Genomic DNA, 143413 nt, shown 5'->3' on the forward strand with positions numbered 1-143413 from the left:
TGCGTGGTAGTCGAAGTCCAGTGGTGCAGAAGGGTCTAATGCTGATCTTATCGGAACAACTATTTATGGAAACGCTTTTGACAAAGGTCGCTCAAAGAAAAGAATACGAGTACCACCGAAGTTTTCAACCAGAATGGACAGCCATTGTGGAAATGGAGTGTTCTGCTGTGTGTTTAAATCCACAGAAGGGGAGTATGCCAAAGTGTTTGTACTCGACGTTGCCAATCAACATTTTGCCAAGTTCGCATCAAGACAAGATAATCAAACGAATAAAAGACACGCCTTTGTTGGCAAGAACTGTTCACCATCCTACCAGCATGATAGAAAATCAAATTGAATTACGTTCTCGATTAGCGGATGGAAATCTCAACGCCTGCGTGACGATTAATCTGACAGTGTATGAAACATACTGTCAAGCCATTAGCAAAACCAGGAAGCACCTGAAGTCCCATTAATGGTAAGACATGCTTTTGTCATCATTATGTCTTGGTTATCAACATCATAATGTTATTTAAAATAACTCAGAGACTGTATTGTACACTTAAAAGTGTTGGTTCGACATAAATGCGCAAATACACCTGTATTTACTTTTTTTAATTATTGCATTGCTCTTTTGAAATTACGTTTCAAATATTTGGCATTTATGACTCTCTCAGTCAAAAAGGTTCCCGACCCCTGTGCTAGCAATACAACGTTGCGCAACAGCGTGCTCCTGTGCAATATCGTTTATTTTATTTTGCTTTCAACATTTCTTCAATATTTGAAAGAAGAGACTGCAGGAAGAAAATTGCCAATTGCTCGAGTGTCCAATGTGTTCTCAAGGTCAAGTCTAGAGGGGGTTTCCCTCGCAGGGCTTTTCATCTTTAAGCTTCCCCAGCAGGCACAAGACGTGGATTTTACATGGAAACAACGTCCAGGTCCAACGTCGAAAATTCGTTGTTTTAACATTGTATTTGTAAATTGCCATGACGTCACAATCTCACCTCGAATCAACGTTGTCTTACAATGTCCAGCAGGTCCAACGTCGAAAATTCGTTGTTTTAACATTGTATTTGTAAATTGCGACGACGTCAAAATCTAACCTAGAATCAACGTTGTCTTAAAACGCTGAAACAACATTGCTTTTACATTGTATTCGTAAATTGCATCGACGTAGCCATGCTACATTATTGATTGAAACCTTTATTATGCAGTGTCAAACTAATAACAATCATCCCACAGTAAGACATGTATGTTTAACATTTAGAACAAATAACTTACAGACGCCTCAGGGTGTGTGTGTGTGTGGGAAACGTTGTTATTGACTTCACAGCAGGGAAAACTCTAGTGTGTGTGTGTGTGGGGGGGGGGGGGGGGGGGGGGGGGGACAACGTACAGCCTGCTTTTCGGTGGGTTCTGACTTCTTCTTCTCTTTCAGTCAACCACATCAGCAAACAACCCACCGCCACCTGCTGGCAGGCAGAAACATGCAAACCTATCTCACATACACACGTACAGAGCGTCAACTTCACCCGTCGACCCGTCGTCCTTGTTACATCCTCACCCGGGTGGAACTTCCCACTCCAGCTCGGGCGGAGAATGTACGGCTGACGTGAACTGAAACGAGCGGTCACTGTTGGACCTCACAGCCTGGACGGACGGACTGATAGTTTAGACAGATTAATTAATAAAAATTGTAAATCACAATGAACGATTGCTGACGATTTGAAAACTAGGAATGGCAGCATTATGTGCAGTGCATCACGGGATTATTTTCAGACAGTGACACATCACGTTAGTTGCGACATCCACGAGGAATCAACCTTGAATCAACGCTATTTGACAACGTCCAAATTAAATTTAAGCACAAGCATAAGACCTCACAACTCGTCGATACTTCTAGTTTGGGTCGATTTTCAACAGACAACAACAGTCTGTTGGAACTGGCTGCAAGTGTCAATTTAACACGTACACAAACCACTGTACACGTGTATATTAAATTTGCGCCATGTATGCTCCATCACTTTCTGTTTTGAGTTTACGGTGCATTCTTGAGACTGGCTATTTGAATGCATTGACCATTTGGAATTCAGACCCGACCCTGGATAAACTGATTTGTGGATTGGAGAGATACCAAGCAGCACTCCGAGCGCGCCTTTGAGCACATTTCCAAACTTCCATTCATCCGTTTTCCATCGTGCTCTTGGTTGACATTGAGCTGGAGCCTCTCCTAGTTGACTTTGAGTGAGAGGCATGGTACTCCCTGAACTGGTTGCCAGACAGTAGCAGGCCACTTAGAGACAAACAACGATTCAAACTCACACCCAACGGTAAAGTAGAAACTTCATTCAAGATAGGAAGCATGTTTTTAAAATGTGGGATTAAACCAGAGTACACGGAGGAAAAGTGTACTCAAACCCAAAACTGTGAGGCGCACGTGCCAACCATTCTCTCTCTTTCCAGACTTGATCAATACAAATATAAGGGTTAAAATAATCGAAATAAAAAATGAAATTGATGCTTGATGCTGTTTTGTAACATCTGCTTAATAAAGGTACATCGATTGTATTTAATATATATATGGAGAAGAACATAGACAAGCCGAGATCAGATCAACTCTGACAAAATCCCCAAGTGGATCAACGTACTCTTAACAATAGGATAGCAGCAGCATCTAGTGGACTTTTTAAATCACAGACTGTAGTCGACGTTTAGGATCCAGTCGTGTACAGTAATTTCTTTGGACTTTTCATCCAGTTCAGAGGGATATATATTTTTGTATTTCTTACAGTAGGTCTATTAGGTCCTTATTTAGGGGTCATTGTTGTGTGTTCTTGGCTTCGCACTGGCAGTTTCCCCCCCTCAACACTCAGCATTTTCTTTCAACTGGATTTACCAAGAGAAGGGATTTTCAAAATTTGAAGTGTCATCAGAAATAGAAGGGTCTCATTTAAGATAAGACAGACGAGATGTGATGACAGTGTAGAAATAAATGGGCTATTATGAGGCCGTCGTGTCTGTTTTTCGTTTCAAGATGTGGCATGATTACCTGTGGAGAGTAATTAGGTTTAATTAGGTTATTTTTATGGATGGAAAGACACATTTTTGACAAATTCCCAGATGAGGTGCAGATCAATAATGTCAGAGGGTTTGTGAAGAAAAAAAGAGGTGACCCTGCTAGCAGCATGTAAAACCTTTTTGTTTTTCATAAAGGATCTTGATTTAAGATAAAAAAAAATAATAATTAAAAAGTACACAAACATTTTTTGTTCAATTTATTCATAATACAAAACAATATGTCAACATATACTGTATTCTTCCCTCCTCTGCAATGTGGTACAGAATGTTAACATTGTGAAATGCTTTTAAAGATAGCGGGAGCGCTTTGAATAAAATCTGTTATGTTTACACACCACTTTGTAAAAAAAAAAAAAAAAAACTCGTTAATTCCAACATCCATCACCACACTTTAAGTTTTTCATCCATTTAACAAGAGAATTCAATACAAATCTGCAGTGGTCCTGCATTATTTGGACTGTGCATCGTTGATCTCCACAGTGGACTCGGGTGTAGGACTTTGCACAGGAGGATCTATTGGTAATACAAAATAAAAGAATAAACATACAAACAAACTGTCTTCAGTAGAAAAAGCAGCAAATTATATCTGGTGTGAATGAGCAGCCCTGTTGGGACATTGCCCTCACACATTGGAATTGATTAGAATGTCGTCAATGCAAGGCCAATCTGCCTTACAATGATCCATTTGTCTGGTTAAGACCATTTCTGACTTGGTCATAGAACTAGACTGCCAATTGTTTGGTCAAAGAGGAAATGTTATTTGCCAGTAAATGTGTGTGCCATTATGTCAACTGAATAAAAAGCGACTGTTCAACCACAATGGCCCAAAGAAGCAACACTGAAAATACACTTGAGCCTCCAAAAATTTGATTTTAACAAGCACAAATAACTCCAAATAAAGCGCAGTACTGCAGTAAGATGTAGATCCAGAGGTATTTGCACAGTGATTCTTGATTTTACCCTAGATCATTGCAGTACATTTGAAATAAAGCATTGGAGTGTAATAAATGATGTTTCACAAAAATATGTAATCTTGAAGGGCCACTGTCATTAAGTTATGAATGAAAAAACGCCAGCCGACATGGACCCATGCGTTTTCTCCCCACAAAACATGATTTTGGCGCATACAGCTTTTTGTAACTCCCGCCATGAAAATCCTCCCGAGGGATTTGTTTTCAAGAAGAAGCAGGAGATGATATACATGGCGGGACCGCCCTCAAGTGGAGTCGTTTGTTTCGATTAGTTTTACCTCTGGGAAAGTAGCTCATTGTTCCTTCGTGTTAGCCAAAATGCCGGCTCGTTGCATTGCTGAATATTGCTTGAACACTGAGGAGGTTGGATTTACCCTTCATAAGTTTGCAAGAAGCCCGGTTCGTCGTGAAAAATGGATTGCACAGATGCAATGGACGAGAGCTTCGTGGGTTCCAAATGACAGGTAGGTGTGTGTACAGCTACTAAAAAAAATAATAGTTTGGAACGGACCCCGTAATCGGTCTCTCATAACATAAAAAAAGATCCACGTACATATGACAGGCGTGCTAAATGTGTCGATGTGCACGTCGGACGGCGTCGGGCTGGCCGGGGAAGGCTGCGTGTCGGGCTCGCCGCCGACGGCAGATCTGAACAACGATGCCGACAATGCTGCACTCAGCTGCATGCGATGACAACGCCGTAAAGCAGCCCGGCTCGGCTCCGTGATAAGCCACCTCTGCGCCGCAGAAGTGGATCGGACATGAAAGCGGTTTGGCCATGATCGCATATCATCTGAATATGGCTCGAAACAATTGGGTAATATTGCCCCGGTAACTTCACTCGGTTGTGTAATGTTCTCTTCTTCGAAAAGAGCTTCCGCGTCAGAAGGGGCGTGTTCATCTCCCATACTGGGGTCCACCACGTGTTTTCAATGGCGAATGTCCCGGGGTGACGTCACAGACAGGGGATGCAGCCAATACGGCGACCACTTGGATGTCGTCGAATGACACTTCCGCAACTTTGCGCATGGATGATGCGCTTTCTGCTCATATTTATTTTTTCGTATCGACATTGAAGTGAATAATGTTATATGTATTTTTCATTACAATATCTATTTTAGAATGTTTATAGGGATGACGCTTGACCTTTGAGAATGATAGAACAATTGGTGTGCACTACCTAACCATACCAATAGCAGTAGTAGTAGGAGGAGTTGTATCAGTAAATGATGAAAACCTGATCAAATGCTTCTGGACCTGACAATACAATAAATACCTTCCACCAGCTGTTCAGCTGCCATTCTGTCATCATGGATGTAAAGAGCAGTCATGAGGAAGAAAATCCCTCCGAGAATGCCAACAAACGGGCAAATCAGGAAGCTGTACTGAAGACTAGGGAAGCTCCAGTATGTGGATGGAGGCTTGGATTTCTGTATCGCGTCAGATATCTAGTATTGAGATCGAAGACAACCATTTGGGGGGTTGAAGCTGGCACAAGGAGCAACAATGGAATTCAATTGGAAAAGAAACAACGTTGACGCCTTCTTTGTACTTCTCACCGTTCCTAGTAGATACGGACTCCCGGCATCCCCGAGGAGGTGGCAGACTGTAATCTGGAGAGCCTCAGCCGTGGCCCTTCTGGTGGGCACAACAACGTACTGTAGAAGAGAGAGAAACCCAATATGATTTAACCCCAAGTGTTAGTTCAATATTTTGTTTCTTACTGTCACACTTACCAGTAGCATATCAGCCAGAAGTGACCAGTTCAGTGATAACAGGACCTCCGCTATGAAAACGAAGACCTTAAATGAGATATTGACGAGAGGAAAGTGATCACATATACATTGTTGATCAATAAACATTTTTAAACCAAATCTGTACGAGTAATTTAACCCCCTATTCGTTTTTATGAAAAGAGAAAACAACCCAGATCACATGTGGCCTTACAATATCTGTTCGAGTTCATCCAAGAGGTGTGATGGGCTAAGGTGAGGAATTTGTTCTAGTGGGTCGAATTTTTTCTACATCAACCTCATCTAACGATCCTCGTAAAGCTTGTGGTTTGTAAGGTTTTTCAGGTACGGGACAGTCCAAGACTCCTTTACGTACTAGGGGAAATGCGTCTAAAAAGAATTTAAGCTTACATAAGTGGCTGGAATGGATGCCGTTGCGATGAAGATGCTGATAAAGAGGCATGGGACTGATCCCAGCATGCCTCCAGCGCAGATGAGTGGATCTGCATTGGGCACTTTGTCCCGCAACCATCTGGCCAAACCAGTGCCGAAGCACACCCCGAGTATGCCAGAGAGCACAGTGATGGCGCCAAAAATAAGACTGTACTGGGAGCAGAGAAATAAAACAATGTTAAAAAGCTGCAGGTATTAGGAATGGAGAGCTAATAAGTAGAAGGTGATGCACACACACTGCACCTGTGTATGTTGTCGCAGGACCCGTCCGTGCAGGGTGCTTGAAGGCCCTGAGACACCTGAGCTCTGAATAGAAAAGTAGGCATCCAAAAAGCCAAGGCTCCAGTAAGGAAGGCCATTGCCGTCACTCCCAGTGATGACCATATGAAACTTTTACTTGAGAGAGAGTGAGAAAATACTATATTAAAGGCCTTCAGGATTTTTGCTCAGCATCAGCGTCAACTGCGAGTTCAAATATTCCACCTCGGAATGTTTTTCTGTGTCCTACTTTTTGAGAAGGTACTTGATATCCTCCAAGTAAGAGCTCTGCTTGTTAACACCATGTTGGTTGTTCTCTGCAGCACCTCTGGATGGGTTTGGGCAGAAGAGCACCAGTAAAATCAACCCAATAAGACCGAAAATGGGAGTTATCTGTCAACACAGTAACAATTCAGAGCAGGTTGATTTATCATTGTCAGTGCTCTATTAATGCCTTTTGCTTTTAATGAGTTTTTGAAGGGCATTCTCACCCTGAGAGACCAGTGCCAGTCACCAGTCAGGCGGGCTATTGATGACCCTGTTATATAGCCAAGACCACTAAGGACACACAGAAGGTCATTTGAAGAGGATTACACTGTGAAAGAAGAATGAAATTATAGATTTAGAAACATGAAATATCTGACCTCCCAACAGGGATGAAGATGTAGAAAGCAGCAATCATAACGGTCCGTTGTCCCCCAGTGAAAAGGTCCCCGATAATGGTGGGAGCGATAGTGGAGTAGCTCGCCTCCCCAATCCCAACCAGGCCTCGTAACACCACCAGAAGCCAAAAGTGCTTAAGAGATGAAAGCAACATAGAAGCACATGATTAATATTTAGTTTGGCATGCTGTTACATAAATATGAGTATCCGTTTGTTTTCAAAACTTCCCTTTAAAAAAAAAAAAAGTCACATGATGAAGTCAACATTCGAGTGTTTGTCAAGAAAGTGAAGTTTCATGAAATGTGTGTGAGCGCATCTATTTTGCACATACCGACTTAGCAACAAAAGAGCTGCCAGTTGCGGTCACCAACCACACACTCAAACCCAAGGCCATGATGTGTACTCGGTTGTACCGGTCACCAAGGTAACCAAAGAGAGGGGCCGTCACTAGGAAGCTGAGGATAAAAACTGTGAGTAGTTTAGTACAGAATCTTTATAAGTGAGTCTTCTTTATGTGAAGACAGCTCTTCAACTAATTGTTAAAAAAAAAAAAAAACATTATAGATATACTATGACAGTTTTCCATTTCTGCAGTCATTATTATTCTGGGCGGCACAGTGGTTCAGATGGAAAGCGTTGGCCTCACAGTTCTGAGGTCCTGGGTTTAATCCCGGACCCGCCTGTGTGGAGTTTGCGTCTTCTCCCCGTGCCTTCGTGGGTTTTCTCTGGGGACTCCGGTTTCCTCCCACATTCCAGAAACATGCAACATTAATTGGACACTCTAAACTGCCCCACGATGTGATTGTGAGTGAGCCTGTTTGTCTCGATGTGCCCTGCGATTAGCTGGCAACCAGTTCAGGGTGTACCCCGCCTCCTGCCTGTTTACAGCTGGGATAGGCTCCAGGACACCCGCGACCCTTGTGAGGATAAAGGGCTAAGAAAATCGATGTATTATTATTCTCCATCCATCTATTCTGAAGTTTGCTGTGGGAGATAATCCAGAGTCACAATCACACCTATGGGCAATTTAGAGTGTCCAATTAATGTTATATGTTTTGGGATGTAGGAGGAAACCAGAGAAAACCCACGCAGGCACAGGGAGAACATGCAAACTCCACAGAGGCAGGTCTGGGATTGAACCCGGGACCTCAAAACTGTGAGGCCAATGCTTTCCAGCTGATCCACCGTGCTGCCCCATCCGTTGCTGTAAAATAACAAGACAAGAGCGTTGTGTTAAAAAAGACAAGATCATTATTTCAGTATAATATATTCATTTTTTAAGACCATTTTGTTTGGTATGTAGTTTGACATTTTTCAAATTTTAAATGTGGATCATTAAAGAGGACACAATGCATGTTTTTGTAATGTGGGAGGAATTTGGAATACCCAGAAGGCAGAAGTGCTCAGGGCCACATGCTGCCTAAATATCATTATGTTTATTTTTAAAATACCTTCATCAGTGTAATGTTTCTGTCTTTGCATCCATTTTAAGAGTGGGACTCAATTAAAAAAAAATTAATCAGAGCTTTTGTCATGAAATAATACAGTAGTGTATACCCATTGTTATGTTTTATTGCGGCGTCGGTTTCCCAGTTTGTGCTTATCTTCCTGGCTGGAGATTTTTAGCAGTTATTCTTCTGAAGCTTGTCCCACTTGATAAGATGTGAAAATTCACATATTTGCTGACATCTAACAACAACAACAAAATGTTTATACATGGGGACGCCTCTCATAATCACATAATCTCTAAATGCCTTTCAGCAATTCTAATGATGTCATTTGTATTTTGTAATCTGCAGTACCATTGTTGCAGCTTGCATTTGTGGCAGTTTGTGGTTAAAGTGCTCACCGTGTTTGTGGGGGTTGGATACTCCCTTCTTCCCTTATTCCCAAAACATGCATGTAAACATTGTTAAAGCATGGGCTTTCTGACATTCTTATTCAAAACTAAGCATTATTTTCTTTTCTAATGGATTTTCCCCTAAAGTCTCTCTCATTGGAGCTCATGTTGCTGTCAAAGTAGCTCTAAATGCAGTGAGGCCGCAATTGTTTACACAAATTGGTACAATCGCAAACTGTATGTTCTGCAACTGAATTACAGCACTTCCTTTTGAAGCAATGGAGGGTGGGGTGAGGGACTTTCAAAATGTCTAACTGATCTGGGACATTCAAAAAGATCATCTTACCTGTCTGAAGAAGTCCAGCAGTACTGTCATGTATATCAAAGAATGCCTGTACGTTTAGAAGTACACCTATGCATAGGAAAAGGTCATTAGTTGCAATTTTGCTCATAGACAACAAAAGAGGTTGGGGGCCAGCATTGTCCTGTGTGCAGAAACCTGCAATTGTGTATCGTTCCATGTAATTGAGCAAGTTGACGTAGCAGAGCACAACCACCGCGATGTGGGCTTGCCGACGTGACACCGCGGGTCTCTCGTCCACTTTGGGCGTGAGTGACGAAAGGCTGTTCACAAATGAGCCATAGTGCAGACCAGAGATGGAACCCAGACTCCGTCGAGGTAGATCCCCATCTTGCAGGAACGTGACGGATCCTTGCAGCTCCATCGTGAGTAAGGTCTTGCTTCACCTGGACTTGGGGGACAGTAACCTAATGTCAGGAATCCAACACCTCTCTTATAAAACATGCTGAACTTGTTTTCGTGTTAAACATCATTAAACAGGATTGACTGGTTTTAACAAAATCAAATTATTCTATTGCAAATATTTAACTTGCGGCTACTTTTGCGTCCCATAGAACACAGAACACTATTTATCTAATTTGCTCTTGCTTCCTGTATAAGTTACTGACAAGGGAAGGGAACATTATTTGTCTAATATTGCTTTAAATTAAATTATAATTTAAATTATTCAGCATTTAGTGGCAAGCTTCTTGGAAAGCCACATATCCTTGTGACAAAAGACAGTTACACAAGTGTGGTGAAACTACACGATAGAGAAAGGAGAAGAGGGTTTTGAAAAAAGTCTGCCATATTACAACATAAATAAAAACACATTTGTGTTCTTCCATTCATGAAAATGTCAACTCTGTAATAATTTTTCATTTAATAGCACACTTTGATCACCATACTGACACCACAATTTTTACTCCGTCAAATAAGTGGCACTGGGGCCTCGGGTGGTGGCCAGTGCAACTTTGGACCAACATTTTCCATCACGTCGCTCGTTAAGCCCGACTAACAATGTAAAGCAATTTGACATACTTGTTGATGATCTTGTTCATTCCATGGTGACAGTGGTCCGATGACAGTGGAGCTCCTTGTGCGTCTCTGTGGCATGAGGAACTCAAATGAAGCCCAAGCTCTTATAATGAGTTGGGAAAGTGAGGGACAGCCCATTTTAGGGGCGGCAAAATGTTTTCTCACAGTTCTTCACTGTCTTGCAATGTTGTAAACGACACATTTATCACTTTCCTTTCCTCCCACTTCTCCCTTGAGAAATAATAAACAAGAGGAGTTCAAATGATAAATCCTTACCTTATGTTGCTTTGTCTTTGTTTATCTGCAAAAACCTATGCATTTTAATTTTACATCTGCAAAGCAGCTCCAGAACACTTCATGGGCACTCCAAACATTTTAAGACTTTGTAAAACAAAGCTTCAAGATCAATGGAAAACAATCAATTGTATGGGCCGTCATGACTGCTAGCTTTGAGCAAACACACTCGCTATAACATGTGGCTGTCAGCTGATGAAACAAAGATATTTGTTGCGATACAGTCTAAACTAATCACAAGATAAATGGAGACAAAAACAGTGCATTTTTTTGAACGTGCATGTTATTTAAACACAAGTATGTTTAATTGCTGACACCTACTGCCGCAGCTCTTTTCAATCACGTGCAGTTTTTATGTCAGGGTGACATAACATGTGATTAAAAGTATTTTGATTACTCAGTACGTCTTTCAAATTTAAAAGGCCAGAACAGATGCTTAAAATTTTTTAAAGTACATATGTTACTCGGATACTCTGTGGGAATAATTGTAAATATAACATAATATATACATAACATATAATATAATAAACTAACCCTTATCATACATCTGCTTGCAATAAAGAATGATTTGTGTCCTGTTAAAAAAAAAAGTCTCTCTAGTAAACATACCAAACTCATAATTAATGAATAAATTAAGCTAAATTAATTAACATGCAATGGGGAGGACATGCAAAATCAATACGGGCGACTCCTCAGAACTGTGAGTAAAAAAAAAAAAAAGGTAGTTGTTCACGTGATGATTAAAAAAATTGTTAGAACTGTCTGCTGACTGCTTCGCCCAGTTGTTGCTATCCAGTGTTTACAGTGAATATTCCATTTACATGACCCACTTTTCAAACAGTCCTCTCATTGCAGTAAAAGTTCACACATTCAAACGAGGGGAAGGAAGCAAGCTGCATTTAGACGTAAACCCATATTACTGTACAGTATTTTGAAATGTTGGGAATTGTCGCAAGATGGCAGCAACGTATTTACACCAACGGCTGCGAAACCTAAAGAAGAAGAAGAAGTAGTAACAGGTCACAGCAGAGAGAGGACTGCAGCAATAAGCCACGAAGAAGAAGACAAGATGTCGCGAATGCTAAACGGAAAATAGACGAGCCCGGGGACTGTGTAGTAAACTTGAATATAAAGCTACTACAGCGACATATTGTTGTTCACAATCGCCCCATCACATTGGCTAAACTATGACAGAGCCTCAGTCAGCGCTGTTACTAAGGAGACAGCTCGCAGGTAATGAAATATTTGGCGTTAGCGGATACTGCCTGCCTTGCTAATTGAACATTTAGCTGGAACTCGAATGATTGTACGGGCGCAAACTGTTTGCGCGAACCTTCCAAAGGCGTACAAATGTCCCATTACAAACTACGGGAAGATTGTCGAGGCAATTGTTGACAGACACACTATCTTTACACGACACCCTTCTGCACTTAGAGACTATGTTGTCATCATGATGTATACAGATAGGCTCGCTGTCAGGTTGAAGGGGGAGTCATGGACCAAATCAGGATTATTTCTTACAATAGTGAAACAACCTCATTACAAACACGAGTGAAACGAGCCTACAAAGAGTAGTTAAAAATTTCACACATGCTACTGAAACACTGTCACACTACTTAAAGGATCTCTTCAACGGCACGTAAATGTTCTCTTACACGACAGAAATCAGAATCATCTTTATTTGCCAAGTATGTCAAAAACAAGGATTTTTTTTTTTTGTCTCTTGAAATTGGAGCAGCTCTATAGACAGCCATAGTATAAGACCAGACAGCAATTTGACACCAAATACTTTTGGGACATAAAAATAGTAAGAAGAGTCACTGAGCAATGAAAGGTTACAGGTAAAATAGCAGTTTGAAATGACTGTTACTCATAATCGTCATTGCACTGGACAATTGCTCTGTTAGGCATTCAAGATGCTCTAATTTGTCGAGGACTCTGCATCTTCTTGTTCGGTTGTCCAAAAAAAAAAAGTGTCCTGTCATTGCTAGATTACTAACAATCTTTCATTGCTCCATAACTCCTCTCCCAAGGTTTTTATGTCTCAAAAACCTTCTCTGTCTATTGACTGTCCGTTGTTGTACTAGAGTGACTCCAACTACAGGAGACAAATTCCATGTTTGTTTTTGACATAATTGGTCATGGTAAATGGTGCAGATTCTTCTCAAGCACGGGTGACCAGTATTAGGTCAAAAACAGGTATGCAAATAGTGCAGAGTGCTTCCGGAATACAAACCCAGTAGAACTCTGAGATCGACAAGACTCAGGTCAAATAGTGGAACACAGAGTCCAAAGCAAACATGGTGAAGCAGCATTTAGCTATCAAGCTGCACACAATTGGAATACATTGCCAACAGAGAGGGGTGACATCAGCCCACAATGTGAACATTTTTAAATCTAGATTGAAAACATTTTCCTCATGATTTTTAGTCTTTCCACTTTTAATATTTCTTGCACTGTACGCTGTTTTTAATTGTACTTTTATTTCATTTTATTATATACTGTAGTTTTTTTGCTGTCATTTCTGTTTTTCCCCCATTTTAAATGTTTTATTTCTTTGTATTCAAATGATTTTAATCATATAAAGCACATTCAGTTACCTTTTGTATGAAATGCACTAAATAAATTTACTTTGCTTTGCTTAACTGAGGACCCCCTTTATTAAATATCAAACTTGTCTAATAAAAAGCACCTATATCCAAATCTTATTTTCAATTATTTGGAAGTACAACAAATTGATTTTTTTAATAAAAACAAATCATGTTGCTATCAAAAGTTATTTGAACAGGTTATTTTATCACCTTAAACAGCGGATGATCATTTGATTCAGTGTTCTCTGTAGGTTATCTGAAAATTTTTACTTTCATCAAAATTTAATTCCTTCTTTGATGTTGCTTTATCTGTTGTTGTTCGTGTTAAATCCAACCCAAAATATTTTTTCCAAATCAATTTCATGAGATTTTAAAATGTGCTGATCTAAATTCAACCATGATGGTAATTCTTTACATGGAAAATTACATCGAGTAAACAACAATTATGTTGAGGGCCAGAATAAGACAGTGGTAAATATTATTATGTGTTCAACATTTAGGATTTAAAAGAATCTTCATGTGTATGGGGAAAACAGACTATTAACAGACAGTGAACTGGTTCGAAACAATGTAGATAATTAAAAAAAGATATCCTACCCAATGTACATTATTTTGTACAAGAAAGGGTTCCCCAGAGAGCAAGAAGTATTTTCCCAAGTTATTTTTGACGACTTTGCCATTTCACAACAGTCCCATCTCAGGTCCTTTCGTAAACACTCCGGTAACATTGGTGCATACCCCCAAGTGTCTGCGTGTCTTAATTTTTGTTTGATCATATGTGATCATGTGACGTGTAGAGATCAGCATCAGAACGTAATCTCTGTGTCAGGTGTTCTGTGTCCGGAATATTGGAGCACACCACATATGGTATTACCAAAACTGTTAAATGTCTGACTTTTTTGGGGTTTTTTTGTCTCTGTGTCCTGTCTGTCACAGATAATTACGCTTTTACGATTTGAAAAATCTTTTGGTGTATTGAGCCTAATTTTCCATTCTATTTTGTCTCTAGAGCTCAATAAAAACCCAGTGGAAGGGTTCTCAGCTGGCCTGATTGAGGATAATGATCTTTACAGATGGGAAGTTCTTATCATTGGGCCACCAGACACACTTTAGTAAGTACTCACCTTTTATCTTAACTACTATTGTCACCCTTACAGGTATGAATGTTTTGAAATGTTATCAGATTGATATTGTTAAAGTAATTCTTCTATTTGGCCTTTTTTAATGTTCACAGTGAAGGTGGTGTGTTTAAAGTTCATCTGACATTTCCCAAAGACTACCCTCTAAGGCCACCTAAAATGAAATTTATCACAGATATTTGGCACCCTAATGGTAGGTACAGCCAGGAGATGAACAGTGTGTTTGCAAAAATACCTGAAATTAAGTTTAAAATTGTTGAAGATTAACAAGGCTCTCTGAGTGGTTAACCGTGGAAATATGCAAGATTTTGATGAAAAGAAAATATTCATGTACAAGGCATGAACTCTTATGGTGGACTTGGAAAGTGAACATACCGTTGATCAATATACAAAAGAACTAAACCATAAATAATTAGCCCTGATTGCCAATAATCTTTACAATGTTAAATGTACAAGAATAAAACATTTTTAATCAGCTGACCTTTTAAATTTTAAATACAGTATTTGCAATTTGTTTTGTTGTCAGACATTTGACAAAACAGCATCCAGTTCCCGCATTGTACGTTACGAGTCAAATGTACTAAGGTAGAATCTTTTTGTCCAGGTTTTCAATACACTGTATCTCCCCTTGCACATAACTTATCAACGTAATTTGAATGGAGCATTGTGGTAGCAGTATCATGCTGTGGGTTTTTCAGAAGAATTAGTAACACTTTCAAAAGCAATTTCAGTGGCTCAGCCTGACCCGCCCACCTAAATCTAGTTGAAAATTTGTGAAGTTCCGAAGCGAACGGTGTACAAGAGATGCCCTCCCAGTCTGACACATTTGGAGCCTATGTTCAGGGGGTTGTCGGATTACGACTGAGTTATGTTCCTACGGTGGTGACCTAATCTGAATTTGAAACTGAACATGCTGGAGGCTATCCTTAACCCACGCTGAGGCAGTAAAGTTGTTTGAAAATCACTTTTAAATCAACATGACACTTGTAGGCTTTAAATAAAACAAGGTCATGCAAAATACTATGACTCTTCATGGTGTGTGATAACGTTCTTACGATGCGCATTTTTTGTAACCTCAGTGTCGTATTTTGGGAAAGTGGACACTCAAGTGGTGAGATGCTGGCTTGATGGTGACGAAGCTTGTTTTGAGATTTTGGTTCGTTTGTGCTCTCTCAATCTATTAATGTCCTTCTCAGTGAAATTATAAAGATATGGTGATATGTTATCTTTTAGACATTTTTATAGCCGTTTTTTTTTTAACCCTAAAGAACCAATGGGGTCACTTATGACCCAGTATAATTAAGAGCCCACTGTATAAACACAACGCACCACAGTTACTCTTTTTACCCTTAAAGCCCAACGTCTCACATGTGTCCACCTGACAGTGACTGCTGGTGGGCATTCCCCTATCCATTCAGAGGGAGCCCTTTTCCAAAGCTGGAAGTAATTTAGTAAATTTTTCTAAATGTGATGTTTTTGTGTTCCTTTGATGCTTTTTGACTAATTTAGTTAGTACCTAAAATTTTAAAAGAGGATTTGGATGTCTTGGATTCCCAAGGGTTAAACATAGTATTAAAACAGGCGTGTTCACTTTCTCAATCCACTGTAGGTGTGTCCCAGTAAATTAGAATATTGTAGAAAACATAATTTTAGTAGTTTATTTCAAAAAGTGAAACTTGCGTGTGTGTGTATCTATCCATTGACCGATCAAGCGATCTTGCTCTCTCGCCCTCTCGCTTTCTCTCTCTACATGCAGTATTCACATACACATTCATATACTTATAGACATACTATATATATATATATATATATATATATATATACACACACACACACACACACACAGGAGTATACAGTATATTAATGAGAAAAAAATATATATTTGGGGTGGAACAGTCACAAAATACACTATTCGGTTTGTGCACACTAATTTCTCAACAGTGTACCTAAAAAAAATACGCATGTGCTCCCAGCCGTGTGTGTGTGTGTGTGTGGGATGGTTGGGGGGGGGTGAGAGAACCATCGCGAACCTTGAAAACAGACACATTAAACCCTTGTGGTCTAAACTGATCAGAGATAGGAAGGTTGTTTTTGAAATGTAGGTGCTCCAGTCAAACAGAAAGAGCTGCTCGCGTAGTCAAAGCTAAGTTAGATGGCTAGCATGTAGCTGTACAATTAAAGAAATTGAGCACCATAAATTTAATTGGTTCCAAAGCCATTGGTGCCACACCAACAATGTAGGAACATTGTAGATACAAGCCAGATGCACGCAGCCTGCCCTCTAACACCAATGACTTCGTGTCAAATTTATATGAAATTACACCAACAGCTCAACATAAACCTCAAAGTGACAAAATACATTTAAGATGCAACTAATCAAATTTTTTCCAACTGGGAACAAAAAGCACAGTGGGACATTTTCTGTTTCTCGTCAGCGTGTAATTAAGGAAACGTTTTCCCAACAATGCAAATATAGATGGACTTGCGTATATTGCGCACATTCATATATACAGTGTAGCATGACTCGATTTATAGTAAAACAGTTGCAGCTATTCAACGTGTCATTTAAAATAATGCTGCAAACATTTAATTGGGAGTACAAATCTTGATGCAAATCAGGTTGCTGTTCTTGTGTTTTTATGAATGTTTTTCTGAACCAACTGGAAACTTGATTGGCACGACATTGCCCATTATTGACTCTTTGTCCTCTGTGCCAAATGTTTAATATTTAAGTGTAATTTTTATTAACCTGAACCTGAGTCTGTTTTATTTATAATTTGTAATTAACTAAAATATTGTATTTATTCCACTACATTTTAATGACATTGTTTGATATTCTTGAGAATTAATGTCAGTCTTTAAAAAGATGTAATTAAAAAAAAAACAATTAGCAATTCTGTTGTTTAATGTACAGTGCTTCCCTAAAAAGTATGTTAGGATGGCAGGACGAGATGAGTAGACCCAAAAGTTTTAGTGTGGAAATATTGATGGATGATAAGATGAAAAGAATGACTGGCAGCTTTGATATTTTTTTAGGTTAAGTCTTGATTGACCAAAGCTCTGACACGGAGCTTTTTAAGCTCCACTTTTCAGTAAGTTACCTGTCTTGTACAATTCAACATCAAATAAAGACCTTTATATTAACCAGATTTTTAGTTGTTACCAGTCAATATTCATGATATACAGTATGGTATATATACACGTAACTGTTAAAAGAATTAATATTTAATATGGAGGGACACTTCCCTCTGAGTGACATCTGTTGAGAACATACTGTAATTGGTTACGTCATTGTGAAATTCCTGGAATAAGCACTGGCTGAGGGTTCGTATCTCAATATTTTCACAACTTTTCAAGTCATTGGGCTCAAGAACGAGTGAAGTCACGAGTCATTACTGATCAAGTCCAAGTCAATTTGCAAGTTTTGTGACAGTTTGTCAAGTCGGGGTCTGAAATCATCAAATTCATTACTTGAGTCTGATTCTGGTATACACCTCTTCAACTTTATGTTACTTGCAGCACTGATAACAACTTCCATTGAGGCCATTTCGGACAGTTCTCATAAACAACATCTTAAAAATGATTTTTAGTGTAATAATTAGGTAGGTAAGAATTAGCCTTTTGAAAAATATTTCAGAAGTTTAATCTGTATTATGAGTTTCACATTTTGAATTGAACTAGTTAAATTAACTTGTGCAATATTCAAATATTAAGATGCACCTCTATTTAGTTTAAATGTGCAAAGAATTTTTGTTTTATTAATGGACTGGTATATGCATTTACATAATTGAAATGAAACCAATTTGATGTGTGGCTGTATACTGCATAAGAAAAAAGTTGATTTTTTTTTTTCTTTTTTTAAAACAGTTTTTTCTTGTTGTCATGTGATTAATTGGACTCCCTGTTTTTTTGTTGTAGTTGACAAGAATGGCGATGTATGTATTTCTATTTTACACGAACCTGGGGAGGACAAGTATGGCTATGAAAAACCGGAAGAACGCTGGCTTCCCATCCATACTGTTGAAACTATAATGATTAGTGTTATCTCCATGCTGGCAGACCCAAATGGTGACTCGCCAGCCAACGTAGATGCAGCAGTAAGTATTCTGGTTAAAAGCATGAGAAATGGTGAATGGGGAAAAAATGACTTTTAAACTATGTTGAGTTATTTTTCTTTTTTTCCTCTACAGAAAGAGTGGCGGGAGGACAGGCATGGAGCATTTAAAAGAAAAGTTGCACGCTGTGTACGGAAAAGCCAAGAGACTGCATTTGAGTGATATTTCACAAGGATCTACATTCATATTTTCAGGGCAAGTATGCTGAAAAAAAGATGCAGGGGGAATACAACTTTGGGGTCCTCTAAATATTGGACAAAGCCGCTTGCTGAAAGAATGGACCTCTCGTCCCAGTCCAACGGGTTGTTTCTGATGTTATTAAACAGTTCGATTAGTGCTTTCCTTGTTATCTTTTGCCGTGTTTACCAACCTAGCTGCGTAGTTCCACCTCGTTAGGGCAGCTCGGGAAAATCGCCTCTTCACAATGTCATCAAGAGCCTTGGCGTGCTTTGGAGAGGAAGCAAAAAATGATGCCAGGCCATTTAAAGTGGAAAAGAAAACGTTGCAGTGCGATAGTGCTGCACACTTGTGACAGCACCAAGTTACGAATGTGGGCAATGCAATGCGCGAGATAACAAGACGGGTATCGGTCGTTCCATGGTAGACGACGATATCCGCAAGCCTCTTCCACACATCCCGGTCCTTTTTGACCCGCGCGTTGTGCATCTCATTGGCGAGTCGCAGTCCCTCGTTCAGCTGATGCTCGATCTGTGTGTTTCCAAATGGCTGCAGTTTTTTCACACAAAGGATATGCGAAGATCCATGCTCGTGCTTGCTCATAGCAGTGGGAAGGTTGTTTAAATCATCATGACCCCTCATAGTCCAGACCGTGTGTTCCGTGGAAAAAAGGAGACAGGGCCAACAGAACAGTTTGCCAGTGACAACCATCTACCCGTTTATGTTTCTCGAATGTGCTGGCTTGAAAGAGACAGACAAAATTCTTCCCTGTTTTCGTGAAATTATATTGTTCTTTTCCTCAAAAGTTCTCTGGGAAAACGGCACTGCACGTAAAGACTGAATTGATTTCAGTCATTGTGACTCGGCAATGAAATTAATCACTGCCTGTTTCCCGCTGAACAATTCTAATAACAACAATTATGCACATGCATGTTGGCAGATAAGCTGCTTCACTGACAGCTTTTTTTTGCCATTCAAAATGCGCATGAACTGTAAACATCCTCCATGAACCCAACGTTACTACTTGGTATCTCATTGCACATGTGCGAAACAAGCTGTCGCCTTTCCAGTTTTTCACAGGGTAAACAGGACAAATTAGACATGAATTCAAGAACAAAACAGTAGAACTAAGGTATTGTACAATAGAGGACACTGACAGATAACTACTTTCAACGATTTTATTGAAGGGCTCGGGCATGTACTACATTAACAGATTATTATGAGCACTCACCATTGCTCTATTACTTTCAGGTGTCTTAAAACAGATGACTGTTTCCCGGCATTAAAACATGGACTTTTTTTTTCCCCCACACTTCACTTTTGCATTTGGCAAAGGTTTTAGGTGCAGTGACAAGTAGTGGAAAGCAATACAATCCCCCATGTAGGTATTGTAGCAGTGTTGACGTCTGTTTTTTAGCCTGGTGGAGAACACGTTTTTGTCATGATGTTAAATTTCTCCGTGTTTGTCTAAACAACCACTGTGGTACTGTCGTGATAATTTCTGTATTGTGTGGTTTTCCATAGGTCTCCAATTGAAAGTCAACATGGCACTGTTTCCTGCACTCTTCCACCATTTTGCCAGCCTTGTCGTCCTGTTATTTTGGAAGGAAGACTGACTGGCTCCTCTAAGCTCAATTGAACATTACAATGACTACCATGGCTGACAGACAACCACCAAGGAAGTGCCAACTGAACATAAAAAAAAAAAAAGTAACACTTTGCAAGTCAATGAACTGCTTCAATATTCAGGAAGATATTGTAAAGAGATGTATATAGCACAGACTCAGCCGGATAATATATAAGATCCCTCGCCGTGCATGAACTTAGTCCAAATGAATTGCGCTGGCTCTCATTTTTTTTTCCCCCTCCCCTCTTCAACATGTTCTATATGGGTTTATTTTTCAGCAGGTCTTAAATTGAGCATTGCGATGTTGTAAACATTTTTTTTCATTCAAGCATTATATGAATGACAAGGCTCGTTATTTCTAGATTCATCTAGCATTTGTCATCAACCACTGACAACCTACTTTCAAACGTGTTTCATAGGAATGTTGGGTTTTATTTAGCTATTCAAAGTCTTACCATCACATTCTTTTATCAACAAACAACGACACATATTCATTTTGTGCATGCGCAAGTTCCTTCTGTCTTATTGCAAAAGTGCCTCCAGATAAAAATGTTCAGCCACATCAACTGATATTGATGGAGTAAATGAAATACTGCATAAGCAGTACATTCAATTGGTCTGATAGCCAGCACACATGCAGTATGATAATTCTACTGCTCCAAATTTAATGTAGCAATAAATCTAATATGTGTACTCTTTTACACAGTACAATTTAAGGTCCTCCAAAAATCTGCTATTTTCGTAGCTGTTTGTTGTTGTTTATGTGGGGGGTGGTTCTGTTTTCCTCTGTAGGAACTCTTATGCATGCTTTTACAGTTTTTCTTCTTCTTTTTTTTTTTTTTGGTTCAACTTCAGAATGTGTGAATTTTTATGTGAATGTTTGCCTTTTTAATGTTTGTGCCCATTCTGTTGTGCTGGTCTTTCATCACATCCAACCGTTTGTTTATTCGACTCACTGGTTGCAGTTTTTGGCGAATGTACAAAGACAGAATGCTGATGTATATTTTTCATCCTACGAAACCTGTCACCTGTATTGAGCTCTTCTATTATATTGTTTTGGTTGTTTTTTGTTGTCAACATTTGCATGTTTTAAGGTCATTCTTTTGTGTTGTAGGCCTTGCACAAAATGCAAATCACCCATTGGCAAGTTAGCTGAACCATTTCCTGGAAATGTTGTAATTGCATTACCTCCTTTTCCAGTACAGTATTACAAGTACTCAACTTGGTCGACTAAAAATATTAAAAAATCACCAACTGTTATGCTGAGGGTCTTCGGTTTACGATGAGGTTTTCAGGTGTGAAATGAAGCGAGTGAAATTATTTGGCCTTTCCTGATTTCTTATTTGTCACATTTCCCTTCATCAAATTGAAATATTAGTGAACAACAACACAAGGAAATGCAAAATGCAGTTTTTAAGTGGTTTCTACAACTAAGGGAGAAAAAAAATCCAATCCTACATGGCCAAGTGAATATATGCGTTTGTCCCCTGAACCTCACTGAGTCTCTCACACCGCTGTGGAGGAATTTATCCTTCTCATTTTTTGCGCAGTTATTGTAATTCAGCCACATGAAACGGTTTTCTTTTGAAGGTCATGCCACAAACTCATTATGATTCAGGCCCGGACTTTGACTATCCCACTCCAAAATATTGTATTTTTCCTCAGTCATTTAGAGGTGGACTTGCCAGTGTGTTTTGGGTTTTTTGTCCTACTGCAAAACCCACGTTATTTCAGCATATGGCCTGTAGACAACATAATTCATGGTTCCAATTATGAAAGCAAGTCTTTCAGGTCCTGAAGCAGAAAAACAGCTCCACACCATTTCACGACCACCACCATTTTTACTGTTGGTATTATGTTTTTTTTTTTTTTTTTTTTTTAATGCATTGTGACTTTTATGTCAAATGTAATGTGGCACACACCTTCCAAAAAGTTCAACTTTTGTTTTGTCAAACCATTGAGTATTTTCCCCAAAAGTCTTGAGGGTCAGATGGCAAAATTGAGTGGAGCCTTTATGCATTTTTTTTCCTCAATTTTTTTTTTTTTGTTGTTGTTTTAAATATATAAACCTGTCCTTTTCAGCTGCTTGGCGTTGCAGAATAGTGGGTCTGTCTGACTCTCAGCGGTGTTTTTCATCTTGGAACTCATGTCATGCAGTCCATTTTTGCCCAGTATATTTCTTATGGTGGCATCATGAACACTGAATTTAACAGAGGCATGTGAGGCCTGCAGTGCTTTGGATGTTATTGTGGGGTCTTTTGTCACCTCTTAGACATCTGAGTCGTCACTGTGCTCTTGAGTTGATTTTGGCTAGCCAGTCACTCCTGGGAAGCTTCACCAGTCTTCTGTTTTTGCCATGTGTGGACAATGGCTGTCACTGTGGTGTGCTGGAGCCCCGAATCTTTAGAAATGGTTTTATAACCTTTTCCCCGTTGATAGACGTCAATTACTTTAGCATTTGATCCTGAATTTCTTTATATCTCAGAATGATGTCTAACTTCTGACCTTTTGGTCTACTTCACCTTTTCAGGCACATCCTATTTAAGTTTTTTTTTTTTTTTAATGAGAACAGGTGTGCCAGTATCAAGCCTGGGCATGGCGAGAGAAATTGAACTCTGGTATTATGAACCACAGTTATGTTTTGGGGAGGGATCACTTTTTTTAAACATGGCAATGAAGTCAAGTTTTCTTGCCTGATTAAAAAAAATATTTAAAAATTGCATTTTGTGATGACTGACATATTCAAATGTAGTTCATGATGGGAAACATTAATTGTGACAAACATGCAACAAAAGAATAAATCAAGAAGGGGGGAAATGCACAACTGTATGGCCAATTTTGAGCAATGTCAAACATTTTCACAAATCGATAATATTGATGGTGGTATGGTGGCGCAGCTGGTCAAGCGTTGCCCCCACAGTGTGAGATCCCGGGTTCAATCCAGGACCCACCTGTGTGGAGTTTGCATGTTCTCCCCGTGCCTGCGTGGGTTTCCTCCGGGGACTCCGGTTTCCTCCCACATCCCAAAAACATGCAACATTAACTGGGCACTCTAAATTGCCCCTGGGTGTGATTGTGAGTGAGACTGTTTGTCTCTACGTGCCCTGCTATTGGCTGGCACCCAGTTCAGGGTGTAACCCGCCTCCTGCCCCTTGACAGCTGCGATAGGCTACAGCACTCCCCGCGTCCCACGTGAGGATAAGTGATAAAGAAAATGGATGGATGGATAATATTGATCAGTTCCCACGTGCCGGTGTGTATCAGAGTCTGCAGCCCCAAGAATGGCATTCACCCCCCCCCCCCCACCCCTCCCAATGTTTCCTTGACAGGTGCTGGGGCAGGTCCAAAAATGTTTCTCGACAATAATATATATCAGCTGCTTTTAATGACAAACAAATTAACTGACTTCAGTTATACCAGTACTAATATTAAATTCTTACTTTGTCTTTGCAAGCACAGCACTGTTTGTATAGCCTCAGAAACTCTTTGAAAACCATTATTAAAATTGAAGTCGTCTGTACTCCCGTCGATGAAGAGCCAGGTACATTAATGTATTGTCAGTAAAATTTCGTGCCATACAAAACTGAATCATTTTATTGACACATTTAAGCCAAATTAAATTCAATGTTCCGCAATCTTGTGAACGCATTCGAAATTCCAATTGACGCGTATCCCCTGAACGCAGCATTTACGCCCCTCTGGCTCGTGTTATCGCGTCCTCTCGCGAGAACATTGGCTGGTCACGAAGCTAACATAGAGCAACATGGCGGAAGGTATGAGATTGAATCTTACAAATTTCGTTTTTGTCGATCCACTAGTTTTTTACCTGTAATTATATTTTAATGCATGGCTCTACTTCCTTGGTCGCACTGTTTTAGTATAGAAAGGACAGGTTTTATGTATTCGAAACACCACGACATTATTATTGCCATGTTCAGCTTGTAAGTGAGCAAGCTTTATCAGTCGCTCCCGTTGTCACTCGTAGATTTTTTTGTTGTTGTTTCGCCCCTTCTTTTTGACTGAATTATCCAAGATTTCTGTAAAATTCAATGACACTGTAAAATCGGTTATTATGCTTCTTCAAAACGCGTATTATATGTACAATTTGAGAAATAATGCTCGCCTCAAATGATCAACAAACCGATCTGTGTCCGAAGATAAAGATGCTGCCTAATTGAGTATAGAGACACATTTTGTCAGTATAAATCTACATTTGCTCCCGTCGACTCAATAATAAGGGGTACTCAAATCTTCTGTTACGAGGTGGCACGCCCTCCTAACAGGTCCTGTATGTCATGACCATGACCACCAACAGAATGAAAAGGCTGCTGCTGTCTTCAGTTCGAGAAAAAGAAACACAAGTGTGCAAATACTTATGGGGTCTTATGCTGCGTTATCAGCGTGTTTCTGTCCTGGCTATACTGTATTATAAATGACAGCTCGTATATACTGTGAGAGTTCTTTTGGACTGAGAACTTGCAATTTCCAATTCTCATCTTTTAGTTTGACAGAAATTGCACTTAGTTTTAAATTTGTAATTTTTTTTTTTAAACTTTAATTAGCATTTTTTTTTGTGGGGACTACAGTACATAGTTTAAGAATGTACATGCACAATAGTCAGTGATGTCATTATTTCCATATTATGTACAACTTTACCGATTCAAGATTAATTTAGACTGCAATAATATATTTTCTATATTACCATGGCTGGATAGTGGTTAGTTAATGTTGTGCTGGTGTTCCAGTATACCACCCTTCTTGTCTGAAGCTCATCAGGTGGTTTTGAGAAATTGTCTTCGTATCTATCACATGACTTGCAGCATTGCCACTTAACAGTTTACAAGGCAGGACAAAGTAAGTAGCCTCCTCAGCACTTTTCCACTTTACAAATACTTTGGTGTTTTCAAGGAAGGAAATGGGCCCCAGTAGAACTAGGTGGACTTGACTGAGTCATGATTTCGAGTTTCAACATCAAGTGCAATCGTGAGTGTTACTCCTAGAGGAAGCACATTGATCCAAACCACTGAGTTCTTCTGTGATCTGTTTTTATGGAAAAACGACTACAACACATATCCTTAGCGTACACCCATTTGCTGCAACATTACGTGCACCTGCACAATTTGATGTCAAGGTTTTATCAAATAACTACATCTATATAAAGTGAGGTTGACATGCAGTCAAAACAGCTTCAGATTTATTTGTCATTATAACAAGTGCAATGAAAATATAAGGTGCAGACCATTCAGTGGAAAACCAATAATAGTTTATACAACTAATAATAAAGATAAAAAACGGGAAAAACACGCTCAAGATCAAAAATCAAAAGTGAAATAAATAGGCACATTACAGAAACACAGATTGAGCATGTTTTTACATGAGGTGGACCTGAAATTGAATATTGCATGTTGTGAGTTGCTGTAGGATAGCTATTGAATACTGGAGTTGATGCATTGGTATATTTGACAAAGAGGGATTGTTTAGGGCTCTGACGGCAGTTTGAAAGAAGCGGTTTTTCATTCCATTTGTCCTGTTTTTAATGGTCTAGTACTGTCTGTCTGATGGCAGTAGCAGAAACAGGGAGTTTCCCGGATGGTAGGAGTCCTTCAGGATAGCACTGGCTCTCCTGAGGCAGTAAGAACTGTAAAGGTCCTCCAATGTGGGCAGAGGGATATCATTGACCCCTTCTCACCCAGACTGTATTATAAGAAGAAAAAGGGGAGGGGGGGTGGCGGGACTTGATGGTGGTTACCGGTGCTCAGGAGAGGACGTTTGTGTAAGACTTGCTTGAGGGATGTTTATGTAATTATGTAAAATGTTATGTAGCCTAGCAAGTAAGCAAGCAAGCTAGCGCAAGTGGTTATGGGAAAAATTGTGCTATGTTTAATAGTGATTTCTAACCTCTATGGTGCTAAGGCACGTATTTTACAAATGAAAAATCTCATGGCACACCGACAAAGAAAAGGCACAAAAAGTAGATACAGCACATTAATTGCTCTATGTATTTACCAGCATCTAATAGAAGGCCATTTTATTTTTCTGTCACTATGCCCCACTGCCATAAATAGATGAACAAAGATACATTATTTATTGTCATTATATATTATCCATCCATCCGTTTTCTTTGCTGTTTATCCTCACGAGGGTCGCAGGGAGTGCTGGAGTCTATCCCAGCTGCGAACAGGAGGTGGGGTACACCCTGAAATGGTTGCCAGCCAATCGCAGGGCACATAGAGACTAACAGCCACACTCACAATCACACCTAGGGACAATATAGAGTGTCCAATTAATGTTGCATGTTTTTGGGATGTGGGAGGAAACTGGAGTTCCTGGAGAAAACCAACACAGGCACGAGGAGAACATGCAAACTCCACACAGGTGGAGCCGGGATTGAACCCGGGACCTCAGAACTATGAGGCCAGTGCTTTTCCAGCTGATCCACCGTTCCACCAAATACATATTATGTATAATATACAGTATATTGAGCAATTAAGTACACACACAGTAAATTGATAGGTCATTTAAATGGACTCATTCTACCATCTTGTGATCGGTTATTGTGTTTTTTTTTTTTTTTTTTTTTTTTTTTTTTACTTGTTGATTAGTGATCGGCCCCAAAAATCCTGATAGGATAAAGCCTAGTGTATTTATTAACTCAGCGTGGGATGTTTTGTTTAGCTTCTATATTAGATGTCACTTTGTAATGAGTGTATCATACGAAGATATTTTAACCCATTTTGACCTTTGGAGTTACAGTAGATTGCCTTTCCAGTTCTAATGAGTAGATTCAACTCAACAGGCTTTTCTACTCATGCATATTTGTTTGTCCTCTGCCTCCATGACGTCAACGTGGCGCAGAGGAGGTGGCCAAGCTGCAGAAGCATCTGGCCCTGCTGAGGCAGGAGTACGTGAAGATGCAGCAGAAACTGGCTGACACCGAAAGACGCTGCACTGTCCTTGCTGCTCAGCTGTCTGTCCAAGGTCCCACCAGCCCAGCATCTGCAGACACATTTATTAGCCGTCTTCTGGACATTGTGTCAGACCTGTATCAGCAGAAACAATACAGGTGGTTACCTTGGTTTGCGGAAGACAATGCTTTTATTTTAGTTGAAAAAAATGCCTATCTCGCTTGTTCTGTAGTTTTATATCGTCATCTGTGATTGATGCTTACCATTTCATTTTGTTTTTCCATAATTTGTGGTGTACTTGCAGTGATTTGAAAGTGAAAATTGCAGGGAATGATCTCAGTGCCCATAAGTTTGTGCTAGCTGCTCGAAGTGATGTCTGGAGTCTCACTAATATGGCCACCACCTCTGAACTGGACCTATCTGGTGAGTGACTATGAGATGGGTTTACTGTTAGAGAGGGGTGTACAGTGAACACCCTCTAATTGGTAAAAAAAAAAAAAAAAATCCCCTATTTGCAATTTTTCCCACTCTTTCTGTAACAAGGATGTTCCAGAATTAGCACAAAAATGGTTTTGGTGAGGGCTGCAACGTGGCACCAACCCAGACTAAAATGAAAGTAGTAATTGGTATCAAGGAATTGTGGTAAAATGTGAATCTTAACAAATGAAAGGGGTTTCATTATTGCATGACCGTTAGTATTTTTACATGGTTCCTATGGCCATTTACACCCATACATCTGGTACATTTATTTATTTTTTTATCAAACCATCTCCCAACATTTTATGTTTATGATTTAGATGACTGTTTTGGGATCACAGTTTTTGGTATATTTACGATTTTAACTATTAGTATAGACATTTGGGGTCAATTATTCAAATTTTTTTTACTGTATAGGTACAACCAAGCTGTTTCATCTACCATCTCCTTGGTCGGATAACATGCTTAAATGTAAATGAGGGTGACTCACATTTATCTTGAAATGCACAAATACAACTTGTCAAACTCGTATTCCACTAACGCTAATATCGTAGTAATTTCTTGTCTCGTGAAAAAGGTTTGGCATTGGTTTGGTAAACCAGGGGTCGTGAGTTAATTTCTCACCGGGGCCTCCACTCCCCAAGAGGGTTTGCGTCAGGGAGGGCATCCGGTGTAAAAACTGTGCCAAACAAATATGAGCGTTCATCTGAGATGATATGCTGTGGCGACCCCTAACGGGAGAAGCCGAAAGAAAGTTTGTTGTCTAGTGAAAGTTACAATGCTACTTTGAGAATTCTAATGATGTCTGCTGGTACTCTATGACATGTTTTCAGATTCCAAACCTGAGGTTGCTATGGCAATGTTGCGCTGGGCATACACCGATGAGTTGGTGCTTAGTGAAGATGATGTGTTTCTCATTGACTTGATGAAGTTGGCCAACCGATTCCAGCTTCAGCTGCTCAGAGAAAGGTCAGCCTCTCACAAACACAGGGTCTTTGGTTTACGACATCTCAAGGTTACACACGGTGCGCGTTTCTGTGATTAATTAATTTTCTCAGTGGCACAATGCGTTGTCACGTGGAACAAAAAGGCATACTCACTAACTACCAAAGAAATGTTTTATATTTACGGTCTGGAAATGTCTCCAGACAAATATTATCTGCAATTCTGAGTACTTTGAAATTCTTTATGGTGCTGTTGTAGGAACTGCAGGTCATAAATTGATGGCCCCCTGTACTGACATATACACATTCACCTGTTTTTGCGAGTGACAGCATACAGTTAAATGCCCATTTGTGCAATGTACATCCCCTGAACATAACATTAGGTACAGCTGGGAAATTGACAGTTTAACACAAGCGTTGTATCAAAAACTGTTTCTCTTAAAACGATAACTAGATCACGTTTCAAGTGCATGATAATAGATGACTAATTTCAGGTCACATATAAACAATAATTCTGACTCACCTTCACACCTATGCACAGTTTAACCTAATGTGTGAGGAATTCTGGGGTTCTGGTGAAAGCTTACCGAAGTACAAAAGCAGAACATGCCAACTTCAAACTTGAAGCCCAGAGCTGAGATTCGAACCGCGGAACTGTGAGGCAGATGTTCTTAACACGAGAACACCATAAAGCACAGTTAAGAGCGTTGTCGTCTTTCCTTGTGGGGACCTTGGGTAGTTTCAATTGCTTTAATCCTTCAATATCATATACATTTGCTGATCACTTGCATGAACAGAAAAGTTAGATTTTTAGCTCTAGTTGTTAAGGTATTTGATAGAGTTTTGTATTAGTTTTTAAAGCGTACGAGTTGTGAATTGAAACCAAACGTGACATACCAACCTGGCTCTACGATGGTTTGCTTTACATGGGGGCAGGTGTGAAAAAGGTGTCATGTCCTCAGTGAATGTCAGGAACTGCATTCGCTTCTATCAAACAGCTGAGGAACTCAATGCCACAACCCTGATGAATTACTGTGGAGAGATCATAGCCAGTCACTGGGTGAGTTCCTTCATTAGTGTACATACTTTATTTTTTTAAACCTTTGTCCAAATCATATTGCTCTGTCTTCAGCAAAAAGGTTTGAAATGCTTTACCTTTGTCGTGTTTTTATCCCACAAAAACTGAGGATTACAAAAGTGATTTGTAAACATTTTATTCTGTTTATTGAGCCACTACACATGGAGTGGTGACACTTCAGTTTAATTTTTCTTTTTTCATTATTTTTGTTGCAGCAGTTCACATTAATTGTAGCTTCAGCTTACTTTTTCCATCTTTTTCTAGGATGATCTGAGGAAAGAAGATTTCAGTACCATGAGCGCCCAACTTTTGTACAAGATGATAAAGTCTAAAACGGACTACCCTCTTCACAAAGCCATCAAAGTTGAGCGAGAAGATGTAGTTTTCCTCTATCTTATTGAGATGGACTCTCAGGTCTGTTAAAATCTCCTACTCTTTATTAAGCTGGTTCTGACTTTGTTGACCTATGCCCGGTAGGGTAAACGCTTCTCATAGAGTGGCTGTATTTGTTGTTGTTGTTGTTAGTTGCCGGGCAAGCTGAATGAACTGGACAATAATGGCGATCTCGCTCTCGACTTGGCATTGTCCCGGAAATTGGAAAGTATTGCCACCACTTTGGTTAACAACAAAGCAGATGTGGATATGGTGGACCAGAGTGGATGGAGTCTTCTGCATAAGGCGATCCAAAGAGGTGTGAGTTTTCTACGTAATACTTCAAAGGTTTATTTTAGTTAATCTATAGCTATTTTAATGAATAGTTAGGTTCTAGAGTCATTGTTGCTGCATTCCCCGCCCCAAAGTGTCGTCATACAATTGAACATTATAACATATAAGCTGTCCTCCTTCATTTCAGTATTGTTCTTCTTTCAGGTGATGAATTTGCCTCCATCTTCCTTATTCGTCACTCAGCTCAGGTCAACGCTGCCACTGTGGGAGCAGTGGAAACCCCTCTTCACCTCGTTTGTTCTTTCAGCCCCAAGAAACACTCGACAGAAGTGATGAGTGGCATGGCACGGATTGCAGAAGCTCTGCTCAAGGCAGGAGCCAACCCTAACATGCAGAACAGCAAGGGCAGGTTGGTGCTATGGTTTATAAACATTATTTTGGCTTTGACATCATTTGAGTGATTCTGGTTCCAAACGATTCTCGATTCTGCTTCTTTTCTTAGCACCCTGCAGCGTAAACTAAAATGAACATTTAGCTCAGGGTTTTTTATTACCAGTATAAATATTAAACATTAACTAAAAGGCAGTGTGTGTGTGTGTGTGTGTGTGTGTGTAGCTAACACTTGACTTACTATCCATAAATGAATGTTTCGGCTAAAAGTCAAATATATCATTGGTAAAATTTGTAATTTGCATCTTTTATCATGCCAAATTGTTACCATGTGCAAGTTTTAACTTGACTTCCTGTTTTAGGCATAGCGTCTCTTATTTTTAAGGGTACGCAAAGGAACTTCGCATCTTGGCACAAAAGATAACTTCACACAACACTGTAGAAAACCTAATTAAAACTAGTAAAAAGTTTAATGAATGGATCTAAATGCTCTGTAAAAGGTTGATTCCTTTACCTACACACCGATGAGTTACAAAGGTAGTTTGTTATCTTGTGAGACGTTTGTGTTGTAATGTTCTATTCTTTTTGCATTGGATAAAGAGTTTCAAGTCTGAAGTGATTTTAGCTTTGATCTGTTTCCTGCTTTATTAGAACTCCCTTACATGAAGCTGTGGCTTCAGGGAATGAACCAGTCTTCAGTCAGCTACTGCAGTGCAGACAGTAAGTTGTCTATACCTTGAAAATGTATATTGGCTTATGATGATACTCTTACTATTCTACTTACTACTGTCAAAACATAATTTAAATACATCCCATTAGACTTGACCTGGAACTGAAAGATCATGAGGGCAGCACAGCTTTGTGGTTGGCTCTGCAGTACATCACCGTGTCTTCAGACACCTCTGTAAATCCATTTGATTATGATGCTCCAGTTGTGAATGGCACTTCATTTGATGAGAACAGTTTTGCGGCACAATTAATCCTGAGAGGGAGCAATGCCGACGCACCTGACTCAACAGGTGTGCATTTACTTTATAGTAATTTTTTTTTTAATGTGAGTGTTGTAAACACATTTTCCTCTTTTTTTTTTTCCTTTCCACTTCTACAGGAAACTGCCTAATGCAAAGAGCAGCTCGTGCTGCCAATGAGGCAGCTGCTCTTTTTCTAGCCACTCATGGGGCAAAGGTCAACCATATTAACAAATGGGTGCGTATGTCACTGCTACATGCAGTCGTGTTTATAAATTGAGTTACCATCATCACAATAATTCATCATCTGTTGATTGACCAAATAATACAATAGGGTGCTGCTGAATGAATGAAGAAATAAATTAATTCAATCTCAAGTAGTTAAGATCTCAAAATGATAATTCCACTGCTGGAGTTTATTACATAAGGCTGTTAAGGGTATTGTGACAACAAGCTCAGTGTGTGTGTGTGTGTGTGGGGGGGGGGGGGGGGGGGGTCTGCGTTGATGGATAAGTGAGACGGCACGCTGCAGCAGGAGGGTGAGAAGGAATAAAAGTGTGATGGCGACTGGGGAAGCGTGCCTTTATTGTTCCCGCCACCCAGCTCAGCTGTGCAAAGAAGGAAGGAAGATTTAACCCCGAGTAGAGGGACCTTGGCATGCAGAATACATCTCCTCTCTGTTAATGTGGGGCAGACATAACTCTGTTGTACTATTTACATATGACGCCTTGTTTAACGTCACTTGTTCTGAATCGAAACATGTCCAGAAGACAGATGTAGATCTCGTCCAAAGGACGAGTTCCCCAAATCCATCTTTCTCATGTTTTCAAGGAGACATGTCTTGATGAAAGGTCTCTGACAGTATTTTGTGAGAATAGAAAATGGATAAATAATGACAGCGCACATAATATCCACTTGTTATCCCCATGCTTGGTCATTTTAATATTATGGGTTCTATCCAACTTCAGGGGGAAAGCCCTCTTCATACAGCTTGTCGCTTTGGCCTTGCGAGCCTTACAGCAGAGCTCCTCCAGCAGGGGGCAAACCCCAACCTGCAAACCCTGAAGGCTCTGCCTGATGACTCCCTTGGTGTGGCCACACAGACCCCCTTGCACATGGCCATTGCTCACAACCATCCAGATGTGGTCTCTGTCATTCTTGAGCAAAAAGGTGAGCTTTTTTTTTTTTTTTTCATTTTAATTTTTTTTTTCAAGCATTTAATAATGTTATACTCTAGTTTGTTAGATGGAGATAGATGACCCTGTCATAGCTGATTCACATATTTTTTTTGTCTGTGTTGCAGCAAACGCACTTCATGCCTCCAATAATTTCCAAATCATTCCAGACTTTAGTCTCAAAGACTCTGTGGACCAGACAGTATTGGGCTTGGCCCTATGGACAGGTACATGCCACTGCAATTAACATTGAAGGTTCAAATGTGGTTGCTTCTGGAAACAAGTACACGTTAGGGTGTCCTCAGTTTATGACGGTAAAATCACATGTTTTGGGGTTATGAATGGTTTACAATAAACTAGTTCATGCATTTGATCAAGACTACATCATCATGTGGCACACAGGCACTTTTCATATGTGAGGCCTTGAAGTGTTTTTCATCCAAATATTTACCGTGACATAAACCGAGGACCCTCTGTATTTGCATTTCACACCTGCATCTGCTGGGGGATGTCTTAAATTCGACAGTCTGCTCCTGTCAGGTATGCACATCATTGCTGCTCAGCTATTGGGCTCAGGAGCTTCCATCAATGACACCATGTCTAATGGACAAACCCTACTTCACATGGCCATCCAACGACAAGACAGCAAAAGTGCCCTTTTCCTTCTTGAGCACCAGGCAGACATTAATGTTAGGTAACTCCATCATGAAACATTTGTGATGTATTTGGGCTTGATGAGTGGACTTTTTATTTCACTTCGTAGACTTTTTTTTTTTTTTTTTAATAGATGCCTATAATAGATAAATTCCGGGGTCAAGTTAGTTTTTTGTTGATATGAACTGGTAGATTTAAAAAAACAAAAAAAACATTTTCTTGTTACTGCTAGGACCCAGGAGGGACAAACAGCACTGCAGTTGGCCATCAGTAACCAGCTGCCACTAGTAGTGGATGCTATTTGCACAAGAGGAGCTGATATGTCTGTCATGGATGACAAAGGGGACCCTCCATTGTGGCTTGCTCTGGAAAATGGCCTGGAAGATATTGCATCCACTCTGGTGAGATAAATGTAATGTCTTCACATGACACAAGCAGCAATGCTCAGTTACCGCTGTACTTACCACTCTGCTGTTTTTAATTTAAATGTATATGAATGTGTATTATATTTCACTTTAATCCTAATTTAACTACTGTGTTTGTATTTTGGTGATGGACTACGACCTGTTCTGACCAAACGGAACTCAGTCGTAAACGAAGAAAACCAAAAAATAACATTTCTTGTCTGCGTGGGTTGAAACATAATCTGACAATAGAAATTTATTCCAGCTGGGACTGAAAAGAAAATGTAGACTCAAGATTGTATCCAGGAAACTTGCATTTGAATACAGTCATACCGCCACTTACAAACGTCTCTACTAACTAAAAAGTCAGGTTTCGAAAAGCCTCCCTGGAAAATTTTTCCTCAAGTTACAAAGGAAATTTGGGATACAAAAGGAAAAAATGGCACTGGATTCCACCAAACGTAAATATCCTGTACTGTACCTTCGTGTGAAAGTGGCACGATAGAGCTGCTCTCCCATTGGCTATCACATAACATCTTCCTGGCATCACATTGGCTAGGAGGGGATATCGGTCTTTAGCCATGATGTACTTCCTGTATCTTGGTTTGTGTGACATGATAGAGCTGTGGAGGTGGCTTGGACGTATTAGGATATTTACATGTAAAATGCGTTTCTACTTACAAAAAATTACGAAACGACTTCTGGAAAGGATTAATTTTGTAAGTAGAGGTACCTCGGTATTTCAATTGAACAAGGTTTCAAAAATTAAAACATTGCAAAAATGTAATATTCGCCTTTTCTCTCCCTCCCAGGTTCGCCATGGCTGTGATGCGACATGTTGGAGCAAAGGCCCTTCTGGCTGCCAACAGACCCTCCTGCACAGAGCCGTTGATGAGAACAATGAGGTCTCGGCCTGCTTTCTCATTCGCAGGTCTGAAACCACATTACTGTCAATACAGTGTTGCCCCTGTTATTTGCCGGGGTTATGCTCCTTACACCCCCGCAAATAATGAAAATATGCAAATAATTGATGTACCATTAATACACACTGGTTACACTGTCAGCATGCATGCCAGCACTTTTTTTTAGTGTGAATGTAAGATACCATATGATGGCGCTCACGAGGGAGTGAGGAACAATTGCATTTCACATCAGTAAGCAGAAGAAGCTTACATTGCCCCACACACTTCCTGTGTAGGCAGGTCCTTACTTATGATGTACACATTCATGGGGTCACATCTAAATTAAAATGATAACACCACAGTAAAAAGAATAGCATAACTAACAAATAACAGCGCAGGACCTCCATAGTGCCACAAAGCATGCTGGGACCATGTAAATAGCATTTAAAGTGCATCAAAGTTCAAATGCAATTAATTTGTTTACTCCCCAAAATGGATCATAACTTATGTATCTTATGTCTTTCCAGTGGTTGCGATGTGAACAGCCCGAGGCGGCCAGGCCCAAACGGAGAAGGAGAAGAAGAAGCCAGAGATGGCCAAATGCCTCTCCACCTTGCAAGCAGCTGGGGACTGGAGGAGGTGGTGCAGTGCCTTCTAGAGTTTGGCGCCAATGTCAATACACAGGTCTGTCTCATCACCGTGCTGCATTAACTTTGGCCTGAGGGAATTTACATATTTTTTTCACAAATAATTACATTGTAACATATGGGTCTCTCCTCTTTTATCAGGATGCAGAGGGTAGAAGTCCTATCCATGCTGCCATTAGCAACCAGCACAACATTATTATACAGCTCCTGATTTCCCATCCAGACATCCGTCTTAACATACGTGACCGGCAAGGAATGACACCCTTTGCCTGCGCCATGACACATAAGAACAACAAGGCAGCAGAAGCGATCCTCAAAAGGGAGCCAGGTGCTGCTGAACAGGTAGGAATGTTAATAAAGCATCACAGGGATTCTCTCTGTCGTTTTGTGACAGAACAATCCTCAACTTTTCTTTCGTCTCTTCTATCCAGGTTGACAATAAAGGACGGAATTTCCTCCATGTGGCGGTGCAAAATTCAGATATCGAAAGTGTTCTGTTCCTCATTAGTGTACAAGCTAATGTGAACTCCAGGGTTCAGGACGCTGCTAAACTCACCCCTCTCCACTTGGCTGTGCAAGCTGGGTCTGAGATCATTGTCCGAAACCTGGTATAGGCTACATTTGTATTTTGTTTTATTTTCATTCATTTTGGCTCTTAATATTTTTGTAGTATTGAAACTTAAAATCCTTATTTTTAATGGAGCATTTTTCCTCTGTGGCTCTTCAGCTGCTTGCTGGGGCCAAAGTAAATGAGTTGACCAAACACCGGCAGACCGCCCTGCATTTGGCTGCTCAACAAGACTTGGCCATCATTTGCTCTGTGCTTTTGGAGAATGGCATTGACTTTGCTGCTGAGGATGAGAATGGCAATAATGGTAAATTACATTTTTGAAAATCAGTTCATCTTGCAGATCTAATCGAGATTGTGTCCCGATGACATTCATTTTCACCGAAAACTCATCTACCGTATTTCCATGGCCAGAAGGTGCACTTAAGTCTTAAATTTTCTCCAAAACAGACAAAGTGCCTTACAATACTCAAAAAAGTACAACCAAATGCACTGTTTGTATAGATACTATGCATGCAAGCTTGTGCGTTTGTCTCCGTGCATGCTTGCTCCCACATGGTGGCACTCACATGGCAGTGAGGAACAATTCCTCTTTTACTTTTGTAAGCAGAACAACGATCTTGCATTCCCCACACAATGACAGGTGTAGGGAAGTCATTAGTCAACACGTCGTTCACACTCATGGTGTCAATTTAAACTAAAATTACCACACCACAGCAAACAGAATAGCATAAGTAGCAAATGAGCAAAGCAATGAAGAAATAATTATGATTTGCTAGTTATGCAAATTATGTGAACGACATGTAGACAAAAGTCTTGCCTACACCTGTCATTGTGTCGGAAGGTAAGCTAATTCTGCTTATAAAAGTTAAAGTGGAATTGTTTGTCCTTGCCCTGTGAGTAACACAGTATGTTTTGAGCTAGTGTAACTTTTACCATGCATGCACCCCATAATTCGGTGCGTCTTATGTTTGTGTTAAATACAAAAATAGTGCCCTTAACTGAGAACTGTGCCCTTTAATATGGTCGCGAAAATACAGTAGACTTTCTCCGGTGAGCTAAATCAATGCCCTTTTGATTACACTCGATTGGTGTTTACAGCATATATGCAGCATCTCTGGAAAATGAATTTACTTTGCGTTGCAGTTATTAGAGGTCAATTATTTTTGGATCGGTTTCAAAAACGTGATTCTTTGTGTTCCTGTGGCATCCCTAGCACTTCATCTGGCAGTGATGCATGGCCGCCTTAACAATATCAGATCACTTCTCACAGAGTCCAACATTGATGCTGAGGCTTTCAATCTCAGGTATTCATTGAGTATTTTTTTAAATTGAATATAAAGATATGATTTTCTCCATGTAACTTAATTTATTGGTTTACATGCATTATTTTAGGGGTCAGTCACCGATGCACGTTTTGGGCCACTACGGTAAAGAAAATGCTGCTGCCATTTTTGAGTTGTTCCTGGAGTGTATGCCTGAATACCCTTTGGACAAGCCAGATAATGAAGGGAATACAGGTACATAAATGTGTGAGATTATTTCTTGCATTGTATACCAACTGCACACTTGTGATCAGATGAATGGCAGTGAAATGTTTTTATTTACAGTTTTGCTCCTGGCCTATATGAAAGGAAATGCGAATCTGTGCCGTGCCATTGTGAGGGCTGGTGCTCGCCTGGGAATCAATAATAATCAGGGCATCAACATTTTCAACTACCAAGTAGCAACTAAACAGTTGCTTTTCCGCCTTCTTGGTAAGCGAATACCTTTTTTGGCCCAATACATTGCTCACATAAATAAACGCCTTATATGCAATAAGAAACCCTATTTGCCTTTCAGGGTAAATGTCTTTCTCTGCTATGTAGCTGCATTTAATGAGAGTCTGCATGGAAAAAGTACACTGAAACGACTGAGACCACTTAGATGGGACAAGAAAATTTCAATCAAACTTACTGTAGCGGTGTTACTCCCTCGGGGCAAGTCAAGGTTTAGTACTTTGGGTGGGCTGAGCCCCTGACCTAATTTTGGAAAGTACCCTTCTTAAATTTGATTGAAATTTTTAAACATTGAACAATAATATTTGATGGATAGCCCAAAATAGGGCTAGCCTCACCACATATACCGTAGTAATAATCATCCATCTATAATATTGACTACAGTGTTATTATGATGATGATTTATGTATTCAATACATCATGAAACTGTTTTATTATCAGAAAAGCGCAGATCTTTATTAAATCGTATGACTACAAAATGAGTATTTCATCTCAGAGAAAAGGAACATTGAAAATATTTTGGGCAGTCTCTGGCTCTATAATAAAGGAAAAAATAAGTTTGTGATGGTTAAAGAGCCCCATGGGTCCAGGCTCGGCCACCAGGGCGCTCGCCTTCGGGGGGGGGGGCGACGGTGACCCACGTCCGAGGAAGGGAAACCTAGATTTATTTATTTGTTCTCGTCATAAGGGTTTATCGAGTCGTGCTTTGTCTGGTCCCTCACCTAGGCCCTCTTTGCTGTGGGTGACCCTACCAGCGGCATGAAGCCCCAAACAAATTAGCTCCTAGGATCATTGGGAGACACACCACAATAAGGAGACTGCTCAAGGAAAGTGTGAAAAATAGACTGAAAAAACATAAATATATATTTTTAAAAACATTCACAACTGAAGCAGCACATGTAACAGAAAGTGCTGGTTTAAAAAAAATAAATAAGGCATCCAAACAGGTTTGACAAGACAGTCGTTTAAGACTGTACAGGGTATGCTTAGTATTGAACTATGCTAACACTAAAGCAGTAATTTCAGTAAATATTTGTTTGGAGAAATACTTTTTGGCCATAAATATAAAAGAATCAAATGGAAAAATGGCAAACTATGTGACGACAGATTCTTGGGTCGCTAATGTTGAGTGGTCATATAATTTGTCTTAATTTTTGGAAGTGCACAATCAATTATTTTTGTTCTTCCTGTACAGTATGTATTTATGTGTACATATATACACACACACTCATACATGCACTCAGGTACATTGCCCATTGATTTCTTTTCTTTAGATATGCTGTCCAAAGAGCCCCCTTGGTGTGATGGGTCCAATTGCTATGAATGTGCTGCCAAGTTTGGAGTTACAACAAGGAAACATCACTGGTTAGTACTATGACCTTTCTGCAATATTTATGGATTGATTGTTTCGTTGTTAGTGTGTGCCATACTTCATTATGAATCCTTTTTCCACAGCCGTCACTGTGGGCGCCTCTTGTGCCACAAGTGCTCGATAAAGGAGATCCCCATCATCAAGTTTGACTTGAACAAGCCAGTGCGGGTGTGTGACATCTGCTTTGATGTATTAACTCTAGGTGGAGTGTCATAATGTAGTGGCCTGGATATTCCCCCACCTGCTAACACTGGCGAGGCTGGGGCAAACTTAGAAGTGAATGGGTACATCTTAAGGGACTTCAGTAGCAGGACATACTAACAAGAGTAGTTTGGTCAATTTTGGATCACTGTCTATGTACTACTCTAGTCTTGTGAAAAAGCATTCATGTTTTAGCAGGACATTATTCATTTTGTCAAATCAAATTGTCAAATAAATATAAATGAATAGAAAGCAGTTTAGCGACTGTATGACTGAGGTAACTTCTTAAGATCAATGATTAGCTCATTTTCAAAAACATAGTTGCTTCTCACGGTCATTGCAATTCAATGATAACTTTCTTTACTAACAAAATGCTGTATGGAAGGTCTGTGGTTAATTATTTCACCATCTGCAGTTTGTCCGACATCACCTGCCCAGAGACAAATGTTTGCTGTAACATTCATACTCTCACACCATCTAAAGAAGTGTCACCTTATCTGATAAAAATCTCAATCGCAACATGAATCTAACTTTCCTACATCAATTGTGAAATCAAATGCTCTTAGTTTGACTGAAGCACAACATGAACATTTCAGTTTCACTTGTGTAGTTGGAAAAAAAATAGCACAAGTGCCCATAAATATGAACCATTGGTGAATGAAATGTTTGAACCATTATTGATACATTATTAGTATGACAAGCAACCTTGTATGCCTCTGCATGTTATATAATTTGTAGCAATTCCGGATCATCTTTATTTTACATTCCAGTTTTGACTTGGCCATGAGATCACTGTCAATTGTGATGACCGTCCCCACAATGATGCCTCAAGTTGTCTTGACCGGACACATTTACCGCTTTTTTATTTTATAAGCGTAACAGGTGCACTTTATAAAGATCATATTCGCTGGTTTGGGGTTTATGAGAATGATGGGGATGCCCGATTAGTGTGGCCTCTTTAAGTATTAAATTGTACAGATAAGTGTGATATTTTTGACCACTGCTACCGTTTTTGTACTTAATACAGTTTGTGATTGTCATTGTGACAGACTTAAATCTTGCTCTGTTAATCTTTTATGCACATTGTAAACTTTTATGCACATTGTATCATATCTGTATGCTCAGATATCTAGCCCATCTCTCCCAAGTGTATCCTTTTAGAAAAAGGAAGAACAACTTTACATAAAGGTCATTTAAAACAATCTTTTTCCCACTCATTGTATTTCTGACATAAGCCACTTGGCAGGAAGCACAAGTGCACGGATGGCTAACTAGTCCTAGGTCAAGAGCCAGTTTTTACTGTTACTGCAAAGAGCCACATCATCCACATGAACAACATTCCCTCCTCAAACACATACGGTGCCCTGTGAAAGTATCCGGCCCCCTTGAACTTTTCAACCTTTCACCAGATTTCAGGCATCAAACATAAAGATAACTTTTTTTGTCAAGAATCAACAACAACTGGGACACAATCATGAAGTCAAATGAAATTTGTGTATTTTATACTTTTTTTAACAAAAACCTAAAAAGTGGGGTGTGCAATATCATTCACCCTCCTTCCATTCGTACTTTGTAGTGCCACCTTTTGCTGCAATTACAGCTGCAAGTCGCTTGGGGTGTGTCAGTTCTGCACATCGAGAGACTGAAATTCTTGCCCATTCTCACTCAACAAAAAAAAGAAAAAAAGCTCTCGCACTCTGGTAAAAACATCCTGCGTTCATTCACATTTTTGTTTAACTGCATTTTCCCTGCCATTGTGAGAGCAAATTTGACTTTCTCAAAAGATCTTGAGCTGATTGGGAACTTCAAACTATTTTCATTCTATACGCATGCATGTTTGCGAGAATACTGTAATAAACTCAAGGAAAGCAGGAACACAAACACCATAATGAAATCAAGCAAAGCATGCGCACACATTAAAAAACTTTGATATGCTTTCATCCCTTCATAAGAGCAGCATGTGGCTTGAGAGCTGCAGGTTTGCCATCACTGCACTAGGTTTCTCAGTTATCTTGCAGTGTCCATGAAATTGTCTTGAAAAGAAAAAAAAAATTATATATATTATTATTCTAAAGAGCAAGTTACCGCTTGCGTCGGGCAGCCATCATATTCTCGTAGGTTGGGGTTTTCTGCTGTAGATGGATCATCCACACAGACACAACGGGACCCACTAATACCTAGAGAGAATAATTTTCGGGGGAACCCAGTCCAGCTTCTTTCAACTCCACCGCTGGTGAGAGAGATGAAAAAAGGTCCATCACAAAATTGCATCACAGTTACTGCATATGTGTACATGCTCAAACTGTTGACCTCTTGGTGGAGCACCAAACCCTGCCTCCCCTTGCAGAGCTCCACTCAGAGTTGCAGGCTGGAAAGTGAAGCGTCTCTGCCTCTGTCTTTGCTTTGAGTTCGTGACCCTTCACAAGCAGTGACTCAACTTGCAATAGAAACTCTGTGGGTTTCCCACTTTCAGAATAGAACCGTCCTATGACCAAACCTGAAAAGAAAAGTGGATTTCAGATTTCAGTGGATGCATTCACAATACAAAAATTCTGCACAGATGTCTCAATGAGGGTCAAGAGCAAATTGTTTTTGAAACCAATCGTTCACAAAAGTGATGATTATCTATAAAACTGGACGGGCTCGCTAGAGTAATTGACTATTTTTGTAACCACTAATCTTGGCTTAGATGAAAACTAGCTCACTGTCTTAAACCTTTCTGGTGCTTCACTAACTGCCCTAATGCCAAGCTCCATCTGGAGCACTCCTCTAAGTAGAGGGAGTATAAGTCCAACCACTGTACATAAAAATGACAGGGGTGTTTCATCTCAATGTACTGCGGACGAGCCCTTTTAAAAAATAGAAATCATTTTTTAAAAATATATTAACTGATATTGTGGGTTTCTTACTGCCAAATGTTCAAGTATTACATTGTGTATTCAAAGTTTGCTGCTCCATTTATTATAGGTAAGTGTTTCGAAAGACTGCATGTCCAACCCAAACTGTACAATTACATTAAAGCCCCAAACTGCACAACATTGTCGAAACAATACGCACCTACAGTTTGATAGGTCCTCTGATAAAAGAGTAGCCAGTCAAACAGGGCTACCACCTGCAATGGGGACAAACCGGACACATCATCTGTCAAGCCGCTTTCTGTAAAATCTCCTGTGATGAAGGCCAGTGATGCATCTTTTCCTGGGGTTAACGACAGCAAACTGTTTCAACACCCATGACTTTGACAGTTTGAGTTTCATGTTATGTTATCCATTACAAAAACATAGATGGGTCAATCCAGAAAAAAACAAAACACACCGTAACATTTCTGATAAATTAGAAAAAAATATAACTGCAGCTGTAGTGAGTGATTCTTAAATGTTTGCAATAACCAATAGCTCTCGGGCACCTCCTGGAATTATTATTTATTTATTTTTTTTTGCAAACTACGTCTTCTAGTCTTAAAAGTAGCAGTAAGGTGGTGGTGTAACGTAGTGCAGAGGTTATGCAAGAATACAGATAACTATTGAACATTTTGACATCAAAAGCGAACAAGGAATATAGGAATCACCTGCCATAAAGTGATAAGCCCCACCAGGCCCATAATGCTTGAGGCCATTGTGTACGTCAAACACCTGTCCTAATATTGCCAGATAAATGCCCTTGCTGCCTTCTTCACCGTCGTACATCGACAATTCGTGGCTGCTCAAGACTCGGGTCCTTGGCACCTGTGTTGATTTACTTCTTGAATACAAAGAAGATAAGCGAGGAAAGAAAATCACTGCCAAGGACGCCGACAATACTGCCACCGTTACATAGCAGAACATGTCGTTTGTCGAGGTTATCGCTCTTTCCGAACCCAAATTTCCATCGCAACCCAACGGCGCCCTCGCAGGTACTTCCGGAAGAGAAGAAGAAAGCGCGCATGCGCATTCGGCCAACGCAAGCAAGTCCACGACGTACAGTACGTCAATGCGGTAGTAGTGTAGCTTAGTAGACACATTTGTGTACGGTCCTGTAAAACCGTTCTAAAACGCCTCCCCCCTGTGGGTCAAAAGGTTTAATCGGCAAAGTCTTCTCAAAACAGTCATGGGGAACACAGAGAGCGGCGGCGGTGGAGGTAGCTGCGACGACGAAGACATAGGAACGGACAGCCCAGGTTTGCCGGAAGACAGTCCGGCCTCTGCGCCCACTGGCGTCGGAGGTACCGGTACCGGTCCCGGGAGAGGCGGAAAACGGTTACCTAAGAATATGTCTGTGCCCACCGGTGGGCCACCGAGCCCCGCCGTCTTCTTCGAACAAGTCAAACTGAGAGAAGCGGCGGCTCGTATTAGCGACTCAAGAGTCGTGATCCGGGAGTCTATCCTGGCAGGGAACGAGGGAGTCCTGGTCCGGTGGCTGGAGGAGCGGTTAAATCGAGGGGAAGAGTTCGTCAATGTTGAACAGTTTTGTGAGATGTTGGAGAGCAGAGATCTTCCCAGAGATGAATGTGAAGAGGTAGAAGCTAGCACATCAAATGACTTGTTTATGCTTACTTTCACACCGGGCACCTCATTAGGTAACACCTGCACAGTTTAGTGAGATATTAACAATATTACAACATGAATGTTCACAAGGTGTTTGATATTGATTAAGAGAGGTGCTTGCTGTGGGGGATAACGCCACTGCACAGCTATGTCAGGTGTTTGTTTTTTCTTTTTGTGCAATCAACCAAAGTACTGTTGTGGAACCACCGCTCAAGTTGATAAAGTGAATATCTATATCACAGTTACAGAAATATCTCATGAGAATGTCAATCCAAACAGAGGATTGCTTTGTAGAGTTATATTGACACAATTGTGTATTGAGCCGTGATATTGTGGTGATGTAGCAAATTACAGTAGGTTATTATAACTTGCCTTTTACAATGAGTTGCTTTTAGCCATCATTTTATCGTATAGCCTATCACCTTTTTAAAAACTTCAGAGTGTAATATAGCACTGCAATTAGTCCAGTCCAGGGTGTAGCCTGCGTTGCCGAAGTTAAGTTGGTGAAGGCTTCAGCTCATCCTAATGAAGACAAGTGCTATTGAAAATGGATGGATGGAATGAAAGAATACCAATGGATTTTCAGTGTAACCTTTGCTAATCAGGTTTATTGCCAGTGGCTTCTGAACTTTGACCACTTTTGTTTAGCCAAAGCATGTGAAAGAATGCTTCTGCTGCTGAATGTTTTCTTTGGTCCAAATGTGGCTTTGTTTGCATGTTACACTATAGGTGGAGTACTACTATGAACCCAGAATGAGCTGTTAGATATCAAACTACTATCTAGGTCTTTCTATATTGTCACTTGTTGAATCAACATTAAACATATATTATTGACTTATAAACTAAGGTATACTATTTTTTTTTTTTTTGCATTATTTCCCTAACGGGACAAGCCGAAAGAAACTTACTTATTTATAATTTTTTGTCATTCTTGTATTTTTTTATGAATTACACACTGTCAGCTTGTCATCAAGTGCTCTATCTCGGTCTTAGGCCTTTGGACAGTTTGATGCTGAGGGGGATGGTGTGGTGGATGTAGAGAGCATGCTGATTACACTTAAGAACTCCAATGGAGCTAATCTACGGGGAGAGCTGAGTCATGTGATAAGGCAGCTACAGGTGTGCTCCCTAACCCCAGGTATGTGATGTGCTCACTCCATTCAACAGTCAGTTGTATTCAAACAAATATTTTACAGACCTTATTTTAATATGACTCTTTTGTATTGCTCACTCTCCAGGTTTTGTGGACATTTTCTCCAAGACCAAAGACCGTTTAGGGGCACATGCCTTCAAGATCCTGAAATTTTTGCATAGAAATCATATTCCCAGCAGTGCCATCCCTTTCCCCATTTTAGACTGCTACAACAGCATCTGCACCATGAGGTCGAGTGTGGTCCAGGACTTCCTTGAGTTCCTCTTGCAAAGGGAAAAAGGTATACAGCTGGTTTATTGTTGATAGTTTTTCTGAGCATGATAATTAAGAGTCATATATTATCACATTGTTGAACTATTTATTCATCTCTTTAAAGAACATTCATTTTAATAATTCTTAGCCCAAAAAGTTATTTGAAGTTGCCTCATATGCTCCGTCTGATAAATTATTAATGGCTTGCTTTTTCCATCCATCCATCCATCCATCCATCCATCCATTTTCTGAGCCTCTTATCCTCACAAGGGTTGTGGGAGTGCTGTATCCCAGGTATCGTCGGTCAGGAGGCGGGGTTCACCCTGAACTGGATGCCAGCCAATCGCCGGGCACATAGAGACAAACAGCCGCACTCCCAAGGGCAATTTAGAGTCTGCAATTAATGCATGTTTTTGGGATGTGTGAGGAAATGGGAGCATCCGGAAAAGACCCACGCAGGCACGAGCAGAGAATGCCAACTCCACACAGGATTTGAACCCCAGAACTCAGAACTGTAATGCTGACCCTCTAACCAGTTACATCATGGTGCTGGGGGTGGAGGCTTGCGTGGGTTTTCTCTGGGCACTTGGGTTTCTTCCCACATCCCACCCAAAACATGTATTAACTGGAGACTCTAAATTGCGCTTAGGTGTGATTGGGTGTGACTGTTGTTTCTATTTCTATTTTGTTGTTTGTTTCTATGTGCCCTGCGATTGGGTTGTAACCCCCCTCCAGCCCAAAGATAGCTGGGATAAACTCCACCACTCCTGCGACGCTCGTGAGGATAAGCGGCTTGTATAATGGAATGGTTTGCTTTTTTTTGTAAGAAAACAACATACTCATGATACCAAACACGATTTTTATTTGCGAAGAAGCCTTTTGTGGAACATATTTCTGTCCGGCCATTTGGTACTATCAAGACAACTACACCTAAAACTGCTGCTGTTTTCCCATTCAGATCTAGACATCCAATACAGAGCGGCGCTGGATCGTGACCCAGATGTGGACAAGGTGAAGGTGGTTACACAATGCTACAGTACGATAGAAGCTTCATCCAACGTTGCTGATATTTACAAGATGACAAACGGAGAAACGTCATCTTTCTGGCAGTCTGACGGCAGTGCACGCTCACACTGGATAAGGCAAGGGCATTTGCTTTGAAATATATGATGTTTTAAGGTTTTCCTGATGAGTTTACTTGGTCTGTTTTGAAGTTGAATATCATCTTTGGTTTCCCAGATTGAAACTCAAACCAGATGTGGTTCTGAGACGCTTGGCTGTTGCTGTGGCTGCCAATGATCACAGTTACATGCCTCAGCTGATCTCAGTAATGGTGGGCAAAAATCGTGATTCCTTGGACAAGATCAGGGACATCCGTATCCCAAGCAATGTGACGGGCTACGTTGCACTCTTAGAGAATGCCAACATCACACACCCATGTGAGTCACCGACTGTCATTTGGTTTTATTTCAGTCATTCACTGCCTTTTTAAAGAATTTTGTTTCAAGAGTGTCAGTGGAGAAACTCAGATTAAAACCTCTGTTCTTAAGGGTTTTCTTTTTTGCCAAATGGCCACACAACCACGTTTAGTAAGCGCAAGCTTAATAAAGACAGGATAAAGCAAGAATGGAATGAAGTTGTTCAGTGCAAGAGCAATGACGTGATTATTAGCAGTGTATTTTGAAAAGAGCATTGCGTTGCTTTACACTTAACCGTGTTCCCCATGCACAATTCAGATATCATGACTTTTTGTGTCTCTGAATTGTTAGCTAGTAATCCAAAGGTCTCTGACCTTACTTTACATTTTCTTAATTTTAAATGGTCGACACAAGTTGTTTCATTTGCAAATCTTCATTTTTCCTCACACTCAATTTAAAGGAATTCACTGCAACATTTCTACACTGCATGGTCCATCAGTGTGTTCACAGTTGTCTCTCCCTCAAACCCCAGACATACAAATTAACATAAAGCGGTGCCTGAGCGATGGGTGTGACACGCGCATTCATGGTTTGAAGACACTGGGCTATCAGATTACCAAGAATAAAGAGGTGTCCGTCTCAGATGCTTCCGCCATCTGGTACTTGTCTCTCCTCACCTCCTTGGTCACTGCCTCAATGGAGACCAACCCTGCACTGGCACAGACTGTACTTCAGAGCACTCAGTGAGACCCTGTAGTTTTTTTTTTTTTTTTTTTTAATTTAGGGATTTCGCAATATCATTTTTTCATATGTGTTCTGATCTGTATTTTTTTTTTTTTTTTTTTTACAGAAAAGCATTACAACACATGCCGCCATTGTCCCTTACACCATCATCCACCGAATTCCCCAAGTTCTTCTCCTTGAACATCTTAGAAGAGGTGGATGCATTTCTCCTCAGGATAGCAGAGTAAGACACTGCTGGAATTTCCATCATCATACTCACTCAACACTGCCTTAACGAGTTGATAAAGCTGCCAGCATGAGGGGAGAGACAAGCTAAAATCAATACTGTGCCTATGTGCAGTGATGATTCACTTTATCAATTGTACACACTGTATCTTCCCCAGAAGTGCTCAGGGCCTTTATCAATGGCTGCGCCCGGGCAAAAATGATCTTATAAAACATTGGTATTAAATTGTGTCTAACATGAGAGTTTCGTCACAGGAGGCACATTGGGTGCGTCCTCTGGTCGGCACTGTCGATTTAAAATGTTCCACAGCACTCTTCATATGTTGTGTGTATATCTAACATGTATGATATTTATCTAATAATTTCAATTATGATATGGTTGCTTGCCTCTTATGTCTTGTAATTTATTCTTTCCAACCTTATAACAGGAAAAATTATTTCCCTAACAGTAGAACCTCTGAGGTTTCACAAACTATGCTGTGGAACAACAACCTGTTCTTGACCAACCCCAGGGGTGACATCCATTGAGGCATAAAAAGCGGCAGACATCTAAAAACTTAGCCCTAAAGAAAAATCTTTTGGATTATAAATTAAGCATCATCGAGAAACGAGAACAAGTCCTGTTCCCTCAATTCAACCTTTAGTAGTTACCATGACCTGGTTGGCTGACAATCTTCACAATCTCACTGAATTCAATCATTGATTTTGGTGGTCGACTTTTGTTGATATTAAATAATAATTTAAAAACTCAATTTAAGGCATGGTACTTATTCTAACATTCTTTACTATTAAACATAAAATGTTTAGTTAAGGCATACACACAATATTACCCTCCAGTGTCATGTGCGTCACTTTTTAAAATGTTTAAGTATCATACAGCTGTAAGAAAGAAACTAAGTTAAAAGAAAAATACTAACTTTTACAAACCAAACATATGCCCAGAGTCTTTTATTTGATGCTGACTTTGGTCCTGTGCATTTTTCTGATTTAACCTCATACTTCTTACTCATATCATCTTTGAACGTGGTTCCATGTTTTGTGTGACTTTGGGGGATAATTCTGGCAAATTTTGAATTGTGCAACTTTGTTAGGTTTCATTATATTAGCGTTTTACATTTTCTCATTCCCAGAGTTTACTGTTGTTTTAACTCTCACTATGCTTTAAATCTAACTAAATGCCAGTATATCCTATTCTGTTTCTGAGAAGTTGCTGTGAGAGTCCCGATGCAGAGCTGACCTTCCTCGCCTTTGCTCTGGCCAGAGGTAGTGTGGCAAAAGTGCTCCAAGCCCTTTCCTGCATCAGCGACCACTTAACGACAGAATACAAGGCTTCCTCCCTCATCACATCGATGACCGCCGTTCGGCTACAGCTACTCTATCAAAATGGTAACGTGTCTGGTTTTCCATCTTTTCCATTCACTTTTGGAAAGATTGAAACTTGAGAGTTTAGTTAAAGACAAGTCCCTACCGAGGTTGAAATGTGTAATGTAATTTGGCATTGATTGGTAAACCTTAATAAACTAACTGCATAATAAATGTTGACATACATGCGTAAATTCCACTCCTTTTCAAAGCAGTTTTCTACCTCACTTGTTGAAAACAAGCTATCTGCTATGTTAAATAATATCATTTTGGTTAAATTGTCTGTGTTTTGAGACCAAATGTCCAGTGTCATTGTAAAACATCACAGGGAAGCCTCTACAGCTGCATTTACAGGCATGTGATACAAAGAGCAAAGAGGAGAAATCAGGACCAGAGAATATGTTGACACAATCTTCCACTGGAGATGGTAATAATTTAGTGAGAAAATAAGAACACTTTCTCTCATCTTGGTATGACTGTCACATTAAAGTAGAACCACACAATTGTTTCTGTAAAGGTTTTCTCACTGAAAGTGGGAAAAAGAAAGCCAGTGTCATCCTATCAACTGAAGACCAGAGCAGCTTTCAGGTCACTCAGATGAAAATCAATGTGAGTGTTCTGATGATGATCTCTGGTCAATAATAAGGAATAAACGCATAACCTTGTACCTCTACTTTCATGTGAAAAGGTGCGAAAAGGGGCCATTGGGGCAAAATGTGGTTTAGTATTTGCCTACAAAGATGAAGAACCATTCGATGCCACAAAACATTTCAAGAGGTTCAGAAAGTATGATGCTTGGGACTACAAAGACTACAAGGAGTTTGTACAAGACAAGTAAGAAGGACTTTTTTTTTAACCTATAGCACCTGAAATAAGTATTTAACACGTCAAAATAGTGAGTAATGTATTCTGCTGCCATGGCCTCGATGCAGGCTTACCACGCAAGACCCAATTGCTGGATTAAAAAAGCAAGTTAAAGCCCATTTAAAATTTGCTGAACATTTGCATAAGCCAATTATATACTGGTAGAATATAGTACGGAAAGAGTAGACTTTGCTGGTTTGGACATGTTCAGAGGTGAGAGAGTGAGTATATTGGAAGAAGGGTGCTGAGGATGGATCTCCCAGGCAAAAGAAGGAGAGGAAGACCAAAGAAAAGGTTGATGGATGTTGTGAGGAAGGACATGAGGACAGTGGATGTTAGAGAGGAGGATGCACGAGATAGGCTTAGATGGAAAAAATGACATGCTGTGGCGACCCCTAATGGGACAAGCTGAAAGAAAAAGAAGAAGGTTTGACCAAACAAACACATTGTAACTTCCGATCTCTTTTGTTCTAATTTCTTTGTATGGTTGGATTACTTTGGTTGTTTCCCATAAAATTTTCACAACACCCCCACCTTTGGAATTAGTGTATTGAAATTATGTGGAACAAAAAATTTTTGATGCACAATCAGATGTATGCTTTTGTCAGATTTACTCAGTAATGGAATGGAAGTTCGTGTTTGTGTCTGTAAAGTAGGTGCCCAACAGCCGTTTGGGGCTCTGACATGGTAGTTTCAGTTAAACGCTGACACATCATGTTGTCACTTAACCTGCAGTGTGAGGATTCCAGCACTCTCTGAGGATGAGCCGATTGGTTGGTTTGAGGTGGCAGAGGACTGGAAAGATGTGGAGATCAAGCTGCAGCAGTGTCGTGTCGCAAAGGTAAAACCTGTCAAAAGATCACACTCGCAATTTATCATTACTGTGACATCATACCAACACAACACCAACCAATAAATTTGACAAAAAAGGCCCATTACATTTTCACATGCAGTGTTTGTGCTGCCCAATGCCCCCCTTGACAATAACTATTTCAAACAGGATGTGGCAAAGCAAATACTGCCTACATTAGCCATGTTGGCGAATCAAAATCGTCCCATCCCAAACTCCCTGGTAAGATCTGAAGTGAACGCCCTCATTCTGGCATGTCTGGAATGTGCTAGTGAAATTATCATCCAACTCGAGGGTGGGGGGGGCTTGGAAATAAGAGTGATAATTGCCAAATGCTAACTGAAATATCAAGCGAAGTAAAAGGGATTACAATTTTTTTTCTTGGAGATACATGCATATGCATTTCCACGTAAAGCTTGCTGATCTTAAAATCCAGTGTATTTCCTAGTATCGATACAATCCATTGATTACCTTTTAAAACAATTTAAATCATTTCGAGTGCCAACACTGGAGAAGGAAGGATTTACATGACACGATGAACTGAACTTAACTCCTTAGTGGATACAGACCCCTACAACTTACTTGCTTTCTCCAATCTTTTATTATTGCCGCTGTCTTTTCAGTTTCTGATGGTAAAGTTCCTGTGCACCAGGCAAGACACCGCCGAGCGCCTTGGGGTGCAGTCCCTTAGCTTCAGTGGGTACTTGTCTGCTGAAACTGAGAAGTTTGGAGATCTTGATGACCTTACTGGTGTGGCTGAGCATTGCAAAAACGATACAGTCACCGGACTTTGTCTTCTGAACAAGACTTTGTTCTTCATTCAACAGCTCACACAAAATATGGTAATTAATAACACTGCAATGTGTGTTTATCAGTGAGGAAAACACCCAATTATTCTCTATAAAAAACACACCTGAGCTCCCAGGAAACATACAGAACCTTTTCATGGCATGTGTAATCTTTTTATTTTTTTAAGCTATTATCAAGTTCTATAATCAAGTTCTGTTGCATCCTAGGCTGGAATTCAGTAACAAAACAATAACCGTTGTATCAGTATGACTTAGGCTGGGCCCAAGTCCCCATTTCCCCACCCCTCGTGGGTGAGTATACATTGTGTAATACAACTGTTGAAAGGGTGGAACGCCAGACAACTGGTTAGCAAATCTGCCTCACAGTTCTGAGGTTCCAAGTTACAATCCATCCTTCCCATGTGTAATTTGCATGTGCTCCCTGTGCCTTGCATGTGTTTTCTTCAAGTACGATGGTTTCCTCCCACATTACAAAACAAATTCATGATAAAGCAAAGCAGATTTATTTATATAGTGCATGTCATACACAAGGCAATATGATGTGTGTTACGTGATTAAAAGCATTTATTAATAACGAGAAAACTTAACGACAGGCTTGAAAAGAGAGAAGAAAGTGCACAGGTCAACTATGAAAACTGCTGCACTCCGTATGCAAACCCATGACCTCAGAATACCAAGACAAATGTACAACCACTTGTAAACAATGCCGCCCATCCAAAATACTGTATGTGACACAATATTTGGAATGAGTTGACTCATTGGCAAACATTCCCCCATGACGCTGGACAAAACAAGTGGGAGATGATGTATGGACTGATAAAATGATTTAGGACTCTACATTGCATTGTTGTTGGATATTTGAAATGTCACTTTTGACCAACACCTGCACAGGCCTGCGGAACTACAAAAAAAAAATTGTTACAAAAAGAAGGCTATCACTAAATATTAATTCATATACTGTATCAATGCATTCCTTTGAATATTTAGTGGGAAGACATGGTTTAAACATTTGGGGGTTTTTTTTCTTCCAATTTTAAGCTCTTTTTCTTCCTGCAGGATTCTTCTCACCTGAAGCTAAAATATCTTCTGGACTTCACTGGTCTTAACCTGGACCTCTTCTGGAGTTTCTACACAAAGATGATGATGATGTATGAAGTAGCAGCAACTCTTTTCCCCTTAATACAACAATAATCCTGCAGTCACAATCTCACTTGTAACTGTGCTTATGGGTTTGTCACAGTGAGGGAGAGCTGGTGTTGAAAAGCAGAATTCATCTCCTCCAGTTGCTACAGAACTGCTTCTCCATGCTGCCCAATCCAATGCTCTCCCGGGGCTCAAAGATGAGCAGCAGTATGGTTGTCAGAGCCCAAGCAGTAGATGGACCATCCGGATCCAGCAATGCAGAGTCTGATTCTGTCAGGGCTGTCCAAGAGATTTACTCTCACCTCTGCCACAGTATGAACTACAAACCCGTCTTTTCCCACACACTTTAGATTGGTATGCATGGTGAGAGGACACGTACATGGAATGGGGATTTTATTTTGTTTCTGTTCTGGTTTCTGTGGAGCGGGACTTTTTTTTCCCACTTTTCCACTGCCATTCTCTGAGATTGGGGCGAACCAATGGGGTGTGCTCCTTGGGAGTGTTGGTTTTGTGATGATGACTTCCCCATTTCCCATGGATGGCGGCGGAGTGGTGCCAGGTGGTGCTCGCCTGGCTCCTCCGTTCTCGCTGCTGGTAGGAGTGTTGGGGCCCCCATGTTACTCCTCGGGCCCGTTTCCTCCTCTTTTCTCCATTCCTTGCATCCCGCTTTGCTTGCCTCTTCCTGTGGAGAGGTGGGTGTTCCCATGCATTCTGTGAGGCCTGGTGTTTTCTTTTTGTCCCTACCTGTTTTGGGTGGTGGGGGCTCTGGATGTGGTAGCCCTCACTCATTTAGATCACACTCACGTCACTCACTGTACATAATTTCTCACTAATCACATCTGGGCACATATCCATTTTGAAATTTTCTCTGGCAGGGGATGGGTGCTCGCACTAAAAATTTTAAAAGCGAGGGTGGGAAATTGTAAACCAGGCGAGCTAATTGAGAAATTGTCAAGCGAGGTGGGGGAGAATGATAAAACCAGGTGTCCTGTCCTCGATCGATTGCGTGGGTTCCTTAATCTTTGCGGTCTGGGCACAGCAATTATAGGAAATTTCTGTCAGTCTTTGTACATGTAAAACGGTGTCCAATGTCTTCCATGGGGCTGTAGGCACACACCCCTGGGACTCTTTCTTTGGGTGAGGGACCACTCACTTATTGCGACAAATAACTCGTGAAAAATGCAGATTGCTTGTTTATCCCCCCACTTATACCCTCATTCTATAGACTTTTATAACTCGGTCTATCCGACCACACTTCATTTGTACACCCAGGTTCATCACCCCTGTCCTGCATGCTTCTTCTCCTGTCCTTACCTGGTCCCATCTTGTCCTGTTCTTCCCTCACAGGGTGTAGCACTCCAGTCTCATGCTCCATCCATAGTTATTGTGTGTGTTATTGTAATGTTATTTGCTTTTCTCATCCTGTTTGCAATTGGTGCTTTGTCTTTGTCTGTCCCCCCTCTAGAAATTGTTTGGGGGAATAAAAAAAAAAACAACCTACAAACGTGTGTGTGCATGTATATATAGTACACCCATAATCTTTCAAAAGTCTGAGATTCCTGATAATGTCATTTCTTGTTTTAGTTGTAAATGAGCCTGAGAGGATGACGTTTCTGGAGAAAGCCTTGCACAACGAGGCTATGAAGGCCATACTCAATGGAGCAGCGGTTTTCTTCCCTGATAAAAACATCCGGCGGGACAAATTGTTCCACATGATGGTGTGTATACATATGTTCATTTAGTTATCACTTTATTTATTTATTTTTTTCCTTCTTTTGGCAGAAAAACATCACAGAGGAGGATCAGCTGCTCTCTGTAAAAATTACATTTGAGTCACTGTGTAATTACTTCAGGTTGGTATAGTGTACATAAGCGAGCATGGCATATTCTTACGCACGTACACATTCCACACCTTGCACTACATGCAGTGATCTGGATCCAAGTGGCCTTCTCCTGCTTCCACCAAAAGGGGCTCCCTCTGACTTTGACATCAGCCCAATCTTAGAAGTGATGGAGACACTTCTGCTAGTAGCAACACAAGAGGTAAGATAACTAATTATACAGCTCTTTCATTATAGTGATAAAAAGACAAGCAGATATGTTTCCATACAGTAGCTATTTTTTTTGATAGTTAACAACATTGCTCTTTTTTTTAATCATCTTACATTGTAAACAGAGTTTGGGTTATTTCAGTTGATCCATGTTCCTTTTATCTCAAGTGTGAAGTTATGATGGCGGAGGACAGTGGTGGAGCCAGTCAGCAGACAGTGTTGCTGTCCTTATTCTGGGCTCTTCAAGGGAGCCTTCTCTCTTGGTGCTACCTCCAGCTCAAAGGAACCACTTCCACTGCTGTTACCATGGAACTGGCCAGAGTTATCCTATTAAAATGTAAGACAAAACCTGCCAATTATTTATTAATATCCTATTCTAATTCTGTGTTTATTTGAAGGCGACATAATGAAATGCCATACACTTAGAGTAAGATTCAGAACCCCCCCCCCAAATATGTTGATTTATGGTCTTTCAACAGATGTGGATCATTTCTTGGGAAGTATCAAAAGTGTACTTGGTTCCCTCCTGGATAAGTACACTGGTGCTGAGATTACGAACAAACTCGGCAAATCCATCGTTGCCACTGTTTTCAGGCAACTGGTAATTCCCAGTTAGCTCATGAATTTGAATCGGACAGTTGTTTGAGTTGACAGTGCTGAATTGATTACATTTGCTCTGACAGATCATTTTCCTCCTGGAACTTTGTTCTTTGGATATTCCTCACTGTTTGCTGCTAAAGAGCTTCTCATCTCTGATTGAGCTCCTCAAAGGTCTTTCCAGTGGCACAGGAGACAATTTTTCTAAGGTTAGTAATGTGTTGCTTGCACTGTAAGTGCTGCAAAGTATTCTGGGAGGAGGTAAATAGCATTTAAAGTGCATGGTTTGTGTTGATGAGTCATTTTAAAATTAGTTTTATTACTTGCTAGTTATGCTATTCGGTTTGCTGTGGTGTGATCATTATAGTTGCGATGTGACACGGTGAATGTGTACAACATCGTCATTAACGACCTGCCTACACGGGCAGTGTGTAGGGCAGGGGTCGGGAACCTTTTAGGCTGAGAGCCATAAACAACAAATATTTTAAAACGTAATTCCAAAAGAGCCATACAATAATTTTAAAACTAAGTACAAGTGTATTTGTGCATTTTATGTAAGACCAACATTTTAAGAGTACAATAAATCTCTAAATGCATTTAAATAACATTATGTTGCTAACCAATAATGGCAAAAGCACTTCTTACCATGTGTGTTCTGTTTGTAATTATGAGTGTACCCCATTAAGAGCCGAGGGAGCGGTGTCAGGTAAACTAGGAAGTAGAAGCAGGCTGAGCAGCGAGCAGCAACTCGTTGTTATAGACCGTGTGCTTCTGAGTTTAACCCAAAAAAAAAAAAAAACAGACGTCAGGCTGTGGTTCACTGCACTGGATCGGTTTTCATGTGCACTGAGTGTGTGCGACAACTGCGCAATTGCACAGTTTAGAGGGATATATTGGTTAAGACTACACAAAATAAGCAACATTTTTCAATATCTATATATTTCCACTCGTAACAAATTTTCAACTGCAGATTTGCAAGTGCAATGGCGCAGGCACGTACACGCCTGTCAAATCACAGTGACTGGACTTCATATGCATAGGTAGAACCAAACATTGTCAGGACAGCAATAGTCACACTCAGTATGTGGTTAGTGACAGGAAGTGCATTCCAAGTTTTCACAATCAGCTGGTCTGCAGGTTTAATTTTTTTCATTTACTCATGTGCGCTTGCCAACAATGTTTGCCGACAGAGTATTTATGTAAAAAAAAAATTCCGGCAGTGTGCGGCGCATAACCACGGTGTTATTATAGACCACGTTCATGGGCTGCGTAAGGACTGTAACATTTTTAATTATGAGTGTACCACTTAAGAGCAGAGGGGGTCGGTGCAAGGCAAACTAGAAAGAAGAGTGTAGCAGTGCAGAAGATCGTTGTTAGAGAAAGTTACGTGTGCTGCCAAATTGTTCATGCGGTCACACGATCGACTGTACCCCTGCTGTATACAGTATGTTGTTATGAGGGCTCTGCGAGCCATACGTAACCACCAAAAGAGCCAGGTATGGCTCACGAGCCATAGGTTCCCGACCCCTGGTGTAGAGCAAGGTAAGATTCTTCTACTTACAGATGTGAAATGCAATTGTGTTTGTAATTTTTGTAATTTATTCATTTATTTGTCAGGTGGACCAGGAGAGCTGGCATCAACCCCAGAAGCCAGTGGTGCTGAGAACATGGACGATGGAATCCTCTCATAACTATGAAGATGGCCGCCACGAGACCAACATCTTTGCCTGCCCTGGTGCTACATTATTTGAAGTAGAGTTTGATGAACGCTGTGAGACAGAAAAGAGGTCACAAATAAAAGCAATTTTCTTTTCTAGTTTCTATCAATCCATCAAATTCTCAAACATCATTATTTAAGAGTGGGATGTGATTACATTGAATTTCAGTCCATTTTATACACAGATACACACATATGCACAAGTTGTTCATGTTTTAGCCCTAAAGATACACCTGACTCTATATTCTTTGGATTTTCATAGGTTTGACTACCTGGAATTCACTGACTCCAGAGGTGGAAAGGTTCGCTATGACATGAAGGTTGGGAGTGAGAAGTGGCCAAAGGTATGACTTGAGCCATTTTACCATAAAGTGCCTTCTTAGGGTGAATACCTTTTACACATGTTGCTTCTTTCTTTCTCTAGAAGGTAACATTTGACACGGGCCCCCAGCTTCAGTTCCTCTTCCACTCTGATAGCAGCAATAATGAATGGGGTTACAAATTCACTGTAACAGCCATGGGTCTGCCAGACATCACCATTTCATGGGTGTCTGACCTGGAGCTGCTTGTGGCTCGCCTTATGGGCCGTCTCGCCTACAGAACCCTGGCACTCAAATCACCTCATGGTAACACTGTTTTTCACGACTACTCTTTTGTCAAAAACTCTTTCTCTCATTTACCGTACTTCTTGTCTTGACTGTCTTTCAATGTTTTATGTCTCATCATTGCGAATTGGCAATTTTGAACCTATGGCATATAAATATATACAGATACAAATAGATCACTATTCAGTTAATCTACTTATGCAATTACTGCTACCCTAAATTAATAGCACTGATATTTTTAAATTCCCTCTCTTGCTTCTGTATTTTTAATGCTAAAATTGTGCTGATACAGCAATTCCGTATACCAGTTGAGTAAAATCCATCTAGGATGGTTTTTATTCTCGCAGTTTCATCTCAGATGCGCGCTCATATTTGTTTGGCACAGTTTGTACGCCAGATCCCCTTCCTGACGCAACCCCTCTTTATATATTGGGTATTTTTCTGATTCTTGATGATGCTTATAATTGCTGTTTATTCAGAGATACGCTCTGTGAAAGAGCTTCCACCCTGGAAAGTGTCCCATGTTCAGTCTTCACCTCTGTGGAAACCCATTCTCCGACATGGCTTGTGTGATTCAAGGAGCACAAGCAAGACAAAAAAAGTTGAGGTATGCTCAATTATTCTGAATTCAGTCATGTTCAGTTTCACATTCTGAGCACATCTCACGTTGAACTCATCCACAAGATCATACTTTGACAGTGTATTTTTGTGTATGTTAGATTGGCAAGTATAATCTTGATGATGTAATGATGCTCCTGGAGGACTTTGCCAGATCGAACCCTTTCCAGGAACCCAAAGACAGCAGAACAGAGCTGATGAGAAACCTTGTGCAGTCCTGTAAAAAACAGGGAATGAGGAATGAAATTGCCACCGGGTCAATAGCAGACCATGCGGTGAATGCCATTTGGGCTGTCATGATCTACCACACACCAGTCCTTATACAAGCCCTCATGATCTATGGTAATACTTATTAAATATCAGCTTTGTTATTAAGTACAATGATTACATCAATATACTGTTGTGTCTTTTAAACTTCTGTATTATTATTTTATGAATAGTCAACCAAGAATGCAAGTCCTGTCTAAATGAGGACTTTGTGCAGGTGTATTCACTGGCAGACAGCATCAGAACTTGGATGGTGAGTATTACAGGTTTCAGACCTCTGTTGAAAACCTGGTATAGAATTTACAATTTATGTGATCGCGTCCATGGTCTTGCGATTCATATTTTCTGTTAGTTGGAGATGAAGCAGCGATATATTGTTGGCAAAATGAATGTTCCTGATGAGAAAGAAGGCGCCACTGAGGAGATTACAATAGAGACTCTAGGTGAGGATTTGTGCTTATTCTTGTCTTTCATTAATGTCGTATTTATCTAATGTGAGATTGTTTCTTTCTCTGCAGCTGAGATGTCCATTGAGAAGTGCCTTCTGCTCTTCAGATTTTCTCCTTGTGGTACACTGTGCCCAGATGGTGACATATCCAAAGCTGCAGATGGCAGCAGTGCTCCTCGTCACTGTCCGAGTACAGTCTCAGAAGATGATTTTCAGGGAAGCTCCTCACATGAGCACCTGACAACAGCATCTACAGAGGAGGGGATTGAGGTCAAGCCAGTACAGAATCAGTCTTCCAATGTCCTAAATGCCTCCTGTATGCACTGCAAGTTAGACAACAAAGGTTCCACAGAGAGTCTCTCATCTTGGGGTGTTGGCATTCCAGCCTCTCCCTCTGCCACAACCCATAAACCCCCATTCAGTCGGGCACGGCTACGCCTTTTGTCATGTCGCTCGATGGACGAACCCCGCATGACACCTTCTATCAAAGATCGGTACCCAGTTCTCAAACACATACTCAACTTCATAAAGGACAACGCTCTCACGACGACAAAGTGTGTGGCAGTTTTTCATGATATTGTTTTTTATTAATTATACTATACAACTATTAGACCTGCTTGTTTCCCCCCCCTCCAATAGTATCCTCCAGACATTGTCGCTGAACAAAGCTCAGGCTGTTAGTGTTTGCAAAGTCCTGGAGATCATTCAAGAGTGTTTGCATTCCCTGGGAAAGCCACACCTCTTTCAAGCCCCATGCATCCTGTTTCTACAAGAACTTTTAACATGTCAGAACGACTTTAGCAGGTACATATTTGGGGGAAAAAAAAAGATTGCAATACCAATACACATTTGTATTTCAAGCTAATCGATAATGGACATGACATCATAAACTATAATGTTCTGATTTCTTGAAGTTGCATTTTCTAATTGTTATTGTGACAACAATTCATCCAATGGTGTTTATTGGAAATGTTCTGTTTCAGCTATTTTTGTCGGTTGTCAGACAGCGGGCGAGAGCTAGGGACACAAGTGCGACATTCCTATCATCAGTTGGTGCTTATTCTGGTTGAGGCAGTGCAAGGATTTGGACGTCTTAATGATAAGTAAGCATATTTGTCCATTCCCATTGCTACTACAAAGTGATTGGAGCACGCAGGTTTGTGTAGTGAGCAGTGTAACCTCACCCTCGTCACTCCTCCTCAGAACTCTTCTACCAGCCCTTTCTTGTGTGCAAACCTGCTTGTTGCACCTTCTAGACTTGAAATGGGATGTGCACGATGTTCCCCTCTTCCTGAAAATCAAGCTTCCTGAACTGTTACTCAGCATGTCCCAGGAGAACATTAGTGTTCATGACATTGCTATCAGGTAAAATATTAACCACGTTACAAGATGATTACGCAACTCTGTGCTGTTTGAGGGATGTACGCACCATTTTTTTAAAGGCCTGACACCATCCATATCCAATTTTGTTCTACTGTATTATGCATAACGGGTCAAAGTGAGAATGTGACGTCGTTTAAGTTGGACATCTTTGTTGTTTGTCAATTGAATTTACTAGCCTTTAAAGATTAAAACCACTTGGAAATGACAAGATTTGAAATTGCAGGCTGTGTAATGTAGTTATCCCAATTAATATTTAATTACTTGCCCAGTTCGTGGTTGCCACGCTCCCACGCGTCTCGGGAAACGTTGCGGACTGTGTGTTCCGTCGCTGCATCTTATGCAAAGCTTAAACCCTGCATCGCCTGCCAAACTAAGATGAGATAAGAATGTCATAAATTTAATCCATTCATTCATTCATGTTCTGCTCCTCCCCAAAAATGGCTGCAGGCATGCTGGACCCTATCCCACGTATTTTCGGGCAAGAGATGGGGTACACCCTGAACTAGTCACCAACCATTCGCAGGGCACATTTAAACAACCATTCATACTCACCTTCATACCTACGGGAAATTTAGAATCTTCAATTAACCTAGCGTACATGTTTGAGGATAAGCATGGAAACCGGAATGCCTGGAGAAAACCCCCGCAGCTAAAGGGAGAACATCCAAACTCCACCTACACGATGGCAGGATTTGAACCATGGTCCCCAGAACTGAGAGGCAGATGTGCTTGCCAGTTTTCAGCATGCCGCATGGCCTGAATTTATTTTGTAAAACATAATTAAGCACTTTGAAGCAGGAATTGTGCTTTGCTCGGGTCCACTGTGTGGAAGATGGCTTTGTAGAAAAGAGCTTTCAAAAACTGCGAGAAGTGCATTTCCATGCTTTAGTGAGAATCCAGGCGTCTCAACTGCCAGGTGTAAAAAGACCATCTCGAATAGCTTGAAAAGGGATTTTCTGGGCATTTACATTGAGTTGTTCAAGATTACCCCCCGCCCCCTCCAAAAAAAGTCTAGTGACAGGAGACCTTTAATTTCTCTTACCAGTGTGAAATGCATACTGGAGCTTTTACTTAAATGTTTTGTGGTCTTTGTAAATTTTTAGTCATTGGACAGAGGAGGAGGAAATTGCAGACTACAAGAAGAACCAGGAGTGGATGGATGAGTGCATGGATGGAATGTTTGAGAAGTTTTATGACAAAATTGATGAACAGGACTCTGTGGATGACATGCGAAAGGTACATTAAAATAGGTGTCCAAGATAGTGTGATTCAGGTTTAGCAGTTTTGAAAACTTTTTTTTTCTTTTTTTCCCCACAGATGCACATGTTCATTGCACGTTATTGTGATCTGCTCAATGTTGTGATTTCCTGTGATGGCTGTGAAAGGATGGCACCTTGGCACCGCTACAGATGTCTGCAGTGCATGGATATGGACCTCTGCAAGACTTGCTTCCTCAGTAAGCCCATATTCACCACTACGTACCACTGAGCTGAGTCAGAATCATTACGCACCCTGTTTAGCAGGCAGGATAAAAGCAATTTAAATAAACCAAAGTGTGTCTGTGTTGAATAGGTGGTGCCAAACCTGAAGGCCATGAGGATGACCATGAGATGGTCAACATGGAATATGCTTGTGACCATTGCCAGGGCCTCATCGTAAGCAGCAGGATCAACTGTAATGTGTGTGAAGACTTTGACTTGTGCTTTGGATGTTATAATGCAAAGAAATATCCTGACAGGTAACACATTCAGGTTTAACTAATTTATTTTTTAAACTGTTTATGATTCTGTTAACACTGTTACAATTCAACTAACCTTCAGCCACCTGCCCACCCATCGGATCACAGTTTACCCGATGGTGACAATAAGAATAAGTGACCGCCATCGCTTGATTCAACCCTATATCCACAACTACTCCTGGCTTTTGTTTGCTGCTTTGGCACTCTACACTTCAGAAGTGATTAGTGAGAAGCAGGTTGAGGGTGAATCTTTGGACAGTACCACATTGAGCCAAGCCTCATCTCTACAGACATGCTGCTCCAAGCTTATCACTGATTGCCTGCTCAAGGGACAGACCAGCAAAGGTATCAAAGCAGATTTTTTTATTTTAATTTATTTATTAATATATAAATCTAACTGTAATGACTGTTTGGTGTCTTTTTAACTAATATGGAACAGTACAAAATATACTGTACTGTTACGGTATCTTCAAGTGTATATCGCATGCTCCTGACGTCCAATAGGTCTACGGGCTTCGGCTTTGCTCAATCTACTGTATTCCAATGACTCAGCCTCTGACACTGAGCTGTGTCCAGTTTCCCCGGCGTCCTCGCAGGAGGTTAGTACTGCCACTGACACCTCATCTCTCCCTGGGAGTACTGCAGCAGTCTGCTCCCCTTCATCACCCAAAGAAAAGGTGAGATACAGCGCAGATATTTATAGCACACTGGAATCCTGGTATTTTCCAGCTCACGTGCATTTGTAAGGTAGAAGAAGACAACAGTTTTCTGTTCTTCTGTGACTGTGTTCAACCCAACCAAAACAAATTTATACAGCGCATTTCATAAACAATGCGCTTTAATTGAGTAAAAGCATTGAAATACATAAATTAAAACATTTGAAAAAGTACAATAAAACAGCTTTTAGTGTAGGAAATATCACTGAAAAGTGGAAGTACTCTAAAAAGCATGAGGAAAGATTTGTAATCTGGATTTGAAAACACACACACTTGGGGCTGACGTCTCCTCTCTTGGCAACTCATTCCATTTTTTGCAGCATAATAGCTAAATGCTGCTAAACCATTATCAGACCCGAGGTAATCAATCTCAGAGCCCGACTGGGTTTGTATTCTATTAGCATTTCTTTCATGTATTCAGGACCTCAACCATTTAGTCATTTGTAGACCAGTAACAGAACTTTTTACTACCATCTACATCTTCTTTCATCTCTAGAGTAAACCATCAGAAAACCAAAAGTCAAAGGACATGAACTCGACTTCCACTGCTCCAGCAGAAATGTTTTTACCACCTAACACAGAGGTGGAAAAAAGAAAACTTGTTGTCCAAGACACATTGGAGTCAATCAGCCTCAGCAAGACACCCTCTTTGTCCAGCGAGGACCCCCTTTCCCCTGTGATCCAACGCAAGTTCCTTTATAAACTTGATTTTATCACTGTCAGTGTTAGGAATTTCCCATCTCCCTGACTGTGTTATATCTTAACAGCTTCAGAGTCTTGTCCAACAACCAACTCACCAGCTTCCGACGGTGTCAAGGAACCTGATGACAGGCTTCCTAGTGTCCCCCTCCAAGAGCATGTCTTTGCAGAGTGCTCCAGAGAGAGGATCCTGGGACTTCTAGCAGCCATGCTACCGTCAGTCAAACAAGTAAGTAATTATTTTAGGTAGGTTTGGGGAAGATGCATCATACATTCATTCATTTTCTTTCAAACAGACATAAAAAAAGGCTTTAAAACTTCTCATCTTTCAATATCAAGCGAGACAAATTCCTTGTGTGTCTGGTCATGTACTTGGTCAATCAAGTTGATTCTGATATCATCTGGGCCAGTCGCAGGTTTAGCCTAAACCGCCTCAATGTAAACATGAACTAATGACGAATTTGGAATTTTTCTCAGGTTAATGCAAAATGTATGAGCCTTTTTCTTGAAAACTATGTCGCTGGGTTAAGTATTGTCCTCAGTTGTTTGTGGTTTTATGAAATAACTCATTTTGTAAATTCTAAATTGTTTTTCCTCTTGTAAGGGAAGCGCTCTGAGTCTGCCCAGTGTCAGCTCCATCCTGCACCAACTTTTTAGGGCAGTCATTTCCAATGTTGGGTCTCTTAACGAGACGTACCACCTTACCTTGGGGCTACTGGGACAGCTACTGATGCGAATCCCTCCTATTGATGCCGATTGTGCTGTCACAGAGGCCCTCACAGACAAGTATGAGTTGGTGACACATGGCGAAGCAACTATTTGTGACACTCATGGCTGGAAGACCACCCAGTTACTCTTCAGCCTGGGCGCAGTTTGTTTAGACAGGTATTGTACTCTTGAAGATTCACACTACAAGCACTGCATAAGTCGATTTTGTTATTAGACTATTGTATTTATCGACGCAAGATTAATGAATGTGCTTTATCGTATCCAGCATGTTAGATCAAATAAATCATAAATTTGCATATGTAGTCATGTCATTCAACGTGTACCTGCTAGACTTTACACCAAATGTCTTCGTCAGATAAGAATCGGCCGATAATTGGCTTTTTTGCTGATCAGCCGATCAGTTTTAATGTCATAGTTTTCCAAGCCAATGAATGGCATCATTGGTCGGCTCTGCAAAAGACATTTTATTTACTCCGTGTTTCCACTGTGCACAGTATATCTGAAACCAAAAGCCAGTTTATTTTTATATTGTAGCATTTTTATAGGTTTTTTCCCATGTTTTTTGGCGTAGTAGTGTAAATATCTGGCGGACAGTAAAGTTTAAAAAATATTGGGGGCAAGGGAGACAAAACGGTGAAAGAGACAAGACGACACGTAATGCGTGGCTCTGACTACAAGGCAAATTTTGTTCTGTCACGATTGCATTCTCAGACTATGAGAGATATGTAATTCGATACTGCTGCATCCTGTTTTTTACTATCATTGGGCTTATCTTGTCAACTCAAATGGGACCTGATACACTTGATACTGTGAGGATGACAACATGAGTGGATCATGCCGACTGTATTATAAGAAAATGGAGGGGAGGGGGGGGTGCGTTGGTGGTCACCGGTGCTTACGACAGAGGAGGACGTTCATGTAAGGCTTGCTTTAGGTATGAGGTATGTTGACACACTTTTAGTATGATACAGCTCACAAACAGGCAACAAAACATTACATAGCTTAGCAAGCTAATGCTAGTGCTCGTGATTGTGTGCAAACATGTCGCTGTTCTGTTGGGCGTATGATTTGACCAGAGCAGCGGATTCCAACTAAGCCAACTAAGGCACATTCTTTACAATGGATAAGTTTCCAATTACGCTATCTTGTGTGTCATAGAGGTCAGAGAACACAGGTGATGTATTGTTAATTTATCCAATTGGTCTAAGGGTCGTGGTGACGTCGTTGGAAACCAATCCATTGAAATATCTCATCGCACACCATCAAACACTGGCATAAATAGATTTTTTTTTAAACTTGATCGGTGATTGGCCCCAAAAATCCTGATTGCGTAAAGCTGAGTACATATAGTAGTTCATTATGATTAGTGTCAACATTGGGTGGGGGATCTTCCTTTCTGTATTTAATGCTTACACTTTTTGTATCCAATTACTACCATAATTACCATGCCTCCCTTGTGTTTTTCAGTCGTATTGGTCTGGATTGGGCTTGCACAGTAGCAGATATTTTACATGATCTGAATACTTGTCCTGGTTGGAGCCCTGTCATTGCTGCCTTCACTGACCATTGTGTTCACCAGCTGCCACATACTCTGAAACGCACAAACATCTTCACCCTGCTGGTATTGGTGGGCTTTCCTGAGGTAGGAAAAAGTGCAAAATGTACCACTGCATTGGACTTTGCTCATCTAATTTTGACTCTCTTGCACAAATAATGAGCACTCTTCTGCCTCCCAGGTGCTGTGCGTTGGCACGCAGACAGTGTTTATTGACAATGCCAATGAACACCACACCATGATCTTGCTCAAACATTTCACAGACACAAACCAGGCAGCAGTGGTGGATATAAAGACACGCAAGAGAAAAACTGGTCAGTATTCTAGTTGTCCACGAACAGCATTTTCAGCATTAAGGGAAAAAAATCACCAGCATTAGCAAAAAAAAAAAAAAAAAAAAAAAAGCTTAACAATGAACACTGTGTGTTTATCTTTCTTTAATAGTCAAAGACTTTCAACTCATCCAGTCTCAGGATTCTACAGAATGCATTGCAGGGCAAACTGAGGGCGACGGTGCCCCAAAGACGTTGCTCAGCCGCTACCTGAACAGTTTTATCTCAATCATCTGCCACCTGTTGCTGACCAGCCCGGAAAATGACTCTGCTGATGCTGTGGAGGCTTCCTGGGTTCTCTCCTTGGCCCTAAAAGGACTCTACAACACACTGAAGGTACTTGTCATGAAGTTGAAATCTGCAAGAATCAGCTACAATCTTAACCTCATGTAATTATGTGAATAAAAACACCCCTACTGGAAGGTCTTTTCTTCTGTACTCCTTGTTATTCTGTGTAGAAGCATGGAGTGGAACAAGCCCAGGAGGCCATCCAACAGTCAGGGTTGACCCAGCTGCTTGTGAACAAGTGCAGCAAGGGGACGGGTTTCAGCAAGTTGTGGTTGTTACGAGATCTGGAGATTCTCTCCATCATGCTGTACTCCTCCAAGCGGGAAATACATTCCATGGCTCAAGACCCTGAGCGGGATCAAAGACAGCATGACAAGGAGCATGACTCTGACCACTCAAGCAGCCTAACTGACGACCCAGATGTCAACAAGCCCGATCCACTAGATGGTCTTGATGAGGAAACTAAGATTTGCTTCCAGGTGATGAGTGAGACTACGTTACAGATGAAAAAAACAGACTCATTCTTCCTGGAGGTGCAGAAGAGGTCAGTAGAAAGGGTTTCTTCAAATTACCTCTGGTGGTTCTTCACATTTTCCTTCGGGCCTTTCAATTCCAGATTTGATGGAGAAGAGGTAAAAACTGATGATACAATCCGCAATTTAGCTCAGAAATGGCAACCAACCAGACGGCTTCGGTCAGAGGACAGAAACTCCAGGGCTGTCGACACTGATATGATTGTGGCAACCTCCATTGTGAGTAATTAGCCAAGAAAATTGCTTTTGACATTTTAACTCTTCCCTATTGCTATTTATTCAGTGATTGTGGATGATTTCCTTTTCCAGTCAAAGCCCAGTCAATCTGAAAAGGCCACGGAGGAGGTAAACTTGGTCACACAGAGACTCATCACCAACTCAGAGAGTGACTTGCAGATCAGTTACGCCAAGCAACGTCGCACAAAAAGCTCAGCATTACTGCACAAAGAATTGGATGTTCGCAGCAATAGGGCAGTTCGTCAGTACATTGTGAAGGTTAACCACGCCATCTCCACATTGTACGCCCGCCACGTGCTCGCCTCCATGCTGGCTGACTGGCCTGCTGAGGCGGCATTGAGCGAGGAGGCCCTGGAACTGAACGCTGCTTCTCACATGGCCTACATCCTAGACATGTTAATGCAGCTGGAGGAGCGGCTCCTATGGGAGAAGGTAACAAGTGGGAGGAGCATAACAAAACTGTATTACGGTTCGTTTGACTCCACTGAGTCTAAAATATGCTATCATTCTTCAGATTCTTCAAAGGGTATTGAAAGGGTGCAGCCAGAGTATGTTGTCCTGCCTTTCTCTCACTGCTTGTCAGTTTATGGAAGAGCCAGGTATGGCAGTGCAGGTCAGAGAATCCAAACACCCATATGACAACAACACCAACTTTGAGGTACATATTTATTTTCCCATATTTTTTCTTGTTGCCAAGGACGGTAGCTTTCAATGATCATTGTTTACTTACGTCACCAATGCGAATGTTGTGCTTAAGTGATTCTCCTAAGGTATATAAATGTTAGGATGATTTTCTTTGAGGTACTCTTATATGCCTTGGACCTGGTTTACTCGTGAGGATTTTTCCAGTCTTCAATATAGAGGGATATTTAACAGTTTTGGTCGGATTGTGTGTAGTATGCTCTGAAAATCTCAACACAGAACACCACACAGACTCTTTTTTTGCCACCGATGTTAAAACAGTCTTCCAAGGGAGGAATCTTGTGTGGTCATGTGATCTAAAAAAAAAAAAAACGAATGAGAACAAACGTGCAGAGATGATTCCTGAGTGCTTCCGAAAAGATTGAAGCATTGTTGTAGAATCTTCCCTCCATCCATCCATTTTCTGAGCTGCTTACCCTCATGAGGCCCGTGGGAATGCTGGATCCTATCCCAGTTGTCATCGGGCAGGAGGTGGGGTACAGCCTGAACTGGTTTCCAGCCAATCACAGGGCACATGAAGACAGACAACAGTCGCACTCACAGTCACACCTCGGGGCAATTTAGTGTGCCCAGTTAATGCATGTTTTTGGGATGTGGGAGGAAATTGGAGTGCCCAGAGAAAACGCACGCATGCATTCCGTTCCATGTCAGAATTCACTGAGAAATCCTTCTGGTGTTTTTTTTATTTTTTGCAGTGATATAACTTCATTGGGATTTCTAAAATGAACCTCATCACAGGTGGCAAGATAGAACCTTTGATGAGGATGGAAAAAAAACATTGGAAAATAACTTATTGGATGTTGACATTATTTAGTTTTAAATCACAAATTTGCATCTTTTTCTCTCCTCAGGACAAGGTCCACATCCCAGGGGCCATTTACTTGTCTGTAAAATTTGACCCCTGCTGCCACACAGAGGAAGGTTGTGATGAATTCATCATGTCCAGCAGCAGTGATTTCCTTCAAGATCTCCACATCTTCAGTGGCTCTCCTCAGAAATGGACTGATTTCGAAATTCCAGGTAAGGGTAATTTTCAGTGCTGCATTTTTGCTAGTCCTCGTTGACTGACTGTCAAGATCTTATTAAGAGATGTGTTTTTTCTCAGGTGACACCTTGTACTACAAGTTTATGTCGGACATGAGCAACACAGAGTGGGGCTACAAGTTTACAGTTACAGGAGGTCACAGAGGTCGCTTCCAGACAGGTACAGATAAACACGGCACTCTTCGCAATCCTCGTTATCACTTAATGAGTTGTCTTCTTAACTCTGTTCTTAGCCTCTATGTGCTTTTGCTTCTCCTTTTAATCAGGTTTTGAGATCCTGAAGCAAATGTTAGGTGATGAACAAGTGCTCAATCAACTGCCATTGACTGACATATGGGAGTGGCAAGTGGGCGTGGCCTGTCGCCAGACTGGGAACCAGAGACTTAAAGCCCTTCACTTGTTGCTCCGCCTTCTGCAGTGTCAATCCCAGACGTAAGCTCTTGTGAACATCACTGTCAATGAGAGCTAAAAAAAAAAAAAAAACAACAACAATTCTAATTTTGGGAAAAATCTACCCCAGGTTGTAACTCCCTCCCCTCCCCCCCAAGTCGCCACCTTCCCCCACCTCCTACTATTCCCCACATCCTGCACCATGATAGCTGGGATAAGTTCCAGCATTCGTGCGACCTCTGTGAGGATAAGTGGCTCAGATAAGGGATGGAGAGAAATATATTTCCAAAAAAAAAAGTCACAAGGCCTATGAGACTGACTCACATGTCTGAGTCTTATCTGTTTGGTTATTACATGTTATCAAACATTCTTCTTTTTCTTTCAGCTTGTCTCGTTAGGGGTCGCCACAGCGTGTCATCTAAGTCTATCTCGCGCATCCTCCTCTCGAACACCCACTGTCCTCATGTCCTCCCTCACACTTTGCATTTTTCTGAACAGGCTTTGCATAAAAGCCTTTATTAGGGCCTCATGTTCTCCACCACAGTCATATAGTAAAGGTTGTGTTTAGGGATTTGCCTACTGCATGTGCAGACTACATCTGGTCACAATGGCAGTGACATACACTGACGGTTTCTTAAGGTGAGGATGTCCTTGAACTGACAGACTAGCACTATTTTTTTTGTGAGACAAGACACAGATTTGGACAGAGTATTAAGATAATTCTTCATCGCACAACTGTAGTATTTATGATGGGGACATGAGAGTACGTCTGTGCTGTCTTTACTCGCATGAACTACTGTATCTGTTGTAGCCGCAGTTTTTGCTCGTTGTTTTGCCTGTGTACATCTCTGGGTCTGACTAAATATGGATTTGTTTCCACTTCAGAGTATATGAGCTGACCCTGCTTCGACCTCTGTGGCAGCTCTTTGTGTCCATGGAAAACAACTTCAGCCAAGATCCAACCAGTATCACTGTGTTGCTACCTCTTCACAGAGCTCTCACTGAGCTCTTCTTCGTTACAGAGGCTCGAGCCATCGTGAGTAAACTATATCCAGTCATGGTGAAAAACAGGCCACATCTCGTATTGGATAGACTACAGTGTGCTGTTTTAGGAAACAAATGGAAAACGTGATATATTATTAAAATCCCGCTTTTGGCGCCTTGGAAAAACATGGGATTTGTTACTGTTTTTTTGTGTGTCTACGTGTGTGTGTGTGTGTGTGTGTGTGTGTGTGTGTGTGTGTGTGTGTGTGTGTGTGTGTGTGTGTGTGTGTGTGTGTGTGTGTGTGCGCGGAAGAAAACATTCTTATATTTGTATCGTGAAGAAGTACCTGGCCCAATAATTGTATCCTTCTTTAATGTAGATGATATGACTGTTAATTAGAGAATATGTGTCAGGACAGTTTTTTAAAATTAAATCTTTATACATAGTGGGTTACATAGTTCTAAATGGTTTCCCGCTGAAAGTCTTTCACTTACTTACATTTTTGGTGTTGGAAATTTAGCAAGGTGTATTTACTGACTTTTCCGCCCCCTCTAGTGACTATTTTGTTTTGGCCTATATGTGTACTCAAAATGTACGAATAAACCAAATAAGTATTTCATTTATATATCTCTTCCCCCAAGTGGGCTTTTCTAGTTTCATCATTCAGTTCAAAATAAAATTGTCTGCTTGATTTCAAACTACCTCCTACTTTACCTATATTGAAGCGAATAAAATAATGATTGCAGGTTTGAAATGTAATAAGGAGAAGGAAATCTACAAACAATTATGTTATATACCCATGTTCATATCTGTCTCAGTGACACAAGCCTTGTTTTTCCTGAGCTCACCTGCTCTCGGCCAGGCTCGGGGCCAAAGCCCAGCCCAGCCCTGCCATCTGCCAGGCAGCACCGTGTTGCACTGGCTCCCTGCACACTGTCATTCATCGTGCTCGATCTTCTTGCGTTGAATTATTAATCATAACAGTCTGATGGATTATAAACGTGCAGTTAGCCTGGAGTTTCCCATCCCTAGGTGCAACTAATCCAGGCAATATGGACTCTCTTCCCACCCCCCCCTTAAGGCTACCTCATAAGGTTTGAGGCTGCAGATCAGACATTATGAAAATAATAACTTAAAGGATACCAGCTGACATATTCGTTAGAATTCTGTAACCTTTAAAAGTTCAATAAAAACAAGTGAATATTTTTGTGAGCACCCGCCAAAGGGCAATAACACAACCAAAATTTTTCGTGGGAGATTTTTCATTGAATAGGCACTAAATTCAGTTTTCTGAGATTCTCATTTATGAAGCATGAATGTAAGGTTGATGGGTAAAGTTTATTTAACCCCTATAAGATGCGGTGGGGTTAATGTACAAATTTAACTGCAGCCATGACATGTACAGTGCGCTTTAGGTCCTGTACTGTATATGAAAATGCGAAGATCAGGATATTCTGGATGTAATATATATTTTCTTTAAAAAAAAAAAAAAAAAATTAAAAAGTTGAATGTTTTACTTTGGAGTCATCGATGGTGCTGTGGTACACACGCCTGACTTTGGGGCGGGCAGCATGGGGTCGATTCCCGCTCAGGGATGCTGTCGATATGTGCCCTGTGACTGACTGCCGACCAGTTCAGGGTGTTGTATGTCTTTTGTCCAAAGTTAGCTGGGATAGGCTCCAGGACTCCTGCGACATTTGTGAGGATAAGCAGCTTGGAAAATAGCTGGATGGATGTGTTACTTTGTTTTAGCTTGTGAAGCACACATACCTGGTCCAGATCCACCGAGAATACGATGAACCTTTAACCCTAGGAAGTATGAGTTATATTTAGGGATCAAAACAGTATGTCATGCACTACTGAGTGTAGAAATTGTGCTTGGATGTTTCCCAGCATAAACATGTTGAGGGGGGCTGTGAGACGGATGGTAGACCGTGACCTCTGGACTGTGTCAAAAGGGCTGTAAATGCTTCATTTGGCCGCTCTTGGGTCATTTAGCCTTGATGTAGTCTTAACTGTGTTACTCAAACACTTGACACGTTTCTTCAGTAAAGTTCTCGTCGAATAAGTCTTCTGTTTTTCTGTGGTTCACAATATTGTACGTAGTATTTTAAATGCTGAGAAAAAGAAGAAAGGGCTGCCAGGGTACCAGGCCTCATTTATAGTTGATTGCATCTTGAATGTAACATATCTGAAGAGTTAAGTCTGTGAGTCATGAGTTGGTTCTATTTCCAATCATTATTTGGCCTCTAATCTTTCTCAGTAATAGGCTATTGAGGAATGTTGTTGATCACAGGTGTCCAACTCAAGGCCCGGGGGCCAGATCCGGCCCCCTGCTTGATTTTATGTGGACCGTGAAGGCCAATCATGTGTATCAACTTCCATGGTTTTTGCTCAAATCTGTAACAAAATTTCCAATTGTCAAATCATAAATGATAATGTTGAGATATTGCAAGCATTTTTGTGTTACCAAACATTAACAATAGTTGAAAAACCCATTACCCTTGATTTCTGATTCCAAAACTAGTTCATAAATTTCATATATAAATATGATGAGGTGAAAGATTCATCACGGTCCTCTGAGGGAAACCAATGCAATGTGGCCCATGATAAAAATGAGTTTGACACCTCTGTTGTTGTTGGTTTTTTTTTTTTTTAATGTATCCACGTTATAACCTGGCACTTTGCTGTCATTGTTCCGATGTGGCTGTGCAATTCGTACATTGGTTACATTCCCAAAAATACCCGTAAGTGACGTGTGTAGTATTTTATTATCATTTGCTTTTTTCAGTGATTATATAGTTTTCATTTACAATATGTTTTTTTTTTTTTTGTTTACATTGTTTTTCCTTTTACTGTTTTTTTTCTATTTCTTAAGTTTTAATGCTGTAAAACCCCGAACCATGCACTTTATAAACTCTTTTCAGACAGGCATGAATATTTCGTCAAGTTCAAACCTTTGTAGATTAAAATAAGTTGTGATCATTTATTTTCATCATGGTATTAATGAAGTTTATCTTTTAATTTGTTACATTTTTATTCATTTTGCAGACACAAGGCATCCTCCAGGAGTACTTGTTAGGGATGACCACTGATGAACACCTCCTAAATAATACAGCACTGGTAAGTTTTTTGTTTTTTTTCATCTATGAATGTTGACGACAGTCAAGCCAGTGCACTTCAATTTATGGATGGGTAATATTCACTATGTACATAGCGATGTACTTGCCCTTGCCCCCTGGTTTTTCCTCACATTATAGACTATAGGCTCAGTTGATTGAACAGTAAGTTGAAGCCCAGGGTCTTTTTATGCAGTGACTCATCAAGCTGTTGATGTCTAGCAGAGCGCTTGCCCCCCCCCGCCCCCACCCTTCTCCTTGTTTAGAACGTGTGGGGACCACTCAGAGGACTAATGTATTTGGTGATTACAGTCCATTATCATTTGTGTCAGAGCACGCCTCTGCGTTCTCTATACTTACCCTTTAATAGAGCCTAAAGGTGGACCAAAGATGCAGAGGTAATGGAAAGGGGTGAAAAAACAATTTAGCTGGTTGTTTACGTATGTTTACCTAATGCATTTCAGGATCAAAACAAAATGAATAATGTGGTGCTTGTAATTAAATATATTAGTAAATAATATATTGCACAAAAAATAATACGTAATCTAGTCAAATATCAGTTGTGTGGAGTGCGTTATATACTAACTGGCTATTTCAGATGGATATAAATGTTGGTCTACGTAACAGTTCCTCACACTCGGGGATAGTAGACAGTGTTAGAAAATAATAACAAAATACAGTGAACCAATGGAGAGTCACAAATTCACATTATACCAGATTTTTTATTTTAATCTATTCACTATCAGTTGTTTTTTTTTTTTTTTTTTTTTTTTTTTTTTTGACCTCGGACAAATCTAAATAATAATTTGTTTGGTACCATCGTACTTAAAGTGACTTGAGGAGTTTGAGTTCAACAAAAAAAGGTCATGTGCTGCCATCTTGTAGCATTTGTTGTCAAAAACCATGTTAAAATGAGTTGAAAAATTTTAGACAAAAATAGTGTGATGCCACCAACTTGTGAAATCTATAAATGTTTTGTGGGGGTGTCAATTACTCGTAAGGGCATGGTCCTTTTTACCATTAGCATGGGTTGATGTAATCTAAGAAAATTACCACAGTTATCGGTGGGATTTTTTTAATGTGTTCTAAGATCAACAATATGAGGTCTAAAGTTGTTTTCATGATGAATCCCAATTAAAAAAAGGTTCACATCCTATAATTGCATTTCAACATAAATGTTGCCAGAATTTAAACTCATGTAGTAACACAATTTTTGTTTTCAAAGTTCTTGTGCTGATGTTCTTCCATGTATTTGACTCACACACTTTTTCGTTTTATCACGTAGGCTCTGAAGAACATCGCCGCCATCAGCCTGGCAATCAATTACCCCAATAAATCTACCAAGCTGCTGAATGTGTCCCAGTGAGAGATCCTGAGAGAGACTTATGAGAGGAGCAGCCTTAAGGCCACTTTATACTCCCACAGTTGCGCGGCCGACAACACCCACATTGCACCGCGTGACCTTCTTTTTGCCCCGTGAACCAGCTCTGCGTAGCTTGTGCGTAGCCTGCTGCACGCACGTCAAAAAAAGTTGCTGCACGCGGAAACCCGCGGAGCTCATCTCTCGTGATTAGTCCGTTTTAGTCACATGCTGTGATGACATACTAACCGTTCCTGCCGGCTCCACATACCACCTGCGCCAACGCCTTCTCAATCTAATTTGCAGCGTGATTAAATGTATCATCTGGTCATTTATGTTAGTTTTTTCAAGCAGGACACTCTTCCACGGTTGCCATAGTTCTTTTGTTCCCTGATATGGAAAGGAAAGTAAAAAACGGCTACCGGAAATGACCGAAATGCGCTGACTGTGTCGTCCTAGCCAACAGTAAGCCGCAGCGACACCTCTGACTTGGAGAAGATCTGCGGTACATTATCAAAACTGAGTGCATGGTTTGCGCTTGGGTATAAAGGCAAACTACGCATAAAGACCCAGAGTGATGTCAGTGCGGTCGCCGCACACACGAGTATAAAAAAGCCTTTAGGGAGGGCACGCAGAACTTTATCATGAAGGGAGAGGGGGAAACATCTCCCTGAGCAGGCAGTGCTTTTTCCTCTGACAGGAAATGTACTGATGGCTCTTTGCAGCACTGAACCTGAGCTGCTTGAGGCAGACTCCACATGCACTTTTTACACTCACTCACAATCCCCTTTTTGCCTTAGATGAAGCTCATGTCTGCATGTGTATTCACATGTAAATACTTTGGGATCCCATATATATGTGAGGCAAGGCACGGAGTTTGCCAAAATACCCAACTTTCAGAAAACATTTTACACTTGCCTTTAAAAAAAATAAAAATAAAACATAGTGGTTGGACATTTAAGAAACGGTTCACACATGCACGACATCCTAAAGATACTGTCCAGGAGAGTGAAGTCTCATTTGCCGTCACAGGGGAAATAAACGCTGAACTCTTCCCTTGAGTCTTTGCTGCCCTTTGACATAGAAGAGGGAGACGACTGAGAGCATTCTGTTTTTGCGTTTCTCTCCTCACTTTTTTAAAGTACAGTTCCGTACCATCACATAGCTCACCCGTAAAATCATTCAAACCAACTGTCATCTCATGTGAATAATTAAACCCCAAAAAAGTCCCTGGAATATCTGAAAGGGCTTTCATTTTAGCTGCATTCTCAATGTCTTTTTTATTATTTTACAATGTTTACTTAAACATTTGATAGCCCTGATGTAGTTTCAATGTCAGACGAAGTGTGCCCATGAATAACCATACATGAATAACTACACACGTGACTTTGTGTACAGCAGAGTAAACACACTTACCATTAAAAAGATGAACGGTCTTCAGCCCAATGAAACCGGACTCAGTGTTATTAGAAATGTCCACAGATGAACATAAATGGAAGTGAAAAGTGAGGAAGTTGGATTATTTAATACCTCAAATTATGAAGATGTTTGGTATGGAACTTCTTTAAGAGGTGACGTTCAATCACATGCTCCCAGCGCCTGGAGGAGAGTTTTATTAGCCAAATGCAGACAGTCCAATACACTTCTATGTCGTTTTTGGGCAAGTAGATAGTGTTTTCTTTTTCCTGCCATTTTTGTAGTAGACTTATCTTGGAAAATCATGTTCATTTATGCCAAAGAAACACACAGCCGTCAGAATTTCCAAATTACAGAAGACATTCTGTAAATGAGAAGCTTGATTAGAGAAACCTTCATAGATGTGTTTCTTGATGTTTTTTTCTCTTTTTTTTTTTTTAACTTTAACTGGATGATAGTCCTACAGGAAAAGTAGGAAAGCATAGTGCTTTTGTTTACACCAACATCATCTTGAGATAAATGAGAGGAATAAGTAATTTGCCCCCTTTTGGCTTCTGGAACGCCTCACCAATCTACAACGTGCCTAAGATTAACAATCAAGCAATTATTATTTAACGAGTGGGGTTTAGTCGGTTGATTTTAAAAAAAAAGAAAATGTAATCTTTTCATTTGAAGTTTTTATAAATTTTTACTTTTATTGTTGCTTTGTTTTCCTTGCGAATGCTGGATTATGGTCATTTGAATGTACATACTGTGTATCTTGTGAATATTAAATGCACAGGAGGAGAATGATAGCTATCACTTATTGGGCAGTAACAGATGGACACTTTGAGTCTGATTTTGTATGCATGCCACATTGAAGCCAAAAACAGTCGTACCTGATCGATTTCTAATTAAAAAAAAAAAAAATGAAATGACAATGCAACCAATATAACCTGCAGTCTTCTTTTTTTTTTTTACTTGAAATATTTCTTGACGAAAGGAATGTATTGATCACAATGCTGTGAGTGATTAGATCTCACACACTGTCAGGCAGCGGCACGTCACAGTTCTTTTTCTTGGTGCCTAAAAGAAAACTAAAGCTGAAAGGAGTAACAATACCAAGTAGATCATTGATATGCTTTCTTTCTCTTTACTGCTGTGCCGCTCACCGGTTTTTAACACAACCTGGTCTGACTCCTCGTGCATTTCCTGTAATCTGGAGCCTCGAAGGTAATGATCACTGGCGCGATAATGATATCAAATGGAGGAAATACTCAATAAGACTCCAGTTGATTCAGTTCCTCTCAATGCCCTCCTGAAGCTCCTTCACTGGCATGAGTCAGCTTTCCCTCCTCGTGTTCCTGCTGCTGTTCTGCATCTTGTAATCATTTCCTCATTTGGTATAATTTAAAGGATGTTGGGCAGGTAGGGAAAATCTCTCTTTTTTTTTTTTTTCTTTTAAAGTAATATAACAGAAATATTAGTTCAGTTCAGTTTATTCACATGGAGCATTTTTTCACAAAGCACCAGACCGGAAATAGTTATCTGATCCCCTGATGGTTATATGGTAGATACAGAAAGTGTTATATTTCAGCCATTTGCCCATATCAGTTTTTCCCTCAATAATGTATACACCGCATCCCATATTGACAGTAAAAAAAGAATCATTAACATTTTTGCAGATGTATTAAAGAAAAACTTAGATATCACACAGCCCTGAGTATTCAGACCCTTGGCTCAGTATTTAGTCGACGCACCCTTTTGAGCTAATACTGTCATGAATCTTTTTATGAATGATGCCATAAGTTTTTCACACCTGGATTTACAGTTCCTCTGCCATTCCTCCCTTCAGATCCTCTCCATTTCTGTCAGGTTTGATTGTGAATGTTGGTGGATAGCCATTTTCAGGTCACCTCAGAGATCCTTAATTGGGTTTAAGTCGGGGCTCTGGCAGTCACAAGAACAGTCACAAAGGTGTACTGAAGCCACTCCTATGTTATTTTAGCAGTGTGCTTTGGTTCATTATCTTGTTGGAAGGTGAACCTGAGGCCCTGAATTCTCTACAGGTTTTTTCCAGAATATTCCTGTATTTGGCCGCATTCATCATTCCTTTGATTGCAAGCAGTCGCCATATCCCTGCAGCTGGGAAAAAAAAAAAAAAAAACAACACAGAATGATGCTGCCATCATCATGCTTCACTGTTGGGACTGTATTGGACAGTGCCTGGTTTTCTCCACAGAAGATGCTTAGAATTAAGGCCAAAAAGTTCTATCTTCAGGTCATCAGACCAGAGATTCTTATTTCTCACCGTGGTGGAGCTCTTCAGGTGTTTAGCAAATTCCAGCCAGGCTTCCATGTGTCTTGCTCTGAAGAGAGGCTTCTATCGGGCCACTCTGCCAGAAAGGAGGCGTGGTTAAGTGCCCTGTACGGAGGGGTCAATTGGTGGAGCGCTGCAGTGATGGTTGACTTTCTAGAACTTTCTCCCATCTCCCAGGAGCTCAGCTACAGTGATCTTTTGGGTTCATGTTTTTCCCGTCTCACCAATGCTCTTCTGCCCCGACTGCAAAAGTTTGGCCGGACGGCCAGATCTCGGGAGGGTTTTGGTCATCACTAACGTCTTCCATTATGGAGGCCGCTGTCTTAGGAACCTTTGTGCAGCACATGTACTGTATGTATATGTGTATGTGTGTGTATATATATATATATATATATATATATATATATATATATGTATGTATGTATGTATGTATATGCATGTATATTTTTTGGTAACCTTAACCTTGTATTTTTTTGGGTAGCCTTTGCCAGCTCTCTCCCTTGTCACAATTCTGTGTCTGAGATCTTCAGGCAGTTCCTTTGACCTTATGAATCTCATTCACTCTGACATGCACTGTGAGCTGTATGGTCCTACTCCATAGACTATTTTAAGGGTTTCCTCATCAAGTCAGTATAGTAAAACATAGCTGGACTCCAATATAGGTGGACAATCATCTCAAGGTTGCTCAGAAGAAATGGACAGCATCAGAGTTAAATATACCGTGAGGAAAATGAGTATTTGAACACCCTGCGATGTTACAAGTTCTCACACTCTGAAGTCATGGAGGGGTCTGAAATTCACATGTTGGGTGCATTTCCACCGTGGAAGACATAATTAAAAAAAAAAAATCCTGAAATCACAATGTACGATTTTTAAAGAATTTCTTTGTATGTTGCTGGTGCAAATAAGTACAGTATTTGAACACCTGCCAATCAGCCAAATTATTGCTCTGAAAGACCTGTTAGTCTTCCTCTAAAAAGTCAACTTAGATTCCGCACATTATTCTAAATTAGAAGCACGCGCTTGAGATCATTAGCTGCATAAAGACACCGCCCCACCCCACACAATCAGTAAGACTCCCAACTACTAACATGGCTAAGACCAAAGAACTGTCCAAAGACATCAGAGACAAAATTGTAGACCTTCACCAGGCTGGTAACGGTTACGGGGTAATTGCCAAGCTACTTGGTGAAAAAGATCAACTTTTTGGAGCAATTATTAGAAAGTGGAAGAAGCTATCAATCAAAAAAACTGTCAATGTTCCTTAGACTGGGGCTCCAAGCAAGATCTCACCTTGTAACATAGCAATGATCCTTAGCTGAGCAAGCACCCCAGAATTACAGAGGAGGAGCTGGTCAATGACCTGCATAGAACTGAGAACCACTGTTTCCAAGGTAACCGTGCGTAATACATTAAGACGTCATGGTTTAAAATCATGCATGGCATGATTCCCCTACTTAAATCGTCAAACGTCCAGGCCCATAGTTTCCCCATGACCATTTGGACAATCCAGAGGAGTCATGGGAGAACGTTATGTGGTCAGATGAGTCCAAACTGGAACTTTTTGGTCTTAATTCCATTCCCCATGTGTGGAGGAGGAAGAATGATGAGTTCCATCCCAAGAATACCATCCATACTGTGAAGCATGAGGGTGGAAGCATCATGCTTTCGGGATGTTTCTTCTGCACACGGGACAGGACGACTGCACCGTATTAAAGACAGGATGAGGCGGCCATGTATTGTGAGATTTTGGGGAACAACCTCTTTCCCTCAGTCAGAGCATTGAAGATGGGTCGTGGCTGGGTCTTTCAACATGACAATGACCCGAAGCGCACAGCCAGGAAAACCAAGGAATGGCTCCGTAAGAAGCATATCAAGGTTCTTGCGTGGCCTAGCCAATCTCCAGACCTAAACCCAATAGAAAATCTTTGGAGGGAGCTGAAACTCCGTGTTTCTCAGCGAGAGCCCAGAAACTTGGCGGATCTACGGAAGCTCTGTGTGTAGGAATGGGCCAAAATCCCTGCGGCAGTGTGTGCCAACCTGGTGAAAAACCACAGGAAACAATTGACTGGCTTCCGTACCAAAAATTAACATTGTTTTTGACAGGTGTTCAAATACTTATCTGCAGCAGTAACATACAAATTATATAAAAAAGAAATCATACATTGTGATTTCCTTTTCTTTCTTTATTTAAAGAGGGTCTCTACAGAGGACGTGCACTTAAGCTGAAAATTTTTGACCCCTCCATAAAATTTCAAAGTGGGGGAACTTTGCAGCGTGTTCAAATACTCATTTTCCCCACTGTATGTGTAACAGGAAAGGGTCTGAATACCTACTGCTGGGTGTAAAAAAAATTATTGCACCCTCTTAAAACACAAGTGTGGTTTACTTTTTCAATTTCTCATGTCACACCCTGCCTCTACTTCACTCGTTCTCAATCAAGAAATCACTTAAATTGGACCTGGCTGATGAAGTGAAGTAGACCGACAATGCCTCAAAAGCTTGGCAGCAGTCTGAGATTTAAAGAAATCTGGGGAAAAAAATAATAATGAAAGTAATTGAGATCTGTATGTGGAAAAGGTTGGCCATTTCTACACCTTTTGGACTCCAAAAAAACAATGCGAGCCATTATCCACAAACGGGGATAACACAGAACTGTGCTGAACTTTCCTGGGTGTGGCCAGGCAACCAAAATTACCCCAAGAGGACAGAAACAGCTCATCCAAAGGGTCACAAGAGACACCACAATAACAGTCAAATAACTGCTGTTCTCACTTAAAGGTCCACTGACATGAAAAGCATGATTTTTTTTTTTTTTTAGTATGTTTTTAATAATAAAAAACCCAGTCAGAATGAACCCATCCGTTTTTTCACCACAAAACATGATTTTGACAATATGGTTTTTTGTAACTCACGCCATGAAAAGCCTCTCGGGATTTGCTTTGGAGAAGAAGCAGGAAGTGACGTTTTCAACAGGGGCCCAGTCAGGCGGCCTCGTACGTTTATACCGATTTTACCTGTGGGAAGATAGCTCTTTGTTCCTTCGTGTTAGCCAAAATGCTGGCTCGTATTGCTGGATATTGTTCGAACACTCGGGAGGATGGATTTACTCTTCATATGTTTCCAAAAGGCCCAGTTCATTCTGAAAAATGGATTGCACAGGTGCAAAGGACGAGAGCTTTGTGTGTTCCAAATAACAGGTAGATATAATAACATCTGTAGAGCTACTAAAAAAAAAAAAAAAAAAGTTGGGGGACGGGGAATGTAATCCTCTCCTCTCGGATCTGCGTACGTAAGTGCTAAATGTGTCAATGTGCTCGTCGGCGCCACGTCCGCCAATCGTGGCTTCGGTCCATCGTGTCCGGTGGTCGTCATGGCTCAATGCGGCGCCGAGTCGGGCCGTGGTGGCTCATCGTGGGGCTGGGCCGCTTTACGGCGTTGTCGTCGCTCGAAGCTGAGTAAGCTACATACTGTCAGGGAGTCTGTTGTTAGTTAGAAGAGATCCACAAGTCATCTAAACATGGCTCGAAATGATCGGGTAATATTGCCCCGGTCACTGTCCACTGTGAGATGTTCTCTTCTTCGAAAAGAGCTTCCGTGTCAGAGGGGGCGTCGGAAAAATCTGAAAAATCTCTGTTGTTCCTCTCCCATAGCGTGTGCCAATACACGTTTTCAATGGTGAATGTCCCAGTGTGACGTCTGCTGATGACGTTGCAGTCAATATGGCTTCCAGTTTGATGTCGAGTTAGACTTCCGCAACTTTGCGCATGGATGACACGCTCTCCGCTCATATTTATATTTTTGTATAGACATTGAAGTGAATAATGTTATATGTATTTTTTCATTACAATATCTATTTTAGAATGTTTATAGGCATGTCACTTGAGCTTTAAGGTCAGCGTTCATGACTTCACCGAAAGAAAGCGAAATGGACTGGGTTCCAAAATAAAACCAGTGCTGAGTATAAAGAACATAATGGCTTATCTCAATTTTTCCAGAAGACTTCTTGATGATCCCCAGTACTTTTGGAAAAATACTCTGTGGCCTGGCGAGCCCATCAACTTCCTGAGCACTGTGATGGCTTGACATTCCCATGATATTCATATTTGTGTGTAGTTGTTTAAACGGATGAACGAGCCACGGTCAATCATCTAGAAATTGCACCCAAGGATGAGCCAGGCTTGTGGAAAATCACAATTCTTTCTCTGATTTTCTGGCTGACTTATTTTGATTTTCCCATGATTTTAAACAAGGAAGCATAGTGTTTGAGGTTTGGTCTTAAATACATCACCAGGTGTGCCGTCCATGAACTCACATGTTGTCAGTTAACGTATCAGTACATTGTGTATGTAAAGTTTTGGCTTCAAAGAAAATAATAGCCTTCTCCAAGAAATTCTCTCTCCCATTATTGTAGCATTTAACAAAATTAAGTATTTTTGGTCATCCTGACTAACCTGAAACAGGAGATGTTTAGTCTGATTTGACAGTGAGACCAAAAAATGTGTTTTTGCACAGTGTATGTAAACTTCTGGCTTCAACCATACTTGTATTACTTTGTGAGTGCTGGAAACATTCTTTTGCTCTCTTTCACAGTACTACTGTGATAGTTCATTTTTCATGGCAGCTCTGACTCATTTGGGGATTTTTTTTTTTTTTAAATTTCAATTTTTTTTTCCATCTATGTTTCGTGTACCTCTGACCCTTTTTCTGCACGTTCATGTACGTAAACTAGCACATCCTTACCTAGCTATAACGAGACCCGCTTCCTCGCACCCACTGGGGACAGAAGGCCAGTGTGGGTCAGCTCTCACGGGACTCTGGGATAATTGGGTCGTTTAAATAATCCACTGAGATTAAGAGGCACTGAAGCCCTACACTCATGTTAAGCATCTCTGGGGATGATGGTACCACAGGGCCTGGAGAGCGAAACTTTTGATCTCATTTTGGGCCAGCGCTATCTGGGTTAGGAGCAAGCCGTTATTGGAAGGACAACCTGTGACACTGATCTAAGGGATAGCTGCGGAAACGTGATAGCTTCAGCGCTAAACCTGTTAACTAATTTGGATGGTTGGGGGGAAAAAAGGACCGTGTTGTAAACAACAAACGAACAAAAAAAAACAAGCTACTGACTTCTAATGTGATGGAGGTGAAAGGGGATGCATCACTGCTGGCACAGGCTTGTGCCTAATGGAAGCTCCCGTGGTTATTTCTGACCCCACCTGGAATGGTCAATGACCCAAATTAGCTAATACATTCGCTCCGTGCCAGGCCCGATGGGTACTCGATGTACCATGTGTGTGATTTTGGATGTTTTCCACGGCAAACAATCAAAATTCAACCAAAAACACTGCTGATGAAACAGAAACCGATGAAACAACATTTGGTATCCTTTTTTTTGATAACCAGTTGGACTCATTTAAGGTTGAGCACAATCTAGATGCACTCTAGTCAACTTCTTTAACAAACTAAACAACTTCAAATAGGAAACAATTGAAAGAATGAAATGAATCAATTCCAGAATTAATCCTCGCTAAATGTATAGAACATGAGGACCCTCAGTGTTTATCTGGAACCATTGCATATTGGTTATTATTTCTATGAATATGTACAGATGGTGAAAGAAAGTTGCTATAGACGTATGGCATCCTGTAACAGTATTTTCTATGGTGTCAAGTTTTGAAGATAAAATATCTTTCACTTCCTTGCGGTTTGAAACCTATTTTATATGTGTATTTTCGACCTCACAGTTCCTTTCGGCTCTTGGGGATGCAAGCCCCTGAAAGTGTTTTGATTCTTTGTCCAACTTTGATGTAAACTCAGCTCAAGTGAGCTCTCACCGACTTCGTCTTGCGTGACTCAAACACTCGTCACCAAGGGTTGAATTTTGTGTGGTATGCTGCTCCTCGCCACTGTGCAGTCTCACGTGAGGTCGTCTTTGGCGACATCTAAAACCTGATGCTTTCATGGCCGTCTTTGGTGTTGGCTGTCGAGTGTTGAAATGTCAAAATGACACTTTGGATGGCTGAAGGTGGCACATCAAATAACCATTACCGTATGAGTGAAGAAAGCGACCGGCATGCCTGGAGGGCAGCAGCCACTCTGTGACCTCTCTGTCCTTTGCTGTTATTATTATTATTATTATTATTATTATTATAGTTTTACTTCTGTCAAGAATCAATCAGGAAGTACTTTCATCACTGTTTTCCGGTCAGTGATTGTTGATGGAATTTCATGAATATTTTCACAATAGTGTTGATTAGTGGTGGCATATGCGATGAGCAAGGTTAGTTGGTTAAAAATGACCTTTTCGTTTAACCTGTCCTGTAGAGTCACGCAAGTGCGTCGTAGCCGCTGTTTGGATTATATGTCGCCCTTTCCACTTGCATCTTGACCCAAACTGTGCATTCCTTTAGTTTGTTCCTTCCACGCCACATCCAGATATTCTAAGCTCAGGTGCCCTAGAACCAAGTTGAAGGTGACGCTTGTATGCCGTATCCTTTATACCCTATTTTCAATTACTGGATGTGCTTCCTTTGCAAACGCGTAAGCGCATATTCAGAATCGGGTCACACGCTAATGCACAGCTCTGGGCTGTTCCGTTCGTATCATTAACATGCAACCCAGCCGCACAATGCCGTGTTCTTACCGTGCCTCACTGTGAAAGATGATATTTTAATTCCCTCATTTGGATAGCGCCACACTTGGCGTCCCTCTCAGCCCGTGACCTTGACACACAAAGAGGCTCCAGCCCAAATGAATAAAAGCCTGTTAATAGTTGATTATTTTTCTGAACTGAGAGAGGCAGAAGGCTTATACCAGATGAGTCGAGTACCGTTCCTAGCTTTTGTTACTCCAGGAGAAGTTTGTTATTGTAAAGAGGGTACACTTTGGAGCCACGCGCAGCTGAAGGGAAAGTTTTCAAAAGATCTTTAAGTGTAAGAGATGGAAATTTAAAGTAAACCTTAGTCAGCGCGGACCACACTGGAAAGTAAGTCATTAAAAAATATCAGGAGTTATAGCCTGGAATCATGGTTTATTCGGGGTTTCCTTTTTCCCCCAAACAGTGACTTTGCGTGTGTTTGTGACGAGCACTTGGCTTTCTGGCTGCCTGTCAAAGGCAGCTGCTGTGTCATCGTGTTTAAAGAGTGTCTCGGCCACCTGTGGGAGAGCACGTACGGCTCATGACTCCTCGAAACGCTCTGTGATACATGAAGAAAAGATGTCTGAGAACATGCTCATGCAGCCACAGAGCTCAATTATCAGTTCGCTCTTTCAAGTTCTTTTCCATCGTTTCATTTCAAAAGGCTGCGTCATGTGCTGCGGGTCGTGATGCACATGCTCTTGTTTATCGTTCAGTTTGGAGCCTGTGGATGCGTTCTGTCTTTCATCTCCCCTTTGTCGGTTGAAGGGAAACGGAAGAAGTGAGCGCAGCGTTCACGCTAACATGCAAGCCGTGGAACACGAGTGAATTAAAAAGGACTAGTTACGGCATGCGTTGACTTGTTTTGGGATTCGAAATCAATTTCCCAATCCCCCATCGGATCGGTTTGCACACAACCTTTGCTTTACCTTCTTTGCATTCCTGCTTTCTTTCATTTGTTAGTCAAATGTTGCACACAAGTCAGGTGGACCGGCACACCATCATCCGCTGTCACACAAGAAATAGCTTTATTCACCGAGCACTCCGGTTTCCTTTCACATCCCAAAAACTTGTGATTGTGGGTGTGAATGGTTGTTTATATGATGTGCCCTGCAATTGTCTGGCAACCAGATCGGGGTGTACGCCTCCTCCGACCCGAAAGTAGCTGGGATCGGCCCCAACACTGCCACGATCCTTGTGAGGATAAGCGGCTCGAATAATGGATGGATGCAGATCTCATTTGGCGGATTTATAAGTGGTGGATGGATGAATAGACAAGTCGCTTGTATCGTGAGTGATGTAGTTTGCATTTTCCTGAGTGAAGGTCTACTACAGAGATGCAGATTTAGACACATTTTTCTTGTAAAATTGATTCCCACCCCCAATTAAAAAACAATAAAAGACCATGTCGATCATGCCCATGGGTTCAAGACCATTTTGGCTTTGTGTCGTGTATACTTCTTGTACTTCTTGCCAAGATGTTGGCAGGCAGCGTGTGGTAATGTCCACGTCATTGGGGCACACTTGCGCTCCTTTTTCAGTCACCAGATATATTTTCAACCATCTTTAGGGAGTGCTGCGTTGCACTGTGCTCGTCTGGGCTTTCCATTCTAGGCCATGCAGGCTGGCCGCCTTCAGCTCGCATGCGCATGAATCTCAAGCCTTTGCTGGGAAGAGAGCTGTATAATCAGGGCAGTGTTTTATTTCAAGTCTCAAACGCGGGCAGCACCTTTTCTCCAGGGGCTTTGCTGCATCACTGCACAGCTCTCGTGGACGTGAGCAGACCTCCAAAACCAAAACTTTTAACACCTCAGCTTTACTACCCCAACTTTTTTTTTTTTTTTTTTTTTTTCACACAATAGCGGATGGAGGTGAGAGCCTTTGAAGACGCTAAGCTTGTCATTGGGTGTTGTAAATCTAACAAGTATGTGTGTGCAATTCGTGTGGTTCATCAGCACTATAAATGTGGGCGGCGTTTTCCATGTGCACGGTGACGTGTGTTTGTCAACATGACTGCGAAAACATACCAGGCTGCTAAATTATGTGTGATATAATATCTTCTCTTCATCACCTTATATTTTATTATAGCACTGGTGGTGAAATGTACTGTACATAATACATGAATTAGATATGATACATCTATTACAACATAATTTGTGAGTGGTTGCCTCAGACAACAATAATAGTTACTAAATAAATAATGATAACTTGGATCTTTACAGTGGCGGCATGGTGGCGCAGGTGTAGCGCGCTGACCTCACAGTTCTGAGGTCCAGGGTTCAATCCTGGCTCCGCCTGTGTGGTGTTTGCATGTTCTCCCCATGCCTGCGTGGGTTTTCTCCAGGCACTCCGGTTCCCTCCCACATCCCAAAAACATGCAACATTGCACCTGGGATAGGCTCCAGAACTCCTGTGATCCTTGTGAGGATAAGCCGCTAAGAAAATGAATGTTCCTTTAGCGATAGTTTGCCCTCGAGAGATTGATACTGTCACATTTTAGATGTGCTCACGGATCAATTGAGATCCAATGTCAAGGTCTTCGGATTAGTTCTGGCCCTGGAGCGCATAACTCCGTTGGGGTGACAAATTCGTTTTGTCTTTTCCACCATTTTTGAGCATGCGGGAGGACATGATCACTGTCAGGTTCACTGTTGAGTAATTCATCCCATCTGTAGTGATACACCTGCTGCTGTTCCGCTCACTGATGCCCATTCGAACACAACGATTTGCTTTTTTTATTTTTTTCAAAGAGGCACAAAGCAGAGTGAGGATTGCAGTGTCTGCCCATGTCTTTAAATTAGCTGTATTTAAAATCCTGTCACATACTGCATCACGACAAACAAACATTAATAACTGTATTTTGACAACATATACAGGTAAAAATATGAACATCTCAGTTACAATCAATGTATGAATTGATTTGCTATACTGTGTACATGTGACAATGTGCCTCTCAAGTATATAATACATTGACAAGAGGTGACTAACCTGAGTTCTTTCCTCAATCTAAATTAAGAACTAGTCAATTAACACAATGATAATTATTCTAAATTTCCATTACAACTTTACTCTTTACTTGTGCACAAATTCCCTCTCACGTCTCTGAAATAATATTTCCCCTTATGAGTTAAGGTTATCCCAATTTGAATAACCAAGCTACCAAATAAACTCCCCACTTTTTTTTTTTTTTTTAACTGTCTTGCAAATAGTGAAATAATAGAGCTGGTTATGTAAGAAAAAGTGTGAACATTTAGTAACAAAATAAAGGATGGAAAATGAAATATGTATACAAAACAAACAAATACAAACATTGCTGGCAAAACAAATGAAATTCAAACCCCAATGTCATTGTTTCAAACGGCAGGAATGAAGAAAGTCGAGGGTTGTGTCCAGTTGTCTAGCCTCATCCAAGTCCTGACGGTCTGATCCGTTGTGAAGCTTTTTCCTTGTGCTCCAATGCAGGCCTTGCTCGCATTTCCTTGTCGCTAGACGTCCTCGTCTTCTTCCACGCAGTCCAACAAAGGCCTCGCTAGCTGGCGTTAGCGTGTCGCTAGCTTCCTAGCGAAGTTCCATGCATCCACTTAGCCTCTGTATTAGCGGCTAACTCCACCACATTATGGTTAGATTTGAGTAGTCCACTCAAACGACACACTATCAAAATTCAACTGTCAACAGTTCTTTAAATACAAATCCCTCCAAAAGAAAATAAATTCGGCACACACGTTAACAAATATTCCACCACCTTGTATAAAGAAAACCTATAACCTAATTGCTACCTTATTTATTTTAACTTTTAACTGTAGCAATTTTTTAACTGGGTTACACTATCGAAACCTTGCTCGTAACTCAAAAAAAAAAAAAACTCCCATCGTAAATCATTTTTTCCCATTGAAATGAATAAAAAGTGACAATCTGTTCTAGCATCCCCCAAAAATTATTTCAATTTTTTTTTTTTTTGTTGCTAAAGCAAAATAGAGCTACCAGTATATATTCTAATTCATGAAAACATACAGGTAAGGAGCTCCTTAAATAGAATGTCGAGAATTAAATGGTATATTGTATTCATATAGTTCTTTTGAGCATGTACCAGTTCATTAGAGACATTTCCGGATCAACTAAAAAAGTATTTCTATTTCCCAGGGGACCAAAACACTCTGGGGAATCCACAGCTGCTGTCCTGATCTCTGACCTTTATCCTGATTCACACATAAGCCTGAGTTAGCTCGATAAAGTACACACGTCTGCGTCCACATCAAAGTGGACTGCAAGTCTCCTCTGTTGAAATTAATTACCACTAAGAGCAATCATCAAGCGTATATTATCTGAGTCTGATGGAATAGCATTATAAGGATTTGTGTTCTCCTCTTTCTCTTTTTTCCCCTCTTGACTTATATCTTCCATCAGTTGAAAAAAAAAAATGCCCCAAAAACATTACAATACTTTCGTTTGCTTTCTTGCGGTGTCAAAAGATTTGTTTGGTACGTTTATGTTCGTTCCAAAGTGAACATACTCAGTGGCTCTTGGCTCATTAATCTTCCAGTGTTATTTTCTTAAAAGAGAAATGAAAAGAGAAACACAGTATAAATAAAAAAAAAAAAAAATCCCACAAATGATGACGGATGAATAAGCCCGAGCAAAACAAACCAGTGGTGCACTTTCCATGGCGTCGTTATTTTCATGTGACAGCATCTTGGATCCACCTGCCTGCAAAATCTCACCCCTACCCTTCCTGTTATTCTTTCCTTCACAGTAAAAGTCACTTACCCGACTTGACTGGCAGCACACACTCTTGGCTGTTATAAAACGTTCGGTGTACTGTACTTCAAGACCTGTTTGCGCGGGGAAAGTATTCATTACCAGACAGTCGCTGATTGTGGGCAAAGAATGAAAATACATGTCTTGTAATAACATTTTGTCTAATTGTTGTGTATTTGCTTTTCACAGAACATCTGGCCTAGCGTTTGAAGAGTGACTCCTTCCCATTGGTAAAAGTACATATTTTAGAAATCTAAATAATTGGAAAGCTTCAAAAACCTTTCAATTGCGAAAGAAAATGTGTGATATATTCCCAACATCTAGCTTCTATTTTACAGTTGCGTTATAGTTAAGCATGTCCAAATGTAATTAAGGGGGTTTACAGTGGCTACAGTTTGCCCCTGGAAGGAGTTCATTTGCATGAATTCATCAGTTTTATTTCTTTTTTTTTTTTTGTCAATAGAAAGCCTGAGTCGATAACTTAAAGCAGGGGTGTGAACCCATCGGTCACGGGCCCAAAACCGGCCCACCGGGGGTTACAACCTGCCCCACATGGCGAATTTGAAAGTAAAAACGGACAAAACACATTATGGTGGTGGGGAGTAAGTGTCATTTTTACAATTACTCTGCTCTTGTAAAAATGAAATTAAAATAATTCATCATTCCCATAAGTTCATTCAATTTTAATCTTTCTGTTCCAAACACAGGTGTTTGGAAAACGTTTGTTTCTTATGGCAAACTGGAGCAAAAAATATTCTCAAGGAAGCTAAGGTTATTTTGTAAAAGGATTTTAAAACAAAAATCACTTAGTATAAATATTTTTGGGGTATTTGATTTGTTTTGGGCGGCACGGTGGGGCAAGTGGTTTTAAGTGTTGCCCTCACAGTTCTGAGGAATGGTTAATATCAGGTCTGGCAGTGCTCCTGGCCCTTTGACAGTCGTCGTGATCCTTTCAAGAATGACAATTGCAACGAGACTGAGCAGCTCTCTGACAGTATAGTTTGGTGCACCACCTGCTCCTGTAAACCCCCCCCCCACCACCACCACCACCCACCCACTCTCATCTATCAGTGACGACCCACCTCCCTTCACCACCAAGTCTATTACCCAGGTCACTGATTAGTAATTGGAACTGTCCGACCGGACGTGGCTGCTGCCTTTGTTGCGCTCGGCCTGCTGTGATGTGGAAAAGTGTGCACGTTGGCCATTTACATAAAGGGCATTAGGGGAGTGAAAAGGATCCATTTAAATAATCCGCTCTGTCCTTGAAGATGATTATCAAGATGGAGAATATGATCGGAAGAGATGAGGAACAAGAACTGACTTTGGATAAGCGACTGTGTGCGATGACTATCTTTCGAATTAAGAAAATGGCTCATCATCCGTCCTACTTTGCATTCTGTGACCGTTTGACAGTCACATTCTTGCCAAAACTGTTAACGTAGAACCTCAATGTGCAAATTTAAAACACTTCTAACACAACAAATACTACTACTAGCAATAAATACGCTTAAAAAAAAAAAGAATAAACTGTTCGTCTATTTGGTTTTTGAGTTTAGTTGTATTAATGAATGAAGGAATGAAGATGAAGAAAAATGGACAAGTTGCAACAAGTGGCTGTTAATGTACAGATGCTATGCTATCAATATAATATATCGTGAATAAATCACGTTGAAGAAACCAAATGGCATCCTGGAACAGCTTTGAGTCCATCGTCAGGGTTCCACAGTATTTGGATGAGAATGATGATCTTAAATCCAATAAAAGAGAGCCAGTCTAGGTTCAAAAATCACATTCCCATAGACAAAAAGAGACGCTTCTGCCGCAAGTTCAAATTATGCTTTTAATAATAGCTCTGAGTGATCAGATGAAGGGGGGAAAAAGGAGGATGAATGAAAAACACATAGTAGTATAATAATACAAAAATGGTTCAACTGTATTTCATGTGGTCTAAAATATCACTAAGATACTTGTGGCCAAACATTTAAAAAGAAGCATCACAAATAACAGTTTTTGAACTTGCTCAATGAAACCATTTCTTTTAGGTCTTTTCAAACAGAGGCAGCTAAAGCCATCCTAGTTTCCTTGATGTTGTTGGTTTTGTTTTTTTTTTTTTTATGGGGGCAACATATAATACTTGGAGAAAATGTGTATCATGAGATAAAGGGGGATATATTTCAAGTCATTAGGCAGATCTCATTCAATTTGGGACTTTCAAAAAGGGAATACAAAGTACGCCCCCCACCCCCACCACTGGAAAGTAAGGCACCATCACCCTATTGCATGAACAGCAGTGTTTCTTCAACGCTAAAGAAATTTGTGACCGGTACAGCAAGCTCGGGTCGACTGGTCATCCAGATACAGCTTTAATAAATGACATTCTGTGATTATTTGGCATTTGGAAGCGTTATGCCGAGCCCCCCCCCCCCCCCCCCCAACCCCCCCGTGTCGTTCCCGCACAGCAACCAAAGACTCGGTTCAACTCTGCTCCATCGGGATGTTTACCTCAGCAGCTGTAACGTGGCTTCAAAGGCCAAAGTTCCGAGACATCTGCGGGTGTCGGCGGCTCTTTATGCGGGAGTTAATTAGTGAAGGAAATGTGCCACATGAGCCGTGTCTGACTAAGACAGAAAGGGTTGAAAAGGAGAAAGAAGGACTGCTGGGAGGTTGATGAATGCTATTTATAGCGCAACCAAGAGACGAGAAACCAGCATCCACCCTTTGGACATACGAACACAATGCAGTATTATTGTTTAAATGCTGGCAAGGATCCATCCAAGAACCATTGGGATATCGTTCTTCTGAATTTCTCTCATTTTGAACTTGTTGATATTCATGACAACAAAAGGACTGCCGCAGTGTTTTTGTTGGAAACGCTACTTCGACTCATTCCATAAAACAAGTTTGAATGTTTTTTTCTTCTCCTTCCTCCGAAGTTACTCTTCAACGTAATTACTGATGGAATTGTTTATGTACGACATGAGAGGCACAGCAGCAATTTGTAAAGTGCAGCCTTTGCCTGGGGCTCAGTGGTAATGCCAGATGGTGATTCCTCCCTCTGAGTTTCATGGGGAGTGTAATACTGTAATACCTGTTGATCATTGTTACACAGTAGTGGCATTTAACCCCATTTCTCATTAGCACGGGGCTAAAATAGTTGTTCGATGACAGCAAATATCTTTTGGAATCGAATAACACAGACGCTACATTTTCCCCAGGCGGTTTTAAGCTTCAACTGCAGCTCTTCCGTTTTGACAGTGCACAAAAAATGCAGTTGGAGCTGTGTACAGCTCTTCAATCCCAACGGCTGTACCTTAATAAAACTGTTACTTATCTGATCCTCGCAGAATAGCTGCAAGTTCCTGCGTTTATTGTGCGGCCTCAAAACACAACAACATTCATAAATCTGCCAAAGTTAACACAAAAGCTCGTCTTCACAAATCCAGTCAATAGACAACAGTTGACACGGCACTAGCGAGCAGCGAGAGTGCCTCATTGTCACACCACGCTTGTATCTCGTTCCTCGTTTTCTTCCACTCGATATCAGTTCACGTGGAGTGTATTCTTCTGCATCAGGTGAATTTTTATTTCGGGTGTTTCTTGGTATCTACAAGCATACTATTGATCCTGTTGCTCCAGTCGTAGGGTTAGTTTAGGGTTTATGTTTTTACTTCAACTTCTGGGAGTATCTCCGTCGCTCCTGCCTTGCCTCCCCCACCTCACTGAGCTTGGGTCAACCCGATGCTTGTAAAAACCACCACTGCGAACTCCTAAATCATGACCAAAAAAAAGATGAAGCTGAAAATTATAACTGAGTTTTATTACTTAGAAATATTGTTAATTTCCTCTCCAAACTGTTGTTGCAGCTGCAACTATAAAACATTGTCTAGTTGGTTTCCACACTCTTCTGTTACGTTAATTGCTGCATTCATCCAAGATGTTGATGTCACAATGGCATAAAGAAACAAGATTGCCCAAAGAATTTGGAATGAAGTTTTAACGTTGACTGCGACAATACAGCTGCGAAGCTTTCAAATGTAATTTTTCTTTTGACCAGGCTCCACCAAACCGAAATAGCTTATTTTGGACCAGATGAGTCATGGCAATGATAGGGTCCTCCTGTCTGTCAGCCTCTCTTTAATGGAATCAGAATGACCATTTACCAGAGGAAGCATTTTGCCTGGATGTGGTGGGGGTGGGGGGCATGTGTACATATTTGTGTGTTGCAGACCGTGAAGCCAATTTGCCGCGGGGTCATTTTTGTTGATGAAATCGTATGTTCACAAAAGTCGGCTCGTCTGACATGGCCAAACTAAAAGGCTTTTTTTTTTTTTTTTTTGGGACAAAGGAAATATTCTGATATTCCGGGTGACACCAATCTTGGAATCATTCTGACACATTCTAATGTGCCCTTCAGAATCTGTAGCGCTGGCCAAGGATTATTAGCCATGCCACTGTTTCTCCAACTAATCAAATTTCAAGATCGCCTAACAGAGCGAGCTCAGATCGATATATTTACCGTAAAAATCACCCTCTCTGGTGAGTGGTCCCCACTTAAGGCTCAGGTACCAAATGCACAGCCCAACCACTGGTTTTGGGACGCACCAATGGAAGGTGCAGGAAAGCGTATCATGTGTTTATTTTTCATTTTTTATCATTCTGCAGAGGCTCTGGCACTTTTCCCCTCATGCAAATGAAGGCTGAAATAAAAAGTGACAACAAATGCTCTCGAGGGTCTGGCGCAGAGCCCAAGTATAAATTAAAAACAGTATTAAATTATAAACAGCACTACAAACGCCGTGTTCCTTTTGTACGTGACAGTGAAAAGGTCCTAGTCCGGTTCCCGTGAGGTCCAACTGAAGGCCCGTTTCTGAAGCGTGTCCTGTAAAGACCTCCCACTTAGGAGAAAGTGATGGAAAGGAAATTTGTAACATCACTTTCCCTTGAGCTGGCTCCCAGTCACTGAATAAATGGGACGTACATTTCCCTTCTGTAAAAAAGAAATTATCATAAAAAAAAAACAAACCACATTTGTAAACTCTAGCGCTGGATTTTAAAATGAGTTTCATCTCACGAAAATGACAAGAGCTGGAATCAGTGAGAGTTCAGACAAGATTGTGTGATGTTTTCATAGGTTGGTGTTTGTCAGCACAAGTCAAATGACTTCACTTGTGCAATTTTCCAGGAAGTAAAGTCACCAGTCTCCAAGCGACAGAGATATGCAAAGGAAGGCGGTACAGTATAGCACACTTACACTTTACTATGCACATATCGCCACCAGAAGAAGAAGAAGTAGTCACTAAGTCCACAATGAAGCCCGCAATGACGTTTTGATGGTCTCCGTCTGGTTTGAACAATTCCTACTTAGAGCACACTTGAGTGGTTATAAAATCAATATTTAGAGAAACCAAATGCACAAGTCTAATTAAAGTTGTTCGACAGGTTACCACGAGTCTTTCTTCCTTATGTGAACCAAGAGGAAGACATTTGGCTTCCAATAACATTTCTAAATCATCTTGATGGTGCTGGTGTGTGTATTGCTTTATTACACCGCGAATAAAGAAACTACGTAATAGCTTCGTCATCTTCATCAGTACAGAATGCGGTTCATGTTCACTTCAAAGCATTATGAAACGTAAAGCTTTATAAGTATTTCCAACTTCCCTACACAAGGTGGAATCCTGGAATTAAAAAAAAAAGTGAGACTAATATGGAAAGAAGTCCTACCAATTCTTTTTTTTTTTTTTTGCAGGAATATTTGCTAGCTGTGATACCTTCTACAATAACTGGGCAAGAATAAACTTAGCTCTTTGCTCTGTGTGTGTGTTTCTTTCGGCTTGTCCCTTTCGGGGTCGCCACAGCGTGTCATCTCAGATGAACGCACATATGTTTGGCACAATTTTTACGCCGGATAGTTATGGGGTCGCGTTAATTTGATGGGATGTGCTCCATTACGATTGAAAGCCGACAAAATGTGAAAGACAGAAGCGACGACGTAGGTCTGGTCGACCGGAGGTCGGAGCAATTCGGGTGATGACGTCACTTCTGCTGCGTCATGTCGCACGCTTTTTTTTCCCTCTACACGGAAAAAAAAAAGTTTTCCAACACGCGCATCATTTTAATGCGTTCAACGAGCAAACATTTGATTATTTTCACGAAAAAGAGGGATGAGGTTATAGGTGAGATGAGGTAGTATTTAAAATGTGATACATTAATAGGAAACACAACAAAATCATAGGAAAAAAAAAGTTGGTCATTGATCGGGGACAAGACGCGGTTCCAAATCCATTCGGTCCTCAGCAAACTTTTAGTTGACCCACCACGTGGACACTTTCTGCATTTTGGCGACGACTCGTTTTGAGGTGGCGTGTGCGTCATTTGTGCGTTCAGGGGAAGTTTCCCGCAGGCAGACGCCGGCGCGTGTCCTCGCACAGGTACGCGCAGCCAATGGGGGCGCCCGAGGGAGTGAGCAAACACACCGGGGGCGGCGCACGCCGGCTCACGCACGGGGGCACACCTTCGCGTGCAGATGAGGTCGGCAACTTGAAGCACAGCAGCGCGCCCGTCTCGTTGCCGGCCGGGGAATTGCTTCGTCTTCATCGGGCGGTTCCAGGTGATCTCGCAGCGAGGAGACGCATCCAGCCGCCTCGCCTCAGCGTCCCTCCGCGGAAATCCTTTCAGACCACCCGTTCAAGTCCATGCGTCCTCATCTCCTCATCTAAAACCCCCAAATCGAGCCCGCCGAGATGGAAAATGCGCACACCAAGCCGGCGAGTGAAGTTTTAGACTTCTTCGGCGTCAATGAAAACACAGGACTGACTCAGGAGCAGGTCAAAGTGCAACTAGACAAATATGGACCGAACGGTGAGTAATTTTGCTCATCCCTAGTGTTTTTTTTTTTTTTTTAAATCTTGATGGCTGCAACACGTTGATTCAATTATACCAGATATATTTTATTGCAATTTCAGTCCGACGTTACATTAAATACCCAATTTCTTTATGTTCAGCAGTATTGTGCTCTTTCAACACATGAGCTTGCTTTAACTCGATTGACTTTGTCAGACTGTCACAAATAGAGGTGCACGCGGGGTCCCTCAATGTATAAAGTGCACCCAATGTCTAATTATTGGAGTGCGAGGTAAATACTTGTGCGCTTTCCATGCAACACAAGTGCAGGCAGGTTTGCGCTTTTGCTGTCAAGGCAGTAACTCACTCAAATGACAAGCCATTTACACTTCAAGTTAAAGACCGGAGTTGTCCTGATAATTAACTCCTCCTTTAATCTGCTCTGCTGGTCTCTTGAAGTCACCTTGTGTCAGCTCTTGTTTCAAAGTCAGTAAAACAAATGTTGCTCTGTGTACACACTTTTCACATGCCTGCTTGTCATTCAGGCCACCAGGAAGTACACACACACACACACACAGTTGAAGTACTCGAATGGGAGATGAGGCACTGACGTTAATGAAACCAAAAAGCTTGATCAACCTGTTTTCACTTTAAACGCTGGTTTCCCAAAAAAAGGGCTGATACGTGACTGCTTGAGTCACAAGATAAGATCAAGTAGCAGCACATCTGGGAAATGCAAGTGGTCCCTAAAACGAATACATGAATAAAAATGACAGGAAATGATTCAAGCAAAAAAAGCTTGGTTGAAATCCGCTGCACTATAAAATGAGAAAATACGTCGTCTTTGTGAACTGAATTTGTGTGCGATGTCTGGTGCGTGCCACAAGCTGTAAGCGTGAGTTAACCAATGAGAGACCTGAAGAAAGCAACTAGCGCAGAAGGTACACAAATAAGAAACAACAATGGCAAATGTTGAAAATGCCCAACAATTTATGTCAAGTGGCAAAAGTCTCGGACTGTCTTTGCTGTTTTCCATCCATCAATTTTTCTTTAGCCGTTGTCTTCATTAGCGCTGCAGGTGAGCTGCGGCCTGTCCCGGCCAACGTTGTCCGAGAAGTTGACACCCTGGACTGGGAGTCGACTTATTTCTGTCATAATCCTTTCGCTTATTTCTACATATAGATTTCTTATGACCCTCCCATAAAACCAAGTTCAACAACTTTGCTCTCTGGCTGGAACCGATTCATTGTTATTCCAATCGTTTCAATGAGAAACACCGCTTTTGCCCTTTTTGTCAACCACAATCCACCATACTTGCCTTGGCGGAGGTCTGTCTAAATTTCCGCCTGCACGTTTTAGTGTCAGCCTTCCTCTGCTTTGAAACCCGGAGGGTCGTGTGCAGCATGGCGTTAATGTCGGTGCGTCGTGGAGGTGTTTGCGGCCCCACCTTTTTCCCCTCCTGGCCTGTCATTTGCATGTGCGGCCAAGCTGCCGAATACTGTATAGCGCCATATTGTGCAAGTCTAACAGTTGGCCTCTTGTTTGCCGCGCAGGGGCCTGCGATGACTTCATGGAAAAAGCAACGTCTCGCCACAGATAACATCTCTTTTCGCTTTTAGCTGCGAACTTCCTGTGCGTGTGTTTGTGTGTCTTCATAGATAATAGCCGCTGCAAGGGGATACCCGTTTCCCTTTTTGGATCTAACTTTATTATTGTGTCCGCTCTAGTTTCTCCTCTGTGACAAAGGCAAACTAGGGACACCAGTCTTGGATTCACTTGGTTTGGTTGACTACTTTAGCACATGTTTAGCGGAGAGCGACGCACAGCTGCGTCGCCTTCCCCTCTTCTGGGAAAGTGCACACTTTGACTGCAAGGTTTTTGTCGTTTTAAAAACTTTGCAGCGGTGGAAGCACGTTAGCTTGACTGAAGCAGACAATGACGATGTAAAGTTCTAAGAATCACTTGAGAACAATGCAATGTTTGTCTTTGTGTGGAGACGGGAGCGCAAACAAAAAGAAGTCACTCATGATCTGCTCAAGTCCTCACCAGAAATCGTATGCAGTATTCCGTGGCACTTCCGTACATGTTGTAGATGTCACTTTTCCATTTTCAGTGTAATCCGCCTTTTGTGCAGTCTTGCGACTTCCAGTTTTGCTGTGTGGAAAAAGAAAACATACAGTTGTTGGCTAAACTTCAGTTCCAAACTGTACAACAAAATAGCGAGCAATTATTTCTGTGCACGTGGAGGCACATTGTTTAATTTGCATGAAGGATAGCGCGGACAAAATGGCGGGCAATACTTGGCAGGGATCATATTTTGGCTTGTTGAAGGCATGAGTTGTTTTCAGAATGTTATATTAATAATCTGGACACCCCACAGAGCCTTCCAACACCCAGATGTTTTATCTCATTTTGGACTCAGAAATGATTAGCCAGGATTTTTTTTTTTTTTTAAAGGACACTAAACAAAACAACAAATCCACGTGAGTTTATGAAAAAATATTCTGTCACATGATGGGCCTGTTTATTCCCATTTGACAAAATAAATGCCAACTTTTAGTAGTCCCACGCCGTTTAATTAACATCACAAAACAGGAAGGTTTTTGTATCAGTTTGACCTTGCTCATTCAATTTCGCCTGAAATGATAAAAACAAATAAAAAAAGTACATCCGATTTTAGTAGCAATATTGTAAGTCCAGTAAAACCTCATCATTATCAGAGCTTTTACTTTTAATGCATGTACTGTTATGAAGGAGAATGAGCTTTTCCCTAACCGGCCTCTGCAATGTACAGCCCATGAGCCACATCGGATTTTTAAAAAAAAAAAAAAAAAAAAAAAAAAAAGAATATACAGTGTATGTGTGTGTGTGTGTATATATATATATATATATATATATATATATATATATATATATATATATGCGCCCTGTTCTCATTTGAAAGCTTCACTTTAAATTTTGACGTAACACACAATCGAGGCCCTCGACAACCATCGCGGCTTCTTCCGCGGCCCCTTTGTAAAATTAATTGCCTGCCCTGAGGTCCTTTTTATTTTATTTTTTCCTCACCGTCTCCCTCTGAGCTGCAGACCCCGAGACGACTGACCCCTTCTTCGCACACACCTTCCCCATATGGCCCATTAACAACTTCTTTCATTTTTGACCGCAAACGCTTGGAACGCACTCCCTTCACTGCAGGAATCTCCCCAAATTGACTGCAGAAAAGCACGAGCGGCCATGCAAGAAGTCATTTTATCGCACATGTTCACACGTTGCCTGCGTGTGGGCACACAAAGAATGTTTATGCTGCAAAAGTCTGTAATGCGCGGTGATTTCTCTCCTGTACATTCATGGTCCACATGCAAAGCATCCTTATTTTAAGCAGGTACCAAAGAAAGCTCCCCCCTCCCCAGAGAATGGCGACACTGACAATTTACCATTTACTGTGCTTTGCACAGTACGTGTCTCTTCCATTGTTGTCAAGAATTGATTCAAAATGATGCGCTCTACTTGACACTTGTCGATCCAACATGACGTCACATCGATTATGAGAAGTCGAGCTTACGCCCACGCAGTCCTACACTGCACAAAACTCCTCTTGGCAGCCTTCTCCTTGACAAAACGCTGCCAAGGAGTTTTGCACATTCCGAGTGATGATCTCCAAAAGGGTTATTTAATTCATCATTAGTCAAGTGCACCTGCCTCTCCCTAGATCAAAACATGTCAGCAAAGGCCAAAATATAACGCTGAAAAGAATCTATTCATCAGCAATTACCTTGTGGTCTCACTTTTGTCAAGAGCGATTTTTCTTCCTCCTTGATGTGCTCAATAATTTTACTCGCAAGTCGTTCTGGGTGGTCGACACTGATTTCAGCCAATTCTACCTGATTGTGACATGAAACAGGACAATGCCTCATTAGGAATAATAATAATAGCAATAACAATCATAGAGGAGCAAGTGCTCGTGAAAAGTTTGCATATGGCGTCTCCAAAATCATTTACCTCAAAAGGTAATTTCTTTCTTTCTTTGGCATTTTGGCTCGGTGTTGTCATCTCTCAGCAGTCAGAGGCATTTTGTAAGGCAAGTGCAGTTTCCACTTGTAATTTCAGGGTCCCTACAATGTGGACAAAATATATACCTGCTTAGATTGTGAGTAATGCACAGTACTGTATGCTTTGGTTGAACATGTTTGGTTGTATATGTTGCTGTTCTGTGTTTGCTTGAAAGTTTAACCCTCTCATCCAAAATCTGTGTCAGTGTTGTGAGGCTTGGGCCTACAGCCCGAAATATTGTTTGCAAATATGTCTAAATCTGTGAGCGAGCACTTCTCCTCGGCCGACGCGATACAAAGTATTGCTCAGATGTACCTTAAGTGGATTGTTATGTCCAGAAAACTCAGAAGCCAGCATCTGCAATGATATGAGGGTGGGTTAGTACTCATGGCATAGGTACTTGGCACATTTGTGAGAGCACCATTAATGCTGAAAGCTACATAAAGGTTTTGGTGCAACATATGCTGCCATCCAAGCAATGTCTTTTTCAGGGATGTCCCTTCTTATTGCAGTAAGACAATGCCAGGCCAAAATCTGTCCCTGTCATACGTGTACATGTACTGTGACTTGTACCCCCTTCTGCTGCTCACAATCACATCTGTTGCTTGTACTTCCTTCATGATAAAGAGGAAGTGGTGCCACTTGTAGCAAAAGTAACTCAACCTCAAATGCGTCTACCTATTTTTCTGTTCATGGAAAGTGTGGGTGTCATCTTTGCTGAATTACGTCATTTTATTGCACTTTGCTTACTATGCCTTTTATAATTATTGCCACTTTCTCTTTTGGTCTCTCTGTCTCACATGTACGTCGTTTGAGTTATCTCGGTGTGCTGCAGAATGACCTTAAAGGCAGAGCGTGTTCAACGGTCTCCTCCTCCACACCAACACACTCCCGAGTGCTCTCCTCAATCAGCCGTTTGTTTGCCTTCCACTTTTATTGTCTGAACATTTTCCAGGAGGGAACTGACGGCGTTGTCATTGGAGTTATGTGGGCTGAGAAGAGCGACTTAACTTGGAGAAAAGTAATTTGAGTCCGCTGGGTTTTGAGTCACTTCCTGGCTCTAATGAGCCCAGTGTGTCATGCTGTTACAGCTTGTCACTTGCCTTGTCCCTCCCACTTATGCATCTGTTGGTCACCATCATGTCTTTACGGCAACACGGCATTGAGTCACTGTCACGCCGCCGCAGCACTGTCCTGTCCGTTAGCCGAGTCTGTGGTCAATAAATGGTTTTGGCGGGGGGGAGCACATGTAAACAAATGCCCATCCCTACCTGGAATCTCACCCTGCATGCGCCACATGTTTGGATCCCCTCTTTTCCCAGATTGGGGTTAGCCAAAAGAGGTAACATTATTCATGATCAGTTTATTTGATATATTTATACAGTTGTTGTTGACACAACATAAGAGAGACCGCTCATTGAATATTCTATGAAATCCTTGCTGTTGAGAAAGGTTAAAGAAACAGAACAGCTTTCAACTACAACAAATACATGAACATGTGCACAAGCTAATGAGAAGAAGTGCATATAAATTCTGCCTTTTTAACAATAATGGTGTTTGGCATTGTGATTGGAGAGTGCAGTGGTTTGTGGGTGCATACTATGGAAAATATCCAATTTAAGACGACGCTATGAATGTCCCCCTCTGTCGATTTTAGAATTTATTCCGACTCAACCATTTGATTGGATGCTGTGTTCTGCACACTGAGGCAGTGACCTGAATTTCAAGATATTTTGGTCTAAATTGGCAAGAAAGAAGTTTCCACTTAATCCTCTCCAATGACATGACTGTCTCACTGAAACAATTAAAATAAAGGTTATTTTCAGACGGCATAGCTCTGACATTTGATGAGATTTGCTCAGTGGGGAGAATTAAAGTGTCATCAAACAGCGATGCTGAAACAATTGTTACATTTGAATAAAGTAGTTTCTCTACACCATCACCACTTTTCCATGCATTTCAAAATGTTTCACAATTGTTTAATCCAGAATTCCATTCATTTGCACCATTGGTGAATAAAATGCCTCCATGTATATCGGAGGCCACTGGAAACGTTTTCTCCTTTGTGAGCTCAAAAACAATTTACTGTTTATTTGCAGAAAGAGCTTTCCTCCCCAATGTTCTGTTTTTGGACTTTTCCATTTTGATTTCAATGTTGTTGAACAGTGCCCTGCAATTGGCTGCCAAGCCATTCAGGGTGTACCCCGCCTCCTGCCCGTTGACAGCTGGGATAGGCGCCAGCACTCCCCCTGACCCTTGTGAGGATAAGTGGCAAAGAAAATGGAAGGATGGATGGATGTTGTTGAACAACCTCCTTAAACATTTTCCTCATTTTTGGCCCGATGGACGGCTGGTTAGCAGATCTGCTTCACAGTTCTGAGGACCAAAGTTGAAATCCAGCCTCGCCTTTGTGGCTTTTGTATGTTCTTCCCCGCGCGGGTTTTCTCTCGGCACTCCGGTTTCCTCCCGCATCCCAAAAACATGCGTTGTAGGTTGACTGATGACTCTAAATTGCTCGTAGGTGTGAAAATGACTGAGGCTGTTTCTGTGCCCTGTGATTGGCTGGCATCCAGTTCAAGGTGTACCCCGGCTCTCGGTATAGCGTTCAGGATGCCCGCAGCCCTAGTGAGGATAAGCAGTATGGAAAATGGACGAATTATCAACCCTGTTGAAGATCATTGCTCTAAATGGACAACAGGAAAAACATTTCTTAATATTAATTACCCACAAAAGTTCAAAACATGATTTTGATGAATGTGCATTTTGTCATTCTGTTATTCATGCTCACTTTTTGGCATATATGGAAATGTACTAAGATTTTGTGTCTATCTCTTCTGGAAAAGTGTTAATAGGGTTACAGTCAGGAGGGAAATTGGGAGCATTTCAACTTCACTTATTATATTGTTAATGCATTTCATTGCTTTTTCCAGTGGGATCGTACATTACGAGAGGAAGTAGACGAAGGAAGCGCTCGTACATTAGTGTCCAATAACTATTAGGGGGTTACCGTCATGGTATTTATAGACCCGTTTTATATTCTCACAAATGATTGGCCAAACTCTGCAGATGTTCATTGAAGAAGTCATTTCCATGGACAGACAATGAAAAAAGCTGTTTATTGTTCATGCTAGCAAAAATATTTGGGGCTTGAGATAAGTGTCAACAAAAGCATGTGTCAGATTACATCAGCCATTTAGGTTATGATTTGGTTGCTTTTTACTTTTGCAGAAGGAATTCATTCTTTCATGTCAGGATCACAGTTGTCTAATCTGTTAAATTATGAACGTCATTGAGGATTTTTATTTTCTCTCCACATTTCGCAACATCGCGATTTTCATGTAATTTTCATTTTTTTCAGGAAAATAATGCCTGGGTTTCAGGCATGTAGACTGAATCGTTGTTTGTTTTGTTCTCGTCAGAGTGGAAATGTCTGCATAAAAATCTTGCACGGTAATGCCGTTCAATTCTACTCTTGTGCTTTCTGATAATCTCCAGATGACCTTGTCAGACTTGATGGATGCGCAAAGGGATTCAAACTGCAGAAATGTTGAACCGACGTGAGGTGCTGAAAGAAATATGTCAGGTTTTCTGCTTTTCCTCCCAACACTGGACACAGAAACAAGCTCCTTGCTGTTGCTGGCGACTGTTACCAGGAAGTGTTTCCCCTTTTGCTTGGCATTGACCACTTTTCTGCTGTGTGTTAAACAACCTCTTTTTTTTTTTTTTTTTCTTCTTTTTTTCTTCTTTTTTATTCATTGTCTGGGCCCGCAGGGAGAAGGCGGGGAGTTGGTGTGGGGACACGGCTTGAGGTGAAGTCAGCATTCAGGAATGTGCCTGGGCAAGCCACTGGGTTGACGCAGCCCGAACTGACTGTGGGGGAATCCTTGGCAGGGGGAAGTCAGGGAAACCCGTTCTACACATTGAGGCCTCCCTGCCTCCCTCTGTCTTGTCCTTTCAGTCAGTCTGTCTTTCGTCTCCCGCACTTGAGCCTGAGCCAGCCTCTCTGCCATAAAAACATTATACACCCAGGGAAACACGGTAATGGGGCTTATGTCAGACCGGTGAAGCGTGGAAAACAGCAGAACCCACTTCTTCATATTGCTGCTGCTGAATTCCCATGTGATTTCACCCGTCAAACCTCAAGACTAAAAACCCCAGAGACGGCAAGTTTGAAGATCCGCAGTGACTCGGCGTTATTATGCCCTGGATATTTATTTGCCGTGTTCTGGGTTTGCAGTGGTTAACGGTCTGAGCAAATACTTTTTGCCCAGAGTGCAGCAACAAAACCCATCAACAGTGAGGCAATTCAAGGTCATCCTAATGATGCAGGCCTACCAACAGGGTCTCTTCGTGACTGGACATGCCTAGAACACATCACCAAAAAGGTGTTTATTCGACACCCATAATAGGGTGCAATTCACACTTGTCTGTTTGAGTCAAACTCAAATTGTTCTCCCGCCTTGGTTTGTTTGTGTAGGTGTTAAAAGATTTAGAGCTCAGGTGCAGAACAAATTAACGATTTTGAGATCATATGGCCCCAGATTTTTTTTTTTCAGCACATGAACAGGTACTGGGCAGAATGTTGGTTGGTCTGTGCCGGTTTTTGGAGGCCTGGAATCGATCAGAGCCATTTCAATACATTTCAATGGAATACATGTATTTAATTACGTAAATGAGTAAACTGAGTAACAAACTTAGTCATGAAACAATTTAAACTCTTTTTCCATCCATTAAAAAGTAGATTTTAAATAACGCAGTTTGTTAACTTTAGAGAAACAACACTGGACTATGCAGCAGATGCTCAATTATTTTAGTACATTTGACTTTCTTTTAAACTGTCTGAGAACTGCTAGCAGTTCATTTTCATATTGATAAGTGTGGTGGGTGGGGAAACCCCACAGTACTTGGGTTGACCTTAGAGCACCTTTGAGAAAACAGTCTTGGAATGCAATCAGGGTCCTTCATCTTAAGTTATTTCTCTTTCCTCGTGTGTCGAGTACGATGTGAGTGGCTGCGCGTATTTTCTTTCTGGAAGGCGACTGTGGCTTAGCGTGATGATTCTCCCGCTTTCCAACTCCTTCACCCACATGGTCACGTTTCATAATCGTGTAGCAAAGTTTCTCAAAACATGCTGGAGGAACATGGTGCTTATTTCCAGCGCACCATTTAAGGGTCACCATACTCTGGATGTAGCTTCTTTCCCTACTATGTCAGTATCATAAGCATGGTAACGAAAACCAATAAGTAAAGGACTAGAATGTGAAGTTTTCCTTCTGAATTGAAAAAGTGGGAAATCCATACTGTCCTTGTAATTTAGTGTTAATGAACTTACTTGAGATAATAACTACGACACAATATGAAAGGTCTCTGTGAACTCTCTGTATGTTTTTTCCACATGATTTTAAATTCTTCTGTCTATTATTCTGTCTCTTATTGTCAATTAACTTGACTTTAATCCAACACAATGATTGGATGAGCATAAATTAAAATGTTGGCGGGCGAAAGAGCTCATATTGAGGAGTGTGGATTACTGAAGAGAGTGTGATAAAACATATTAATTGAAACAATGTAGTAAACAGTCGGCTCAAAGACAATGCATTAATCAAAATAACGATTTCTCGTTTTCTTTGTTCCCCTAACAATCTCACCACCTCCATCTCTTCAATTCCTCTACAACTGTCTTGACGTGGCATCCACAGAGCTCCCTGCTGAAGAAGGTAAATATTGATTGGGTTTTTTTTCCATTTTTTTTTTTTCCCCCCACAATGACTCTGTTGTTCTGAAACTTCCCTGATTAAATGTCTGGAGCGATTTCTTTTCTGGAGACCAAGGGATAAACAAAGCTGTCCAACTCATACACATAGACACACTGTTGAATGGAGATCATTATTCATTCTCCTGCTTGTAGGTGTCGGGAGAGTAGATGTTACACATTATTTTCCAACCTTAAGTCTTTTCAACTTTGACGACTCGTGGCAAACCGTTTTTGTGTCTTTGGGCATCTTACAGGAAAGTCCCTGTGGGAACTGGTGCTGGAGCAGTTTGAAAACCTTCTCGTCAGGATCTTGCTTCTTGCTGCCTGCGTCTCTTTTGTAAGTACCGTAGTACTCTCCTCGGTGAGCGTCTTTCACCCCTCTTTTTTTGAAATAATAATCACTCCGATTGGAGTACGGGCTGGAAATCGACACCGAACATCAGTGTTCTTGTCATTAGAGAGCAGCGGTCCCTTCCAGAGTTACAGCTGTGTTTTAATGTGGAAAATAGCGCATGAAAGCTTTTTCCGTCCAACGTTGATCCAGTTTTAGTGAGGGAAACAGGGAGAGCCCACTTGGGAATCGAACTATCAACCCTCCTCCTCCCCCACTGAAGCGCCTTCAATTGTCACACTGCTTGCAGTGACGGTAGGAGAGGCGTAGAGCAGGGAATCCTGAACACATATTAACTTTTTTTTTTTTTTTCCTTCTATTACAGCAAGTCTCTGGTGCTTTGGAATGGAATTGCTTTTGCTATTTTTGAAACGGGGGGGGGGGGGGGGGGAAATGGATCTAAAAATGTATATGACACAATTTGCCCTCTCCAACAGCTCCAAGTGCGGGTTGGAAAAGTTCACTTTTCCTCATATGGACTCTTAGATGCTGTTTTCTCTTTAAATACACCGGTTCAAGTGGAAGAGCTAAGACGAGCTGGAACTTATTACACACCCAAGACTATTTTACATTCATCAGTAGATGACATTTCACTCTAATTAGCTTTGTCTCTTTTTCATTCTCTGAAATTCTTGGGCCAGAATATTCAGCTTCCATTAAGACAGAAAAAGCTTTGATTGTATTTTCACTCGTGGAGGCCACAAAGCTATCATTTTAAGATAGAATTCTAACATCTGATTTGTGTGCCGATGCATTACTCTGCAACATCCGAATCTCTCAAATCTGAATGGCTTGCTTCCACATACAATAGCAAAATTGTACTTGACTGTCTGCTACGACATTGAATTGACAGACATTGAGGCACGCCAGTCCAGAGACGCAAGTAATTGTGTACAAGCAATTCAAAAGTCAGTTTTCCTTAATATGTCTCCTATGAGGTCAAGTGACAGACAAATCAAATGTGCTAGCGAGTTATCAACTTTGTTTATCTCGAGAGTTTTGGCTGGCTGTTCAAATGCTTGTCTGAATTGTGTGCAGACTGCATAATGTGTATTTGGTAAAAGGTCCTTACTGAGATCACTCCCATTGTCGCCATCCCGTCTCCGTCATAATCCCCGAAATGAAGCGGAATGATTTGCTATCGACCAGGCTCAGGACGTCGTGACACACTCTTTGCTGTCATCCAATGAAAAGTGGCCGTATTTCATCTCTCCTCACTTGCAGCGGCCATTTAATAATAGTTGCTTTACCTCCTATTCACAAAAAAAAGGTGACGACCTAATATCATAGAGACAAGGCAACTTTAACAGTCCCATTATTTATTTGCAATGATCCTTTTTTTTTTTTTAAGACACACATTGTCATACTCGTCAAAGCTACGTCTTCCATGACTGTCGTTTTATTTCGAGCAATGATGTTGTGATCAAGTCTCTACCGCGTATGCAGTATTTATTTTTTTCAGGTATTGACATTGTCTTTTTCTCTGAATTGTTCTCACAATTTGATCCTTTTCTTTTCTGCATTGCCCTCGTACTCATTTGCTTGAATATGAACATTTTTTCATCGGCCAAGTGTACTAAATTGCCACGCATTTCGTTTTGCGCAGTGCTACAAATCGATGAATTTGCCATGCACAATGCTATTTATGAAACCTGAGACAAATGGTGTTGTCTGATTTTGCATCTTTAAATCCAGGTGCAAACTAACACACAAAGTGGTGCCAGCGTTGCTGAAGAGAAATGACTGATTTTTATTTTCAACTCCGTGAACTCTTTGTTTGCCTCTTCCACTAACACTTCCAGTTCCATCACTTCATTTTGAGCAAGCAGTGCTCTCCCAATTTTTTCCATGGTAAAAATCACCAGCGCGATCTGAGGTGCAAAACCCTCTTTTAAATAAGGGGTACAATTCCCTATTAAAGTGGCTTTAGGGATACAAATGACTCAGTCATCCTAAGAGGACTTACCACTTGAACGCACCACGAAAGAAGAAAAATCATGATGTAATCATGCTTGAATCGTTTCAACTAATACCCTTATCTACCTATCCATTGAGTTTTGCAGCAATTTAATGCACGCAACAATGCAACACCTTTTTTAAAATAAGTGGTTTTGTCTGGGATCTTCGTAAGAGATCACATATTATTAACCACCGTGTGGAATCTTACCGTGTGCGCATTGTATCACCCACTCTGTGCGATCGGACTGAATCAAGCCCGCAGACTTCAGAAACACTCTTGGACAATGATGAAGGGCAGATGGGAGTTTGCTGTGTAAAGTGCTGCAGCAATTATAGTGTAATGGGGCCTAAAATGTCAAGGTCACTCTTTTTGCCGGGTAGTTTTAGAGCTGTAAAATGGCTGGACAGTTTTACTAACTAACATGACAGATTCGCTCCCCGCTTGTAATTGTTTGTCAATGAGGCATTCAAATGACTTTTAAATCAACTTGATTCCTGCAGCTGGCAGTGCACAAGGGACCCTGGATGCAATGAACTGTTATTCCATTTGTCACACGTCTGTTGACTCGCAACATAAAATGTTTTCGAATGTGATGAGAGCAAAGTCAGGACAAAGTTAGGCTTCAGTTAGGTCTGGGTGTTCAAAGTATTGGCATAAAAGAGGAAGCAGGGGATTGACGAGTTCAGGTTGTGTCGTGCTGGTCAATAACAGTACGTTATTACTTTCATTATCACATTCTGTAATGATTTCAGTGGGTAATGCCTGTTTCATCAGTTCAAAGAAAGTAACAACACATTATAGATTATTATTATTTCTGTCTTTTGTCGTCATCATCATCATAACCTCCATTCAAGAGAGGAACCATTACTAAAACTTGGGTGAGAAGAAAGTTATTTGAGCACTTTGCTAAAAACAAATATTATCTGTACCTAAATGCAATGTAATCGTTTGTGCATACTGAGCACACAAAAGTGTATATTTTAACATATAAATAAAAATGGCTCAAAGCGTTGCGTCCAAAAGAATTGAGTTTTACAACCACATCATAAAGCGAACCACTAACATCTTTAAGCAAAGCAAACTACAGCAACAACACCCCCATGGTGGTGACTACAAGTAGCGAGGTGTTCGTCTCTGTACTGGATGGCCACTTGATTCGGGATAGAGTGAAGAACTACAGCCAGGTTTTTCATCCCCATCGTTTTGCCCCTGAAACATCTTAACAGCTTGTATTGCATATTTGGCCAGCAGCCGGATAAAAGTGTTGTTTTTCACCCACCTGGAATGCTTAGTCCAAGTCCAGAACTGAAAAAGTGGGATGCTTAAAGGTCTACTGGCATACCTATATATTATTATGAAAATTACATCTAATATTATTCACTTCAATGTGTATACGGAAAAATAGATATGAGCGGAGAGCGTTTCATTCGTGCACAAAGTTCCGGATGTCTCACTCGACATCGAAGTGGTAACCATATTGCCTGGAACGTCATCAGCGGACGTCACACTGGGACATTCCCCGTTGAAAAAACGTAATGGCATCTGCTATGGGAGAGGAACAACTGAGATTTTCTCTTTTTTCCGACACGGAAGCTCTTTTTGAAGGAGAGGACTTCTCACAATCGAGTGAAGTGACCAGGGCCATATTACCCTATCGTTTTGAGCCATATTTAGATGTTATGGGGATCACTTCTAACTAAGAACAGACTGGCCGACAGTATGTATGACAGTATGTAATGTATTCAGCTGCGAGCGACGACAACGCCGCATCTGGCCGCGAGCGCAGGCGGTCGCTCGCTGAAAGGAGGATTACGTCGTCCCCCACCAAACTATTTTTTTTCTTCGCTCTATACACACCTACCTGTCATTTGGAACCCACGAAGCTCTCGTCCTAGTGCAATCCATTTTTCACGATGAACCGGGTCTTTTGGAAACGTGTGAAGAGTGAATCCTCCCGAGTGTGCGAGCAATATCCAGCAATACAATGAGATGGCATTTTGCCCAACACCCAGGAAATAACAGCTACTTTCGTGCCAGTAAAACAGGTGTAAAGACAAAACCGTCAGTGTGGGCTTCTGGAAAAGAACGTCACCTCCTGCTTCTCCTCCAAAACGAATGCCTCGAGAGGATTTTCATGCCGGGAGAAACAAAAATCCATATACGACAATATCATGACGTGGTGGAAAAAACGCATGGGTCCATTCCAGCTGCCTTTTTTTTTTCTTTCTATTAAAAACATTCTAAAAATCATGCCATAGGTGTATTGTCGGTGCAGTGTGTACCAAATGGTACCAGTTTGTGTACTGTATCGAATATACAGGTGCATCTTCATAAATAAAAATAACATCAAACCCTTAATTTACTTTGATTTAAAAAAAAAAAGTGTTTAATTATCTCTTATAATGAGTTTTGCTTTTTGAATTAGAACCACTGAAATAAATGAACATTTGTCCATAATTGTTTTATTGAGATGCACCCACGTACACCAACTCGCCACGCTATTATGATTACTTTTGTAAAATAACGACGTGTAGCAGCAGAGCTGCGGCTAAAAGTTTGCTTTTTTTTTTTTTTTTGTGTATTGTTTTTTTGCAAAGGTGTTAATGCTCATGTCGGTGAGGTATTCTTTTAACAATGTCGTATTATTATTGCGGTGGTAGTTTGTCGTGGCTTAGAGCTTGCTGTGCATCATAATGAATTCTGTGATAAGCCCTGCGGTTGCCGAGTCACCGCGGTTAACGACACCGCCGACTCAGATGATTCAAGTGCTGGCGAGTCGGGGTCCAGTATGTACTACATCTCCTAACGATTGACTCATGCGTACGGTCATTTTCATAACTTCTGAAGAGCAACCTTTTGAAAATAGTTTCAGGTTACACGGCAGAAGTGGTACAGGCGCACTGCCTCACCTTTTTTGGTTATGTCCAGGAATCAATGGCAATGAACGGATTAGGTTGTCTTCACATCTTCAAGACCATATACAGCCATCATCCTTGCCGTCCCAGGACCTGTAGGTCATAAAGCTTGCTGCATTGCTTCAATTCATGTAGCGAAAATGGTTTTGTGGCTGTAGTAATGTTCCTTCAGCAAACACTGGAGTACATTTTAACTCTATTTACTACTGAAAAACAAGCATGTGGTCTTTTTTTCCTTCCATTCAAACGCTGGCTGAGTTCTTCTGAATTCTTACACTTTGTTCGCTGCTCTCGGCTCAAGATATCACGTAACACAGATCCTTATTTTCCGTGGGCCATGTGGAAAAACTTACGAGTGGCTGCGCTAAATATGAATTTGAAATTGGGATTTGATGACAAAATAATGGCAGCATTGTTTTTTTTTGGTGTTTCCAAGGTAGCGAGCACACAAGTGTAAATACTATCACATTACAATAGCGCTTGATTCTTTCGTGATTATATTTAGCTAGAACATAAAATGAGAAAAAGTTACTATTTCTTAGATTGAAATTCTCGCTAGATATATGATCATATGCGATATGACCAGGACAAATCAAATAATAGATCAATATGGAGAAATACTGAAAAACTTTTTTTTGTGTGTTTATTGAAAAGTTTTATTTGCTGTGGTGCTGAATATTACTTGTTCAGAAGATATTTAAGATAAATCAGTCTGGGACACAGTGGTACAGTGGAGCAGCTGTGGAGCGTTGGCACCACAGTTCTGAGGACTGGGGTTCAAATCCCACACTGTCTAACTGTGTTGTCAACTGTTGAGACCTTCAAGTCCCTGGGAATTACAATTTAGCAGGACCTGAACTGCGAGACAAACATCAACACCATCCTCAAAAAAAAAAGCCCGGCAAAGGATTGTAAGTACTTGCGGCTTCTGAGGAAGCACAGCCTGCCATGAAAGCTGCTTAGACAGTTGTACACAGCGATTGTGAATTAGTCCAGTGAACCTCTGTCAAAGTCTGGTTTGGGGCTCCCACAAAAAAGGACAAACTCCGATTCCAACTGACATACTTCAGAATGGCCGGCACCACCCTACCCACAGAACTTGCACGCCACCCGAACTAAAGCAAGATTAGACCTCCACCTTGGACCCTCCACATCCTGGCCACCAGCTCTTCCAGCTCCTTCCCTCGTTGTCCCTACCGAACAATGCAAGCGAAAACTAGCAGGCATTGCAACAGCTTCTTCCCTCTTACAATTAACTTCATAAACTGCTAACTTCAATTCAACAGCAACATGCTAGCATTTTTGTTAACGTTCTTGGCCAATCGAGATGATTTTAATTTTTGATTCATTCCATTAACTAAACGATAAGGGGGAATTATGCAAGTCTACCGTCAACGTTGAGAGGCAGGTTCTTGGACAATTATGCAAGTCTACCATCAACGTTGAGAGGCAGGTTCTTATTGAGTGAGTAAATAGCTGTAATACGTACATCGCCTCAAGGCAAAGTCTAATGCATACATTGGTTAAATCTAGTAAATACAGCAGGGTAAGGTGAAAAGTATTTTGAAAGTTGTTTTGCTCTTTCTTTTTTTTTTTTTTTTTTTTTTTCCAGTGGGCCGTGTCCCCTTTTATACACCTCATCCAAATCAATTCAAAGACATTCATTCATGATTGAAATGTAAGTCATGGCTAATCAAGTGGTGGGAAAGTTTCAAGCTTAAATGTTGTGATTACATCTCACTGTTTCTACACGAATGACATTTTTCATTGCTGCGTCCTTTTTGAGGACTTTTTCCCTCAGCTGTATACCGAGAAGGTTCTGATTCTGTGTAATGTATGTTTGTCTAGGTGTTGGCTCTGTTTGAGGAGGGGGAGGAGACCGCCACCGCCTTTGTTGAACCCGTCGTCATCCTCCTTATTCTCATCGCCAACGCCGTTATTGGTGTCTGGCAGGTGAGATCCGCTTCTCTCCTCTCTGAAGAGTCATGTGATGGGTAGTGATGCAATCATCTCTTTATATATTTAAACAAAAAAAAAAAACAATTTGGCTGTTGCTACTGAAACCAACATCAGTCCCGCTTGCTTGAAATAGAATTCCAACTTTAAATACTTATTGAGTTTTTAAGATATGAGTGGGCACAAATCTGCGCCCATTATTTTATTGATCATCAATCAAAGAGTTTGTTGGGCTTTTGGGTTCACCTTGTGAATTCATGCCTGTTGTTTTTATGTACACACCAAAGTCACGGCAGTACATAATATACGTTATATTACAGTAAATTTGGAGGAAGCCATTTTCTTAATTGGGTCTTGATCTGAAAAAGTTTCAGAAATACACTTTCATTGCATGATTTAAAGGAGTTGAGCAAAATCCATCACTTAGAGCATGTTTATATTTGTTTTTGGCACCGGCCTGACGTCTTCTATTGGCTGACTCATCTTTTTAAAACAGGAGCGAAATGCCGAGAATGCCATTGAGGCACTTAAAGAGTACGAACCCGAGATGGGGAAGGTGTACCGCATGAACCGTAAAGCAGTGCAGAGGATCAAAGCCAGGGACATCGTTCCAGGAGACATCGTGGAGGTGGCAGGTGAGTACGCAACCAAATCCTTCAGCGTGGCTCTTTGTGGGGTGCAGGTGTGCTTTTACCCCCACCTCGCATACGTTGCACAGAAACATTTAATCCCACACACTTTGATGCCCATTTATGAGTCTGGAAATATGGTCGGAATATCACACAACTAGATTACATAACCGTCTTGTCCCTGGATTTGCAGGTGCCAGGACTACAGTCCAATTGTGCATTTGTGTGTGTGTGTGTGTGTAAGTGGTTGTGGTCTTCCCCTCAGTTTATGGCCCAGTTTAACTTTCCACAGCTTTCCACTTCCCTTTGCTTTCCATGCTGTCAGTCTCACCACCTGGATGTTTTGTCAGGTCTTCACGCATACTACACGCTCACACAGCGAACACGTACTCATCCCTCGCTTTAAACTCGCCCACGTGTGGGCAGCCCGGTCTAAAAATAGTCCTGCTGTCGTTCTAGTTTCAGCGTGTGGCCTCCTACCATTAAGACAAGGGCTTCACTCTCAGCTTTGCTGACTTCGGGAGGATAATCCATCGGCACGGTCCGTCTGATAGTTTGGACGAATTTGTGGGAAAGTCCTCCAGGGGAAGACCAAAAAGAAGTGATCAATTTCATTTCAGTTTACATAACTCTTGTGGATGAATGGCAATTACTGTACACGTCCCCTTCTGAGCGTTTGTGATGATGTGAGCGATAGTACTTTGGAATTTGGGCTTGTTGCAGCCGGTGTGTCCCTTCGACACAACCAGAGCCACAGACAAGCTCACGCAGGTCCTAAAGCATCAAAACTCCCCGGCTCAATCCCCACCTACCACCACCGGTACCTCCATAGTCACTGTCAACGCCACACCATCGTCATGACAACGTCCCGTGCTCTCTATTATTATTATTATTATTTTTTTTTTTTTGCTGCGACACTGTATTCACGGGGAGTTGTGCTATTTTGCAACCTGGATGCTGCTGTCGACCTTAGACAGATATGAATACTGAATTTCAGTGGTTGCAAATTAAACTCTCTGAGTTTTTATGTTTACTCTGGACACTGTATTTGGTACAGGTACATTTGCACATAGTAATGATAACCAGAAAAGAATAGAAATAAAATCCTGCACAAAAAAAATTCTCACAATAGACTGTCAGAAAGGGTTGATTTTAGAGGTATGTTTATTTTTCTTATCTCATTTCTTTGGGTCTCTCATTAGCCTAAATGTGAGACAAGACTTCTCGTGTTGTATGGCAACAGAACAGGGAGAAGTGAGGTTCCTGGGTAGAGAAATGACAGTGTATTTTGTCTTTTATCATAAATGGTGTGCTCTGGCTTGCTCTCACATTCCCCCCCAAAAAGAACAAACGTATGTTTGGTGGATTGAAAATGCAACTTCGTCACCTGCCCAGGATCTTCCCCGCCTCTCACCCAAAGTCTGCTGCTAGACACTCCACCTCAGTCTACTGACCGACCCAAATGAGGACAAGCTGTACAAAAGATGAGTGGATGGATAAAGTATAATGAATTTATGATTGTTAAATAATTCACATCATTGAATGAAGTTGGAATGTAAAGTAGTTCTTATTTCTTGCTGTATGTGCAATGTGTCGGGACCAACATAATCCATTCTGGGATGCTAATTGGAAGCAATGTTTCCCATACAGAAAAATGCAAAATAGTCATTTGTTCTCAGGTGAAATTGTCACATCGCCTTTATTCAAATTCGATTTGTGTGAACATAAATCAGCAACCATCATAAACTCTGAAGGCTGACCTTCTTTTTGACCCTGCACTGGGTCAAGGATGTAAACGTCCTTTATTCTCCTATTAGTGTCAAAAGAGGTGAACAACTTTTAATTATGCACTGTAAAAACGAAACCTTTATGTGACAATGAGTATGTTCACATCAGAGTATTATTACTTTAATCCTAAATCTTGTTGATATAACTTCTCTCCGCCTCTCGCCACCTTCTTCTGACATTGCTTGTTGAAGCGTTTACACTCTGCCAAATGAAAATTAGAGCAGAATTCATCTTTTTGATGCTTGGGGGTCTTGTAACGTTAGGGGGGGGGGGGGGGGCAAAGGACCCTCCCAGAATAGTATCTCATAAAGTTGAGTACCCCCCGCCCAACCCCCATCCATGTGCAATTCACATGAAATGATGCAAATGCCGAATAAGGGGGAGGGGCTGTCCATTAAAGCACTTTTTGGTGGCCAGTGTATTTTACTATGATCTGCTACTACTACTGTGTTTACTCTTTACTACATTCATCGGACAAAACCAAACAAATCACACTTTGCTCCACTGTAAAGTAGTCCGTGTACATTTTGCAGCAATTGTCTAAACCGCTGATAGCAAAAGTGAGTATAACTCGAAGTGAAAATGTCCAAATTGGGCCCAAAGTGTCAACAACGTCTTTTGTACCAGATCCTTGGAGAGTTCTTTGCAAAGAGGTGACACATTGAATCTCCACTGACTGTTATGAGTGCGATGATAACAACATTCAACACACCTGCTCCCCATTCATACACGAGACCTTGTAATGAGTCACGAAAGCAGTATTGAGTGGTGGAGGTAGGATTTTTTTTTTTTTCTTTTTTTTTTTTTCTTTAGGGGAGCTATTTGGCCTAAACGGGATTCTTCTGTACTCACTTTTTGTTGGCAGCAGTTTGGACATTGAGTTTGGAGTATGAGTGTTTTATGTCTTTTTAGGCATCATGTTTTGTTGAATTCCAACTTTTATAAGCTTTTGGAGTTTTTTTTTTTTTTTTTTTTTTAATAACCGTTTGTCCACATTTATTTAGAAGCTGATGATTTAAATTTGAACAGAAGTGCAATACGCGTATAATATGCTATGTACCAAATTGAGTTAGAAAGTGTGATCCATCCAGTAACAAGATATCTTGGCACTTCTGACCAAAGGCCCCATTTGAAGCCCCTCTCGCATAAACACGGCTGGGTACGTTGACAAAGAAAATAAATCTGTTTCCTCCTCGACTTCATTGAACTTCCAGGATTTTCCTCTACCTCAGATTGCCCAGAGGTGGTTCCACTGGAACTTCAAGTGAGGAGGGTAAAATAAACTGGATGGCGCTATTGGAAAAGGACACTGTTTTACCACAAAGGCCTCAGAGGAGAGAAAATACAGTGTAATAAATATATTTACATAAGTTTCCACCCCTGCAGGGCTCTTGCCCTTTTGTAGGTACGCCGCTGGCGATGGCGACCGCCGTTATGACACACTTGCGCTTTGCGCCTCTGCTGGAACTTTCCTTGAGGTTTTTAATGGAGTGACTGGAGTGGTCTCGGTGTCGGGACTGTGTGAGAGTTTACAGAAGATCTGAAGCGATGGAAACCTGCGCTGGGCTTCTGCCTGCAGCAAGTCACATTTACACTGCCAATTTATTATGCAAACGTTAGATTCTGACAGTCCCCTTGTGTCAAACGCAGAGGCCGAGCTGAACTAGCTGAACTTCTCATTAGTTTTTCTGCGCTACCGTTACACACCTCATTCGGTACACTTGAATAATGTTATTAAAAGATTGCAAGCTTGTCTTTAGAAAGATGATCATGTTCAGTTTGAGTTCACAGTCAGTGTTTGTTATTGTGGGTGTAGTTTGCAGGTAGTGGTGGTGATACGGTGGAGGGTTGAGCATTTATTCAATATCCTACGAGTGCGCTCAATTGTCCATGTACTAGTACACTATGTCTTCACAATTAAGACTGCAGCACACTAAGGTGCACTAGTAGAACTACTAATGAGCCAAAACTGTGCAGTTGCTGACTTTCGCATTCTGCTAATACTACTAGTGCCATTTTAAAATTGTACCAGAAAACATTTAGCCCTTCACTACTAGTGCTAGTAGTGCACTGACCTCAACTAGTGTGCAGTTTTGTCTCACTGGTGAAATGTCATATACAAGTGGAAAGAGTGTCACAAGTTAGGAAGAAAAAAAATCATCTAAGTCATGCAACATAGTTCAATGCATTAAAAAGGCAATTCAAATACACTAATGCCTTGCTCATTGCAGGGGTTATTTTCCAAATCAACCACTGCAATTGACATAATTTGCAAAGTCCCAGCCATAAAACTGATTTGTATTATTCATCTAAATTTTAAAGCATCATGCAGCACATAAATATATGAGCAAGTATTAGTTTGGTCCCCTTGCGTTTGCCATCATTTTGTACAGCGTAGTATCTGTGAAATTGAACGTGTGAATGAGGATCTACAGTTGTCCAGCTGTTTAACAGGCTTAAGTGTTAGCCACTAAAGGCCACTAGTCAGTAAATGTGCTCGTTCTTTAGTGTATTTTACAAAGATTTGTTCAGCAGCCACAGCATCCGAACCACACGTTGTAGATTATAGTTTGTTGTAACTAGCGGTGGTAGTGGGCTATATTGAATTTGCTAACCATGTTTACTTTAGACTTGGAGTACTGTTACTTAGGCAGCTGTACTTTGCAGGTGTCCACGTTGTACTCAGGCTGCTTTTTTCGACTGGTGGGTGTGTCTGTCCCTGATCCGGCGTGGACCTGCTCCAATCAGCAGATGTGCGCACCTCCGTCTCATCTTAGTGATTAGGTCTCACGTACTGTATATATTGCCACGGACGCGTGCGGTCTGGTCTTTGCCACATCATTATACTAGTATGTCAGGTTCCCGCAACCCTTTGTCTACGTCCTTGCTACTCTGTGTACCGAACCCTGCCTCGTTAATGACCCTGCCTTCTCGCCTGCTGATTTTGGTACTGCTGCTCTTTTGGACTGCCTGCCTGCGTTTCGACCTTGGACTGAATAAAGACTTTTCCCGAACTGTACCAGGTCTCGTGACTTGTGAATTTTGGGTTCAGCCTCGTGTTCTGGCCATGACACGTTCCCCCTGGCTCGTTCTTATTGCTACATACAGTCATAGAATGTATGGAAAGTAACAACCACCACAAAATTCCATAGTAGAGTGAATAATCTGTGATATGAGTATTTGTTTTTAAATTGGTAAAATTCAGAATCAGTTTTATTGGCCAAGTGTGTAAAAACACGAGGATTTTTTTGTCGGACATTCAATACAAAGAACAAAGAACAAGAATTTCTTTTTATAGGAACTATTACTTATAAAAGTATGCACTGAGCCTGCAAAGAGTTAATGATATACCATCGACAGTAATGACCATATAATTACATTGTTACTACTTGACATTGTCAATTAAGCATAATTATGATTATATTAAGGTATAGTTGATTACATTGCAGGTACTCGCAGGTTGTTTGTAATATCCCTTTTACAGTATGACAAATGTGCCTTGCAGTGAGATTCTGATAGAGCAGAGGAGGTACGAGGGTAGGCGTTCTTCTCCTGCCCTCGGCCAGTCCGGCCTTGGCCAACTCCCACACAAACACAATCTACATTGCCCTCCCCACCACTACCCCAACCTCTCGCTTTGTCTCGATCTCCCATAGGTGCCACACTGAGAGGCGAAACAGTTGCTCTGTATTTTTTTCCTCACTGTTTTTGTTTACTCCTCAGAGACAGATTTCAGCTCAATGAAGTCAATGATTAACGTTTTGAAGCACTGGCAGCTCATTAACAATGCTTTCTAAAAAAAAAAATAATAATAATAATAATTAAAAAAAAAAAAAAAAAAAAAACAAGATAAAGGTGCCACAGTGATCAACTGGATAGCACATTTGCCTCACAGTTCTGAGGACCCATGTTCAAATCCGGCCCTGCCTGTGTTGGGTTTGCATGTTCTTCCCGTGCCAGTGTAGGTTTTCTCCCGTTTCCAGAATATGTGTGGTAGGTTTACTAGAGACTCTAAATTGAATGTAGGTGTGAGTGGTTCTTTGTTTATATGTGCCCTGCGATTGGCTGGCGACCAATTCAGGGTGTACCTTGCCTCATGCCCATGGGATAGGTTTAGCATGCCTGCAACCCTAGTGAGGATAGGCAGTGTAGAAGATGGATAGATTGCTAAAAGGAAGAGTATATTGCATTAGCTCAGTGGTTTTCAAACTGAGGGGCGTGCCCCCTTGGGTGTTATGATGCGGGTAGGGGGGGCGACTACCACAAACACCTTTTCATTATTAGTTTACATCCAGAAGATGGAGCAAGTTTTACTACCAAGCACACAAGCCCACACCGGCCACTGAAATGCTGATGAAATTATGGAAGATGCTAAATTTTGCCAATTTTATTTTGAATTCTTGGTGGCTTGATAAACTCACCGGCATAATTTTTCAATTATAAAAGTGACCACTGCAATGATTATTGATTATTGCAAACTACTGGTAAGCCTATTTGTCTTTTGAAAAATTGTGTGTGTGTGTGTGTGTGTGATGGGGCTGAAAATGATTCAAACCCCCCCCCCCCAAAAAAAAGGGGTGGGGGGTGGGTGTTGAAAAAGAAAAACACTGCATTAGCCTCTGAGTTTTGAAGTGTCATTTATCTTTTTCCCATTATAATGTAATTAGCATCTGCTGTCCTACCTAAGTGCAAATAAATCACCCAAACATCTACATTGTACGCGAAAACAATTTCATGATGGTGGTTTATCGTATTGGCCTAAAATCTGCAAACTATTCCGTATGCTCCATTTCCTGTTGCGTAAAATGCTTGCCTTTTCCTTTCAGTCGGTGACAAAGTTCCAGCAGACATCAGGGTGACATCTATTAAGTCCACCACATTGAGAGTGGACCAATCCATCCTCACAGGTAACGTTTTCTCGGTTATTGTTTTTACACACAGTGGTTTATTTTATTTGGCTATTTTGTCTCATTCCGAGTTGTCTCCTCCTGTGTACTTTATGTATTCAAAATTGGAAATGGATTCAGCCCATGTGGCACCATTAGACCTTTCGTCTGCTCGAATGTACAGTATTTAGTTTTCCCATGCCAGCAAATGCTGTTTTTGTGGATCTCACACTCTATATTTAATTCATTGTTTCATTTTACATATTTATTGCTGTGGAATCTTTTCTTCAGGGGAGTCTGTGTCCATCATCAAACACACCGACCCAGTGCCTGACCCCAGGGCTGTCAATCAAGACAAGAAGAACATGTTGTTTTCTGTGAGCACAACAAATGAATTATTCACAGTACATCTTATGCTCTGACCCCAACTTGTGTACGGAAATAATTTGAGATTTATAATCCCAAAAGTGGAAAGGTTTGTTCAAAAGTGCACCGGAAGATGGATTTAAGGGGGGGGGGGAGGGGGAATCCCTCTCCATCTGTCAAAAACAGACCAAATGTCAACTATCTGTCGTCATGGCTCTCATTCACCCCCCTCCCCCGCTCCAACGTTAGAAAGGCTGCTTGTTCTAAAAGGCGACAACATGAAGTTGTTCTAATTGGTCGTCAAGTGGGATTAAGATTTAGAATGTCACAATCCAGAGATATGCATTACACACGTGTTCAACAAGCATTAACTTGAAGAAAGGTGTGATTTCCAGCAGTTCGGTGGTGAATCTGACACATCTATGCGGAGCTCAACAGGTCATTTTCCGCTCTTATCTCGACAGAGATCGCTTTCTACAGTTTTGATTGTTATATGTTTATTTACACTCTAAAGGCAAGATGTACCCTGGTGTATGCAGTATTTGACTCTTGCTTTACTTCCATCTATTTTCTATCACAAGACGGATAACTTAGATTTAGCTGTCGACTGTAGTGATTACATACTGACGGTATTGGTAACGGTCCACTTGCCAGACTTGGAACTCAGTGGCAGTGTGAATGTGAGTGTGAAAACTTACCGAATTCCACTGTCCGTCATGATCGTAGCTAGCTATTGAAGATTTTTTTTTTTTCTGCGCAGATGTTTGCATCATGTTTTTTTGTAAATGGGCAGAATGATGCCATCTATCAATTGATTATTTTTTTTTTGTTTGTTTTTGTTATCTGAGCCAATTTAGGGTGAATGGCCCACTCCACCTTAGATTGGTCACCAGTCAATCACTGGGTACATATAGAGACAGACAACCGTCCGTAGTCTTATTCATGCACTAATTGAGTGTGAATTAAAGCCATTCTGCCTACATGGAAGTAGATAAAGGGAAAATGCAATTCCAGAATGATGCCAAATGCCACAAATAATATTGTCTTGTTACAAAAAAAAAAAATCACGTGTTTATGCTTACTGACTTACTTACCTGACGAACTGATTTATAAATTAAAAAAAAAGGGGGGGTGGGGAGCAACCTTCCACCAACACTCATTTTGTTTTCCATAGGGCACAAACATTGCAGCCGGTCGAGCAATAGGCGTGGTCGTGGCCACTGGCGTTGCCACGGAAATTGGCAAAATCCGCAATCAGATGGCGTCGACAGAACAGGATAAGACTCCGCTGCAGCAGAAGTTGGATGAGTTCGGCGAGCAGCTCTCCAAGGTCATCTCCCTCATCTGCGTGGCGGTGTGGGTGATCAACATCGGCCATTTCGGAGACCCCGTCCATGGCGATTCCTGGGTGCGGGGAGCCATCTATTACTTTAAGATCGCAGTGGCCTTGGCTGTGGCTGCCATCCCCGAAGGCCTGCCCGCAGTCATCACCACCTGCCTGGCCCTCGGGACCCGTCGCATGGCCAAAAAGAATGCCATCGTGCGCAGTCTGCCCTCAGTGGAGACCCTGGGTTGCACCTCTGTCATCTGCTCTGACAAGACGGGGACCCTCACCACCAACCAAATGTCTGTTTGTCGAGTAAGTGCCAATTCTAAAATATGCTGTGATTGATTTGGGATTTTGTAGTGTACCAAATGTGACAAACTAATTTTTACTGACAGACGACGTTTCCCTCGAAGGACCGTTATGACTGTGAAAAACAAACCTTTTGAAATGAACCTAAATTGAAACAATAGCTTTCAATTTATACGTTATGCTACTATTTTCTCCCAAGAGACTAAAATTTTTGGTCTTTCAGTCTATCAGTGTGTGTGTGGGGGGTGGTGGAGTTCAAACACTTATCTAATACATTTTTTTTTTTTCATACTTAGTGGCTCCATAAGGTACCTACATTTGCATAGTAGGATGAATATTGGTCACTATCATACTGTAGTACCACAGCATCCATCCATCAGTTTTCTATACTGCTTGTCCTGTTGAGTGTTAGGAGGGGGCTGAACGTATCCCACAATGCAACTTAAACTGGTTGACAGTCAATCACAAGTCACATATAGAGATAGAAAAGCATTCACACTCACATTCACACCTTTACTGGGTGGGAAGTGGTCCCACGTTGCTTGCATGGAAATCTGGAAGTCCGACTCCATTACTGACCAGCACAGCAACAAAACTATTGCCATTTCAAATATCCAGCAAATTATTATTAAACACCCAGTAAGTAAGTTTCTTTCGGCTTGTCCCTTCCGGGGTCGCCACAGCGCGTCATCCCAGATGAACGCACACACCCAACATGCCAATAAAAAAAGAAGGATTCATGTATGCCAATGCCAACAATTTAATTAGAGGAAACGTTTTCACTGGGGGAAATTATGGGAAATTTTAAATTGTTCATACATATGGGCACAGTTCATATTTCTTGTTTTCCAGCGTATTTTATCCTTAGTCCCTTTCTGGTGGACATGCAAAGTGTTCGCAATGAGAGCGGAAAATGTTTTTCAAGATTTACATTAGTTTCTGGATTGTTGGACATAGCTACACATTGCTGTGATGACTCAACTGCTCACACTTTACCATAGTGTACAATCCTTCTGTTCAGTTAACAAAAAAAATCATTTGACCCACTGCATTGAGGATGTATCCTCACCTTTAGTTGACCCTTCAGTTTCAATTTGCTTTTCTCAAATTTTTCAGTTTCCCGCAGAAACAGGATTAGAGCATTATTCCCATTTCCCCCCTGCTCCTTTCAAGCCACTTGTTGCTAAGTAAAATTTATCGTGCAAAATGTATTCCAGTCTGAATAACTAATTGTCAATGAAAATGTCAAATGGCAAGTGTACAGACAGAAACTTCATTGTAAATATTTTTGGAAAGAGGCAGACATTTCATTTTGCATTATTACTTTGCATTAAAAGGAAAACAATGTGCATTGAAAATAAGAAAGCAGAGTTAGTAGAGCACTGCACCCCATGGCCTGAATATAGATTTACACGTACCAGTGTTAATGTAAGTGCTGGTTGTCTTGGTTTTAGCAATAATAAGATTTAGACCACATTCATGTGGAGCAGAAAATACTAATGTTAACTGTTTTTCACTCTGTATATGCACCTCGGCACACACAAGCCCCCAAGAGCAAGATCGTGTGCAGTGCGTATGTGTGATGAAAGTGGAACTGCAGGGAGTTCCCTCAAACTTGGCGGATGTGTAGGAGTGACCTCACCGCAAACCTTTAAACCCTCCCAGGCACAGAAAGACTTAACCCAGCTGACATTGACAAATATTGACCCTCCCTTCTCCCTGACCGAGAACAAGGGTGTATACTCATACCATCTGTCCACAACATTATGCGACGACTGTGTCAAGCTGAAAATGCTTTCTGACAAGTTGGCGCACTTATCTAGCTAAATGTTGTCACCAAAATCTTCAAATCATGATGGCAGTGGCAATAAAAGTTTTATTACATCCTCAAGGCATGAATGCAAGTCTTGTATCCACCTTGGAAGTCAGTCGGTTAGTTACCAAGCCACTTACACTAACCGCCACTGTGCATCGTGTCATAAACAATCAATTAACCAACACTGATTATAAACTAGTAAAGATTTGAAGAAGTAACTGTAGTCTAATTACAGTCCCGGCAAAAGTAACACGATACTTTGGTCCATACTGAAAATGGTAGCATTTTGGAGTAACACTTTTGTAACTGGCATAGCTGTTAAAGGTCAAGTGTCATCCCTTTAAACATTCTAAAATAGATATTGTAATGAAAAATACATATAACATTATTCACTTCCATGTCTATACGAAAAAATAAATATGAGCAGAAAGCGCATCATCCATGCGCAAAGTTGCGGAAGTGTCATTCGACGACATCCAAGTGGTCGTCATATTGGCTGCATCCCCTGTCCGTGACGTCACCCCGGGACATTTGCCATTGAAAACACGCGGTGGACACTAACTATGGGAGACAAACCCACCCCTTCTGACACGGAAGCTCTTTTCGAAGAAGAGAACATCACACAACCGAGTGAAGTTCCTGGGACAATATTACTCTATTGTTTCAAGCCATATTCAGATGATATGAGATCGCAGCCAAATCGCCTCCCTGTCCGATGCACTTCCGCAGCTGCGACGAGCCACCCCGGCTGCCGTCCTTGTCGGCTGGGGTAGCTCATTTTCGGCGCCGAGGTGGCTTATCCTGGTGCCGACCCGGGCCGCTTTACGACATTGCTCATAGCTGCCGCCATCCACGATGAACAACACTGTCGAGACGGGGCGCTTTACGGCGTTGTCGTGGCTAGCGGCTGAGTGCAGCATTGTTGGCAGCGTTGTTCAGAGCAGCCGCCGTCCACGAGCCGACGCGCCAGCCTTTGCTGGCGAGGCAACGCAGCAGCCTTCGAAGGCGAGCCCGACGCCGTCCGACGCGCACATCGACACATTTAGCACGCCTTTAGTCAGTTAGCACGTACGCGGCTCTTTTTTTGCATTATGAGAGACCGATTACGCGGTCCGCCCCAAACTATTATTATTATTATTTTTTTTTTTTTAGTAGCTGTATACACACCTGTCATTTGGAACTCACAAAGCTCTCGTCCATTGCACCTGTAACCACCTGCACCATTTTTCACGATAAACCGGGTTTCTTGCAAACTTGTGAAGGGTAAATCCATCCTCCCGAGTGTTCAAGCAATGTTCAGCAATGCGACCAGCTGGCATTTTGGCTAACACGAAGGAACAACGAGCTACCTTCCCGGTGGTAAAACTAATAGAAACAAACGAGTCCGCTTGAGGGCGGTCCTACCATGTACGTCGCTTCCTGCTTCTTCTCGAAAACAAATCCCTCGAGAGGATTTTCATGGCGGGAGTTACAAAAAGGTGTATATGTCAAAATCACGTTTTGTGGTGAAAAAACGCATGGGTCCATGTCGGCTGATGTTTTTTCATTAATAACATAGTAAAAATCATGCATTTCATGACAGTGGCCCTTAAGTATTCTGCAAAAACAACTCAAGCCATTTCTTTGTAGAGGTTTCACTATTTTTCAAGTCGTTTGAATAAAAATCTCACTAGCGGTTTCTTACCTTCGATTTAATATATGAACATAAAAACTACAGTCCAACAGACATGGAATTTGTTTGATGAACGCTCATATATTTGGCACAGTTTTACGCCGGATGCCCTTCCTGACGCAACCCTTTGCATTTATCCGGGTTTGGGATCGGCCTATCGGTCGCACAATTTTGTGCTCCTCAAAGTGCTGCAGATAGTCAAATAAACAAAGTCAACACATAAGGTACACAATTACACTCCAACAGAGAAAACACTGCAAAATGCCTTCATTTTTCCAATCTTGTGACATTCCTCGTCCACGTTAAAAATAATCTAAAATCACATCACTCTCCAGTGCTGCCTCTTTCAAATGTATCCAATAGTAACGATAACAATAATTGTCCGCGCTAGCAATGATAACCCTTCCTTTGCGGCCTTTATCGTGGTGAATCCTCAAAATGCTACGTAACCACATTTGACATTTAACATACTTTATCTGTCCGGCATATCTGCTTCTGACTGGGGGCTCATTTCCTCAGTAGTCATTTATCAAAGTATGTACACAAAATGGCTGCTCCAAGACTTCCTATTCCATTTTTGGCAAGTACGCTGTTATACTCGACAACATTTTGGCTCAGTCAGTGACACAAGTTTGCAAAGGATGTCACTTAATGAGTTATCGTTTAAAATACATACTGTAGCTTTTCACCAACAGACAATCATTAGCAATTTTTTTTTTTGGGGGGGGGGTGTAAGTGTTACCCCACTCATCATCGCAGCACAAGCTTAGCTAAAGTGAGTAGAGGAGACGAATCCAATCTTGTGCCACTACCACTGAGTCACACCGATCACACTGTGCCTTGTTACCGTGGAGACCGGAGCCAATCAGATATTGAGGAGAAAGTGGATGAAGGAGCAACCGTATTATATTTTCTCTCCCTGCTTTGCGTGCGCTTTGTGTAAAGTCACTGATCTGTTGGAGCATTCTGAAAAGTCAAAAAAAGGTGAAAATATTTCAAACGTGAGCATCCTATGACATACCATCCATGTCTTTAGCTTTTATCCGACCAGCTGTTTCAAGATGCAATAAAGTAGTTTCCTTTAAGATTAAGTCTCAACTGTGTCAGGTCGGCCCAGTTCCTCTAGCCCATTGAAATATTGCAATAACATTTCAAAGAAGACATATTCATGCGTTCAAATGATAAAGTCCACTGACTGTTTCTCTTTGCATAAATGCATACAGAGGACAAGTTCACATTGTGTTTTTAATTCTTCCAGTAAAATGTGATGCCAACTTTCTCCAGGGATAGCCTGCAAGTTGGGATGAAGTCATGTTGAACGCGCGTTTAAATCCGTACCCCGGTCCAATTAGATACTCTGAGCTCTCATTTCCATAGGTTCGTTACTGCTTCGAAACTAAAATATACAACAGCGAGTGACCAAATTAAGCACACGACCCATTTGGAAAAACCAAACCAATTTTAGCCCAATCGTACCGTTTCTCAATGATTTATGTTTTGGGGGTTGTAAGTATGGATTGTGTGTTGATCTCCGTTACCAAACCGGTTTAAAGAAAAAGAGACTCAGATTCATCCAAAACTCCCTGTGTAGATGACCATTTCAGTATTACTCATGCAGTGCATGCTCGCACTACAAGTGCTTTGCCAATCAAGCTACCGAGCGTAATGTCGTTGTTTTGAGGCTGAAGCTTCGAGAAAGTCAGAAGCCCAACTAAAACTAATGCACGAAAGTGTCCTGCTTTCCTTGACTTGATCTACGTTGCACAAAAGTATGCTTGTGTGTGTGAGTGACTGATGAGGCGTTACATGATGAGTGCCTCCCCCACATGTTTGGAAATTGTAAGCAGGTGGAAATCAAAGATGTGACTCAAGGATTTTTATGGACTTTCTCCAACAGTCATCGGTCTTCAACACTGGTGATGTTACTTTGTCGACACAGTGCACTTTCATGTCATCTTTTTTTTTTTTTTTTAATCTAAATCGACAGGCAAGGCTATTTTTTTTGGGGGGGGCAGCCTTTAGTTTACATAAAAATATATTGGGAGTGATTTGTGTGGGAACTAAATTAAATGTGGATTCTCTCAGGTCAAAGAAAATCTTTTCCTGGACAGTGTGTGTATCCCCACCCCCCCCCAAAAAAAAACCCCAAAAAGTTATGAATTACAAATGAATAACATGTGATTTGCCTTCAAGTTTTACTTCATGTATCATACTTTTTTTAAACTTAACCCCGATACAATGTAAAACCATTTAAAACATTCTGGCTTCTTCTGTTTCGTTGTCCTTGTTCTGCACTTAAAGACCCTCATTGAGACTTTTCCCTGTTTTAAAATAACCAAAATCATATGCTCATCATCCTGATGTGAATTGTGATTTTGTTCAACTTAAGAGGGTTATTTTCCTCTAATATTTTGGCCTGAATTCCAAACTGCTCATTTCAGGGGCAGTGGATTTGCTGTACTGGGTCAAATTAAGTTTAATTAGATTGGATCATCCTTTGGAACATTTATGAACATCATTTGAACAAGAGTATACGATATTCCAAAAGTTTTTAATTAAAAACTAAATCCATGTAGTGTACTTCCTCATGGGTGGGCCAGGTAATGATGGCCAGAGGCCGTTTTGTTTCGCCATCTTTGAAACAACTATAGTTTAACTGACAAAAATCTTCCCGCTACCCCCCTCCCCCCCCAAAAAAAAAAAAAAAACAAAAAAAGGTGTGAGTGTGAATTACCTACAAGTGCCCTCAGACTGGCTGGTGTTGAAGTCAGATTCAGAGTTTGCTGAGATTGAAGGTGGATGGAATAATGGATTTGTCTCTGACTTATTTACCTTCATATCTATGACTATCAATTCAAAGTGTTTTTTTTTTTTTTTTGGCACACCATTTGTATCTGTCATATTCAAAGTAGCAGGGGCTTCCTTTGTGGTTAAAAATTAGGTCCATTCCATGCAGACTTGTGACTAATTTTTTCTGATGAAAAAGCAGCATGTTTTCACATAAACGCATGAACTCTGACTGCTCAGCTAATTACGTTCTTTTTCCTCCTCTCCAGATGTTTGTGATAGACAAAGTGCAGGATTCAAGCTGCACCCTGCATGAGTTCTCCATAACCGGATCCACTTATGCACCTGAAGGGCAAATGTAAGTCGGTCATACCTTAATTGACTACAAGTGAATTTGAGCCAGGTTGAATGAAGTGTATCTTTGCTCACCACATACTATACCGCAAAAAAAAAAAAAAAAACAACGTGCTGAAGTCTGTAACTATCAGTGTATCAGTATCAGTTCTGTGAGTTCTGTGTTATTTCTTGGATGCTGTGTTCGATTAAAACATGTAAAATGCACGTCATTTATCGTTTCTTCATGTGCTTTAAATAGTCATGTACTTCCATACGGCACTAGAGGATGTTCAAGTCATTGTGTGTTGTTTGTTTAGCTGGACAGTTGAGAATGTGATTCAACGCTTTCATAACAGCACAGTGTGGGTTATCGTGTGGGAGCTGAGCAAGCGACGGCTGCGTTTCCACTGGGAAGGGTTACATGGTCGTCATGCAACCAGCGCCACTTGCCCGAGAAACATAGACGTTCTTTTTCAATCTCCCACATGCACCAAAACGGCTTTTTTTTTTTTTTTTTTTTTTGGCGCGACACGACTATTGTTTTGCACCACGACCCTGCAATGCTAAACAGCTGTAATTCTTCCTCGGTCATAAATATTAATGAGTGCCAAGTGTTTCCCCTTGTCTTTTTCGAATCGTGCATCATTTTCGGTCTGTTTTCTCCTCCAGACTGAAAGGAGACCGGTCAGTCGAGTGTGGAGACTATGATGGACTTTTGGAGCTGGCCACTGTGTGTTCCATGTGCAATGACTCCTCATTGGACTACAATGAGGTCATTAAAAACACACGCACGCATACACCACATCCAGACCAAATATAGTCCTGTTGCCATACAACTAGTGAAAGCAACACAGACAACATTTTGTAGTTTTGCTTCGTGTCCCCCTCGCCCCCACACCCTTTTTTTTTTTTTTCAAAGAGCTAATTTTATCTGAATACTTGGAATCGCTTTTCTCACCTCGTTGTCATTGCCACGGTATCTTGGTAACCACACTGACTAAAGAGGCCTACTTAAATTGCACGTATCCTCTCCAGCTAACTGTTCCTGTGCTTGTGAACGGATGTTTTTGCCACCGCTTTAATATGTTTTTATGTGATGAAGCACCTGAGTGGGAGCCCAAGCAGAAAAGAGCAGCAGCTGAGGACTGGAAGGGGGGTCGGGGGGTGGGGGACGAGGAGCTTTATTGCTTTTGTCCTGTCACACAAACAAATGATTGGCCATTAGTGCCTCCTCTTCCCTACGCCACTTTGCAGCACCTTTTAAAGAGACTTTGCAAGTATGACTCACCAAAGGGGTGAATATCATCTGAATATTGTCCTTGGCAATGTTCTGCAAACAAAGAGAGTGGGTGAATTATTGTGGATCCTGCATTTAGGCCATGTAATTGAGAGCAATGCGTGAAGGAAGGTCACTGTGACCAAAGCAATCCTTTTCTAACTCACGAAGCGGTGCTACTAATTAGTGTCATTACAATTTTTTTTTTTTCTTAAACTTCAAACAAACGGCAATCCGTTTCTCATCTCCGTGCGTGCCTGTTTTTTTTCTCAGGCCAGAGGGGTGTACGAGAAAGTAGGTGAAGCCACAGAGACTGCGCTTACCACCTTGGTGGAGAAGATGAACGTCTTCAAAACGGACCTTTCAGGACTCGGCAAGGTGGAGCGTGCTGGGGCCTGCAACTCGGTGAGCCTCATGACGTGTTGGACACTCTCAGCTAGAATGTGATTAGAATGAGAAATAGCAAACTGAAATCACCTTTTTATACCCAAATTTGATCGGACTCGGTGAGCTTCTCTGAAAAGTCTGAAAATTGGTCAAGTGACTATCCAGCTTTAAATATTTTTTGTTAGCATTTATGTAATAGTTTGCTTTTCAAAATGTATTAATAACAATAATTATATTTTACTTTCAAAAAACACTCAAAGAACTTCTACAATATAGACAGGTAAAAATTTCTCTTATTTTTGTAACTTTAGGAAGATCATGTTTTACACCTGTATTGTCGCCAGCGTGACAAAATGGATAAATTTTCAGTTTCTTAAGCCTCCTTTACACAGAGATGCCCCAAAACACCTGCTTCGGAGCCGTAGCGTAACAAACACCTGGCACTAAGCTGGCTCTGCTTTTTGAACGGAGCAAAGCTGCCATAGTGTCGAAATTGTGTTCGCATTTACATCGCGAGATGATGCATGACAATGTCAGTACAAACATCTTGTGCGACATGGAAGTATTTACCATGCAGGGACATTGTGCAGTTCACAATTTAGATGTGAATTTTTCAGAAAATCCAAGGCGTGTAGAAGAGAACTTACAGTATATAAAACCTGTTTTAAAGTGCCTCGTCATCATAACCATTATAGAGTGCAATCTAGAAGGACATCTACTGGTAGAACCTGAATTGATGCTAACATAACATAGCAGCACTCCAATTAGATCATTCTTTTGGAAAAAAAAAAAAAAATCATTTTAGTCGCGTGGTGAACTAGTGGTACTCACATTTGCATCAGACTTGAGAGGTCCTGGTTCAAATCTCTGCCCTGGCCCTCCGGAGTGGGGATTGCATTTTCTTCTCATGCTTTGGGTGAGGGCTACACCTTCTTCCTCCGTGCATGTCAGGTCCGTTGAAGTCTCTGAATCTGAGTGTAAGACTGATTTGAATTAGAGTCCTTCTTTGCTTCATGATCCAAAAAAAAAATCTGTTGGTCATTTTACAGGTCATACATACATTTTACAGGTTGATAGGCATTTTCTCACTGTCCCTAAACTTATTAGTAGTAGCAGTAGTATTTTTTATTTTTTTTATTGCTGCCATTCCATTTTGCCCGTTGCTCCGTCAGGTGATTAGGCAGCTGATGAAGAAGGAGTTCACGTTGGAGTTCTCTCGTGACCGCAAGTCCATGTCAGTCTACTGCACGCCAGTCAAGCCTGGCTCTCAGAGCAAGATGTTTATCAAGGTACAATAGAATAAAATGATTCCTGAATTTGCTCGTCCTTACCGTGACTTTCCAATGTGTCAACAGGGTGCTCCAGAGAGCGTGATTGAGCGATGTCAGTACATGCGTGTGGGAACGGGCAAGGTGGCGCTGACACCCGCATTGCGTGACCAGCTCATGGCCAAGGTCCGCGACTGGGGGACAGGCAGGGACACCCTGCGCTGTCTCGCTCTGGCCACGCGTGACAACCCGCCACGCAAAGAAGACATGGATTTGGAGAATTCCAGCAAGTTTGTAGACTATGAGGTAGGTTGAACGTTTGTTGGATTGAAACTACCTTTACGTTAGGGTTTGACAATGAAAGCAATCTGTGGCTAACCAATTTCACTCAATTAAAGCTAATTACTAAGATAACAGTTTTGTCAAATGTGCTTATTGTTGGAATTCAATGATTTTAATTACAAGTTGCAATAATCCATCGGCCTGGGCAGTTATTTGGTCATTCTTTTCAAAACATCACAATTGAAACGATATTTTGAACAAAAAGCAGCTTGGGTCATCTGTTATCTTGCTTCTGTTTCCATTTAGTTGAGCCTCACTTTCATTGGCTGCGTGGGCATGCTGGACCCCCCAAGGAAGGAGGTCATAGGCTCGGTGAAGCTGTGCAATGAGGCAGGGATTCGTGTGATCATGATCACGGGGGACAACAAGGGCACAGCGGTGGCCATCTGCAGGCGCATTGGCATCTTCGGCGAGGACGAGGACGTGACCGGAAAGGCTTACACCGGCCGGGAGTTTGATGATCTGTCCCCCGAAGCCCAGAAAGAAGCAGTGAAATCTGCGCGATGTTTCGCGCGTGTGGAGCCAGCTCACAAGTCTAAGATTGTTGGATACCTTCAGTCCTTTGACGAGATCACTGCCATGGTGAGCGGAATGAAGGCAATGACTGTGGGGCATGTCCTCTGAGTGATGTTTAGTTCAGTTCAGTTATTTACAGTGGCAAAAGCAATGAAAACACAGGTTCTGGATTAGTTCTACTTTTGGCAGCCTGCAGCTCAGGTGCCTACCACAATGGTAAGCTCATTAAAGCCCAGTGTTAGCAGTCTTGTTTATCAAGAAGATCATTTTTGCTTAACGAATAAAAAAGGTCAATAATAATATACAGGTGGTCCTAGTTGTATGAGGGTCTCAGGGGACTGCAAAACAAAGCTACAAATTGGATGTTCACTTTTTTTATATTTATGCCTTGTTTGATATTTATGGCTTAAAAGGGGTTTTCATGTATACATACCATATATTAAAATATTCCCCTTAATTGTGACTTTAAAATTGCATTTTAAAAATATTTAGCCGCCCTAACAACAGAACTCAGTATGTCCAAACTCGCAAAAGGCTGGAGGGAACTCATTGTTGATATTTGATTCGTGTGCCACATATCTCTTCGTGTGTCATGCTGGTAGGAAGTCACACCATTTACCAACGGTGCTTTCCCTTCTTCATTCCACTATAGTGATCTGATATACTGGATCCCATACTTATCTGACAGCATAAATGTACCACAAGATATCTCCCTTGCCAGTTGCCAGACAGGAATGTCCATTTTATGCTCCCTCCAGAAATGCATTAGGAATTGAAAGCCTGACAAGAGTTCAGTGATGCGGGCGGGACATGTTGCAGTCCTCCTCCGAAGCGGCTCTCTAAGACCATCACAAGCTGTCATCTTTTTCCCTGCTCCGTTGCTTCCTATCTGTCTCAGAACGGGAGCTGTCATTCGGATTTGAAGGAGACTATAGGACGGGTGTTCTCGAGGAGGTTGTCAGCGAGACAGCAATATTACCATTTAGCTGTCACACTCACTCCGGTGTTTTGCTCAGTTTTTTGCTTAACCCTGACAGAATCTGAAACAAGACTCTTCTAAACATACCTGTTCATTTTTCAAAGATAAATAATTGCCATTAATGGGGGAAACCCTAGGAATAAACTAGGATCGTACATTAATCCCTGATCTAGTCCGTACTTGTATGTAACTTTTTGCCTGAGGCAATGCTGAGCGTTGATTAATGTAACACACACACACACATATAGATATATAGATATAGATATTGACTCCATCCATCCATTTTCAGTACTGCCTGTGGTCTTTAGGTCACAGATGAGCTGGAGCCTAGATCAGTTGACTCTGTACTAATCACCAGCCATTCACAGCATATTTTGTCTTGAGTAGATGCATATAAACATCTATCCATCCATGATCTGAGCCGGTTATCCTCACAAGGATTGCGGGATAAACATAAAATCAAAATGTAAGGAACACTTCTCCATAAGTTCCTGAGAGCTAAGGGCAACTCCGAACTGCACAAGAACTTCAGTGATGGTAAAATCACTTTTTCTTGTAATAGACTGGAGATGGTGTGAATGATGCCCCCGCCTTGAAGAAAGCAGAGATTGGCATTGCCATGGGCTCGGGTACAGCAGTGGCCAAATCAGCCTCTGAGATGGTACTTTCTGATGACAACTTCTCCACCATTGTGTCTGCTGTGGAGGAGGGCAGAGCCATCTACAACAACATGAAGCAGTTCATCAGATACCTTATCTCCTCCAACGTGGGCGAAGTTGTGTGGTGAGGAAGAAAGATACACTCAGACACCACAGTCATCTTCATTTTTCTGATGTTTGCCCGTTCCTCTGTAGCATTTTCCTGACGGCCATTCTGGGTCTCCCTGAAGCTTTGATACCAGTCCAGTTATTGTGGGTTAATCTGGTGACTGATGGTCTGCCTGCCACCGCCCTGGGCTTCAACCCCCCTGACTTGGACATCATGGACAAACCTCCACGTAATCCCAAAGAACCTCTCATCTCAGGATGGCTTTTCTTCCGCTACCTGGCCATTGGAGGTACTGTGCGTCACTGGCCTTCTTTCCAGAGCTTGCCTTAAACGAGATGTTATGCTTTTGTCACAATTTGTGTGCGTGTATATAAAATATATATAGAGACAAAATAATTGTCGCGATACATGCACTTTAAATGCTATTTACATGCTCCCTGCATGCTTTGCGGCACTCCCACCATGCTGCTACAGCACTGTGGACCGCCATCGTGCCGCAAAGCATGCTGCGAGCATGTAAATAGCATTTAAAGTGCTTGTTTTGTCAATCGTTTCTTGAGTCATTATTTTTTCGTTTTATTATTTTCTTATGCCATTCTGTTTTCTGTGGTGTGATAAATGTAGTTTCATTTGACACTGTGAGTGTGTACAACATCGTCAGTAGTGACCTCCCTACACAGGCAGTGTGTAAGACAATCTTAAGCTTCTTCTGCTTACACAGGTGAAATGCAATTGTTCCTCACTGCCTTGTGAGCGTCATCACACGGTAGCTTACATACATGGTAAAATATGTACTGGCATGCCTGCTAAGAGTGTCACCAGTGTATTTAAGTGTACTAGTCAAGCAAATTACCCAACAACATTTGCAAATGTTGGAACTCAGTGTGCATATAAAGGTGCACCACATTGTAAAATGCCATGTCTCATGTGGCGCCTCGTCTTTTTAGAAGAAAATTTATCGATCGTGAAAATACAGTAAAGGAGACCAAAATCCTCAAATATGTGTGGCAGCTGATAGGCAAGGGCACACTGTATATAATAATAATAATATGCATGTGTTTCAGAGACTGGTTGTTCGATACAGGTGAGCCAGCACTAACCCTGACTCGTATACGACTGGGACAGTTGTTCTGGTTTTTATTACAATGAACCGCAATGTGGGAGGGGAAAAAAGTGTGCTTGATAATGAAAACATTTTAACTTGTTGAGGCCGCATGTGTATGACTCATAGACACACCGTCGAACACAGACGCACTCCCACCTTTTATTTATTTTTGTTTCAAACATAGCAATTATGTTGTACTTATATTGACACTTAGAAAAAAAACAATGATAAATCCAAGTTTGATTTAAAAAAAAAAAAAAAAGGAATTATTATTATTTTTTTTAAATGCAGTAGCTGTAGCCGAATTAAAAGCTATCTGATAATTGCTGTAAATTGTTTTGTTTTTCTTAGGCTATGTGGGCCTTGGGACAGTTAGTGCAGCCACGTGGTGGTACCTGTTTGATGAAGAAGGCCCACAAGTGTCTTTTTATCAGCTGGTGAGTCACAAACTGAATTTTCTTCACAGATTTTTGAATGTTCAACGGGATATCCAAATGTTGTGTATTGATAACATATGCTTTGTCACAGCCAAAACAGTAATCCTCATGAAAATTGATTGAGAAATACAAGTTCCGAGTTAATTTCAGAGTCCTTGCATTGCCTTCTATGGAAACGACGACCTCCCCGACCCTCAACTCAAACCCACCTCAGCTCCTTAGCCAACCACTCACACCTGCAGTGCCCAGCTGCGGCTCACTATCCAGCCAATTTAAAAGCAGCAGCGGTTTCCTGATCTTGTCTGGCAATTACCATGAGATCATCCAGTTTTGCCTCTTATCCTGGTTTATCCTTCGCTCCACTCCCCAAATCCTCACATCAAATGGGAGACTGAATCCATTCATGGGTAGGGAACGGTCTGTCACCCTACCTGCCTAAAGAATGTCTCGTCGCCATTCCACTCATAGACTAATGCCTGCTTTCAGGGATGCCTCCAGTTTTTCCCCAGATTAGCATGGTTTTTGCCAGGTCTTTAACAAAGACGCCGCCGCAGCACTGCCCCCACGAGGACCCTGTGATGACTCCATCACCTTCCTTCGCAGCAAATCCTTCTCGATGGCCGCCTCTACACACTATGTCCTCCCGACAGAGAGGTTATGAAGAGGCCTTCCTCATCTCCAGCCCGGGCAGGGTTCTTTGTCATCAAAAAGGAGAAAACTATTAGACCTTGTATCAACTACTGGGGTTTGAATGAGCTCACCATCAATTTTCGCTACCTCCCTGCCACTCATCTCCCTCACTCCTTTCAAACTGTTTCAAAGAGCCAACATTTTCACTAAGCCCGATCAATGAAAAGCAGATCTCCTGTCCATATCTGAGAAACACTTCCAGCAGATCTTAAATAATGTCCCGGGAGGGGCGGGGGACATTAACTCCGAGTGGGCCAGGACTCGTGCCTCCAATGTTGAGGTGGATGACTGGGGATGTGCCTGTAAGGTGGTCCATGCCTGTCCTTTCATCTTTCTCTGAACCCACTGGTGTACACTGGTGGTGAGAGATTCCGTCAAGTTGAAGTAGTCAGATCAGTCTTTTTTGAAGGTATGATCGCCGAAGGCAGCTGATTGGACTGGCAGCCCAAGCAGAATTCCACTTTGGTTATCGCTGAGGCATAAACTCGGGGACTAAATTAGTTTGGTGGGGCCGTGGAGAGGAAGCTTTGACGACATTCTGGTTCAGGGTCCAGTGTTTCAGAAGGGCAAAGCAGTGTAGTACAATGAACACTGCAGTATGTTGTGATATGGTGGGGACAGGTGCTGCTGACCTCAGGATCTTGTGAGTCAGTGAGGTGATTATGTCTCAGACCTCCTCTATTCCACTTTCATGTCTTATAAGAAATCATACTCTGGGGACTCTGAGCTGTGCTCTCCCATCTCTATTGTTGAGATCACCTATAGGATTTTGGGAGTGGATAAAATATGTATGGACTTCATAAAGGTTTTGGAAGCTGTGGGGTCTTGGCTGACATCCCTCTCAAACATGGCATGGACATTGGGGATATTGCCTCTGGATTAGCTAACTTTGGTGGTGATCTTTTCAAAAAAAAGGAAGATGGGTAGGGTGTGTTCCAACTACAGGAGGATCACACTCCTTAGTTTACCTTGTCAGGTGTATTCAGGGGTCTTGGATGGGAGTGAATGTCGGGAAGTCAAGTCCCAGATTCAGACGTATCAGTGTGGTTTTTGTCTCGGTCGTTGAACAGTAGACCAGCTCTGCATCTTCAACAGGGTCCTAGCGGGTGCATGGGAGATCGGCTAATCAGCCTACATGTACTTTGTGGACTTGGAGAAGGTGTTTAACGGTGTCTTTTTTTTTTTTTTTTTTTTTTGAGGGGGGGGGCTGGATTATGGGCTACTGGACATCTGATACTGACTGGTCGTCCTTGTACAATTGATATCCACATTTAGTTGACATTTATGGCAATAAGGCTGCTCAGATGAGGTGATAAGGGGGTCTGATTTACTAGCCCGACTTTTACGTCTCTGCTTTTTGCTGATGGTGAGCGAGGCTCCCACTTTACCGGTCACTCTATGTTCCCACACTAACTTGTGGAAATGACCTCTGTGGTGGAGACCAATAGAGCAAGATCATGGATATAAACAGCCATAATGAGTTTTCTCCACAGTCCTGTCTCTCCCTTAGATGTAGAGTGAGCAGAATGGTCGTCTGAGGGGGGCTTAGAGCAGGGCTGTTGTTTCTCTATTGAGAGGAGCCAGATGAGGTGGTTTGTTTATCTAGGTAGGTTGCTTCCTGGACATCTCCCTGCTTAGGTGTTCTGGGGCACATCCTGTCTTGTAGAAGGCTGGCAAGATTACCCAGGACCCCCTGTAGAGACTATCGCCCCACTGGCATGGGAATACTTCGGGATCACCCCGGAAGAGTTTTCTAAAGTTGGTCGGAGAGGGAATTCTATACTTTTCTCGAAGGCTATTGTCCACACAACCAAACCCCAAATAAACAGAAGACAATGGGTGACTGGGTGGATCGATAAAATACATACTAGAGTGAAAAGATAAACAGTACCATCTAGTGGTGCCCCATTAATGAGTAGCCACCTCCTTATATGCTTTGAGCTGCATCCGATAACATCAAGCAGATCACAGTGTCATCCTGTTTTTGTGTGACCCCCCCCCCCACACACACACACTCACACTCACACACACACTTCACCTTGTTTGTGTATCTCTCCACAGAGACACTTCATGCAATGCACTGAGGAGAACCCAGTGTTTCAGGGAATAGATTGCGAGGTGTTTGAATCCCGCTACCCCACCACCATGGCCCTGTCTGTGCTTGTCACCATCGAAATGTTCAACGCGCTCAACAGGTCAGTCGTCATCATTTTTGAATGTCAGACTTAAATGTCAACAGTCAACACAGCTGTAATTGAAGAGACTCTATCATCCGGCACGGCGCCACTCCTTTGCGAAAGCATTATACATCCGCCAGAGGCATAACCACATGATTTCCTTGCCAGAACAACACACTCATAAAAAAATTATGAACTGATGAACAAACAATGTGATAGTGTTTTGGTTAGATTTTTGGAAGACAGTTATGGAAGTTTGTAAAGACAGAGTATGAAGGTTTTTTTTTTCTTTTTTCGTTGGTGTCACTCTTCGTTGAAACAAGCCGTATTGTCTTTTTTTTTTTTTTGGAAAGAATCTTGGAAGAGGCACATAAAAATAATGGCCTGACTAATCAAATAACATGCAATACATCCCAGGCCAAGACAATCAGAAAAAAAAAAAACTGTTGTCAAAAAGTATTTGCACCTTTTTCTTTTTTTCCCTCACAGTTTCCCCACTTTAATATCATGAAACAAATGTAAATATCAAAAAAGATAACCCATGTAAACATACAATGCAGTTTTTAGAAAATCAAATTGAAAATTGACCAAATTAAAAAAAAAAAAAAAGTTGAAAGCTCCTGTGTGTGGGGGGGGGGGGAGTGGTATTTGTATTTTTTTGTCATTTTTGTCATTTTTGTTGGTCGGCCACCCCTGGGAAGATTCACCACTCTTCCATGTTTTATTCATATGTGGATAAATGTTCTCACCGTGGTTCCCTGGAGTCCTAAAGCTTTCAAAATTGTTTTAGAACTTTTCAAGACTTATAGATGTCATTTACTTTCCATTCATGAATTTCCTTGGATGGTGCTATTTTGTTGCAGCTTTATAATTTCGCCAGAGTTTATTGAAGAGGTCTCGTGGTAATCGGATGTGATTGTGCGGTCCATAACACTCAACTCATCTTTCCCAAAAATTTAATAAACCACAATTAATTTATGATTTTACAAGGGGGGAGGGGAATTACTACTTCACATAGGTCTAGGTAGCTATGAATAGTTTTTTCATGAATCAAATCACCTTTTGAAATGAGCATTTTATGTTTACTTGGGTTAACTTCGGTATTTGATTAATTTTTGTGACCATCATAAAATGAGGTAATGTTTTGGAAAATGGGCAAATACTTTCAACGGTACTATGCGTGGAATGCCATTAAATGGCAGGAAAATGGTACCGTAATTAATATTAATATACAATTAATTATAATAATGTTTCTGATGGGTGAATCTTCACGTCGCAAATGACAACTTCTAAAGAAATTAAGAAAGCACCACCTTACTTATAGTATCAAACTCTTCTCCCTTCAAGTTAGCAACACAAGTGTTATACCTTATATTATCATAGTGTACCGCTTTGCATAGACACACGTCACCCCAAAATCACGTTCAATTGGTAATTTGATATGCGAAGATAAAATGCTAATTTGTGACACAATCATTGATTGGAATGTCAGAATACGTGACCAGGCCCCAACCTTCCACATCAGTCTGCACTCATGGCAAACCGACCAACCAGAAAAAAGCTTTTTATATTTCACATTAGTCTGTGTTGCATCATATTTCCAAACTCTTTTTCAAAGCTCTTCGAGCCACGAGTGACGCAATATATAAATCGATATGCTAACGAAGATGTGTATGTGTCGTAGCCAGAAATGAATCTGGACGCAAACTCACCTTTGTGGCTTACAATTCTATTTTGCAACAAACTGCTACACTATCAATTCTGAACAAAACAGGCTTCATCAAATTGATCTAATCCAACTATTTTCACCAATCTGTCTATAAAACACCTAGACTTTGTGTTTTGAAGGGAATTATTCAACACATCTCCCAGAGAGTTGTACAACAGTTCTCAGACAGTGGAGCATTCAAGAGTGTTCATAGATTTCTTCTCTAGCAATTTTGATTTTATATTTGAGACTGGTTGATTATGTGTAAAAATCACAGAAATGGAGAGGAGAGGCCAGTAGTATCGATTTGTGGGAAAAAATATCAAATTGACCAATCAAGGACATATGGGGGAGACATGGTGGGTCAGCTGGTAAAGTGTTGGCCTCACAGTTCTCAGGTCCTGGGTTCAATCCCGGACCCACCTGTGTTGAGTTTGCATGTTCTTCACGTGCCTGCATGGGTTTTCTCAGGGCACTCTGGTTTCTTCCCACATCCTAAAAACATGCAACATTAATTGGACACCCTAAATTGCCCCGAGGTGCGATTGTGAGTGTGGCTGTTTGTCTCAATGTGCCCTGCGATTGGCTGGCAACCAGTTCAGGGTGTGCCCCGCCTCCTGCCCATCGATACCTGGAATAGGGTCCACCACTCCCCGTGAACCTTGTGAGGATAAGTGGCTCAGAAGATGAATGGATGGAAGACATTGGGGTTTCTGCATGACAACAAGGATATGCTATAGAGCTCATGCACCTATGTATGCACCTACGTCATAAAATCATGTGACCGCCATATTGCCGGTCAAACAAAGCATTGTTGCAAGTTAATTCCGTTGAGATGAAACGAAAATGTCTTATGGCACGACACCCACAGTTTTGTACGATACCAATAAAACATTTAGAAGGTGATAATAAATTAAGGTACATGGAAAAATGAGAGACACTTGACATAGAGGACCCACTTTTAATGCTGAAGTCGATGATTTCGCCGATAATAAATTGGACCGTTAATTTGCTTCCGCTTGTCTTGGACAACTGGGTCTACACGTGTATCTGGTTAATAAGTCGTCGTGATTTACACGGAAAAGTTCGCAAGCATATAGAAGTCTGGACTCGTACAAATACTTCGTTGCTGGGTCTGTTCTCTATCAAGAATAAATCCCACATAGTGATCAACCCACTCAGATTTTTTTCAATACAAATACCAACATTTAAATAAATGATCTCTGGTTTTGCACAAACTTGCATTAATTAACTATGACTGGAAAAATGTTTTGCCTCCATACAGGGAAGCGTATTGCTTGCCACACGCTTACCTCCGTAAACCTCTCTGTGACAGGCGCTTTATTTTTTGTAAATACGCATTGTTCTCAAATGACTCAACTTGCCATTATAAATACTTCTTGATAATTCAAGATTGAGAAGAATAATTCATCCATCCATTTTCTTCACCGCTTATCCTCACGAGGGTCGCGGGGCGTGCTGGAGCCTATCCCAGCTGTCAACGGGCATGAGGCGGGGTACAACCTGAACTGGTTGCCAGCCAATCGCAGAGAATAATTCCTACCTGAAACGAAATGATCACTATCACAGGCGTTTATATTTTGTTGGGCACCATCCATTGCGTTTAATTGCCAAAATCCATCGATCTTTTCTGATCTTTTCTGTTGGTATTCTATAGAATGACCTCTTTGAATATCTGTCTTGTCTGTTGTAACAAGCAACAGCACAAGAGGTCTCGGGCAATTTGAAAAATCTGCTCCGGTCCAACGGCTCCCACACTGCAGATCAGCTAGGTTTGACTGGCAATATGGCACCATGCAGTCTGTGACATCACGTGCCCGAGCTCTATATACACATTTCTATATTTAATTTTGCCAAATAGAATTGTTCAGCATTTTCTGAAAATGCAAAAACATCCCAGGCACACACTGTCAAGCTGTCTGCATTTTTGATCAATACCACTTTCTCCCCCAACAG

The 143413-nt window shown here is 41.2% G+C and overlaps 6 protein-coding genes across 11 annotated transcripts in view; 4 read left to right on the forward strand and 2 right to left on the reverse strand.

The window, feature by feature from the left end:
- Positions 1-3129: 3129 nt before the first annotated feature.
- spns3 (SPNS lysolipid transporter 3, sphingosine-1-phosphate (putative)) lies at positions 3130-10455 on the reverse strand. Of its 4 annotated transcripts, none has more exons than XM_061802767.1 (13): positions 10357-10448; positions 9475-9722; positions 9322-9387; positions 7467-7603; positions 7117-7268; positions 6964-7030; positions 6723-6865; positions 6458-6610; positions 6173-6362; positions 5765-5830; positions 5588-5686; positions 5305-5476; positions 3133-3570 (listed from the first exon to the last, which is right to left on the reverse strand). In XM_061802767.1, exons 2-13 carry the CDS (start codon positions 9698-9700, stop codon positions 3506-3508), a joined length of 1536 nt encoding a protein of 511 aa, XP_061658751.1. In that variant the 5' UTR covers positions 9701-9722; positions 10357-10448; the 3' UTR covers positions 3133-3505. The 4 variants fall into 4 exon arrangements, with proteins under 4 accessions (XP_061658752.1, XP_061658751.1, XP_061658753.1 ...); XM_061802766.1 differs by having other exon boundaries at positions 3134-3570; positions 9475-9727; positions 10357-10455; XM_061802768.1 differs by lacking the exon at positions 5305-5476 and having other exon boundaries at positions 3130-3570; positions 9475-9727; positions 10357-10455.
- A 1207-nt stretch (positions 10456-11662) lies between these two features.
- ube2g1a (ubiquitin-conjugating enzyme E2G 1a (UBC7 homolog, yeast)) lies at positions 11663-21556 on the forward strand. The gene is made up of 6 exons (XM_061802835.1): positions 11663-11880; positions 14248-14350; positions 14473-14570; positions 18296-18474; positions 18568-18687; positions 20194-21556. Exons 1-5 carry the CDS (start codon positions 11835-11837, stop codon positions 18652-18654), a joined length of 513 nt encoding a protein of 170 aa, XP_061658819.1. The 5' UTR covers positions 11663-11834; the 3' UTR covers positions 18655-18687; positions 20194-21556.
- Positions 21557-23963: 2407 nt separating this feature from the next.
- On the forward strand, positions 23964-40627 carry ankfy1 (ankyrin repeat and FYVE domain containing 1). Of its 3 annotated transcripts, none has more exons than XM_061802713.1 (25): positions 23964-24069; positions 27152-27359; positions 27506-27624; positions 28512-28647; positions 29559-29682; positions 29965-30114; positions 30226-30391; positions 30571-30775; positions 31408-31476; positions 31576-31775; positions 31865-31962; positions 32693-32894; positions 33028-33126; positions 33440-33593; positions 33786-33954; positions 34770-34888; positions 35387-35543; positions 35648-35848; positions 35938-36114; positions 36234-36381; positions 37291-37381; positions 37470-37594; positions 37685-37831; positions 39127-39217; positions 39308-40627. In XM_061802713.1, exons 1-25 carry the CDS (start codon positions 24060-24062, stop codon positions 39438-39440), a joined length of 3498 nt encoding a protein of 1165 aa, XP_061658697.1. In that variant the 5' UTR covers positions 23964-24059; the 3' UTR covers positions 39441-40627. The 3 variants fall into 3 exon arrangements, with proteins under 3 accessions (XP_061658697.1, XP_061658698.1, XP_061658696.1); XM_061802712.1 differs by lacking the exon at positions 23964-24069 and adding an exon at positions 25218-25279; XM_061802714.1 differs by lacking the exons at positions 23964-24069; positions 39127-39217; positions 39308-40627 and adding exons at positions 25212-25279; positions 38579-39112.
- Positions 40628-40900: 273 nt separating this feature from the next.
- Positions 40901-43279, reverse strand: LOC133491547 (neuferricin). The gene is made up of 4 exons (XM_061802825.1): positions 42994-43279; positions 42483-42623; positions 41736-41922; positions 40901-41655 (listed from the first exon to the last, which is right to left on the reverse strand). Exons 1-4 carry the CDS (start codon positions 43247-43249, stop codon positions 41490-41492), a joined length of 750 nt encoding a protein of 249 aa, XP_061658809.1. The 5' UTR covers positions 43250-43279; the 3' UTR covers positions 40901-41489.
- Positions 43280-43473: 194 nt separating this feature from the next.
- zzef1 (zinc finger, ZZ-type with EF hand domain 1) lies at positions 43474-75212 on the forward strand. The gene is made up of 53 exons (XM_061802634.1): positions 43474-43919; positions 44942-45086; positions 45187-45381; positions 46312-46495; positions 46593-46792; positions 47304-47514; positions 47622-47738; positions 48948-49126; positions 49431-49529; positions 49620-49711; positions 49791-49936; positions 50702-50807; positions 51440-51658; positions 52682-52773; positions 52866-53080; positions 54353-54486; positions 54551-54621; positions 54697-54811; positions 54988-55156; positions 55299-55420; positions 55503-55625; positions 57034-57203; positions 57396-57477; positions 57558-57759; positions 58218-58345; positions 58458-58698; positions 58797-58876; positions 58976-59066; positions 59142-59625; positions 59711-59875; positions 60055-60174; positions 60275-60436; positions 61558-61690; positions 61772-61910; positions 62027-62192; positions 62275-62537; positions 62697-62869; positions 63405-63594; positions 63676-63836; positions 64212-64492; positions 65804-65978; positions 66073-66205; positions 66336-66559; positions 66682-67055; positions 67128-67263; positions 67354-67713; positions 67796-67939; positions 68835-69003; positions 69089-69187; positions 69294-69459; positions 70303-70453; positions 73454-73525; positions 74807-75212. The coding sequence occupies exons 1-53, from the start codon at positions 43512-43514 to the stop codon at positions 74885-74887; spliced, it is 9057 nt and encodes a 3018-aa protein (XP_061658618.1). The 5' UTR covers positions 43474-43511; the 3' UTR covers positions 74888-75212.
- Positions 75213-96159: 20947 nt separating this feature from the next.
- atp2a3 (ATPase sarcoplasmic/endoplasmic reticulum Ca2+ transporting 3) overlaps positions 96160-143413 on the forward strand; it is a 52636-nt gene continuing 5382 nt past the window's right edge. The window contains exons 1-18 of the mRNA XM_061802728.1: positions 96160-96855; positions 106590-106607; positions 106900-106982; positions 113760-113864; positions 114364-114502; positions 121111-121191; positions 121462-121547; positions 122711-123175; positions 129717-129805; positions 130453-130555; positions 131333-131464; positions 132619-132735; positions 132802-133020; positions 133303-133638; positions 135114-135334; positions 135406-135608; positions 136776-136861; positions 139613-139746. Coding sequence (XP_061658712.1) covers positions 96738-96855; positions 106590-106607; positions 106900-106982; positions 113760-113864; positions 114364-114502; positions 121111-121191; positions 121462-121547; positions 122711-123175; positions 129717-129805; positions 130453-130555; positions 131333-131464; positions 132619-132735; positions 132802-133020; positions 133303-133638; positions 135114-135334; positions 135406-135608; positions 136776-136861; positions 139613-139746 — 2735 coding nt within the window. The 5' untranslated portion in view covers positions 96160-96737. The remainder of the gene's footprint in view (positions 96856-106589; positions 106608-106899; positions 106983-113759; positions 113865-114363; positions 114503-121110; positions 121192-121461; positions 121548-122710; positions 123176-129716; positions 129806-130452; positions 130556-131332; positions 131465-132618; positions 132736-132801; positions 133021-133302; positions 133639-135113; positions 135335-135405; positions 135609-136775; positions 136862-139612; positions 139747-143413) is intronic.

Source organism: Syngnathoides biaculeatus, chromosome 18, assembly GCF_019802595.1.
Source record: "Syngnathoides biaculeatus isolate LvHL_M chromosome 18, ASM1980259v1, whole genome shotgun sequence".
NCBI classification, from domain to species: Eukaryota; Metazoa; Chordata; class Actinopteri; order Syngnathiformes; family Syngnathidae; genus Syngnathoides; species Syngnathoides biaculeatus.

Bases quoted from the DNA above. Each gene is read 5' to 3' on its own strand.
- LOC133491547 (XM_061802825.1), bottom strand. From the start codon at position 43,249: ATGTTCTGCTATGTAACGGTGGCAGTATTGTCGGCGTCCTTGGCAGTG. The intron at 42,624-42,993 runs GTGATTCCTATA...CGTTAACCCCAG, and splicing joins GGCTTATCACTTTATGGCAG to GAAAAGATGCATCACTGGCC. The intron at 41,923-42,482 runs GTGCGTATTGTT...TTTTCTTTTCAG, and splicing joins GAGGACCTATCAAACTGTAG to GTTTGGTCATAGGACGGTTC.
- zzef1 (XM_061802634.1), top strand. From the start codon at position 43,512: ATGGGGAACACAGAGAGCGGCGGCGGTGGAGGTAGCTGCGACGACGAA. The intron at 59,067-59,141 runs GTGAGGATTTGT...CTTTCTCTGCAG, and splicing joins GATTACAATAGAGACTCTAG to CTGAGATGTCCATTGAGAAG. The intron at 63,837-64,211 runs GTAAGTAATTAT...TCCTCTTGTAAG, and splicing joins TGCTACCGTCAGTCAAACAA to GGAAGCGCTCTGAGTCTGCC.
- ankfy1 (XM_061802712.1), top strand. From the start codon at position 25,249: ATGATTTCGAGTTTCAACATCAAGTGCAATC. The intron at 27,625-28,511 runs GTGAGTGACTAT...ACATGTTTTCAG, and splicing joins CTCTGAACTGGACCTATCTG to ATTCCAAACCTGAGGTTGCT. The intron at 30,392-30,570 runs GTGTGAGTTTTC...TTCTTCTTTCAG, and splicing joins GCATAAGGCGATCCAAAGAG to GTGATGAATTTGCCTCCATC.
- ube2g1a (XM_061802835.1), top strand. From the start codon at position 11,835: ATGACAGAGCCTCAGTCAGCGCTGTTACTAAGGAGACAGCTCGCAG. The intron at 11,881-14,247 runs GTAATGAAATAT...TTTTGTCTCTAG, and splicing joins ACTAAGGAGACAGCTCGCAG to AGCTCAATAAAAACCCAGTG. The intron at 14,571-18,295 runs GTAGGTACAGCC...TTTTTGTTGTAG, and splicing joins AGATATTTGGCACCCTAATG to TTGACAAGAATGGCGATGTA.
- spns3 (XM_061802767.1), bottom strand. From the start codon at position 9,700: ATGGAGCTGCAAGGATCCGTCACGTTCCTGCAAGATGGGGATCTACCT. The intron at 6,866-6,963 runs GTGAGAATGCCC...CTGTGTTGACAG, and splicing joins ACTGGCACTGGTCTCTCAGG to ATAACTCCCATTTTCGGTCT. The intron at 6,611-6,722 runs GTAGGACACAGA...CTCTCTCTCAAG, and splicing joins ATCAAGTACCTTCTCAAAAA to TAAAAGTTTCATATGGTCAT.